Genomic DNA, 144,179 nt, shown 5'->3' with positions numbered 1-144,179 from the left:
CTCCTGACCTCAAGTGATCCTCCCACCTAGGCCTCCCAGAGTGCCAGGATCACAGGTGTGAGCTACGGTGCCTGGCCTAATGCTCTCCTTTCACCACAGGATAAAAATTATCTTCTAGATAAGTCATTGAGTTAGCATGGAGAGAACAAATACTTTTTATCCATCACTGTTATTACATTCACATTTATAGACTTTACACTTGGTTTGTTTGCTTTCACAAAAGAGAACTTCCTCGTGCTTTTAAAAACTTAAGTTACTAGAGCTGGGGCAGTCCTATTTCCTCATAATGTTAATTGTTCCATAAACTGTTATTCATGGTCACTGCCTGATTTCTTTCTTTCTTGGCTGTTACAGAGAGGCTGAAAGTGCAACAATCATTTTGTAAGAACTGCTTAGCAATGCTTGAGTTGAATTCCCTACACAGGAGGCTTAGCTCAATTCTTGTATGCGGGGGTGAAATATGTTGCTTCTGTAATATGTCTGGTATCTGCCAGCTAAACAAACAGAGGACCTATGGGGAACTAGAGCTTCTGAGGGCAAGGTGAGAGGATTATGCACGAAGACAGTGTGCTGCCATTCATGCTGAGGGTGTGTGAGATTCCTCTTTACAATATTATAAAAGATAGCAATGGTAAAATATAAAGCAAGTTGTGAACTTGCAAAATGAGTTTTTGCTACAAATTTTCACCCCAAGTTTTGTGTTGTTTGAAAAACTTGCATGACTTGCTTTTCTTATAGCTGCTTTGGGCCCTGGAGTCTACATTTCATCCCCAGTGTCATAATCTCTGCCCTTCAGAGTCATTTCATTTTCACAATTTAGTGACATGTCTATCAAAAGTAATGGACAAAATTGCTCAACAGTTAATTTATATTAATTTTTTTTTTTTTTTTTTTTTTTTTTTTTTTTTTTGTTGAGACAGAGTCTCACTTTGTTGCCCAGGCTAGAGTGAGTGCCGTGGCGTCAGCTTAGCTCACAGCAACCTCAAACTCCTGGGCTTAAGCGATCCTACTGCCTCAGCCTCCCGAGTAGCTGGGACTACAGGCATGCGCCACTATGCCCGGCTAATTTTTTCTATATAGATTTTTAGGTGTCCATATAATGTCTTTCTATTTTTAGTAGAGACGGGGTCTCGCTCAGGCTGGTCTCGAACTCTTGACCTTGAGCAATCCACCCGCCTCGGCCTCCCAGAGTGAATTTATATTAATTTTGAGGAAAGCTTTTCAGTTTTCAATTATGTTAATAAAGACTTTTAGTTTGAAGTTTGAGGGTAGACTATCCTACCAAATAAAAAAGATTTTACAAAAATAAAATTTTTTACAAAAGAACATACAAGATTTTAAAAAGCCCCAGTGTCTAAAAATCTTTTAAATTGAAATTCTCTTAAGTGTGGCTCATAGTTTAATGGGCACTATATGCTAACATTGCTCCCAGATAATGGCCATTCCCAAATATCATGACATTAAAGCATGGAATAAAGAATGTTCTGTGACAACTTTACAATGCATTGCATATACAAATTGAGGTAATGATAGCTAGGTGTTTTGTACTAATGGACTCATTACATTGATGCATTGTATGGTAAGACATAGATGCCAGCTCTCCTTTTGCTCAGTGTTAGAAACTACGATTACAATTATTAACAAAGGAATATATTAGAATAGAAAGTTGGCAAGACCTTGTTTGTTTCCCATGTCAATATTTGCATGCAAATAAACTCAAACGTGTCATTGAAATTTAATATCAAAACAGATATATTTTTGTGATTATAAATATAAGAAACTCAGAGTTCAAACTCTAGCTTTCCTCATAAAATTTCAGGCCCTCAATTTTCTCACTGACCCAAATGAAGATTAGAGTACCATCCCTCAGTTCCTATCCCTCTTCATTATTGTGATAAATAAGTATTTAAAAGACTTAGGAGTGACTTCAACAAGGTGCCAAAATAGAAAATATCAGTCTCCATCCCTTGACCAAAAAACCCCAAATATAGACAGCTATCTACAAACCAAAATAGCCCTGAGAGGAATCAAGGGCCCATTCAAAAATATGAAGCATCACAGTGGAGGAAAAAAAGGAGAATATATACACATAAAGTATTATTGGTGATATCAGCATACCTGAAATGCCAGTAGATGTCTAGGAATAAAGAAGAAAGGCAGAAGGTATTGGTATCAGCCACATGGTGGGAACCACTGTAGTCCCTAATGGCTTTCTCTGCAGAGAACACTGATATGTTTTCTAACTGAGGTAACCAACAGCCATTTCAAACAGGGAACCCCAAAGAGGAAGATTAGGCTGCACACTCCTCCTCCGCCCAAGAAGCAGCTGTTGTTGAGCTTCCTTGGGTGTGAAGCCCCCTTCTAAAACTATCTCTTGCCACTTCGTTCATATGTATTAGTTTCTGCCTTTTTTTCATGCTGCTATTCTTCCACTTATCATAATGTTATAAATGATTGCTTTTGTATCAGTTTTTATCCGTGTATTGGTTCATTGATTAATCAATTCACCAACTATTTATTGGATGTCTACTATGCTAGAACTTTTCCTAAGCACAATGAATATTGTAATTGAGTGAGTCACACTGTATCTCAACTCTCTTAAAGCTTGCATTTTAGCAGGGAGTAAAGACATTTAAAAAATAAAAGCTTACATGAATAAATACTAAACTGCAATTGAGATAAATTCTACAATGAAGGAGAGAGTACAATGAACGTGTCTAACAAAAGGAAATGAAACAGTCTGGGAATTTACAAAACACTCTGTAGTAGGACTGACAGAGCAGCTTTAAAATATTGCTCTCCAATAGAAATGTAATTCAAGCCACATATAAAATTTTAAATTTTTAGTAGCTAAATTAAGGAAAGAAAAAAGAAACAGATGAAATTGATTTTAACAATATGTTTTATTGAATCCAAAATTTCAATATATAATCAATATAAAATTAGTGATGAAATATTTTACATTTTTTGTGTATTATAATCACTTTATTGAGATATGATTGACATACAAAAAGCTGTACATATTTAGTACATACAACTTGATTTGTTTGAAGATAACTATATATCCATGAAACCATCATTGCAGTCAATGCCATAAACATATCCATCTGTCACCTCCAAAAGTTTCCTCCCAAATCCTTTGGCTTTTGTTGCTGTTGGGTTGTTGTTTTGATTTGGTTTTTCCTTTTGCAATAAAAGCACTTAACAGGAGATCTACTATTTTACACTTTTTAATACGATGTACTATAAATCCACTGTATATTTTAGCATTTCTAAATAACATATCTCGATTCTGACTGGCTATATTTCAAGTGCTCAGTATCCTTATGGCTAGTGCTTTCTGTATCAGCAAGCACAGCTTTAAAGGACTAACCAGGCAAACTAGAGAAGGGAAATTTTGCAGAGAGAAGATCCCAGTGAGTTAAAAATCTCTGGAGCCAAGTATCAAGGTAAAGTAGAGAAACTAAAATAGCCTATCTTGCATAAAGCAGAGGTTTCAGGTAAAGTAGCACAAAATGGAGCTAAAATCACATGGACATTTACAGACTATGGTAATGTTGTGTTTTTAGTTGAATAGATAATTGAAAAATTTAAGGGTGGTACACGTGATCTTGAATTTCAAAAGAATTGCCCTTGCTGTGGTGGAGAGAATGGATGCAAGGGGCAAGAATGGGTATTAAGGAAAACATCCAGGAATTATAGTTAGCACTTGCACGGTCTAGGTGAGAGCAGATGACAACATAGACTGGGGATGTCAGTGAAGAGATGCAGATGGATTCAAAATGCTTAACAGATAAAATTAATTAGACTTTTTTTCTATTTAAGAAGGGAATGACCTAGATGAAGGATGAAGGAAGGATATTTGTTTTGTTTTGAGCTTGCCCAGAGAGGTAAATGTTATGCAAAATTTGAGGGACAAAATTGGTTAACTCAGAATTGGACATACAAAGTTTCAAGGACCAATTAAATTATTTAGTTGGATAACTAGAGTTATCTAGTGGGAAATTGGATATGTAGGACTTAAACTCAAATGAATAGTCTGGTCTGGTCTTTGAATTTGATAAAGGCCAACATTGATCCTTGCAGATTGTCAGAACTCAGGGACAGCTTTTATATCTTCAGGCTTTAGTTGCCTGACATATAACTGGCACTAAATAAGCATTTATCGAATACACTTTGTTATGACCTCTTCTCTTCCCATAATGAGGTGGTAGAAGATCCCAGTGAGTTCAAAATCTCTGAATTTAAGTCCTTACTCTCAAGAAATTGACACTACAGTTGAAAAAGCAAAGGGGATTAAATAGAGAATTTTTCATGACAAAATATGTAATATTAGCCAAGGAAATTGAGTATCTTTATATGTATTAGATAAGGAAAAGGTTTGATGGGAATGTTTTGGCTTGTCCTTTTTTGCGGAAATGAGAAGAGAGAAAATTAGAAAAGTTAGAAAGGGCTGGGTATTTGTGCCATAAATATGGTGGAACCAGAATAAAGAGTGTCCAGTAGTGGGGAAGTGGTCCTTGATGATTCTGCTAACAAATTGGTTATCACAATGCCCTTAGAGACATTTAATAGCATTGTGTTAAATGAATAAATAAACTAGAAGATGTGGCAGTAATTTATGTTTTTGTCATATTTTCACACTAGTTACTTTTTCTTTCCTACAGAGTCATTTTGAAATTGAGGACAGATATGTGATAGCCACTTTGCTAAGTGTCGAGGGCCCAAGAAAGGAATAAGAAATTGTCCTGGTTCTCAAATAATTCCTTTCCAGTGTCATTTTCTTATTTCAGACCATCACCATCTTTCATTTGGACTTCCAAACTAAAGTCCCTAGTCTCCCTCCCCATTCAATCAATCATCCACATGCTCTCAAGGACAGTTTTCTTAAGTACAAATCTAATCTAGTTACTTGCTGCTTAAAATTGTTCAATGATTTTGCCTTGTGTATTGGATAAAATCAGTATCCTCAATGCGACATAGAAGTTTCTTAACATTTTGCATTTGTCCCAGCCATCTTATCTATATTGAAGTCACATAAAAGTATTTACTGTTTCCCGAATATACCTTGTTCTTTCATGGCTCTGGGTCAAGGAGAGTTCCTTGAATATATTTTCACTGTCATATACACAATTTTTAAAAACAAATTTGACTTACCTTCTCATTTATTTTCCTTTATTTTGGAGATGACACTTAGACTGAGGCATATTAGATTCATATTTCAGACTGTGATCAATGCAGGGTGTGATTATGAAGGTTAGATTTTGGTTTTACCTTGTTTATTTCTAGTAATTTGATTAAGAGAGTGTTTAAAGGCTGTAGTATCATTGAACCAATGTTAGATTGAAGGTGGAGGAACAATTTAGGAGTGTATTGTAATAATAATCTAGACATAATGTGATTATATCCTGTATTAGGGTGGGCTTATAAAGAAAAGGTAAACACAGTAAAGTTTATGGTAATTTATTTGTGACTCTAAACATGGAGAGTATACAAACAAAATTATTCAAATGATTTTTTAAAAAATAACTAACCATTATAATTGTAAAAATACAGTAATACATGATTTGTCCTATGGTGATAGAGAAATCTGATAGCCTCTGCAAACAATTGGTCAAGCTTCTTGAGATGACTGATACATCCAGGATAGATCAGAGGTCCAAAACATAATAAATGAATCAAAAATTCCTCTGTCAAATTCTTTCTTGATGTGAAACTCTAATAAATTTAATGGAACAAAGTTGCTTATGACTGAGCAAAAGATATATATCTCTATTCTTCACAAATTGAAAATTAGGAAAGAAAACACATCTAAGGAACATTATCTCTACACAAATGTTATTTTATTAATTAATGGTCAGAGCACTATGAGAGAGCATAGAAAGAAATATTTGTTGCATTATTCTGTTATGGTGTTTTTTACTAAAAGCTGTGGTGACTATATACAATGGAAGTAGAAAATGGGAATAGTTTCTTATAATTGTTAAGGATTGGACCTTCATAATACTTCAGTTTAGTAAAAAATTTAAAGAGGATTAAATAAGATTTGATGCAATAAGTAACAAGGAGTTTTCACTTTTCTAGGCTAGTATCATATTATAGTTATCTGCAGCTTAAATTTGGAGGGAATTCGATTGCTTTATGTTCCTAATCTTCTGGTCTCCTGTTCCCCTGACTATTTGGTATTTCTCAAATACATAATCCTATAGTCAAGTTAGGGATCAGTCTTTGGGATTTTATTTGTGAGTCTCTGGGACTCAGTAAGTTTTTTACCATGATGTCCATATTTGTGAGTCTCTGGAAGCCAGCTGTGTTTATCACATAGAAGATTCAAGTGGGCAGAGAGGTTGACAATGCAGGAGGTAATTTGAGGGAATAAGGATTAAGATGTGAAGAAAGAAATGGTAGATATGAGGAACTATTCGAGGAAGAAATACGTCAACATGAAATATGAAGGGGACTATGACATATTTACTTTGGTTGGCTTAGAGATATCTCTTGAGAGTTTTTTTTAAATAACTTCTACTTCCTTTAACGAAAGTCCTATTATTATATTACAGAGTCTTGGTACTCCACCATATGAATGATGAACAGGCCAAATGGAATGAAAATTTTTAGGATATGACTCAGTATTCCATTTATCTCTGTTAATAAAGTGCCCATTATTTGAACAGATAGCAATGTCAAACCTGACCTTGTATTCACAAGTTTGTTATGGTGCCAGCCACTTTGTAAATCATAAGCACAGGGTCATCAAATGAAGGCTTATGTGCTCAGGCTGGAGTGTTGTATAGTCATACTATTTATCATGAAGATCCATTTATTATTTCAAAAAAATTAAGTAATCATCTACAAATCTGATTTTTCTTTTCATGTTGCCTATCAAAAGAATAGAAAGAGTTCAAGTAATAGAGATTTCTCAATTATTAAGAATTTACATGAAATTATTAACTTAGTAAATTATACTTATAGAAATTCTATTTCGTTTCACTTTCATTTATATTGTAATTCAGTGAAGAAAGTGGTTTACGTACACAATACTGTGTTCTATTAAATGCAACTTTTATTAGACACCAGGTAAAAAAAAATCTTTAATTAATGCTTACTATGTGCTGCTCTGTGCAGAAATTAACTGTATTTATAGCATTTTATTTTATGATTTAAGTAGGAATGGATTTCCATTTCAAATACTCAGCTTTCACACATAAGTGAGTAGATGGCATATAGTAGACTTCACAGCTCATCAAAAATCGATAAGCTGGTCAGACATAAGATATTTTTGTATTAATATTTTGTTTCTGAAAATGTTTTGCAAAATGGCAGTGAATTTCTGTTTTCTGCTTTTGGGGTAACTCACTGCTTATGAGGGTATGGAACTTGAAATGGATAATAGGAATTCTACAGAAATCATGATAGATAATATTAATGTCTTACTTAATGTTCTGAATGTTTGCAATCAAAATTTTACATCATTTTTATCTGAACAGCTATATACAGAGGGAAGTGAAACAGAAAAACTCAATTATATGTGTAAGAGAATATAAAATGTAGATATGTATAGGAGAGATTGTTAAATGTATTAACATATCAACTCTTCGTATCTTCTACAGAAATAGATATTTTAGTTAGGCACAGAGACACCAAGTTGAAGATGACTTTCCTGGGCACTCTCCTAGTTAGGTGCGGCCATGGGATTCATATCTGGCCAATGAGACGTGAAAGGAAACAATGTATGCTGTTTCAGAGTTATGTGCTTTAAGAGAAAAGGAGGAGGCTCTTCTTTTTCTTTGTCTATTGCCATTTAGTTGGAACATGGACATAACGGTGCGAGTTGGAACAGCCACCTCAGAACATGAGATAGAACCTGCATGAGGAAGTTGGCACAGCAGCAAGCTAGCAGGGGTTTGGATTGTCTGATGTCACGGAGCAGATTGCTTCCACTTGGATGGTTTCCAAAAGAGTTATATATTTACCTCTTGCTCAAGAGGCTTGAGCCACTGCTATTTTTTCCCTTTTTTATAGCAGCCACACCGCACCCTAAATAATACAATATAGTATCTAAATATTTTAAAGAAAATACCCAAATCTTAATGTGGAAGAAATGAAGATTTTTTTAGGATCTACATTAGCCAAAGGAGTTGTCTGACTTTAACATACTAATGGATCAACACCATCTAACAGAACTTTCTGAGATGATAGAAATTTTCTCCACTATCCAACTCAGTAGCTAGTAGCCTTATGTAGATATTGAGCATTTGAAATGTGGGTAGCTTTTCTGAAGAATTGGATTTTTAATTTTAGTAAAATTTAGATAATTTCAGTTTAAACAGTGACATGTGGTTAATGACTACCATATATTGGATTGCATATTTATTCATTATTTTGTCTGGTAACACAACCCATAAATTGTGGCTCTTAATCTCCCAGCAAGAGAGATGATGCTGTTAAAAACATGTCAGAGAAAATGCCTAAGAAATGTACAATTCCTAGTTACATTACCACAAGCCTCCTGTTCTTCAGTATGTATGTAATAATAAGCAACTAAACTTTTTGGAGTTCAAATTGTCATATGTTCATGTGTGTCCATATGAAAATACGAAATAGATGGATGTTTTCTTACACCTGCTGTTCATGTATCCAGGCATCCAGCTAACTCCTATCTCTGTGAGTTTTACTGAAAGATGGCAGATTCAGGGCAAGCGTATTCCTGGCTAGGGCTTCTGTCCAGAATTTCTGTCTGCTTTCTTAAAATGTCCATTTAAACTGAAAAATAGATTTGTTTAAATGATCCTTTCATTACTTTTTGATAAAATTCAGAAAATAGTTCACAATTTTTTAGATAATTTTTCTTTGCATACCCACATTATTTCTACTGTTTTTTTGGAATTCCAAGTAATCAAGCAGAAGACCCCGTTCTAAAGGAAAATGAGAGAGACAAAAGTCTTATAAATTCTTAAGTTCCTCTTTAAAAAATTTGTACTTTGAAGTCCAAGAAAATATGAGGGATGAGAAAGGGTTCTACCTGGTCCATGATGCATCTGTATTTTCATTTCTTGTTGTGGCAAGAGTTTCTTCTTGGGGAGGTTAAAGATAATAGGGAATGTGAGTGCCTGACTGAAGACAGGTTGCTAAATAACATCCATACAGAAACATCACAGAATAAAATGATTTTAAAATTCTTCAGAGTTATAATCATGTAAAACCTTGTTTTATTTTTAGTCTGTTTAATAATGGAATTTGTCTTTCCTTCAATGTCATTATTAGAGATTTCTATGAATATATTAACTTGAACTAAAATGGAGGGTACATTTGAAAATAGAGTTTCAAAAAATCACAGAGTGACTCTTTTTGTATGTAATTTTCAGTTTTTAGAGATATTTCTAATATACAAATGATGAGCAAAAGCATCATGTATTTTTCTTATTGATACAATTATTCTATTGGGAGAAGTAGATTGAAGGAAGAGAAGGGGCATTCACTGAGTTCCCAAATTCTGTTTACTCCTGTGTTTGACCATTTATAATTTTTATCTGTTTTTTTTTATTTCAAAATATTAAAGGGGTACAAATGTTTTTGTTACACGGATAGTTTTATAATGCTTAAGTCAGGGCTATAAGTGTGCCTATCACCCAAATAGTGTTCATTGTATCCATTAGGTAGGTTTTTATCCCTCCCCTTCTCCACTCTCTCCCCTTTACTGATTTCCAATAACTTGCTTCTCTCTGTGCCTCTATGCCACGTTTTATTTTTCCAAGTGTATAGAAGAAGAAACTGAGACTAAAAAATATAAATATTTTACCCATACCCCACTAATCTTATGTGATGGAGAAAAATAATTAAATCCAAGACTCCTCTTCTTCCTAAACTTGTGGTATTTATATTATATAATTGTCTTACCTTTATATTAATTCTTTTTCAATGTCTCTTTTTACCTGTCTTGTTTTTTGTCTAGTAAAATCACTCTTGCCTCAGTGCTGACATTTTTGGCGTAGAAAATTGCGATAGTCTCCTAACTGGATTTACTACTCTTTAATGCCTCATTGATTTTTTTTTTTTTTTTTAGTGTTAACCTTTTTAACTGCAAAATATAATAACAATAGATCTAAGTGTATAGAAAAAAATGTGCATCTTCATATATTACAAAGCAAATACCCATGTAACAAACACCCAGGTCTAGAAATAGAACATTCTTAGCCACCCCACACCCTAGTCCCCACCTTTTGGCCATTTCTCTATACTCACAAAAGTAAACACTTATTTGCTTTACTTGATAGTTTACTTAAGCATAAAACCATAAATAATACAGTTTAAATTATTTTGAACTTAATATAATTTGAATGAAATATATTATTTCCTATCCTTTACTAAACATTATAATGTGAGTTTTATCCATGTTTATGCATGTAGGTATAGTATTGTGTAGTATTGTATAGTATTATGCATGTAGCTATAGTGTTCCATCACATGTATGTACCACAATGTATGTATCCACTGCAATATATTTCATTGTTAATGTGTAGTTGAATAGTTTTCCATTTATGGCCTTTAAAATACTACTACAGATATGCTTGTAAATGTCTTCATGTGCAACACATACAGCTGTGGTATATATCTGGGAGAATTGTTAGGTAAATGGTATGTGTATATGATAAACTATAGTAGATTCTGACATAGAGTTTTCCAACTGTGCACATTTGCCTCTCCGTGTGCAGTTTATGCAAGTTCCCATTGTTTTTCATGTACTGCAATTCCTACTCAGTCCTTGTAACTTCAGCCATTTTGGTAAGTATGTTGTGATATTTCATTTTACTTTTAACTTGCATTTCCCTCATTACTATTAATAATTATTCTGAGCACTTTTTCTTATGCTTATTGGCTATTTGGTTACCCTCTTTTTAAATCACTTGTTAAGACCTCTTGCTTATTTTTTTACTGTTTTTCTTTTTTTCATTCATTTATAGAATTAAAAAAATAAATTCTGAATATAATCCCTTTTGTCATTTTATGTGTTACAAATTTACTGACCTAGTTCAGGAGTTTTCTATTTGGTCTCAATGGCATCTTGATAAACAGAAATTCTTAATTTTCCTGTAATCTAATTTATAAATTTTTCCTTTATTAGTTCATCTTGTGTCCTAATATTTAAGAAGACTGATCCTAACTTAAGCTCATAAAGAGAATCTCCTATTAATATATTATTTTCTAGTAATTTTATTGTGTTTCTATCATAGTTACATAGAAAGTCCACCTACATGTTATTTTGTGTGAGTATGGTATACGATAGTATTCAGGTTTTATTTTTTCTCCCATGTGGATATCCAATCAATCCCTAGCACCTGCTATTGAAAAAAAAAAACAAAAAACAAAACAAAACAAAAAAACACTTTTTCTGTCACTCTGTGGTACCACTTTGTTGAAGCTCAGAGGTTTGTAATATGACTGGGTCTAGACTCTTTTGTTTCATTGTCAATTTTTACTGGTTTTTGTGTGCTCTATCACTTATTAAGAGCAATGTTAAAATCACTCACTATGTTTATAGAATTGTTTGTTTCTTCTTATACTTTTGTTAATTTTTAGAGTTATATTTCCTATTGATTTCTACCCTATATCATTATCTCTTGTAATTGTTTCTTTCTCTAGTTACCATATCATAGGCCAGCTTTTTTTTTTTAAGTTAGGTTTGTATATTATATTTTTTCCATATTTTTACCTTACTCATGTATTAGGCACATTTTCTATGATTTAAAATAGCATTCATTTTAGTTTTATTATTGTTCATAACCTGAAAACCTTTATTCTTTTTATTATAGCATTTAGCCTACTTACATTTAGTAAATAAATAACATATATTTATTTATAACTACCACATTACTAAGGCTTATTTGACTCACTTGCCTATGACCCTTTTCTTTCTATTTTCTTGCTTTATGGTTATTTAAGTATTTTTTAAAATTATTGCATTGTAGTCAATTAATTTGGAAGTTATATATTTTTTCTACTCATTAGTTACCTTAATAATTACTCTATGTATCTTTAATTGATCAAATGTAATATTAATTTATAATTTTGACATCTGTCCTGACCTTAGATCATTTCAATTCTATCTTCTATTTTTCTTATATGCCTTTGTTGTCATCTATGTTAATTTTCTCTATCTTTTAAACATCCAAATCAATTTCTTTTTGCTGTAAACAGCCACTATTCTTTTAGCTTTTCCAACATATTTACCCTTTAGTATTTAATCCCTTTTTTTTCCCTGTGAGATTTGATTTGGGATCATTTTCCTTCTGCTTTCAGAATATACATTAGTCTATGTCTCTTAGTTTTTGGTAATGCTTTACCATATTTTTGGCTTTCCCAGGTCTTCAAGAGGGTTAAAAATATTTTGTCTAGCTTTTTAAATTATTCTTAGAGAACTGTCCAATATTACCTACTCTACTGTTAATGGAAATGGAAGTCATTTCTTTATATTGCTACCACATCATACTCTTTCACCTCAAAACAGTTTTAATTCCTGTATACATATACTATAGACACACACACACCCACACACACACCCTTCTAAATCTTACATAAAATCCAGGCACCATTTAGACACTAAAAATACAACAGTGAATAAAACAAACACAAATTGCTGCCTCCATAGTGCTTACATTCTAATTAAGGGAGACAGATACATAAGTAAAATATAAAGTATAGTTTGTAAAATATATCAGGTAGAAGACAGTAGAGAATATTGATGGTGAGAGGATGGGTTTTCTAATCTATAGACTTTGAAAGCACAACATAGCCCAAGCATGATAAATACCAGGAAATTCATGCCTAGTTATGTCAGTGTGAACCTGCAGATTATCAAAGGCAGGGACTATTTACTAACGGATAGAGAAAAAAGCAAATCACTTGCAAAAGAATGACAATTAATCTGACAGTAGATATTTTATGAGCAAAAAGGAAGCCAGACACCTCAAAATATCTTCAAAGTATTGAGGAAAAAAATCCTGTAAACTTAAAATTGTGTTTTCATAATTGTATATAACATTTTAAGGAGGTTGAATATTTTAAGGGCTTCCACAGATACTAAAATCTCAAAATTTACCACCAATATACTTTTATTTAACAAAATTTTGAGAAATATACTTCAGGAATCAAGAAATGCAAAAAAATGGTGAGCAAAGAAATAGGTAAGCATTTAAGTTAAATATAATGAAGAATGGTCTACCTAAAACAGTTTAAAAAATCTGCTTTGTGGAGTTGCAACCAAATGGACAACTCTAAAATACAGGAAAACAGTATGTATGTCTTAGGGCAGTGGTGTTGGAATTCAAATGTTATAACACTATTATTTCTGAAGAAGATGTAAAATATTAACTTTACACTTTGTAAAATTCCATGGGAAATTATGAAAGGTAAGCCTTAAAAGGATAAAAAGTAGAGTTTATAAATTTGAAACATGTGGATGGAAAACTTGTAATAAAGTAACAAAGCAAATTACAATCAATTGAGAACAAGCAAGAAAAAGAGAAAAACAGGTGTATACAAATGTAGGAAACGACAGCAAATCATGATACTATTTTCAATAAATAAAAAAGCAGTAGACTAAAATTATATCAATTGTACATTTGGGGGTGGGCAATGGATGAAATTGGGGAGGAATATACAGACAGTTACAATAATATAGGCAATGTTTTATTTCTGATATTGAATGGTGTACCATGGGAGGTCATTTTATTACTTTTTCCATATTTTTTATATAAGAAACATATTTTCTTTATAAAAATGTAGTATTTTCAGAAATTAGAAAAAAAATCATGCAGTATCATTTTTTCCCTCCTCACTTACATGTATTTAACATAAAAATTATACTCACTGATATTTTAAGTCACTGTACCTGTATTCAGATCTGTTTGAAAGTACAGATCTTTTTCTTGTACTTTCTTATTTTGTCTGGTTTTGCCTGAAATGAACTGCTGGCATTTAAATTGATGGAAAATATGCTTCACACTTTCTACAAAGGGAAAAGCTATCAGTCTTCATTATATCAAATAGCCTCTGCTGTCCTGTCATCTGTCTTTTCCAAGTGGACATCAGTTAACCAAGACACAGCTATACAGTAACGTCATTGATAATGTTTATCATCAATTTGATTTATAATTTTAAATAAATGGAGTATGCCTTGAAAACTAAGCATCTATTTAAATAGGTTGGCCTGTGAGCTTATAAAAATAAAGCAAAATTCTACACATTAAAATCTGTACTACTGGGCCATTAAAATGCTGTCTAGATGTGCTATTCCTCTAAATTGAACAACTCAGCTCACACTCCTCCGCCCCCCGAATTCATTTTTAAAGATACATCACTTTTAGTGCAAAAACCTTAAAATGGAAGCATATTTTTGACTGAGATAAACTTAATATTTAAACAGATTCAGTTTGAGTAATATCCACATGCAACTAAAGATTTGCTCTTTAATAAGCTATAGGTTTACAAGGAGAATTTTGGTGAGATGCTGTGGCCATGAGAAATTCTTTTCTTATGTATAAAGAAATTATCAATTCACTTCTGGGCTTTCAGTGGCAAGAAAAGCTGAACAGTTTATGGTGGCTTAATAAAGGTTCAAATACAGATAGAAATATGATGAATTCACTCAGTTGGCTTATTGGAAATATACCAGATCTTGACTCTAGGAGGGGACTAAAGTTTGAATTAATTATTTTAGTTTTGAACAGAGTTATTATGCAAACATAAACATCACAATAGTCTTAAGATTGCTCCTAATAATTATTTCTGTATATTGAGTTCTTTTTTATTATAATGAAATATTTTAAGCACACTAACAATAGAATAGTAAATGGATCCCCAAGTGCTCACCTTCTACCTTAAGAAGTAAAATGTTACAAATATAACTAAACCCTCTTTATACTATTCCTCAATTCCATTCTCCTCTCTCCTTTTAGTCCCTAGACATAACCACTTCCCAAATTTTATGCTTATTATTCCTGCACATATTATACATATTATATATTTTTATTAAATGTATTTGCCCTCAAAAGTGTATAATTTTTATGGCTTTAAATTTTATGTGATAGTATAATATTGTCATTAATTTTTATCTTAATAAATTTTAAGATTCATTATGTTGATGTAATTTTTCTCTACTTCATTAATTTTCACTACACTTCCATCCTTTTCCTGATATATAGCTATTTTATACTTTCTCACTGTTACAAAAACTAAGCAATGCATGTATACTTGTACATGTCTTTTGAATCTTCAAAGATTGAAATATAAAGGAATGGAATGGAATATAAGAGAGAATAAAAGAAAATATCTGAATGTATCACACATAGTAAGGGTATTACTTCATGAAACTTTTTCATCTCAAAAAAGTATGTGTGTTTGGAATTGCATTATAATAATTATTTTTTACTGTGAATGATGGTCAATTTTTTTTATAAAGTACTGCTCTACAATATGTAACTAGGAATTGGATCCCTTTACAGTAGGGAACAGGCATCTTCAATGTAATAGATATGTCCAATTTCCTGTCTAGCATGGTGGTTCCAGTTAAATCCTTCCAGTAGTGAGGATGAAATCTTGTTGCTCTGTATCCTCAACAATGCTTATCAGACCATTGATCGTTTCTCAATGTTTTCATTTGCATTGTGTTCATTGACGATGAAGTAGATTATCTATTTATCTTCCCGTTGGTCTTTTTATTTTTCTTTTCAGTGAACTGTCCATTCATAGTCTTTGCTACCATCTCTTATTTTTTCTTAACAGTTTGCAGTTTATCCTCTTTTCATATTGTGAGAGGTGTTTATATATCTTAGATCTTTGTTTCTTTGATGTCCACCTTGTGTGAAAATATTTTCTTACAGTTTGTGGATTGCCTTTTAACTGATTTCATGATACACAGAGATTTATTTTTTAATATATTTGAATTAATTTGGTATCATTACATTGGTATTTGTTTTTAAAAGATATTATTTAAAAAATTCCTCATTACCCTGTAGTCATGAAATCATTCTTTTCTATTTTGTTCCACAGTATTTTAATTGTTCACATTTAATGTTTTAAGGCCTGTGCTATTTACTTTTAGTGTAAGATAGAAATCAAATTTATTTTTTATTATTAAATGACAATTTATCACAGAATCATTTATTAAATAGGCCATTTCCCCCAATTACTATATTATTCCTAAAATATAACTATATTATTAAAATAATTATAATAATTGCAGCATCAATAATTTCAGTCTTCTGACCTTGTTATTCTATAATTTTTTTTTTGCTAGTTTTACACTTTAGCTCTTTTTCTATAATTTTAAGAATTTTGAACGTTTATGGGAAAAAGCTCCTTTGAGGACTTCAATCTGAATTGCTTTGAATTTATGGATTTATTTTGATATAATTAATTTTTATATATAATAGCTTTCATTGGTACATGATAGTTCTGCATATTTTTGGGGTACAGAGATATTTCGATAATTGCGTACAATGTGTAATGATCAGGTAATTGGGATATCTACCACCTCAACCATTTATCTTTTTCTTGTATTGAGAACATTACCACCCTTCTTTTTTAGCTATTTTGAAATATACAATAAATTATTGTTAACTATAATTTCCCTACTGTATTCATGAATGCTAGAACTTATGTCTTCTATCTAAATGAATATTTGTACCTCTTAACCAACTTCTCTTCATCTCTCCTTCCCTTCCTGGCCTCTGGTAATCACCATCCTACTCTCTATCTCCATAAGATCCACATTTTTAGCTCCCACATATGGATGAGAACATGTGATATTTATCTTTCTGTGCTTGGCTTATTTCACTTAACATAATTACCACCAATTCTGTCCATGTTGCTGCAAATTTTGTTCTTTTTATGGTTAAATAATTGTCCATTGTGTAATAAAATTTTTATTTCAGAGTAGTTTTAGATTTACAGAAAATTTCAAGGATAGTACTGAGTGAGAGTTCCATATGTATTGTACACCCATTTTTTCCTGTTATAAATAGTTTACATTAATATGGTACATTTGTCAAAAAATGAACCAATGTTGATATATTATCTTCTGTAATTAATATTTTCTTTGGATTTTGACAAATGCATAATGTCATTTACTATTACTTTCATCTAGAATCATAGATACCATAATACTGCTATCATTACAGTGTCATACACAATTTTCACTACCTTAAAAATTCCATGTTTCACCAGTTCACACACACACACACACACACACACACCCCTCTGGTAACCACTGGTATCATTACTTTTTATCACTGAATATTACCCCATTGTATGGATATACCACAGTTTGTTTATACATGCTACTGTATATTTGAAGCATATCTTGGCTGCTCCAATTTTTCACGATTATCAATTCTATATCTGCTATAAATGCTCACATCTAGGTTTTTGTGTGCAAATAAATTTTCAAATCATTTAGGTAAATATTTAGAAGTGCACTTACTGGATTGTATATTAAACTCTAAGCAGCTTTGTAAGAAATTGCTATATTCTCTTCCAAAATGGCTATACCGTTTTGCATTCCTGTCAGCAAAAAATGAGTATTCCTGCTGCTTCACATCCTCACCAGCAACTGATAATGCCATGTTTTTATGGATTTAAGTCATTCTAATAAGTGTGTAGTAGTAGTATCACATTATTGTTTTAACTTGTATCTTCCTAATTACAGCTGATGTTGAGCATATTTTCATATGCTTATTTGCCAATTGTATATCTTCTCTGGTAAGGTGTCTGTCCAGATCTTTTGCTTATTCTTTAGTGGGCTGGTTGTTTTCTTATTGTTGAGTTTTAAGAGTCCTTTGTGTATTTTGAAGGCAAATCCTTTATAAAAAAGTATGTTGTCTGTAAATATTTTCCTCCTAGCCTGTAGTTGGACTTTTTGTTCTTAAATAATTTTAACTTGAAAATTTATTTTTAAAGTATTCATAAGAGAAATATGGTTTCTACCTTTTATGTTATTGACCATTCTGCTCTCCATTTTATTTTATCTATCTATTTATTTATTTATTTTTGAAACAGGGTCTCACTCCATTGCCTGGCCCAGAGTACAGTGGCATCATCATAGCTCACTGCAACCTCACACTCCTGGGCTCAAGCAATCCTCCTGCCTCAGCCTCCCGAGTAGCTGGGACTACTGGCATGCACCACCATGCCTGGCTAATTTTTCTATTTTTTGTAGAGGTGGGTTCTCGCTCTTGCTCAGGCTGGTCTCAAACTCCTGGCCTCAAGAGGTCCTCCTCCCTTGGCCTCCCAAAATGCTAGGATTACAGGTGTGAGCCACCACACCCAGCTTGCTCTCTATTTCAGAGAAGTAATAATATTATTGGTAATGTATGCTAATATGTTGGCAGTTGCTGTAATTTTTAGATATTTTCCAAGTCTCTGGAAGACCTCCTTAATCAATTTAGTCTGCTATTATAATAGCTAGCGTTACAAAATATTGATAACAACAATAAGTTTAAACAACAATTTCTTGAGCATTTTTTTTGTGTTCCAAGCACTGATAATATATCAATGATCAAAATAACATGGATCCCATTCTCACAAAGTAACAATGGAATAAGGAAGAGAGATAGTGATTAAGCAGTCACAGTGTGAATTAACACAGATGCTCAGGGAAGATGAGAGACAGTGTTTATTTACTCCACACTGTTATCTGTCAGGGTCCAATAAGCTAAATAGAAACATGAGGTAAAGAAACAGCTGAGAAGCAAAATGACAAAAATAAATCCACCTGGATTTTAGCAATACCAAGAGGGACAAAAGGAGAGACAATAGGAGGAAGTAGTGTTATTGGAGCCCATGGTAATGGTCCCCTGGCGGAAGCTTGATCCACGGTTTGGTTGCAGCTGGAACTATAGAGGAGATATAACTGTACCCAGCTATGCCACTGGAGGCAGGGAGAGAGGAGGGAGAAATACTCTGATTTCTCTCCTCTTTGCATGCCCTAATCTTCTGCGAGAGCTTTCTGTTGGCGGATCCCAACCACAACCAAGCAGACGCAGTAGCCTGATAAACCAATCTGTAGGAGTGAATCTCCCTGAAATGCAAAGTAAAGCAGAGCAGGAAGAGTGAACGGGCTAAGGATTTACCCCCATAGTTAGGATTGTGTGAGTTAGTTTTCAAAGAAGTATAATTTTTAGTGATAGTCAAGAGAAAAAAATATAAAATTCTGTAAAAATAGCGTTCTAATTTTATCCCTCCTCCAGCAATCTCCCCTACCTTTCCAAATCCTGCTGCCAACTGTCCTTCTAGCATTATGATAAGAGAGAGAATGACTAGTGGTTATTGAACAGTTACTATTTGCTAGGCACTGTGTAAAATGCCTTCCATGAATCAACGTAATTATTCTAAGGAGTGACCTTAGAGCTGAGGAAGTTGGGACCTATGTTAGTTTAGTTACATGTCAAGGTCTCATAGATCCTAGGTGAAAAAGTTGAGATCAAACTGGATGTGTGTTATTTCAGAGCCCAGGCTGCCAACAATACATACAGATCCTATATGATTCAGGATGTTTGGTTCAACCATTACTACAAAGTCATGCAGAACATAGTCAAACTCTAATAATGTCCTTTAAAAAAAATAAAGACAAAAGCAAAATGTAGATTATCTAACTGAAATAAGAACATTCAAAAGTTCAAACAGTATTTTGAGAAGTATTTATGTTACTGTAATCGGGGATTTTTTTTTTTTTTTGTTAGGTAAAGAGGTCCTTATGAACTTTCTTAGGACGGGAAAATATCCTTGAAACACAGACGCCATGAGGGTCCTATATTCTCTTTGTCTTCTTTCTGGACAGCATGGTTTCACTTTATTTGTATCCTGGTTTCTATGTACCTGCTTAATTTATCTGTGCTCATTAGCTTCTGTCTTCATAATTCCTAGACCTTACAAATGTGTTGTGGCATTTCTTGCTACATGATTTTTCTTCTCCTCTAGCACCTAAAATCTTGTTTTCTTGCAGACTCTCAGTCACATGTTCCTGAGATAGATACATTGTTATAGTCTTGCACCTATCTATTAATATTCCAGGCCTTGGATCACTGGCCACTTGGAGATTGGCTGTATTTATATAATGTGCCTATTTCTGGTCCAATAATGTGTGGAAGGTTTTAGGGGGAGGTTAGAGAGATAAGATCTATGATAGAAGGTGTTTCTGCTGCCTCTTCATTAGTGATGGTAAGGCAGAGTCAGTTAGAAGCAGGGCAGTTACTGAGACAACTTTAACATGGGTTTAGCTTTCTTCCAAGAAATCATCCCATTCCCTAAATGCATTGGTATTTGAAATTGCCATCTTCATTGAGAACACATTTCCTTGCCATTTCTAGCATCTAGAGATATATTCCTTACATTCCTTGGCTTATGGACTCTTCCTCCTTCTGCAAAGTGAGAAGCATAGCATCTTCAAGTCTGTCTTATCACGTGGTCCTTTCTCCATTGTGTAGTCTAATTTCCCCCTCCCTCCCTCTCATAAGAACACTTCTGATTATATTTAGAGCCCATCCGAAGAAGCAAGGATAATTTTGCCATCTCAAGATCCTATTTTAATCATATACATAAAGCTTTTTTTTTTCCTGTAAAAGGCAACATTCACAGGCCCAGGAATTAGGACCTAGATGTCCTTAGGGGCCATTATACAACCTACCACCACTTTTATGCTTACGTATGTGTGTGAGACTATGGACCATGGACTATGTATAATATGCAAAGATAATAATACAAAATATAGTGTACATTAAAAAGAAACAGCAAGAGAGAAAGAGAAAGGGGGGCAGGGGAGAAAGAATGTTTAGTTCTTGGAAATTATCCAAGGTTTGTCCTTTTCTTTCAAATTGGATTAAAGCCCTTTAAAAGCTTCATAGAACAAATTTCCCTGATGTATAATTAAAGGCTTATCTTAGCCCATTTTGTGTTACTATAACAGACTGCCACAGACTGGGTAATTTATAAAGAAAATGAATTTATTCTTATAGCTCTGAAGGCTGAGAAGTTCAAGATGATGAAGCTGGTATCTGGTGAGGGCCTTCTTGCTACATCATCCCATGGCAAAAGACAGAGGGCAAGAGAGTGCATGTGCAAGAGCAAGAGAGGGCCGAACCTGCTTTTATAACAACCCACTCCTACAATAATGACATTAATCCATTTGTGAAGATTAATTTATGAGGAGCCCTATGGCCTAATCACCTCTTAACAGTCCCAACTCTTAATACCATTGCAATGGCATTAAATTTCAGCTTGAGTTTTGGAGGGGACATTTGAACGATAGCAGGGTTTATAAACTTTTTCTTTCATCTCAGAAGCTGTTGGAGAAGAGAAGTCAGGTCTTTGATATATTTAAGTCAAATTAGTACATTTAAGGATTTCAGTGAACCTAACTCCTCCCTGTGCTTAAGAAATGTCGAGGGGGGCACACAGGGCTATCTTGCTTAAGGCCAGAGTGGATGCCTGCAGTGCATGAGAGTGAACGACTGACTATGCACTGTGAAACTCAGAGAGGGCCACAAGCTGGCATAAAATACAGTGGACAAAGCTACATGAGCCTATTTATATCCATTATATAATGGATAACATTTTATATAATGTTTTCTGGTTTATGGGCATACAACTTATGCATTTCAAGACATAGTAAAATAATGTTTACTTATTGCAGGACATAAGAATATTTCCCAGATAAAGAGCAAAACTCCATGAAAGTTTGGTTTGATGCTCATGATTTACTTTAGCTAGACTTAGTTAACCCTCAAATCCTAAAAGGGTGCACAGTGTATACAACACTCCTCTGGAATTCAGTAAACCCTAGGGGTATCCAAACAAAGTTTTTGCCAGCTAATGCAAACGAGCTGGATATTCATTTCAAGTCCCTAACTCAAGTCAAGCTTATAAGATTCTAGGTTTGAGTTAGCCTTTCAGCTAAGGGATTCCAGTGACCACTACATTGCTTTGGGTGCACAATGGAGTTCTTCCCTATGTACTCTGGGCTTCACCTTCAGAATCCTAAAATCTTTTGTTTGTTGCAGGAAGATTTTCTACGGTCTGGAAAACATTTCCTGTGGGATGAATCTTCTATTACACTTTTCATTTCTATTTCCTCAAACTAACTTTCCCTATAGCAGTTGGGCAGCATCATCAGCATGTGTGAACACTGGTTTAAGAGAAATTACCACAAATAGCTACTGGAAAATCCAAGGTTACTATAAAGGATCAGTGGGAAAGCTTGTGTATGACATAATATTAATTTGTTTTATACATCACAGGATGCAGCTTCTTAGCAGTAATATATTTTTTATTACTCTTATTATAATGCATATGTAGAAGCTAAAAGATAAAAACTGATGATGCTTAATAGTATTTTGTACTTTTTTAACATGTTCTAAAAGCTATGAATCTAAATTACATATAATGATGCTAATAATATTGTCCATCATGAATATAGTTATACATCTGACTTTGAAAATTGTTTTAGAAATATAGATAGTGACTTTGTACTAACTTACCCCTGGTCTCATAAGCAATTTCCTTTGTGACCAATGGAGCATAGTTGTGGTATGCTGAATTAAGATTTTGCTGCAGCCTGTGGCCATTGCAAGAGCAAAGTTAGAGGTCACAAATGGGAGTTGATACCAAGATCTGATGTTAATATCACAAAACTACAATAAATGAAATAAATTATTCACAGATGCAGAGGCAAAATCATGATACAATGATCCCCATTACTCCTAAAGGGTGTTCATAAATAATAGCAATTATAGCACTCGGTTGTTTTCTTTTTATTTTTCTGATAGATGTTAATATTATTCATTGCAATTTTTAAACTTTTCAAGTGCAAGAACAAGTATTAACCCTGAGTTATTTAAATATAGGATATCAAGCTATAAATTAAAGTCTAAAAATAGAAATACTTATATAGAATAAATGTCCAATTCAACAATTTTGACTATATAAACTAGATTATTACAGAGTAATACATTGTAGATTTTTTAAATCAATAGTAAATTAAGCAAACTAAAACATTCCATTATGAAAGACTTGCTGGGGGAAAAAAGTGTTATTTGACGTCAATTTCCACTTCTTTCCAGTGGAATAAATAGATTGTTCAGAAGTTTAAAAAATTCTGGAAAGATAATTGCATCTTAAGAGAATATGTATGCAACTAAGAAGACCTAAGACAGTTAAAAAGTAGAGGTTTAAATCTGACAAAATACAACATTAGGGTTTACAATGAAAGACATAATTCGCTTTTCATTAGAGTTATTTTTTTTTATTTCAGCATATTACAGGGGTACAAATGTTTAGGATACATATATTGCCTTGCCCAACCCTAGTCAGAGCTTCAGGCATGTACATCCCTGTGACGGTGTGCACCACACCCATCCCCTCCTCCCCACTCCCACCTGCCTGACACCCGATGAATGTTGCTAGTATATGTGCACTTAAGAGTTTATCAGTTAATACCAATTTGATGGTGAGTACATGTGGTGCTTATTTTTCCATTCTTGTGATACTTCACTTGGTAGAATGGGCTCCAGTTCTATCCAGGATAATACAAGAGGTGCTAGATCACCATTGTTTTTTGTGGCTGGGTAGAACTCCATCGTATACATAGACCACATGTTATTAATCTGCTCATGTATTGATGGACACTTGGGTTGTTTCCACATCTTTGCAAATGTGAATTGTGCTGCTATAAACATTCTAGTACAGATGTCTTTTTTTTAAAGAATGCCTTTTTTTCCTTTGGGTGGATACTCAGTAATGGGATTGCTGGATCAAATGGTAGTTCCACTTTTAGCACTTTGAGGTATCTCCAACTTACTTTCCACAGAGGTTGTACTAGTTTGCAGTTCCACCAACAGTGCATGAGTGTTCCTATCTTTCCGCCTCCATGCCAACATTTATTGTTTTGAGACTTTTGATAAAAGCCATTCTCACTGGAGTTAAATTATTTCTCCTTGTGGTTTTGATTTGCATTTCTCTGATGATTAAGATATTGGGCATTTTTTGCATCTTTTTTGGCCATTAGTCTGTCTTCTTTTGAAAAGTTTCTATTCATGTCCTTTGCCCACTTTTTAATGGGGCTGTTTGATTTTTTTCTTGCTGATTTTCCTGAGTTCTATATAGATTCTAGTTATCAGCCCTTTATCAGATGTGTAGCCTGTGAGTATTTCCTCCCATTCTGTAGTTTGTCTGTTTGCTCTTGTGATAGTTTCCTTGGCAGTGCAGAAGCTTTTTATTTTAATCAGATCCCATTTATTTTTGTTGTTGCTGTGATTGCCTTTGGGGTCTTCTACATAAATTCTTTGCCTAGGCTAATGTCTATAAGAGTTTTTCCAACATTTTCTTCTAGAATTCTTATAGTTTCATGCTTTAGGTTTAAGTCTGGTATCCACCATGAGTTGATTTTTGTGAGTAGTGAGAGGTGTGGATCCTGTTTCCGTCTTCTACATGTGGCTATCTAATTTTTCCAGCATCATTTATTAAATAAGGATTCTTTTCCCTAGCGTATGTTTTTGTCTGCTTTGTCAAAGATTAGATGGCTATATGAGGATGGTTTTATATCTGGATTCTCAGTTTTGTTCCATTGGTCTATGTCTCTGTTCTTGTGCCAGTACCATGCTGTTTTAGTTACTATTGCCTTGTAGTTTAGCTTGAAGTCTGGTAAATTGATGCCTCCCAATTTGTTCTTTTTGCTTAAGATTGTTTGTGCTATACAGGGTCCTTTCTGGTTCAAATATGAAATGTAAAATTATTTTTTCTTGATCTGCAAAAAATGACATTGGTATTTTAATAGAGATTGCATTGAATCTGTAGATCACTTTGGATAGTATTGACATTTTAACTATGTTGATTCTGCTGATCCATGAGCATGGTATGGTTTTCCACCTGTTTACATCCTCTGCTGTTTCCTTCCTCAGTGTTTCCTAATTCTCCCTATAGAGTTCTTTTGCCTCTTTAGTTAAATATATTCCTAGGTAGGCAACATCACCCTGATACTATAAACCAGCAAAGGACATAACAAAAAAAGAAACCTACAGCTAATATCCCATATGAATATAGATGTAAAAATTCTTAACAAAGTCCTAGCAAACTGAATTTAGGTGCTTATCAAAAACATAATCCATCATGACCAAGTGGGCTTCATCCCAGAGATATAGGGATGGTTCAAAGTATGCAAATCTATAAATGTAATTCAACACATAAATAGAAGTGAAAACAAAGACCCCATGATCCTCTCAATAGATGCAGAAAAAGCATTCAACAAAATTCAGCACCCTTTTATGGTAAGAACACTTAACAAAATAGGCATAGACGGTACTTACCTAAAATTGATAAAAGCCATATATGAGAAACCCATGGCCAACATCATACTAAACAGGCAAAAATTGAAAGCATTTTCACTTAGCATTGGAACCAGACAAGGTTGCCCTCTATCACCACTTATATTCAACATAATACTGTAAGTCCTAGCCAGAGCAATCAAACAAGAGAAAGAAATCAAGGGCATCCAAATGGGGGAAGAAGAAGTCAAACTATCACTCTTTGCTGATGATATGATCTTCTATCTAGAAAACCCCAAAGATTTTGCCATAAGACTACTGGAATTGATAAACAAATTTAGCAAAATCTCAGATTACAAAATCAATGTATAGAAATCAGTAGCATTCCTAGGCCGGGCGCGGTGGCTCACGCCTGTAATCCTAGCACTCTGGGAGGCCGAGGCGGGTGGATCGCTCGAGGTCAGGAGTTCGAGACCAGCCTGAGCAAGAGCGAGACCCCATCTCTACTAAAAATAGAAAGAAATTATATGGACAACTAAAATATATATATACAAAAAATTAGCCAGGCATGGTGGCGCATGCCTGTAGTCCCAGCTACTCGGGAGGCTGAGGCAGTAGGATCGCTTAAGCCCAGGAGTTTGAGGTTGCTGTGAGCCAGACTGACGCCACGGCACTCACTCTAGCCCGGGCAACAGAGTGAGACTCTGTCTCAAAAAAAAAAAAAAAAAAAGAAATCAGTAGCATTCCTATACACCAACAACAGTCAAACTGAGAACCAAATCAAAGACTCAATACCCTTCACGATAGCAACAAAGAGCATAAAATACCTAGGAATATATTTCATTGGAGTTCTTTTTCTTACTTTATGGTACCCAAACTTAATTGATACAAATGCCATGTTTTTTACCACCTTCAACATATGTAATATATGGCTATTACAAATTGAAGAGTTTTTTTTGTTGTCTTCATTTTACTACCATGCCCAATGGAGCTTTACCTAGAGAAACCTCCACTAATTTTTCAGGAATGCTTAGCCAGTGAAAGTACCCAAGCTAAATTTCAATTCATTATTGAAAACTTTCTCAAATGACCTCATGATATGTTCCCTAGATACTTCTGGTAATTATAGAAGAATGAACCACAATGCAGTTCTTACAATAGAGCCCTTTGGCATCTTCTGCTTTTGTGGATCTCAGCATTGCTATGATAAACTATGTTATCACAGATTTATAACATGACTGCCATTTAGCAAGCCACAGACAGGAAACTTGGAATAATACATTTTTATTTAATATATTGAACTAAATCTTGATTGGTTGACATTAGACATAGTATAAGTGAATTTTAGTTGTCAAATAGTCATGCAGATATCATTCCTCTTGCAATTACCAGTCTATCAAGTTTCTTCACAGTATGAGTGAGAGCATTGCTGAAATGAATTAGAAGGCTTGCCTTCATGACATCTTCATTGTTTGGGCTTCATATTTAGCTGTTCAAGAGATATCTTGAATTAGTAAATTATGTATTATTTTAGAATAAATATCCTCATTCTTTAAGATAACTTTGTAGATTCACTTTTTTGTTGCATCAACACTGATTTGTAATAAATACGTAAGTGTAATAATTCTGTGTATCTACAGGATGTTTCAGGAGATGTGGAGACCACAGGTGTTCTGTAAGGGGGACAGACAGGAATTTCAGCCAGTCATCCTTAGGGTACTGGCTGTCTTTAGCCTTTCTGGTATAGGATTGTTGAAACACCCTGTCCCTGAAAGCTCATTCAGGCCAACATTTGCCAGCATAATTTAGACTGTCCTCTTAAATGTCCAGAAATCACATACAAAATACATTTTATTTAATTGTTTCACAAATAATACATAGTTTTATTTTGTCTCACCTGATTTGTATTCATATACAGTTTTGAAGCAAATTGGTTATGACAAATCAGGTAATAAAATTTTATATTAAATAGTGTAGAGGTGGCATATTTCCAGACACTGATGGGAACGTGTGATCATTTCTTCAGATATTTTACATTGGTGATGCCAGTAATAATAATAATAAACATAACAGTGATATTGACTACTTTAATTGAATGTACTCTCTGTAGGATAGCACTATATTGTGTACTTTTCAAGAATTATCTCCTTTAATCACCATAGCAGTAGGAAGTGAGTACTATTATCTCTATTTTACATATAGAAAAAAACACAGACAGTTTAAGTGAATTGCTCCATGCCACCTAGCCAGGAAATGGCACAGATGGGCCTTGAATCCTGAATCTTGGCTGGAGAATACTGAGTAACAGTTCTGCCGTTTGGATTCAGGTTATACTGCCGTGCTTTAAAATAATTGTTAATGTGTTTTAGACAATGTTTAATGGTATGAAATATAAAATATGTCACTTTTTCTGGCTCAGTGGACTCTCAGTCATCAGTGGACTTTGCAAGTACAGATAAGAATGGGATAGCAGAGGCAGTAAATGTAAATCCCACGGACAGCACACAAACATACAGTGTGCAGGTGCCTTTCCTTCTGCTTCTTTTTAAAAATTATTTTTATGGTATCAAATACTACAGAGATTATGAAGCCGAGATATGAAGACAGGCTGACTTCCTGGAAGATTTATCCAAAAGAAAAATTGAAACTGAGATGACAGTTGATGAAATATGTAATCTGTGATTCATCAGTCTTCCTCTAAATTCTAGAATTACTTTTTCCATTCATTTTGTCAGCATTCAGAACTCTCAAAGGACTCAAAACTTAGCCCAAGACTCTTAGAAATAAAAGAGATGAAATTTAAGAGTACACACACACACACACACTCTATACCAGGAACAACACAGCCAAGGTTGCTGCCTAGGCATCAGAAGCAGAACACCACACCCAATGGCTCAGGCTGGTAGCCAGAGATAAAGGCTTAGATCTGGGAACCTGCAACCTCCAGGCCACATCAAGCCCTCCAGATCCCCAAGTGCAACCCCTCGACAGAATCCAAACTTCACAGAACAAATCCCTTCATTAAAAAGATTCGTTCTGTAAAATTTGGATTCAGTCAAAAGGCCACACTCAAGGATCCAAAAGGCCACATGTGGCCCCAAAAGGCCGCAGGTTCCCTACCCCAACAAGCATCTCTCTTGCCTAGTGGACTGAGCTCTCAGCTTTTCCCTCCATTTCCTTTAAACGGACCATTCAGGCATTTGCTCGTAAGCTTAAAGTGACTCACATCCTATTTCTGTTACTTCTAGTTGCCACGCTTGCCACTCAAGTCTCTTTCTCTCTCTCTCTGCCTAGCTCTTCATGACCCAGGGACAGAGGACTGCCCTCCCGATTCATTGTGCCTGACCTGCCCAGGATCTGTAAGTAAAAATCTTTTAACTTATTTCCTATTGTTACAGTGTATCGAATTTGCATCTTCCATCTGAGGAACCAAGAGCTACACAAGGCTGGGTTTTCCCCAGAATGCCGGGGAGAACACAAGGCTGGGCTCTCAGAGTCAGAGCCATGGGTAGGCATAAAATGAGCATGGACCGAACCAGAACCACAAGGGCGTCTGCCAAGATAAACAACTTTCCCCTGTGAGGGACCCCTAGTCATGGGTGAGATAACTAGGTATTCAGCTTTCTGCCAGGTGAAAGAAGTATCCCATGAAAAGCACATTGTAAACATTCACATCCAGCTCCCTTTTATTAATAGTTCCCGTTAGGGCAGGGTTGGTAGCTCCTCTGGTGCTAAACCCCCAATTTAGCTGAGGTCTTTCAAAACACATTATAAGTGCATTTATCCACTACAGTAGCTGAAAAGCAGCATTTTAGGGCTATATTTCTCTCTTCTTGCCTTCTTTCTCTTCTTTTATATTCTTTTGTTTTTCCAACTTAATATTCTTTATACTCTTTTCCTTTTACTCCTCTTCTTATGTCCTTTTTCTTTGCTGCTGAACCTTAGAACACAGATGTTGAGAACTGTATTTTGATTAGTTTGAGAGACAAATATGGACAGCCGAAATAGTTCCAGCTTGAGTTTTTGCTTTATGCTAAATTTAAAAGAACAACAAAAAAAGATCTTTTGTTTTTCTTTGAACTTGAGAAAGACCTTTCTGGCTAACAGAATATAGGAAGGAAGCAGTATCAGAATTTTAATTCTGGATGTTACATTTACTAGCCATGTATCTTTCTCATAGACTCAGTTTCCACATCGGTAAAATGGGAATATTATGGAATAGTGATGTTATAATTTTTAAATTGAATGATGTGTATCAATTGTTTAGTTCAGTTCATACTTCTGAAAAAAATAAATGCTGTTTTCCTTTTCCCTTCCATTAACACACATCCAGTAGTTAGGAGGTTTAACTTTAAATAAGTATATTCATCTTATTGTAAGAAGAAAATGTATGTTTCTATACATCTTAAAAAGTCAACTATAAATATGTAATAATTGGAGTAACACATCCTTCCATTGATTTTTGTTGTGTTTGTTTTCTGTTTTATAAAAAAGAGAGTCTCTGCAGCAGAGTTTCAAAATCTAGTTTTATTACAAAGTGGAGCAATTTCCACAACTGTATGAACCCCATGCAATATTGGGGATTGGCTTATATGAGGGGACTTCACACAATTTGTGGAAAGATGGAACTAAAAGGTAAAAATAAAAAAATATAAACTTTACATAGCAACATAAGCTCCATTAAGGTCAAGACACTTTGTGAGTGATGATACCAGCTACTTAATCCATGCCGAAAGAGCTGAGGAATTTAACTATGTCAATGCGGATTTTTTATATTGTTAACTGAAAAAAATGGGTACCCTTAATAGATTTTTTTAATATTAGGAAAGAAGTCAGAAGGAGCGAAATCAGGACTGTAAGGTGGATGCCTAATGATTTCCCAACAAAGCTCTCACAAAATTGCCCTTATCTGATGAGAGTAATGACAGTAATGAGTATTGTTTTGATGAAAGATTCTCTGGTGAAGCTTTCCTGGACATTTTTCTGCTAAAGCTTTGGCTAACTTTCTCAAAGCATTCTCATAATAAGTAGATATTAGGGTTCTATGGCCCTCCAGAGAGTCAACAAACAAAATGCCTCGAGAATCCCCCAAAACGGTTGACTTGACCTTTGCTTTTGACCAGTCCACTTTTGCGTTCGCTGGACCACTTCCACCTTTTGGTAATCAGTGTTCTGATTGTGCTTTGTCTTCAGGATTGTACTGATAAAACTGTGTTTCATCTCCTGTTCCAATTCTTCAAAGAAATGCTTCAGGATCTTGATCCTGTTTGTTTAAAATTTCCATTGAAAGCTCTGGTATTGTCTATAGCTATTCTAGGTGCAACAGTTTTGGTACCCATGAGTAAAAAGTTTGCTCAACTTTAATTTTTCAGAGGTGTGTAAACCGAACCCATTGAGATGTCTATGGTGTTGGCTATTATTTCTGCTGTTAAATTGGGGCATGAGTGAGATTATTTTTTCTTTGCCAAATGTTGTGGATGGTATGCTGCTGCAGACTTCATCTTCTGCATCATCTCATCCCTTCTTAAAATAAGTTATGCATTTGTAATCTGATGATTTCTTTGGGGAATTGTCCCCATAGACTTTTCATAAAGCACCAATGATTTTACCATCCTTCCACCCAGGTTTCACCATAAATTTGATGAATGTTCTTGCTTCAATTTTAGCAGAATTCATGTGGCTCTGACAGGGGCTGTTTTCAAACTGATGTCTTATCCTTCTTAGTGTCTCAAACTAGATCCTGTTCAGATATTATAACAAGTTATTATGAGTTTGTGTTTGTGCAAAATATTTTGAAATCCATGCATAGCTTTTTTTTTATAATATACATTTTCCATGAACTTTTTGAAATCCCCACATATTAATCCTTCCTTACCAGCAGGAATCTTCCCACCAAAGCAGTCCATGGTTTCTTGCCCATTGTAAGGACTGGCCAATTATGGTTTTAGCTGTGACTGAGGCTGAAAATTGGGACTACGAAGTGTATTATATAATTAGCCTGCCCCAATCCAGCATCAACTGGTGTGGTTAATGAGTTATTTCCTATATCTGAAATATCCCTCTCTATGCTAAAGCTCAGCTTAATTTTAAATATTCTACAAATGTGATTAAAATGTTTTGCATATTGCATACTTTCAAGACTTATCAAACTGGAGATTTGGAGGTACAAAATTAAAACTTTTTAATGATCTAAACATGCAGTATTACAATGAATCATCATCCAGTAACCACTGAGGAACATTGCATGGTTATGCTAGAGTTCCCATATCAACTTTTAATAATTGTTCACCTCATCTCTGTGAGTTACAGTTCCATCTGCTGTTGCTTGCTGCTATCTATTTAGTTATCTGATGCAGTGCCCATCCTTATTTTAATTTATAGTTTTTATGGAATGAAATAAAAAATTTTAATGGAATATTATGTAGATATTAAAATTGTTTTCATGGCCAACAAGTAATGGCATGGAAAATATCTTTGATATATTATGCTAAATAAAGCAGAAAGAACATATTTTACAAATATGCAGCATTTACTATGAAAGATGTATACATAGATAAGAAATCAGAGAATTTTAAAATGTTAATAGAAGCTTTTTAACAGCAATTTAATCTATTGGTGCTTTAAAAATATATTTAGAATTTTCTTTAATGTGTTCACACTGCTTTCAAAATAAAATAAAATATACTAAATTTGAGGAATTTGTTAAATTTCTATATCATTCATCTGAAAATAGTGGATTTTGTTCATAGTATTGTCTATAAAGTAAGAGTGCATAGCCTTTAAATGAGAGCCCAAGGGATTTCCATCCTATCTGGGTGCATGCATTTAAGGCAATGTACTTTAAGTACAGAATTTTTGTTGTCAGAACTTTCTGAACTTATCTCTGCTTACTAAGCTGGTGTCTAGATACCTGAGATTTTAGGCAAATTGCTTTCAATTTGCATTCCTAGTTGTTTCTCAACAAATGATTAGAATAAAGGTAATATAAAAATAAGAGACATTAAGAAGTAATGACAAGGCCTGGCACGGTGGCTCACAGTTGTAATCCTAGTACTCTGGGAGGCCGAGGCGGGTGAATCGTTTGAGCTCAGGAGTTCGAGACCAGCTTGAGCAAGAGCGAGACCCCATCTCTACTAAAAATAGAAAGAAATTATCTGGCCAACTAAAAATATATATAGAAAAAATTAGCTGGGCGTGGGGGTGCATGCCTGTAGTCCCAGCTACTCTGGAGGCTGAGGCAGTAGGATCACTTAAGCCCAGGAGTTTGAGGTTGCTGTGAGCTAGGCTGATGCCACAACACTCTAGCCCGGGCAACAGAGTGAGACTCTGTCTTAAAAAAAAAAAAAAAAAAAAAAAAGAAGTAATAACAATCCACAGGGGCTTATTAGGAAGGTTCCTCAGTGGAAGATTTTCCACATTATTTACTTCTATGATGGTTTTCTATCAATTTTCCTCCGTTATTTCAGAGTTTTCCTCCTCCTTGTGCTTTGGGTAAGTGGTCTCCTTCATTGTGAAAGAAGGAAAGGGCCTGAGGCCAAGGACCAGTTGCTGCTATACATGGCTAAGAACCTGATTCTGAATAGTGAAATATGACTGGAGAGTATTATTTTGACAGAACAGATATAGGTCCATGATGTATTTCAACATGTACATACAGCAGCAATGATCAGACGTGTCTTTACTGTACTGGATGACAAACATGTTTTATAATGCTAATGGGCATAATGAGTTAGTAGAACTAGAATGTGTGAAGCCAGGAAATTTAAGAGATTATATAAAAGTAATCAAAACCTCATGTGTTAGTGTTCTAGGATTAACCTTACAAACTACCCAAAATTGGGTGATTTATAAAAAAAAAAAAAAAAAAAAGAAAGAGAGAGAGAAATGTATTGCCTCACAGTTGTCGAAGCTAGAAGTCCACAGTCAAGGTGTCAGTGGGGCCACGCTCTGACAGCTCCAGGGGAGAATCCTTCCATGCTGCTTCTGGCTTCTGGTGTGCTTTGACTTCCAGAGGCACCATTCCAGTCCTATGGCTGCCTTCTCCCGGTGTGTCTTCACATCATCTTCCATCTGTGCATTTATGGCTCTGTATCCAAATTTCCCCTTTTTGTAAGGACGTTGGTCATATTGGATTAGAGTTCACCCTAATGATCTTATTTTAAGGTGATTACCTCTATAAATGCCATATTTCCAAGAGAAGTCACATTCTGAGGTACTTGGAGGTTAAGAATTCAATATATCTTCTTTGGAGACAAAATTCAATCTGTAATACCTCAGGAAGTCACAGACATAATAAGAAGAAATTGAAAAATCTTTACATTTTGCTTAGCACAAAGTTGAGATGAACCAAAAATAGAGAGAGAGCTTGAGTATGTATAGTTTACATTCCAGTAGACAGCACTCCCACAACCTTCATAAAGAAGTACCCTCTCATGCTAATAATACTATGAGTAAAAATGAACTCAGTTTAAGGCAAAACAACATGTAGTGGGAAGATCTGAGAGAAGTTTAAAATGGTTTAAGGCATAGACCAAGAATGAAGCTAGGAGGGGGAAGAACTTTGTATGTCCAAAAGTACAAAGAGCTAGTGAATTTAAGAACTTCCAGCCCACTGCTGACCTAGTATTTTTCTCTATGATGTTGGTGAGTGGTTGTCAGTCAGAATTTTCTACTTTTGCCAGTATTGTTTCTTGGGGACAGAAAAGTGACCTAAACTCATTTTACCTATGCCTATGTAAGTTGTCTTGGGATCTGAGGGATTATAAAACTTCGGCTTGGTTTGTTATCCCTGGCATTAATATTATACTTCCAATTTGCTGTGGCTTGCTAGACCTATCCAAAGGGTATCAGCAGTATTCAGTAGAACTTTGGTTCACAGTTCCGTGAAACTTCAATTGGTGCACCAGCTAAAAAAAAATTAGAATTTATGAGGACTTAATTATTTTTAATATTATATATAAAATAATTCTATTATTTTAACATTGGAGGCACCGATTATATTTGTTAAGATCTTAATAGGACTAAGAAGCAAAGAAGCATCTAGTAGAATAATTGAATACCACAGGGTAGAAAAAGTGCAAATACATCAGTGGGAAACTTCTCTTCATATAAATTTGATTTTATCTTTTGTAGATGATTAACTCCTAGTCTACAATGTATTTGTCTATAATATTAAGAAGTAAAGAATTTAGTAGTCTGTCATGTTAAAAAGTGCTCTAAGATATAATGTCTGTGAATTATTTTAGGGTTATTAAAAATTAGAATTTTGTAAAAAGGTATTTATTTACCAAACTTAAAAGATTATATAGCATTTTAAAATTAAAATGATAATTGTCTCTTCTTTATTTGCAAATCCTTTCTTTCTCTATCTCATCCCATCAACATATATTCTTAGTATTAACAAGTAAAGCCACTGAATCAAGAATATTTTTTCCAGCTTTATTGAGGTATAATTGGTATACAAAAAGCTGCACATAATTAATGCATACAGTTTGGTGCATTTGGACATACACACACACACACACACACACTCTTGTGTTTCAATTACCACGATCAAGGTAATAAACTTGTCCATTACATTCCAAAGTGTCCGTTGTACCTTTGTTTTGTTTTGTTCTGTGGTAAGGACACTTAACATGAGATCTATCCTCTTAAAAATATTTTCTTTCAGCATTTGTTTTCTAAAATTATTAATAATTAATACCTTATTGTTAACCATAGGCACCATGTTATACAGTAGATCTCTGGAATTTATCTTGTGAAACTATATCATTATACCTACAGAACAACAACTCCCCATATTTATTATGCCCCAGCCTCATCACTTGGTGACTACCATGCTATTATCTACTTCTGTATGTTTGACTATTTAGAGGCCTCATATAAGAGCAATCATGCCATCTTTGTCCTTCTGTGAATGACTTATTTCATTCAACATAACTTCTTCCAGGTCCATCTATGTTGTCACAAATGGTACAACTGAATAAAAAATGTTTATTATTAAAACAACAATCACCAGAAACAAAACTTAATACATTAAATTACTTCCAAAATTATTTTTAAATCACCTTTTTCAGAGGATAACTTGTTCAGAATCATCTAATAGAGAATATTTTCCTACTAAAATATAACTTGAAAAGATCCAGTATTTTAGGAACTCTATTTTAAATATTATCTCAATGTATTTTAATGAAACCCTATGAATTATGGAAATAGCCTTCTAATAATACCAATAATATGCTTAAATAAGACACTGTAATTTTTTGCTTGCAAAGCATCTTAACTTGTTTTCAGATGCTCTGTAGTTGATACTAGATATATGCAAAGCAGAAGACATCTCAAGGAACTAGCACTGAGTAGTAATGTCCTGAGACAGAGCAGTTCTTGTCTCCAGGCCACTGTGAGGGTCAGGGCTGGAATAAAGAGAAACAGAATCTATCACGAAATCTCAGGTTTGGCTCTCCTCATTTTTCACCTGATATTGGACTTTCATTTTGTCTGAGTTTTCTGGCTCCCAGATCTGCACCTGATCCTTACTACCTCCTAGTCATCCACTCTGGTCTTCTGAGGATAATTATGGACTGGATTTCTGCCTCAGGCTTAGGAAATAGAAACATCTTCGACAGAATCTCTCATGGAAACACACAAATTTATTTTCTAACCAATTTTATACTTTTATAAGAATGATAGCTATTTTGATTCAAAAACATCCTGTCCTGTACTCTAAACATTTAAAGTCTTCTAAAGCATATTGTCTATGAATAGTTAAAATATTTTGCTCATCAATTTCTTTGTAGGCCCCAAATTTATAACAATTATTTCCAAATTTCCAGACAAATGCTATTGTTTTCATTCTTTTCTGCAGTTCCTCATGATCATCACAGAGAGTGTGTTAGAGAATTTAGTCAGAGATTGTCAACACTGGATTTACTTTAGAATCACCTGGAAAACTTTAAAAAATTCCAGAGGCCTGGTATCACTGCCAGAAATATGATGTAATTGGTTTACATGGACTTAGACCTCAATAATTTTTAAAGATCCCAGGTGATTCTAATAGGCAGAAAGAGTTAAGAAACATTGGATCAGATCATTTCCATGATACACAGAAAAATGTAAACTCTTCTTCCATTCTCTAGGTATTGCAAACTTTACCCTTCCATTGAGCTAGATAACTAAAATCTCCAAACTGAACCCACTATGAATGCATTCTTACAAAGTTATGGCTTTTACTTCTATTTAAGGTATTTATAAATAAAAGTAATTAGAAGGTGAGTTTTTTTTTCTTGCCTATTTCTGAAGAAATATTGCTGAGGAATGCTTTGGCTCATTTCGGTGATTTCTCTGTATTTTATTTTCTAAATATTTTAATAATTATGCTATCCACTCCTTTGCCCATGTTAAGTCCTTCAGTAAAGTTTCATAACTTTAAACATATAGATACTACACATTATATATTAAGCTTACTTTAACATTTAACAAAGATTTGTGATCATTATGAATATGTAAATGGATTTTAAAAAATTATTACAAGTTCTAATCAGTTGCACTGAGTGGAAGAAAGTTATTTTCAAGTGCCGATCTTGTACCAACCAAGTCATCTTATCCAATAGTCTAGATTTTAAGCTAGTTCTATTTTATTTCTTGTAAGATAATATTATAAAATGACAACTTTGCATCTCCTTCTAATCACTGATTTCTAGTATTTATATATCCTATTTATTTTTGTTTTTTAGAAATGTCTAGGACTTGTAGTATAATTTTAAATATTAGTTCATTGTTGGTAGCTATTCACCTGTTCCCTCTTTCCATCAGTGGCTTGATTTTTTAAAGTCAGCTATCCAAAATTCTCCAAAGTATCCCAATTGCTACAGGGACAACTGATCCAAACCCCAGCTTCAGAGTTTTAAATATTCTTAGTCAAGGGCAATCCCATCACACTTGCTATAGTGATTGGTTCAATGATTCAGGCCTAAGCCAGTCATTATATGACATTACCCTAAGGCAAAATGAAGGATATAAATTGAGCATATAAAATAATCTAGGGATAAAAAATATGGGCAATGACTTGCTAGATAATATTGGAAATGAAATTCCTTCTCTCTAAAAAGAGAGCCGCCAAAAGAGATTCGTTTTCTTCTAGATATCCTGGTGTGGGGGTCAGATGTCTGACACACTACAGCCATTTTTCTATTATGAAAAAAATTGAGACTTACAGTGAAACATGCACAGAGTGAATTTGAATAAATTATATTTGACTGAATTACAGAAAAACAGAGACGGTGTGAATGGATCAAGCTAATCTTGAAACTTGACTTACATCTCCTCTTCTAGTTTTGTGAGCCAAAAAAATGCTCCTAACATGTAAGAGGGTTTAATTTTCATTTCATTATTTGCAATTGAAAATATCATAGATGATATGTGAGTATATTTGTTTAGGGTCTACTGCTAATGGGGATTATTCTCTTGTTTTGCTGTAGTTCTCTGGTAGATATCATTGATGATATTAAGTGATTTTTTTCTATTCCTAGCTTAATAAAAGTTATTATTAGCTACTCATTTTGAATGACACAAATGTTTTTTCATAGTCAACATGACCAGGTGCATATTCTCCTTTATTGTGTTAACAAAGTGAATAATCTTAAGAGACTACTAACGTTGAAAATACCTTAGATTTCTGGAGTAAAATGTACCTGGTCATGATCATACTCTTTTTTTTTTTTTTTTTTTTTTTGAGACAGAGTCTCATTCTGTTGCCCAGGCTAGAGTGCTGTGGCATCAGCCTAGCTCACAGCAACCTCAAACTCCTGGGCTTAAGCGATCCTCCTGCCTCAGCCTCCCAAGTAGCTGGGACTACAGGCGTGTGCCACCAGCTAATTTTTTCTCTATATATTTTTAGTTTGCCAGATAATTTCTTTCTATTTTTAGTAGAGATGGGAGTTTTGCTCTTGCTCAGGCTAGTCTTGAACTCCTGACCTCGAGCAATCCTCCCGCCTCAGCCTCCCAGAGTGCTAGGATTACAGGTGTGAGCTACCACGTCCGGCCTGATAATATTCTTTTGACACAATTACTCATTCATGGTATATTATTCTTTTAAGACACCTGGACCCAATATTTACAAAGAAATTTCAAAAGATCAAAGACCAGGGTAAAACTCTAAAATCTTCTAATGAGAAACATCAAATCACTTCCAAAGAAACAAAAATCATATTGACACCAAGTATCAGCTCTTGTAGAAAGAGAACAATGGAATAATACATTCAAAATAGTGGAAATAAAATCTGAACTAAGGATATTATTTGCATCTAAAACTATTTTTGAATATGAGGAAGGGATAAAGATAATCTCAGGTATAAAATACCTCAAAAGTGTTTATAGTCAAAGATGCTCTTCAAAAACACTCTTGTCAGAAGTAGTCTAGTAATTAGAATAAAGCCTGCAGGATACTGTAAGACATATGAGAAATCAGAGTAAGAAATCATTTACCAAAATAAATTGTCTAAACAGTCAAATACAATGTATTTTTAAACTCTCTTTACCATGAAAACTACACCTGTACAATTGAGTGTAGAGTAGGATGTCAAGAACAAAGGAAGTTAAAAAGTCTAAAGTAAAGCAAAAATGTAGGCAATGATGTTTCGAAGAAAGAATAGATAGCGGTGTAATTCTTAAGAAGTTAAATATAATCACTCAAATTAAAGGAAAAAAAAAAACTCCCCACAATTTTAGGTTCTAATTAGTAGAGCAGCAACAACAATAAACCTAATGAATGAAAGGCAAGTAGAGAGGGAGAAAGAAAAAAAAGCAATATATAGTAATAGAAAAATGCAAAATATTCTTCCACTACATTTTTGTAGAGATAAATTAGCTCAAAACTTAATAGTTTGAACACATTCTGAAGAACTGAAAATAGATCTACTAATAGAACACAAAAATTGGTTTTTGAGTTTAAAGACCATTAGTAATTTTTTTTTTTTTTTTGAGAATAGTGATGGCTTATTGCCTGGCTTTTTTGCATGATGTGTTAATATCACACTCACATTCCAATGCACACTTATAATAACTAACAAGAAAGGCTATTTTTCATTTTGAGATGGGAATATTTTTAACTATGTGCTTTTTAAAGAAAACCATTATTTTCTTCATGCATTTTCATAGTCATTTCACACTCAACAACTAAAAAAGAAGTAAATAAAACATTTAAGCATTTTCAAGTGCTTTTTATATTATTCTATGTCATCAGGAATGAAAAAGTCTTTTCCATTACACTGATCTTCATCTTCCTATTTTATATTCTGCTTTCAGTGCTCTGTTCTTTAATATAATGTATTTGTTAAAGTAACAAATGTTCACTTGTCTTTGTTATAGATTATATTATAGTTTAAATATGTTACATATTTAATATTTTATATATGTATGTTATATGTATATAAGTTATATACACATATTATTCACATATATAATTGCTATTGTGTTACTAAATGTAAAAGCAAGTTGTAGTATCGTTTTTATTCAGGAATCCAGACAGGCTGGTCTGGGAATGCCTTTTCTCAGTAGGTGACATTAGAGTAGAGAAAATTGAGGACATGAACAATGCTATCAAAAATATATATGCTAAGCTTCATGCTAAGTCTGTCTTACTAGAATTCAAGCTCCATTAGGGCATATTTTGTCAGTATTTTTCACTACTCAGTATTCAAAGCTTAGCAAAGTGTTTGGCTCACAGTGGGTACCTATAATGATTAATTTTATGTTTCAATGTAACTGGTCTAAGAGATGTCTGTACAGCTGGTAAAACATTTCTGAACGTGTCTGTGAGGTTGTTTCCAGGAGAGATTAGTATGTGAATCAGTAGACTGAGAAAAGAAGATCTGCCCTTACCAGTGTGGGTGGGCATCATCTTCAGCAGTCCCCAAACTTTCTGGCAGCAGGGACCATTTTCATAGAAGACAATTTTTCCATGTACCGTGGAGATGGGGGATGGTTTCGGGATGATTACAGTTCATTGCATTTAATGTGCACTTTATTTCTGTTATTACTACATTTTAATATATAATGAAATAATTATACAATTCACCATAGGTTGGGGACCCCTAAATTCTAGTCTGTTGAGGGCCCTGATAGAATAAAAAGGCAAAGGAAGGGAAAATTCTTTCTTTTCTTGAGCTAAGACCTCCATCTTGCCCTGCCCTCAGGCATTGGAGCTCCTGGCTCTTGGGCCTTCACACTCCTGGATTTATGCTAGTGATCCCACCCTCAACCACAGGCCTTTGGCCTTGGACAGATTTACACTAATGACTTTCCTTGTTTCTCTAGAATGCAGATAGCATAATACAGGATTTCTCAGCCTCCATAATCATGTGAGCCAATTCTCATAATAAATATCCTCATAATATAGTTATAATAGATATAGTTATAGATACATCCTGTTGGTTCTGTCTCTCTAGAGAACTCTGACTATTATAGTACCCAATAAATAGATGTTGAATAAGTGAATGAATACATGAAATAAATATGATCTGACTCTATCCTCGGGATAATTATAGTATTATAATTGTTATGGATATGTATATTTCTTAACCAAAAAAAAGATGAAATATTGAAAATGAATAGTAACATTAACAATTTAGATGAAGTTTACTGGAGAAATTTTGAAAAATTCTATGCACAGAAATAATAAAGCTTCCAGATGTCATTATGCATCAAATAACCACTTCTCTGACTCTGGAGGTGATGTCATCAGTTTTGCACTTCTCTGTGGTTTCCCCTGTAAACTTGGAAGATCCTGTTATGGCATGAATATGAATTATGGCCTAGGGATGCTTAGGGTTTAGTTCAACTCTGTAAAGAACAAGCAAGAAACAGTAAAGCTTTGCTGTCTGCCTTCCATGTCCCAGTGAGGCATGTGTGGCACTAGAAGATGGGAGAAAGGGGGATAGTCATTATCCATAATAAGTTAGACTTCCTTAGTTTGGAGACAAACTTAAAATCCTTTACTAATAGATATCCAGTAGAAGAGTCATACTGCCAGTTCCCAGATTCTGTTAATACTTTTCTGGGAAATGAGGCTATAAGAGCCACACACACAGGTAGAGCAAAGGATCCAAAATTTTATTCTATTAGCCTTTCCCAAACTTGATTATTTGTGTTTATATGTTTACTTGTCACAAATGACAAGTAAAAGTCAGCTTTTACAATAATAATCACCCAACCTCTCACCCGTTACTAATGTTAGAATCTAGTTTCTCACAAAGAGAATTGGTCCGTATGTTGTTCAATTGCTGTTCTGTGAAGGAAGAAAGGGTCCAACACCAGTTATTATTTGAATGAGGACAATGATCTCACTTATTAACTGACCTGGTTATGTGAGAAGCATGTACTTATTATCAGACAGGCCTGGTGTGGCTGTGTATTTGGGGTTCACTATTTGTGAACAACAGAAATGAACTCTAACTACCAATCTAGAGTTTATAACAGGATTGGGGTAACAAACAGTATTGAAGGAAAAACTGAACAATGATGCTTCAGGAAAAATAAGAACAAAACAGCTCAGCAGATCTAGGTTTTGTGAACTGCTGATCTTTTCAAGGCACAATCATTGGGAAGAGCCATCAGCTCCAATCGTGGTGCTTTGCACAAGATTCAAACTCGGGGGGAACGTCTTCATTTCCTGGCCTAGATTATTTTCCCATCTTAATTGGAAGTCATACTAAGATTGCTTGTAGTGGAAGAGGCGGTTCTAAAAGAAAAAAAAAAGACACTTTAGCAAGAGGAGAAGTGTTTTGTGGGCAAAAAGATCACATGCCTGCTAAATATCTTATATGATCTTATTTAAAAATGTTTGTGTGGAGGAAAAAAAGATGGCTGACCGCAGACATTGCTTGCTGGACTGTCCTGGCGTTAAAGTAGGATATTGGATAAAACAGAGGGGAGGAGAAATGCAGCTCAGGTGTGGATTACAGCGAGAGGTGACAGAGCCTGCCAGAGACCTCATGGAGGAAAAAATGTGAAGCAGAGAAGGAAGAAGATAAAGAAGGGAAGACACAGATGAAGATCATACCCAGAGAGGCTTGGAGGTGTTCCTCTCTCCCCGCTATGTGCCTTCAGTGACCAGAGTGCTACCAAGTTTCCTGGAGGCTTTTCTACACCCCATGAGCCTAGGCAGGGTGGCAAACATGAAATAGTGGGGAGAACTTGTGTGATCCAGGAGCTTGGACAGTCCGTGGGTGGTCCCCCTTCTCGGAGAGTGACACAAAAGACTGAAGAACAAGTTTTCTCCCATTCAGACGCTTCCTCCCCCCCCCCTCCCCTATCCACTGCAAGGGAGAAAGCAGTTTGAGCCCAGATTTTGGCATGCAGCCAAGCCTCTCTGAGAGAATAACTCCACAGCTCATCACAGCATCTATCAACTCAATCAAACAGAGTGTGGCTGATCTGTAGTCACAAGCACCACTCACTGTCTCAGAGATTAAGCTGAGGACCCAATGCAATAGGCATCCCAGAGGGAGAAGAAAATACACAAGGGATGAAAAACCTATTTGAGGAAATAATTGAAGAAAACTTCCCTGATCTTTCCTAGAGATTTAAACATCCAGGTACAAGAAACTCAACAAACACCTGGGAGATTCATTGGAAAGAGGCAGTCATCAAGACAACATAGTCATCAGACTGATCATAGTCAACTTGAAGGAGGAACTTCTGCAGACTGAAAGCTGAAGAAGAATTTTACGAGACCTATAAAGAAGAGTTGGTACCCATCCTGCCAAAATTGTTCCATAGCACTGAGAAGGAAGGAATCCTCCTTCCCAGCTCATTCTACAAAACCAGTATCATCTTGATACCAAAGCCAGGAAAGGACACATAACATAAAAAGAAAACTGCCCTGGAGAACTGTCTAAATCCAGCAGAAATTGTGAGACAGAGAAAATAAATCAATGGTAACGCGTGAAGGTGCTGACTCGGGAAGGGGGGGGTGGGGAAGGGAGGGATATATACCTACATGATGGGTGCAACACGCACTATCTGGGGAACAGACACGCCTGGAGCTCTGACTTGGGGGGAAAGGCGGTACATGGGCAACGTATGTAACCTGCAATTCTGTATCCCCCATAACAAGATGAAATAAAAAAAAAAAGAGAGAAAATAAATCTTCAATGCAGTAAGCCACTGAGATTTTGGGGCTGTTTATTACCATAATATTTACCCAGGCTATCATGGCTGATAAAGAAAATAACATTTTTTTATCATGTAATAATAGTTAAATGATTCACAGTAAAAAAAAATCGGAAAACTGTTCTTTCAGTTGCCTAGAGGGTATGATCATGACAGATACAGGATTCCTCATGAATGTATTTGTGACTGCTACCTCAAGTAGAATTTTAATAACTGGGATGGCATATGCATTCTTACGAATACTCCCATATATGCATATTTTAAGTGGTAAATAACTATATAATTAAGATAGCTTGTCAAAGAATTATAGTCATAGTAAGGAAAATGACATTAAATAAATGCCATAAAAATTTGATGTAGCACAGTTTAACTTATTAGCTATTTATTTCTACCTCAGTTTAAAGAAAAAAAAGTCTTACTTTTCATGAACCTATGTTTTTTTGTTTTGTTTTGGTTTGTTTTACCATTGTCCTTTGTGGTGCAGTAAAACAGGAAAATGACTAGAGCCAGTACTCTGTTATTTTAACAATGGTGAAGTTCACAATGTGTTTGTTTCTTTTGAGCTGTAGCACAAAAGGAAATGTTTTTTAAAAAACTGATGCTTGAATTAGAAAGAACTCTTTGTTTTCAAAGGAAAACAAACTTGGCTTTTCATGGCAGTCATTAATTTTGCATGAAGTTGAAATTGAGAGAGTGTGGAAGATTTCCCTATTGTGTCACACAGAATATTTGAATGTGGTTTGGCCAATTTCTCCGGCATATAATCTTCTTATTCTCCCCCAAAACCTAAAGCATGATTTGTGAATCTGGCAAGTTTCCCAGCCATTTAAATTCAAGATTCATAGTTTATCACGTCAACTAAGTTTCTAGACTCTCCTGGATAAATCAAAATAGTAAGCTTTCACAAATCGGAAAAAACTAATATCTGACATTCTATACATCTTGAGGAAATCCTGCCATATCTTTTTCCCTGTTTAAAAAGATGAAAAGTATATGCTTTCCATTTAGAAATTATAAAAACTATAACTTATGTTTAAACAATCATAAGAAATAAGTTCTCTATGCATGTACATGTAAACACACACATACATATAATCTGCAGGTAATAATTGGGAACTATTTTAACATGAGATTATCGTAATTACACTTTAAAACAAAAGAAAAGTAGATAAGGGAAATAAATTTGGGCAAAGCATACTTCAAAAGAAATAACTTCATAATAAAATTTCAATTATATCTTCATTACTATTCTCCCTGAACTGTTGTAGCACATTTATTTTTTAAATTGAGTCACAAAGGATTTTTTTCAGACTTAAATTGGTAAAACTATTTGGAACATGAAAGAAAAGATCAAAAGGGCCGACTGGGAACAAAACATAGTGATCAGAATTCAAGATAAGCCACAACACATAATAATCCTAATTACCAATCTTTAATTAAACCACAGGGAGAATTTATGCCCCAAATAAACTCTTTCTCACAGCTTTTTCTGACTTCAAGATTGAATGTTTTGATATATCTAAATATCAGCCAAAAAGGAAGCTTATTATTTAGTGCCTTATGATCTAAAAATCTAAAGTCACGAACAACATATATAAAATGCAAAGTTCAAAACAAAATATGATCTTCATGGATGTTGTTGCAAAATATCTGATATTAGCAGGCTAATTAATTCTGACAAAATTGACAAATTTATGAATGCCCAACTGATGAATTAAAGAACAGAGTATATTGACAATGCATTTAATGAATCCATTTAGAAATAACCTAAGGTTGCAAAGTAGATTTCCTCTGGGGGGAAAAGAAGCCAAATGGGTTTTATGTGGTTCGGTATAGCATTAATATGTTAGCCTCTAACTGAAGGAGTAGATCTATTCAATGCATATTGAATAAATTTTATATTTTCCACTTTCCTGGCTATTGAATTGACCAAGTTTTGCTTTTTTCTAATGCCAGAAGTCCCTTCTTAAAGAGTCTTAGTCAAGGAGACAATTGCATTGAGTGTGATTTTCCTAAAGATTAAACTCCTCCTATATTAATTTCCACCTATGTTAATATTTCAGAGTGTTACAGTTCACTTAATAACTGAAGCTTTCTTCTAAAATGGTTTTTCTGTGGGCCTAATTATTTATTCACTTCTTTAGTTTTTATTTTTTTCTTTGCTTGAATTTTTCAGTGATTTCTAGAGAATTAACATACCGTAGTGTAGTATTGAATATCTCTTTGTTAGGACCTTACCTTCACTCTCACAAATGAAAACCCTGTGGCTATGTTCACAATCTGTGACCCTAGCTATTTTTCCTAGTGTTGAAATGTTGATCTGAGATATGAAAATGGGGGGTAACATTAGGAGGTTAGAGCTTTTATGGTAGAGTGGCTAAACTCTGCCATTGAGATTCTTCTTGGTAAAAACTTTCTAAGGCAATTTTTTTGTTGTTGGATTGGATTCTGTGAGACAGATAGTCCAATGTCCCATATGAAAATAGTTTTTTGTTTGTTTATTTGTTTTGCCTTAAGTCAATCCAAGTTAGTGTCTGTTCTTTTAAAAATTCTAATGACAATGTAATACGAAAACATTGGCAATGGCTACCCAAAATAAATATTATGAGTGTTCATATTGCCATTCATCATTTCAAAACACAATTTACTATTAAACATGAGACACAATGTCTTATCTGAGGAAGACACACATATTGCTTTTGATGGCTTTGTCTGAACAGAGCCTTCTTACCAACGCCCCAAACTGTCAAGCTATTTTATTTTAAGTAATACAGTCTTAAGGTAACAACACAAATTTTAACAAAAATATTACAAGTAGCATATGTAAATTCTAGTAACAGTTAATGACATTCCTTGTTATTGTGATGACACTGTTCTTCTATGTGAAGAAGAATTGGCTAAAATTGTGTGACAGCTGCTAGTGAACTCATTCAGACTGACAATATGCTTAAGTAGCTGTCTCTTCTAGTATAGAGAAAATATCTGGAAAAGCAATCTCTTTCATTTTAATTCTCAGAACTTGGTGACTTTGTGTGTGTTCTAGTTCAATTGTTAAAAAATTAGATTCAACCAGGTTACTGTATGTCAGTTTTGTCTGTTACTTATTTATAAGAATAAGAAAGAACCAAACCTGAATCTTCTAAGGAACTCATGGGATACAACAGTCTTACAAATGAAAATGACAGTTTGAGAGGAATAAAGCTTATGACTAGTGAATTTTGGGAACATAAACTATTTTAAAATCCCAAAATAGATTCAATATGACAAAATTGAGACCCTAGTAAGTAGAGAAAAGCAAAACCTGTTTCTGGTCCAGGAATATATTATGCAGTTTCCTCAGTGAGAGAGACAAGTTATCCTTTATTATCAGGAAACGTCTATATTTTTTTCCTTCTCAAAAGCCTAATAAGATCATATTGAATATTGCATGAAGCAAGGATTCTTTGTATAAATATTGCCTTCAAGAATGCCATGAATTTCTTTGAAATAAAATTGTACAATCAGGAAAATAAAATCGACTACTGTTCACTCTAGTTTCATGTCCCTTTCTAATTCCTTATTGAGGACATCCACTGGTGGCTCCCACTGTCATAGGGAGAACTCTTAGAGGTCAACAACCACTTCTTACTTATCTTGTTAATGTTTATTTGAGTATGATTTCCAATAAATATTTTTAAATGATGAATAAAAATTAGAAATTATTTATTTGGCTGAGGGAGGGAGCTTTTGTTGGCAAGGTGCCAGGAGAGGAGACACACTAAAGTGAATAAATGTTCACACAAGCCTTTTCTAACTTTTAACACCCGCAAGAAAACCATTAAACAAGACCATGTCTCTGGCTTTGAGAGTAAAACTATCAGTATTACCATAAAATGAGAAAAGCAATAAAAAGAAGGCAATTTAGGTAAAAGAAAAAATAAATATGGAAAAATGAAGAGTGGATATAGTTTCTTTAAGTTTCTGGTTTTTGAAGTTACTTCATAGAGGGGATGAGGCACAACTCCTGATTTCAACAGCTCAAGGCAAATACAAACATTTTTATAAATTGTTTCCTCTACTTTTGGGGTGAATATCCTTTATATCCAGATAATTTTTAGTGAGTCTAATGACTTTATTGGAAGGACTTAAGCAAGACAAGTATTGTATAATGATAGAAAACATAATGAATTCTTGGGGAAAATTGACAGAGATAATGTGAAGAGGACAAAAATGGTGATAAATTCCTCTTCATATAATCATTGGAAACTATCCTTGACACATTTTGAGGGTTCTAGCTATTAAAATAAGACCCAAATATTAAAAGCTGATAAATTAATAGAAATTTTCCTGTAAAGATTTAATTTTCAGAGTTTGGACAAAAAGAAGACAACCAAAAGGAAGTATTATAATTACTATTATAAGTGTTAGTAAATTTTTATAGCAAATAATTCAGGAAAATAAAATAGTTGTTTAAATTTATTAAGGAACATAGAGAAAGAGATAAATGTAGACATTAGCTCAATAGTGATGGCTTTAGCAGAGTAGCACAGCAATAACAAAACACGAATAGTTTTAAATAAAATGAACTTCTGTTTTTAAATGTTGCCAAGGATGCTAAAAGAAAAATTATCTAGTAGGAGCATGTTTATGAGTATATTACTGGGAGGGAAATTTATATCTTAAAAAAATATGTAAGCATATATATTACAATTGTATCTTTATGCCTTAAATGGCAGTGGTAAAAGGATCACCTGATTACATGATTCTGTGTTTACTGGAAAATTGTTTTTTCTTAAGTATCTTCTTAAGCTTTTGTTCTCCAGTTAAACCTGTTCTAAAGGTGACCAAACACCCCATACTATCATGCCATTTTGGGATAAATGAGCAAAGAAGTTGTACCTTTTCTTTTAGATAATTAGTATTACCTCATCATTTTTCTAATATTCTTATCATCCCTTATTTACTGTGTTAGCATTAATATCAATATGAATAAAAATATAATTAAATAGCAACACTTTGAACTTCAATTATATGATGTTTGAAAATATTCTATATTCAAAATGTAATGTTATTGACAGCAATTGACTATTTTCTAGACAGAGAATTCATTGAGAAGGAGAGATTAAAAGGTGAGCTACACAATTCCCCCAAGAGATGTTTATAATCATTGGATAACATCAAAATTGGCAATTATGTAAATTCAAAACTTTGGTTTTTATTCAGGGGAGCCAAATTAAATCTTCATTGATACAGGAGGAAGGTTATAGTTTAATTTTATACATTCTTTCAAATTCAGTTTAGTATCACATAAATGTACTTTTCCATATTAACTTTCTCATAAAGAGCACGATTTTCACTTAAAAGGAGAAAAAGTGTTCAGTGAACAAATTCATGAGTCCTTTATATCTGGTTTCAATTATGGGAAAATAAATCTGGAAGAACTGTGTTGATTAAATTCTTACATCTGTGCAAAACTAGAACAGGATTCTTTGAAAATAAAAATTATTGATCGATACTTTTGAGAACATTATTGCTAAAGACAAGGTCATCTATATGTATGATTAAAGGTAGAGTTAGATATCCACCTTCAATTTCTCAGTGAACTGTATTAGACAGCCAGAAAGTTTGTTCATAATATTTGCAAGTAGATTTTTAAAGACTTAGACTTGATACCTAATCTAAAATAAAATAGTCTCAATCTTATGCTTAACCTCATGTCATAAAGTGAAAATAACACTTTGAACTACCCTGGATAAAATTTATAACCATTTCATTGAATAAATTATTAGAATAGAAAATGTCCTATATAAACTATTGCTTGCTTTTTAATTGCACCCTGTCCTCCATGCCACTCTTGATATACATTCATTCATACATGGATTTATTCATCTCTTTGCCTGATTCTCACCAAGAATGAAAGCTTTATAAGATCAAGGATTTTGCCTTTTTCACCCCAGGTATATCCACTTTCTGTATATTTTCCTGGTTTCAAAGTTGGTGTTGATAGCTATTTGTACACACACATGCACACATAAATTAATTCCTAACTCTTTTGAAGTTTTGACCTATAATTTCCTAGCTTTCAATTAAGAATCTTACCCATGTTCCTGTAATTTATCATGTACAGTATGCTGGTCAGTATTTAAAGACTGATTCTCCAGGAAAAAAAAAAAGAAGAAGGAGAAGAAGAAGAAGAAAGAAGAAAACATCCTCATTTGCAGCAGCATTTGCTTATTTCTATGCTAGAATGTTCCCACCACAGATGATGCAACCACCTTACAAAAGTCCTGAAAATTTAATAAGCAACTCTTTCAAGCTACTACCTCTAGTATATCACTGTATGTATCCTAATTTTAAATGGAAAACATTTCTGTTTGAGAATTTTCCAAGAAACTTCAAAAAGTTAAGAACAGTTCTTGGATCCAGGATGCTTAGAACTGCAAGGGGTGTCCCTTGGACCATTACAACAACAACAAAAAAAAGTGAGATAAACTTCAGATTCCTTTTTTTTTTTTTTTTTTTTAGGCAAGCATGAAAATGAGGTTTATTGATGAAAGAAAGATAGGATTATAGGGCAAGAGCAAACTATATGTTTACAGAGCATGGTACATGCACCACAGGTGATGACTGGACCCATTGTCACATCAGGGCAAGCAAAAGGAAGGGAAAAAAGAGGGAAAAGTTAGGGTCTGGTTTTTTTTTTTTTTTTTTTTTTTTTTTATGATGTCCAGATAGGGACCTCCCCATGGTTCAAATATCACCATGGAACCACTTGATTGGACAGTTGGGGAGCTGTAAGCAGTTGTTGAGAATTTTGAAAAATGAGTTTTCGCCTCCATTTGTATATAGATAATGGTAGTGTCACAACTCACTTTGTAATGTGAAAGCAATTGTTTAGGAGATTTAGCTAAATCATAAACAAAAATAGTGTCACTTTAGCACCTTATAAATCTAATAATAACCACAGAAATAGAAATGTGAAAATGGTTCATTTACAGCAGTGATTTATAAAGGTATAAAAATAATTTAAGATAATTTAAACAGAAAGGGAGAGAGGAGTAGAACAAAACACTCGCAATTTTTAACATGGGTTATTTGGTTACAGAGGATGCATGGAAAAATAAGTGAGTAGTAGGAAGAGAGGGTAAGAGAGAGGCAAAAAAAAAAAAAAAAAAAATCCAGTAGAAAAAGACTGCACTGAAACCCAAACAAAAGCAACAACAAAATCTTTCAGATAAAGTTCTGTATTTATGTGTGTGCATTTTTTAAAAAAATTAATTAGAATTCTATGTACTGACTTGTAGAATTGTCCTTGACATATTGTTCAGTGAAAAAAATAAGCTTCTGGTTAGTACTTATATTCTATTTCAGTAAACATACACAAGCATATCAAAGCTTACACTTTCCATGTGTGTCAAAATGCAATATATATAATGTAATATGTAATGTAGTGTAATACATTACATAACACAATTGTTTGTTTTGTGTGTGTGAGTTGTACATTGACACATGAATTTTTTAACATGGTTCTTTAAAAGTGGGATTAGAGGAAGGATATTCACCTTTCTCTTTATACAATACTGTATTATTTAATTCATGTATTGCTTTAGTTTTGAATCTTGTTATTTTGATATAAATTCCACTAACAGAAAATTTGCAAGAATGGTACAAGGAATGCTCATGTATTATTTACCCAGATTTGCCAGTTCTTTAGCGGCATTTATCTTTGTAGCTTTTGTTCTCATTCTCTTCTTTTTCTTTTCCCCTCTCTCCAGATAACACACACACACACACACACACACACACACACTTCTATTATTTTTCTGAACCATTTGGGAGTAAGTTAAGGTCATTATGCCTTTATGTCCATAGCTACCATAGTATTTTTTTCTCAAAAAAGTAATATTATCTTACATAACCATGGTAAAATTATTAAAGTAAGACAATTTAACAACAATATTATACTACTGACTAATTCATTGTCTCAAATAAGAAATTTTAAACTATCCAAAAAAGTCTCTTAAAGATATTTTTATTTTTCAAGTTTCATGATTCATTGTACAGAGTTTTTATATCTCTTTAAGACTCTTTTATTCTGGAAAAGTCCCTTAGTGTTTCTTTGTCTTTCTTCCCATTGACATTTTTGAAAAGTTATTTTGTAAAATGTCCCTCAATTTTGATATGTCAGATGTCTCCTCATGATTATATTCAGGTTGTACATTTTCAGAAGAAATATTAAAAAAATAGTTTTGTATTCTTCTCAATGCATCTTATTAGGATACACATCAGGTCAGTTTGCCCCTGTGAGAAAAGTCCCCAAGATAACCTCAGAGATTCCCTAGAAAGGTTCAAGACACTCAGCATATAATTGTACTTAACAGCTAAAATGTATTATAGCAGTGCAGTAAAGACACATGGTTGGATCATAACGGAAAAACACAGTCAAAATCTGGAGGAATTCACATGAATCCTTTCTTCCTTATGCTGTCCCCCTCTCATAAGGGGTCAACCAGAATGCAATTTTTCCCAGCAACAAAAATGCAATGTAAGGGACAAAAAATAACATCTTTTCCTCACCCATCACAAGTTCATGGCTGAGGTTCCTAATAACAAAAGATAGATCAACAAAAGAAAAGCATACAAATTTACTTAATATAAATTTTTCGTAATATGAGAGTCTTCAGAAATGAAGACCCAAAGAAACAGGGAAATCTGTGTATTTTTATGGATGGTTGTGCAGAAGTATGACTGGAGGATGAAAGAGAATGGTCTAATGGTAGTAAACTGGGAGGAACTTAGTAAAGACTTGTTTGTTCAGATTCCACTTGCATCTTTGTGTGACATTCCCCAGAGGGAAGGACACTTGTCACCGAAAATCTTCAAAAGAGAAGGGAAGGAAAGGGTCTGAGAGTGACCGTCTAGGTTTTATGGCCTGCTTCAAAGAAGAAGGGCAAGGGGAAGATGAGAGTGGCCTTCCTGCTTCTGCTGTTTTCTCAAAGGCCGTGCTGCCATGTTTTGGGGTAGCATGTCCTGAACCCTGTCAGCGGCAAAATACGTGCAATGTTTCTACCCAGGCAAGCCTGTTAGAGAGAGAGCAGCTAAGGTTTTTTAGTGGGAAAAGTAAGTACGTATGCCTAGCGTGTACCCAAATTCTAGACTCTGAAAAGGAAAGCAGGTGTTGAGCATAAACAATATTGTTTGCACAAGTAGGCCCTGCACAGTCAACTGCCCTTATCGGTTAACTGTTGCCTGGGGAACATTTGGATTTCTTTTTATTACCTTATTGCACTGGTTAGGATCTGTGTTACAAATTTGAATATGAGAGGTAAGAACAGGCATGCTTATCTCATGCCAGACTTTTGGTGGAGTTTAAAAACAGACCTAGAGACCCTTGTCTCTGCATCTCCCTCCTTTCCAGGATTACTTCATTCTCTTTTCAGCTGCCCCGCAGCCTATAGCTTTATCCTCTCATGTCTCAAGTCAGTAGAATTGTGGATTTTTGTTTAAACTTCAGCTGTCTTCATCCTGTGGGCCAGTGAGTATCCTCAGGAAAAAAAAAATCCACATAAGCACAAATCTTACTAAATAGAGTTTTTACCTATTTTGATCTGCAGTTTCTGGTCTCTCACCAGTGCTTCAAATAGTCAAATAGTTGTTTATACATATTTTGAATAGAACTTATAATTATTATCTGTTGGATGGTATACATTCATTACCAAAATAGAAACTACATGTATTGCTTTTAAAATATGGAAAATATCACATTAAAAAAGGAAAATGTAAAATTACATTTTTATTGGATATTATGACATTTAGTGTTTGTAGCAATTCCTGCTACTTAAAGTAAGTATTTGGAAAGTTTTCAATTTATCAATGTGATCATTAATAGATATATTTTAATATTGTGAAAAAGAAGGAAATTAATTCAGATGCAGTAATGTCTTTCTCCATTTCAATGGTATGGTTAACTGTGAAAGGCAAGAAAAGACCATAAAATGAATCCAAATGCAATATAGGCTACAAGTCATTGCGTCCTGCCACAAATATTGGCTTTTTGCATATATAAAGTTATATGTTATTCTTTAGGAGGAAAATAAATATCAATCTTAAGAGAAAGATGACCTCCCCTGCATTTGCTGAAACTGTAATCTGAAAATGAATACATTTAAGGCTTGCTTTATTTTTTTCACAAACTAAATTTTAGATAAAGATAGATGTTTCCTAAGTAACTACAATTTCCATGCACTGAATTATGACTAATTTATTTCAGCTACTTAATAATAAATGACTCCTCTGAGAATTTTCTTTTCCTATTAGCTGGCAAACCAAAAGCACATTGATAACAGTTTTTTTTTTCCAGCAGGAAGACAAAAGAGAAATCACAATACCTTATCCAGTAAGAACTCAATGGGATTCTTATTAGTGCCCATTTGCAAATTGCATATGACCATTCTGTGTTATCTTTCAGCAGCTTGTAATTTAAATTTTTAAAAGTGTTTTGTGTGTGAACATAATGGCAGTGAAACAAGGGTCTGAAAACAAGTACAGAAACTTTGAGATAATATGAGGATCTATGGTAATTTTTAAAATGACTTTTTTTCTCCCAGAACTCTCAGTGTAATAACTTGCTTGCCTTGACATCCATAAATATCTAAATTGTTCACAGTGACTGATCAGAGCAAATATTTTAGCTCCAACATTTCAACAAAACCAATTACTTCTATAGCTTTTTATGTATATATATTGTGTATGTCTGTATTTGGAATGTATTACATGTTTCCCATCCAGAGGCAAACTAAGTGATTATTTTAAAGTAGAATTCTGTAATATCTCAGGTAAGTATTATTGTCTCCAGGTATAACATCCCTTAAAGCATACTTCAAAAATTATCACTCTGAATAGAGGATATTTCGCATAGCCTAATTCAACTGTAAGACAACTAATAGTATGCTCTTAATTCCAACATCATCATAAATCTGTTCTATTTTTCACAAAGGTGAATTTTAAAAAGTTGATGTCTTTTTGTAACAAATTATTTTTCCCATCTGAATGTAGTGGGGTTTTTTAATTAAGCAGACTCCTAATGATAATCTGAGCCTTTTTTAAGAAATTAGGTATAATAGGAACAAGGCCTTGGCAAAAAGTCAAATTTCAAATTATAAAAAAAGTCCATTATTATGCTTAGGATATACTAAGGGCTTTAAAAAATACTGGGTGAATGTCTAAGGTGTTATATTAGCTTTCAAATGAGATCTTTGTTTCTAAACAGACTTGGATTTTAATTCTAATTATATTTATTTGCTAGTAGTTTAACAGTAATATTGCTTATTTCCCCTTAGCCTAAGATTATTTCTTAATCTGTGAAAAGAATATTAGTTCATAATATTATTGTATCATATAAATGAGACAAATAATAAACTGGAACTTGGTGTTTAGAAAAAAATATTGTTTCTTTTTCTTTTCTTTTCTTTCTTTCTTTTTTTTTTTTTTTTTTTTTTTTGAGAATGAGGCAAACATGCCAAGAGCCAGAGGAAGAACAATCTTAGGGGAGGGGGACAGCAAATGAAAAAATCCTGAAATATGTGTTTTAGGAACAAAAGGAAAACCTAACTGAGAATAGAATACAAGGAAACAAGGCGATAATGGGAGGTAGGAGGGCATTTTCCAGATCATGTGGAACTTTATACGCTGTGTCGTCTATGGAAAATTTTTTTAAAGAATTGTATTCTAATTAAAGTAGTAAGTCATTGGAGGCTTTTAAGTATGTGCAAATGGTGGGGATGAGTGCGTAGCAGGAAAATGGATATATTCAATTGTATGCTTTCAAAAGATTATTCTGGCGTCTATGTACAACGAGTGAGGAATGGACTATGGAAAGGAGCAAAAGGAACTGGATGGGAGGCAATTTCAGTAGTCCACATGGCAGGTAGTGGTAGTTTGGACTGGTGTTAGAATGTAGATGGCAAGAAGTCAACAGATTCTGGATATATTCTAGCAGTAAGATTGATAAGACATTGAAGGATGAAGGAATATTGAGAAATAGACTCCAGTAATAACTCCTAGTACCAGGCTAGATGGCAGTGGCACATACTGAGTTAAGGAACACTGAAAGAACAAAAATAGTAGCTGTGGGAGTAAAATTCAAGAACTCTGAATTAGACATACTGACTTTGAGATATTCGCATATATCCAAAAGGGTATATGACACATTTATTAGCCACATAAGTTTAAAGCTCAAAGAAACAATTGAGCTGGAAATAACATTCTTGAGGACTCAACATTTTAGAAAAATGTTTAAATTTATGGGGTTAGATTATGTTAGGGCACTAGACTGCAAAACAAGTCTTAGCAAATGGAAAACTATTGAAATCGTATCAAGCATTTTTACCAAATACAAGAGTTTGAAACTAGAAATCAATAGAAGAGGAATTCCCGAAAATTCATGAACACATGGAAATTAGCTTGTGCTGAAAACACCAATGGATCAAAGAAGAAATTAAAAGGGAAATTTAAAAATATCTTGAGAAAAATGAAAATAGAAACACAACATACCAAAACCTATGTAACACAGCAAAAGCAGCTGTGAGGGAACAGTTTATAGCAATCAATACTTACATTAAAAAAAATTAAAAATGGAAAGAAAAAAGATCTTAAATGAACAATCTAACATCACACCTTTAAGGAACTAGAAAAATAAGAACAAAGCCTCAAGTTAATAGAAGGAAGGAAGTAATATAAGTCAGAGCAGAAATAAATGAAATAGAGACCAGAAAAAGAATAGAAAAGATCAACAATACTAAGAGTTGATTTCTTGAAAAGGTAAACCTTTAGCTAAGCTAATTAAGGAAAAAGAGAAAAGACTCAAATAAATAAGATTAAAAATGAAAAGTAAAATACCTGATATCACAGAAATACAAAAAAACAGAAGAGATTATTATGAAAAATTATATGCTAAAAAATTGGATAACCTAAAAGAAACAGTTAAATTCCTTGACAGGTACAACCTACCAAGATTGAATTATCAAGAAATAGAAATCTGGATGAAATAATAATGAGTAAAGAGATAGAAGCTGTAATAAAAAGTTTTCTATCAAAGAAAATTCTAGGACCTGATGGCTTCCCTGCTGAATTCTATAAAACATTTAAAGAAGAATTAATGCCAATTCTCTTCAAACTATTCCAAAACATGAAGTAAAAGGGAATACTTGCAAACTCGTTTTACAAGGCTAACATTACCCTGATAACAAAACCAGAGGACACAACCAAAAAAGAAAACTAGAGGGCAATATTTCTGATGAAAAATCCTAAAAAAAAAAAAAAATACAAGCAAAATGAATTCCACAGCACTTTAAAAAGATCATTGACCATGATCAAGTGGGATTCATCCAAGGGATGCAAAGATATTTCAACATATACAAAAGTAATAAACAGGATACATTACATTAACAGAATGAACAACAAAAAAACACAAGGTAATTACTATAGATGCAAAAAAAGCATTTGACAACATTCAACATCCTTTCAAGATGAAAACTCTCAACACACTAGGTATGGAAGAAATGTTCCTCAATGCAATAAAGGGTACTTATGACAGACCTACAACTAACATCATATTAAATGGAAAACAATTGAAAGCTATTCCTCTGAGATCTGGAAGAATGCTAACTCTCAACAATCCTATTCAACAAAGTGCTGGGAGACTTACTAATGGTTAGAGCAATTAAGCAAGAAAAAAAAAAGGATACAAATTGAAAAGAAGTTAATTTTCCTTGTTTACAGATGAAAAATTATACATACAGAGAACCCCGAAGTCTCCATCAAGAAACTGTTGACACTAACAAACAATTCAGTAAAGTTGCAAGATACAAAATCAACAAAAATCAGTAGTGTTTCTATATACTAATAATAAACTGTAAAATAAATCAAGAAAAGAATCCCATTTATAATAGCTACAAAAATAAAATATTTTGAAATAAATTTAACCAAGATGAAAGACATCTATCCTGAAAACTTTAAAATATTACTTAAAAAATTGAAGAAGCGACATGAATAAATGGACAGATAGTGCATTTTAATGAATTGAAAAATTAATATTATTGAAATGTCCATAATACCCAAAGTGAAATGCAGATTCTGTACAATCTTTATTAAAATATTAATGATATTCTTCACAGAAATAGAAAAAAAATTCTAAAATTTTTAGAGCACAAAAGAGCCCAAATAACCAAAAATTCTTGAGCAGAGAGAACAAAGCTGGAGGCATCATGCTACCTGACTTCAAAATACACCTACCCAGCTAGAGTAACTAAAACAACATTGTACTGGCATAAAAACAGACACATAGACCAATGGAACAGAATAGAGACCCCAGAAATAAATCCATCCATTACAGACAACTTATATTTGATAAAGGCACCAAGAAAACAAAATGGAGGAAAGCAGTCTCTTCAAATAATGGTGTTGGGAAAAGTGGCTATCCACATTCAGAAGAATGAAATTAGACTCTTACCTCATATCATATATAAAAAGCAACTAATATGGATTAAACACTTAATTGTGAGACCTGAAACTAGGAAACTACTAGAAGAAAATATAGGAGAAAATCTCCATGACATTGGTCTGGGCAATGATTTTTTGGATATGAGCCCAAAAGCACAGAAAACAAAAGCAAAAATAGACAAAATTACATCAAACTGAAAACATTCTGCACAGAAAAGTAAACAAACAACATGTGTGAAAAGACAACTTACAGAAGGAAGAAAATGTTCATAAACTATACATCTGATAAGTAGTTAATATTCAGAATATATAAAGAACTCAACTCAATAACAATAAAAAAAAAATTCGGTTTAAAAAAATGGGCAAAAGACCTTAATAGACATTTCTCAAAAGATGACATACAAACATGTATATGTATATGAAAAATGTATATGAAAAAATGTTCACTAATTATCATGGAAGTGCAAATCAAAATCACAGTGAAAATGGCTATTATCAAAAAGACAAAAGATAAGTGTCGGCAAGGATGTATATAAAATGGTGCCCTTTCAATTTTGATGGTAATTTAAATAAGTACAGTCATTATGGCAAACAGTATGGAGGTTCCTCAAAAAATTAATGAAAATTACAGCATTATTCAGCAATCCCATTACTGGGTATATATCTAAGGGGGGGGGGAAGTAAATCAATACATTGAAGAAATATCTGCACTCCCATGTTTATTTCAACACCATTCATAATAGCCAATGTACAGGATCAAACTAAGTGTCCATCAACAGACAAATGGATAAAGAAAATATAGTATATTCACACAATGGAATATTAATCAGCCATAAAAAAGAAGGGAATCCTGCCATTTGCAATACCATGGATGACCTGGAGACATTATGTTAAGTAAAATAAGACACGGACAGAAAGACAAATATAGATGATCTTACTCATATATGGAATGTAAAAAAATTGATCTCATAGAATTAGAGAATAAAAAATTGCTGCCAGAGGCTGGGGAAGTTGAGGGGTGTGGGTTTGGAGAGATGCTGGTCAAAGGATACAAAATTGCAGTTAGATATGAGGAATAAATTCAAAAGATCTATTGTAAAGCATGGTGACTACAGTAAATGATGATATATTACATTGTTGAAAATTGTTAACAGAGTGGATGTTAAATGTTCTTACCACAAAATGATAACTATATGAGGTAATGCATATGTAATTAGCTAGTTTTAACCATTCCACAATATACATATTCTTTGAAACATAATGTTGTATGTATAAATACATACAATTTTATGTCAATTTGAAGAAAAAAAGTATATTGATGTAATTTTTATTAAAAATGTAGGTTTGCAAAACCATCAACCTTTAATTTCCCTTCATATGTTCCATGGATTAAATGACCCATGGCTTTTTTCTAACCTACTTTGGACCATGTGGAGAAAATTTCATGATTTATATATCCACAAATATGTCCATCAATTGTATACTTAACAAAAAAGCAAAAAGGAAGGAAAAAAATGTACTGGTGAGATATTTTTATAGGATTTTTTAAAAGTTCACAGCATAAAGATGAAATAAGAAATAATTTAAATTTTGGTTTAACACTAAAAAAAAATATAGATATTTTAGTCTCCATATCTTTCAATTCTCTGATGGAGTTCAGGACACGCTACCCCAAAATATGACATTTTGGCATTGGAGAAAATAGCAGAAACAGAAGTTCATTCTCACCTTCCCTTCGTTCCTCTCCCGTGAAGCTAGTCATAAAAGAAATCTGTCCACCCTGTACCACACATAAGGAGTGTTCTCATCTCTGAAGACACAGGGACACAGAGAAGAATCTGAAGCAACAGTCCTTGCTAAGTTCTTTCCAGTTTATTACCATGCCCTTTGGTTCTCCAATCATACTTTTGCATTACTGTCCATAAAAATAGGAAGGTTTCCCTGTTCCTTTGTGTCTTCGTTTCTAAAGCCTCCCATTTCACCAAAAACTTGTATTAAATAAATCTGTATGTTTTTTTCTTTTTAATTTGTCTTTTGTTATTGCGGCCTCAGCCATGAAATCTTATCTCTCTTACCTCTCAAAAATATAAACAATCAAATTGTAAGTCCTTGAGGGACATCTCTGGAGAACTGTAAGCACAAGGACATTGGCACCTAAAAAGGTTTCAAGTATGTGGCCCAAACACATTTTTATTTCAAGTGAATGTCATAAAGTAAAATTTTAGATCCTCTATTTTTATCTTATGACTTATTTCATCCTTGTATAGCTTGTTGAATGTGCATTTCCACATATTGAACAACTGTCTTGATTGAATTGTCCTCTCTCATATCTACCACTGTCTTTACTGTTCCAGAAAAATGTGTCCCTATGGGTACATTAGTGAGTCCAATTACTTCTTTATTTGCTTTATTCACTTCTGATATAATTTATAAAAGTATGTTGTTCTCTATATTATATTTCCTACATAAAGTCAGGAATAATAATATAATGAAAGTAGATGGTATATCTGAAATTATTTGAAATGCATGTTTGATTCTTCTTACCATATGTATTACTTAATTAAAATAGTATATTTTGCATATCATCAAGTTTATTTTATTATAGACATTTACTTCACATGCAATCTAAAGTATCTTAAAAATTCCAATGTATTCACTTTATAAATATAGTGATATTTTATTCATTCTGTACTGTTAGGCATAGAGAAATCCATATAAGGAATTTTCAAACAACTGAATCTTACCCTCTGTTAAGCATAGACTTTCAATACTTTGTGTCTTCTTAAGTTTTGACTTCTTAGAAGGTGCTTTTTCTTGATGGAATGAGGTGATTTCTTCTGATTTCTTGATTGCAATTTCCAGATAACCTTAAATAAGTGAGATTTTGCTAAAATTTCTATGAATTATAAAAAATCATCAATATTATACAGTCTACTTAACTTGATAAATTTATCTAACTTATTATTTTAATATATCTTCTCTTGTATACTGCTCAAATTATTAAATTAAGAAATAAAATATTAAGCTACAATACATATGCTCAGTATTACCCACCAAAACAAATTCTAATAAATTCTACACTACATTTAAAAACAAAAAAGAATGTTAAGAATTTGAAAGACATAACATAATTTAGTTATGTTGCTTGATTTTTAAAATTTTCTTAGTTCCTTTCACATTTTTTAAATCTCTTTTTACTCTTTCTTTTTGTTTTTTTTAAATAGAAGCTGAACACATGATTCAGTGCTTGATTTTTAGGCAGTTGTTATCACAAATTAATGTAGACCTCTAGCATATCAGGTCTTTAAAATATTTCATCCCAACTCTAAGGGATTCAAAAGCTTCATGGCTGTGATACTAATGTTGCTAAAAAATTATATTGGTTTATTAATCATTTATATTGGTTTGTCTGGTGTGGAAATATTTACTTTGCTATAATGAGAGGCAAACAAATTTATATCATAAATATCAAAAAATAAAAATGGTCAAAATATTTTCAATAAAATAGAAGCTTCAACTCAAGTTGGACAGTGTGAAATGGTTTCGACTTGAAGAAAATTATATATCAAAATATAGAAGACTTGCTAGGGAGATTTTTAAACTTAATGAGTCCTGTGTCAGACTCCCCAGGGATTTATACTTCTCATTGTGACTCCACTTTCCTGTGAGAGTGGAAGGCCGAAACTGTGTCCTATTCATAATCTTATTCTCAGAATAATTTTTATATTAATAATAACAAATTAGAAAAAATTATCATTATTAATTACCATGGATGCTTGATACATGTTGAATTAATGTACTCAGATATATCATTGTGGTCAACCACCTTAATTTAAAAGGTATAATTTATTATCCACTATAAATCTTTGGCTTCAAATTAAAAGTTTCTGAATATGGTAGCTATGATGACATTTCCTCATGAATAATTGTCTTCTGTGAAAAAAAATCAAAATTTTAATGAAGAAAGGACAAAAATAAAGATACTTGTCTAGAGAAATAAGATTTGAGCTTAATGATTCACTGAAACTATACAGAAAAATGGCCCTGGGGAAAGGAAAATGTGAATTTTAAGAGAACCAGAAGGAGAATGAGAGACCATCCCTGAAAGCTCAGAAGAGACAGATGCGAGACAAGAAGAACATGATTTTTAAATGGTGAATGGTGATATTCCTGACATGGTTACATAGGTTAAATAGTATAAACAGATTTTTTAAAGTTCACATTTATTATCATGTAAATTCCTGGATAAGAGAATCTTCCTAAAATCTATTACATAAAAATAGAAACAATGTAATTTTAAAAGTCAAGGAGGGGGAGGCAGAGCAAGATGGCTAAATGAAATGCTCCAGTGATTGTCCCCCCATAGAAACACCAAATTGAACAATTATCCTAGCAAGAAAGTTCCTTAATAAGAACCAAAAAATCAGATGTGCAATCATAGTAAATGGTTTTATTATAACATCATCTCAAGGAAAGATACACTGAATATTATTTAAAGGAGTCTTGCATTGCCTACACCACCACCCTCCCCTAACCCCCTGGCAGCACTGCGTGGGAGAGAGAATCTGTGTGCTTGGGTGGGGAGAGTGAAGTGTGATTGTGGGACTTTGCATTGGAACTCAGTGCTTCCCTGTCACAGCAGAACACACACAACACAGGGCAGAATTCTGCTGGCACCCATGGAGGGAGCATTTATAACAGCCTCAGCCAGAGGAAAATGCTTAGCCCCAACAACAGGAGCTTGAGTTCTGGTGAGCTTCACCCCTGGTTGACTGAAGAGGTCTGTGGCTTGGAATAAATTTGAGGGGCAGTCAGGCCACAAGAACACCAATTCTTGGGCAAGTCCTGGTGCTGCATTGGGCTCAGATCCAGTGGGTTTGGGTGCATGTGACTCAGTGAGACACGAGCTATGGCAGCCAAGGGAGTGGTTGCATCACCTCTCCCCCACCTCCAGGCAGTGAAACTCTAAGAGAAACTCCTTCTGCTTGGGGAAAGGAGAGGCAAGGGTGCAGAGGACATTGTCTTACAACTTGGGTGCCATTTTAACCACAGTAAAATAAAACAACAAGGAGATTTCTGAAGCCCCTCGTGCCAGTCTCTAGTTCCTGGATGGAATTTCTAGGCCCATTCTGGGCCAGAGGGGAACCTGTTGCCCTGAAGAGAAGTCCCCAGTCCTGGCAGGACTCACCACCTGCTGACTAAAGAGCCCTTGGGCCTTGAATAAACATCAGTAGTAGCCAGGTAGTAGTTACTGTGTACCTTGGGTTAGACCCAGTAATGTACTGGCATGAAGTGTGATGCAGCACAGTTTCAACTGTGGTGGCCATGGGAGTGTTTGTGTCACCCTTCTACAAAGTCCAGACAGCCTCGTGCTGCAGAGAGATATTCCTTCTGTGTGGGGAAAGGGAAAGAAGAGAGTAACACACTTTGCTTGGTAATCCAGGGAATTTTCCTTGGATTTTACCTAAGCCCACAAAAAGTATCTCTAGGATCTGCAAAGCTCACAGCATTACTGAGCTGGAGCACCCCCCTAGCACTGATATGTCTGAAGTGACCACAGGCTTAGATCACAACACTCAATTCCCTTTGAATATATGCAGTGCCTTCTCAAGAAGGATAGGTATAAACAAACACAGACTGTGAAAATTGAAAGAGATTCCTAACTCTTCAATGTCCAGACATTGACTAATATTCACAAGCATCAAGAACATCCAGGAAAACCTCACCAAACAAACTAAATAAAGCACCAGTGACCAATCCTGTAGGAACAGAGAAATGTGACCTTTCAGACAGAGAATTCAAAATAGCTACTTTGAGGAAGCTCATTGAGCTTCAAGATAACACAGAGGCGGAATTCAGAATTCTATCAAAGAAATTTAACAAAGAGATTGAAATAATTTAAAACATCAAGCAGAAATTCTGGAGTTGAAAAATTCAATTGACAAACTGAAAAATGCATTAGATTCCCTCAAAAGCAGAATTGGTCAACAGAAGCAAGAATTAGTGAGCTTGACACAGGCAATATGAAAATATAGTCAGAGGAGGAAAAAAGAACAAAAAACTATGAAGCAAGCCCACAATATCTAGAAAATAGCCCCAAAGGGCAAATCTGAGAGCTATTAGCCTTAAAGAGGAGGTAGAGAAAGAGAGATCATGGTAGAAAGTTTATTCATAGAAAAATTAACAGAGAACTTTCCAAACCTAGAGAATTATATCAATACTCAAGTACAAGAGGGTCATAGAATACCAAGCAGAGTCAACTCTAATAAGACTACCTCAAGGCATTTAATAGTCAAACTATCAAAGCTCAAGGATAAAGAAAGGATACTAAAAGTAGCAAGAGAAAGGAAGCAATAGCCATACTGCCCTGAATGTACCTGATCTCATGCTCTTGTGAAGCTAAGCAGGATTGGGCCTGGTTAGTGCTTGGATGAGAGAAAGTCAACAAATGACATATCAAGTAGCTCCAGTATGTCCGGCAGAAGATTGCTTAGTAGAAACCTTACAAGTCACGAGAGAGTGGCATGACAATTGAAAATGCTGAAGGAAAAAAAAATACTTTAATTTTAGAATATTTTATCTAGCAAAAACGTCTTTCAAACATGAAGGAGAAATAAATACTTTCCCAAATAAACAAAAGCTGAGGGACTCCATGAACACCAGACCTGTCCTATAAGAAATTTTAAAGGGAGTTATTCAACCTGAAAGAAGAAGGTGTTAACAAATAATAAAAAATCATCTGAATATATAAAACTCACTGGTGACAGTACACAGACAAATACAAATTAATAGTGTAATTTCAATGTGTAAATGACTCATATCTTGATAGAAGGACTAAAAGAAAAACCTATTAAAAATAATAATGAAAACTTTTTAAGACATAGATAGTATAAACAGATATAAATATAAAAAGTCAAAAATTGGGGGGATTAAGTCAAAATGTTTATTTTTTTAAATTTTCTCTTTGCTCATTTGGGTTCTTTCGTAATCAGAGTTAAGTTGTCTTCAGTTTAAAATGGTTGGTTATAAAATGTTATTTGTAAGCCTTGTGGCAACTTCAAATCAAAAACCTACAACAGATACACAAAAAATAAAAAGCAAAAATTTAAAACATACTACCGGAGAAAATCACACAAAGGATTTACACAAAGGAAATCAGGAAGGAGAGAAGCAATAAAGAGAGGACTACAAAACTAGTAGAAATAACAAAATGGTAGTAGTAAGTCCTTATCTAACAACAATAACATTGAATATAAGTGGACTAAACTCTCCAATCAAAAGACATAGAATGGCTTGCTGGTTAAAAAAAAAAAAAATAAGACTAAAAGAAATTGACTTCACTTACAGGACACATATAGCCTAAAAATAAAAGGATGGAAAAAGATATACCATGCAAATGAAAATCAAAAAAGAGAAGAGTAGCTACACTTATATGAGATAAAATAGATTTCAAGAGAAAAACAGTAAAAAGAGACCAAGAAGATCATTTTATAATGATAAAGGAATCAATTCAGCAAGAGGACATAACAATTATAAATGTATATGTGTCCAACACTGGAGCACCCAGATATATAAAGCAAATATTATTGGAGCTAAAGAGAAAGATAGACCCTAATACAGTAACAGATGGAGACCTCAACATTCCACTTTCAGCATTGGACAGATCATCTACACAGAAAATCAGCAAAGAAACTTTGGACTTAATCTGCACTGTAGACCAAAGGAACCTAATAGATACTTACAGAACATTTCATCCAACAGTGGCAGGATACATATTCTTCTCCTCAGTACATGAATCATTCTCAAGAATAGACGATATGTTGGGCCACAAAACAAGTCTTAAAAAATTCAAAAAAGTGAAATTATATTAAATATCTTCTCTGAGACAATGGAATAAAGCTAGGAATCAATAACAAGAGGAACTTTGGAAAGTAATATACGAACACATGGAAATTAAACAGTATGCTTCTGAATGACCAGTGTGTCAATGAAGAAATTAAGAAGAAAATTAACAAATCTCTTGAAACAAATGAAAGTAGAAACACAACATACCAAAATCTATGGAATATAGCATATTATATTATATTTGTTCTTTCTACTTTTTGATGCCATTGTAAGTGTAATTTTCTTAATTTCACTTTCAGACTAGTATAGAAAACTATAATTTATCTTGTATATTGATCTTATACCTGGCAACGTTGCTAAACTCTTATTAGTTCTCATAGTTTTTTAGTGGATTCTTTAGGCTTTTCTATATAAAAGATCATGTCATCCACAAATGGAGTAGATTTATTTCTTCCTTTCCAATCTTGATGTCTTTCCAGAGAATTTTGATGGTAGAGAAAGATGAAGCAGCCACTTCCAGATAGCCAAAATTACATGGTTGAAATAAATCAATGGTTGAAATTCCGATTAAATGAATGTCAGGATAGGTTCACTACAAGTTTTGTTAGAAGCTAAGCTGCTGAGTTTTTACCTGGGGTTCCTTAAAACTCCCTCTATTTAGAAGTATCAAGAATGCAAGAGTTTGAAATGAAACTAAAGCTTCAGAGGAGGGTTAAATCAAATTAGAAGGTTATGTGTTCATAAGGGCATTGAACTACGAAGACCATCATACACACTTTACTGGCCAAGCCAGAAGATTACAGGAGATGACTTCATAGTATCATGTCATAATGAAGACATATAAATATATGTGAGTATATACAGGCAATTAATTTTATAAAAAGTCATCAAAATGAGGATGATAAGGAAGCAACTATGACAAAAATCATACGGGGTTTGCTATTTTCTGTTTGATATTGTTGCTCAGAAATAGTTTCAGCAATGTACATATCTCATAGTTTAAATGCAACTTAAATAACTACTATACAAATAAAACTCAGATGGTAATAGAGGTCATAAGACACTACCCAAGAAATTATAAAAATAAAAATAACTTTTATGGTTGTCTTTTTAGGCAGAACTTTCAAGTATTTTCTGTAAGCATGACATGCTATAATTTTTTCCCAATAACTTCCAGCAATTTCTCTTCACTTTTACCTTTGGAGGCAATATAGGGAAAAATTTAAAGTTATATTACCACAAGGTGCCTTGCAAATCATTTTTTTCTGTGGGGACTCTTGGGAGCTATCCACATGACATGCGATACACTCTAATCCAAGGGTTTAATAAGTCCATTTCATGGTCATAACATCAACTTTTCATGAAACTATGTAGGGAGAAATGGATAAAATTCACCCAGAGGGTAAATGTAGCAGGTTTTTTTTTTTGAAGGGAGAGGAATCTACATTTAACTCTTGCTAATAGTTTTAATTTATCAGACTGACTTGCTTTTAGATCACACAATTTTGAAAGTTTCATCCAAATCACTGAAACAGGATTGAATTTTAAATTAAAAAAAATTTCAACTTCAGGTAACATTAGTTTCCCCCATCCTCAGTCTAAAGAAGAATAATGATGTATTTAATATTAATAAAGAACAAAATGCCTTATATTCACATATCAAATGTTTAAAGCAGTCAACACATTATCTCCTTGAATCAGTGGCTAATTATATAGTTCATAAATTTTATTAGATTCTAAATTCCCCGTATCCTAATATTGTGTTTTTGATTTCTTTTTCTTTTCTTTTTAAATTGTGTCTGTTTAAAAAAAAATTACACTTCAATGCTTTGCAAAATGCCTGGCAAAATATTACTGCAGGGTCCCTTACTGCAGGTTCAACTTGCTGTCCATTTGACTAAGTCTAGAGGTACTAATCAGTTGGATGATTATAAAATCTTTTTCTTACATGCATATAAGACTCATCTCAGATATATCCATTCTACGTTAAGCAGGTATTAATTAAGCTACTATGACTTTAAAGTTTAATTAGCTAGTGCTTATGGTAAAAATATATATAGCTGCTGAGAAAAAAAAAAGATATCAGCAGTATAGCTGCTGATATCTTGTAGTCACCTGGCAGCTCACAGCTATACAGTGGTGTGCCCTGCTGAGCATTAACAACTTCAGAGAATGTTAACATCAGATGAGATCACTCTGTAATCATAATACAAGACAAAACACCACAAATGCAAACATCACAATGACCAAATGGCCTTCTCTCCTGGCAAATATGAATGGCTACTGCTTCTTTTCTAATGACTATTCCAGCCCAACTTAGCTTCTCCCACCTCCTAGAAAAAATTAATAAGATACTGAAACATAAATTAGTCCTACTTCCTGACAACACCCAATACCAAACAAACCTAGAGTCCTTAAACTTTCCCCCAAATTACCTAGTATAAGACTAAATTTATAATAATCATACTCTAACCCTCTCTTAACTTAATTCCTTCCCCATAATTTCCATGGTGCATGATTTTCCTTACTGCAGAAAATAAATATACCCAAACGTGTTTGACTATAGATATGTATGTTCCTGGTGGTTTTTGGGTAATGGGATTTACCACTACCTAATTATAAGCCAATATACACATATGTGGCTGTTGTAGAGCTACCTGCAATGACAGAGGCAAATACAGATACAAACAGAAAAAGATATTCCAGTTTGATGGCAAGAACTTAACAAAGGTTTACTAAGTGCTAGATTAATGACTGAACATCTGAACAAAATTAATGGAGAATAACAATTTTCTGGTCAATACATTATAATTTAAATGGGATTGGGTTAGTCCCTAAGATTTGAAAGAGGTGGCAGATCAAAGGAACCCTATATTAGCCTCGAGTTTTAAGAAAGTAAATCTCTATTCCGGGAAAACATCACCCTTTAAATGCTGTCAAATCTTGGGGAATCACAAGCAGTTGTCAATCCCTGCTGCCCTCATGTGTTAGAAAGACCTGATCTTCAGCTACCTGAGGCTCCACTGAAAATTTGTTCTTCATTTGTCCATCATATCTGTTAAAAATTTGCTATTTTCAGTCCTAATGTTTCTATGTTCCTAATGTTTCTGTGTAACTTCAGCCTTTGGAGCACACAGTGAAGAAATTAGCCTTCAGACCTTATTTCACCACCCACTATTTGTAGCCACTCTGCCCATATAATCTTTCACTTGAACATCATTCCTTATTATTTTGAAACTAAACTAAAGACTTCGGTCCAGTTTGCTGATGGCCCTGGTCCCATTTCCAATTCTTCTCAGCCTCTTTCTGCTTCCATCAATTTGGTTTGTCATACTGACATCTGGTGGACGAGACATTCTGCTCCCAAATGCTCCATCACCAGGTTCCACTTCATCAAATCACTCCCTACTCTGGATCAAACAAATATTTGCCCATAAAGTGTTTGGCAATTTGAACTCTGGGGGTGTTGTTGTTGTTGTTGTTGTTGTTGTTGTTGTTTTCCTATTCTTCATTTCTTCATCAATCTCAACTAGTTTTCTTCAACCTCCTGGAAGCTCTCAACCTTTTCTCAAAACTGGGGTCATATGAACAATGCAGATTAATAGGCCAGTAGTATATAAACCCACTTAAATTGTGCCTACATGCGTATATCAATTTTAATTACTTGATTAATTTTACTTGTTCAGCTAATATAAGTGGACTTTATGAACAGATATAAGCAAATCCAATATTTTTTTTCAAAAGATGAAGAAAATTGAAACTGTTACTGGAATGGAGATTGTCTAACTAGTGGAAAGATGAGAAATATACCTGCAGCACAGATTTTGTGTTTATGAGTCCACTTATGTTTATAGCAAAGATTTCAAAAGCATTCACTTTTTTTCCTGATAAATTCAATGGGCAACCTATTAGTGATTGTTTAAATATTACATGCTAAATGGAAAGATTTAAATGATTTTTGCATTCTGATGGATTCTGAATTAGTGTTCATTGTTATAATTACCTCTCAAGTTAAAGATTTAGGCATCAGTAAATGAAGCCCAATCAGATGTGTACACAGAACACTGACATTTAAAAGACTAGTGGGAGAGCAGCTTCTCCAGGAAATGCATTTAATTAGATTCTGTGAAAAATAGCATACTCTATGAGATATATAATGTATATTAAATAAACCATTTAAAGAAAGCCACCATTATTGTTTACTTATGCAATAAAAATAGGAAAATAGAAAATAAATAGGATAGTCATAAGAGTTTGTTAATGAAATAAATGTTAAATGAAATAAAAGTTAACTAGAATCAGTTCTTCTGACATAGAGAACTAATTTTAGATATTCTGTTGTTAGTAAAGACAGTATTACAATATACCTGAGGCACAAAAAACTCTTCAGTTTAAGTACTACAATTTTATTTTCTCAATCCACGGTTTTATATAACATTGGACAGAGGATGTAGTGGATTCATTAAATAGAGTAAATGTAAACAAATCCTGTTGAAATTGGATTTTTATAAATACCGGATTGGAGAATAAAGACAGTACAACAGAATCTTTCTATGGAGAAGATTGTCCTGATACACAATGCCAGTTAAAATTAATACCATTCTTATTTAGTAAATCTCCTTGAATGTCTCTATTAAAGACCCCATGCAAATGCTGGCAATTAAATGATCAATTTTATAATTTTGGTTTAGAGTACTAATTAAGGTTTAAATAAATTTAGCATGGCATCACCTTAGAATCCTAATTTGCCTAAAGTGGTTCCACTTGCCTCAATTTTCAAGTGAATAATGCTGATGAAGAAACATAAACTAGTTCTGTTCTAATTTGAGTCAAATTAGACTCTTTCTCTCTATATATATGTAGTCAATAAAAGAATTTTGACCAAATTACAATATTTTTGTAAACACATACTCATAGTCATTTACAATTTTTACCCTGTGTAAAGTGAGTGTTGCAAAACAAGCCCATTAGACACTTGTTTCACTGTCTCATGTTTATAATATTTGTATAAACATATGTAGAATAATATTTATATATAATATAAAAATAAGAAAAATCTGGAAACTGAGAACAAAAAAGAGATAAAAATATCAAATACCCACTAAATTCTTTCCACGTATGCAATCTTCCTGAAAATAGTGCTGACATTGAGTCTTTTCTGCTTATTGTATTCCTGGAAAACCCTTCACCCAGAGTTTCTTAGCTAATTAAAGGCACATGATAACTACTGATACCAGTCATGTTTGATCTACATCATTGTTTCACATCTCAATTTTAGGTCCTGTCAAAAAAAAGCAGATTCCTAGGCAGCACACCTAGAGATTCTAATACATTATTTCTGTAGAGGCCCTAGGAATCTGCATTTTAATATGTACCCCCAGGTGACTGTGATGTAGGTCCACAGGCAAAACTTAAGGAACCCCGTGGGTACTCAGTAAGTATGATAAGGAGTTGGCCAAATGGAGTAAGTTAAATAGTATATTGTGTCATGGTCCAGTGGTTTCCTGTATTTGTAGTAGAGTTGTTTGTTCATCAACTGGACCTTCACAGTGAATGGAAATCTGAGGCTTGAGAGCAGCTACAATTTGTGAGCAAAAAAGGGAGGCTGTCACATCTTTTCTCCTTGTTTCACTGGTAATTCGATCAGAGAGTCTTACAGGCCTGTCAAAGGGCCAAAGAGTTGAGTAGTAATCATCAGCTTCTGATTGGCATGTTAGAGCTGGTACAATATGCCATTAATCTTAGTGGAGTGAGCATTTTGCCAGACAGATCTTTTTTCCACTTCAGTCCATTAGTATCTGTGCACAGCCAGATCAGGAATTGCAAGTACAGCAGCTTGGACTGTTGATAGGGAATGACTGAAGTCACCAGATAGAAACTAGAGGCATTAATAGATACTGTTGATTAATCAAAATTGATATGCTCAAATTTGGTATTCCAGAACATTTTAGGGTATAAAAAGAAAAGAGCCAAGTCTTTGAAGGCAACAGAGTGTAGGATTAAATTGTGGTTTTTCTGTTACTAGCACTCTGACCTTAGATTATTCTTAAAGTCTCAATTCACCTATAAAATGGGGATATTGATGTCTATCTTGGAAGACTGTTGTGAAGATTAAAAGAGGTGAAAAACTAAAGAATGCTTAGCAGAGAACCTGGAAAAAAATACATACAAGTATCTATGTGTTTTAATTTTTTGCCTCAAATTGTTTGCTGTGACCACATTTGGAATCTCTTTTCTCAATTTCAGCTTGTGTGTCTCACTCTCCTTTTTACTTCCATTCAGAAAAGAATATCAGTAGTTTTCACAATTGCTAGGGAATGATCAGCATATAAAAGAAACTTGAATTGTAGTCTGTTGTAGACAGGAGGATTTTGGATATTTGTTTTTGTTCATCAAATACTACTTATTTTCCCTTTTGACCATTTTTGAAGAAAGCATTCAAATAAACCCAGATATCTTTTGTAACTATTGAGTATTGTTAGTTTTATTTGGATTTTATTAGATTTATGACATACACAAATATAATTTTACACATTTTTTGCTGAAGAACACATATTTACATTTCATTATGAAAATAAGATGTAAAAGAAAAAAACATAAGTAATTTTCTAGATACATTTGTTTTCTATAAGATGAAGCCAACTGTCTCACTAATCAGTTTTATTTTTAGATTTCTCACTCTGAGCTTTCCTTGGTTTGAAATGACTTAGATCTCACTTTTTAAAGACATAATGTGCTCTATGTAGATGATGCTTTTCTGCTACTGTGCAGAGACATTTAATAACCACCACAAAGAATGACACAAAAATGCGCATCAGGAATTTCAGATTAAAAAACTAAATTGTTGTTAAAAGAATTCTATAATAAGAAAGTGAACTTTAACAAACCATATCCTGAAGAGCAAAACTTGAGAGGTAATGAATGTATTTTAAATCCTTTTCAACTGGATATGGTTACTAATGTGGAAAGAGGCATTCAACTTAAGACAGTTTAATTTCTGAAGTTGTCCCATAAAATTGACTTCTCTATATTATTGTTATGATGAATTTCTAGTATGTCATTATTACAATGGAGACATTAAAAATAATCATCATATGATGAAACGTAAAACACTTCAGGTATTAATGTGTAAGTAAAATTGTAATCTGTCTTGGGTGCCTGGAATTACATTTTAATGCTTTAATGTAGTTTAAATGCTCCCAATTTAAAATAAAGTATCTTTTAAAGTTAATACATATGTTAGAATATTCGAAAATCAAATCTACGATGAAAACAGCCAAACTACATGATTGGAATGGTAATTCTTTAATCTATTTTCAGGATACACATAATATTTATACAATACACCTTAAATTTATACAACAAAAATGTGTAAAATTAGAGTATAACTAGAACAAAAAATAAAAAAGAAGCTATGATATCACAAAAATGCCTTTAGTTTTTCCTTATCTAGGAACAATTTTTATTATCGTGTATCACTTGATCAATTGTAGACAGTTCACAAACTGTTATGATTCCACATCATTTTCTCTAATTGATCAGTTTTTATGAAAAAGACAGAAATCACAAAGATCAGCAGTGATAGGCGACTGACCACTTGCTTTATGTTTCTCGCCACAGCACCCACACCCACCATGCATGCCTGTGAGGGACCATGGGCTATGATCCCTGTCTGAAACCTGTTCCTGTAGTTATGATTTCTCACAGTGCTTGATGACTCTGTTGTGATTCCCACTCTGACTACAGCTCTGAGTTGGCTTCTGACCCTCTGGCAGGGAAGTCTGAAGACACCTGAGCTCTGCTTCTGCCATTATATCTGAAATGTTTGCAGCCAGCTTCTGGCTGGTGAATCTGCCATTCAGATTGCATGCTTTTGTACTCATTAGGAAATTAAACACAGGATTTGCCAGCAGTGTTGCTTCATTTAAAACCAAATATTACAAAAAACAGTGTCTGTAAAATTTGGGTAGACTCGAGTGGGTAGAAAACATTATTTTAATAGTCACTGCTTTTAAACAAACAGGGATGTATTACTGTATTTGTATTCTCTATATAATTCTCTAGTCTCTAAGTTTAAAGAATATTTTAGTGAAGAGCTTTAACTTTGAAAACACTACTAAGAATGATGCTTGCTCTTTTATTCTTCTCAATTTGTGTTGTCAGCTTCTAAAATGTCTATGCACAATTAGTTGGGACATTTGTAAGCAGTGATATATCCTAGACACTGTTAAGGAACTATGCTGGTGGGGAGATGGTAGTTGACCAAAAATGGTAGGAAGTTACCACTGAATTTTTTCTGACTACCACTGTCTTTTTCTTTTAATACAGAAATTGGTAATTTCTTTTAAAACAAGTGTGGCTATATGCGATTGAATACTATAGTTCAACTATACATAAATATTTTATCACATGTTCGTTTTCAAAAGTCACACATATAATGTTGTAAATATATGTACTCTTAGCCAATTCTGTTATTTCCTTTACAATATTTATGGAAGACGTATAAGCATATGTAAACTATAATGTAGCTCACCTAATGTACAAAATGTAATACTGGGCTAAAAAATATTTTAAAAAGAACAATGAAAATATTTTCCATTCTTTCATGAACTGAAGGGCAATATTAAAAAATACTTACATATGCTAACTATTAGGAAAATATAGAATAAAGTTAAAAGAATGTAGGAATCATCCAAAGTAGTTTAATGGTTTTGAATAAGCTTAAAAGAATATTGTAGATATCTACATTTTCTTTAGAATCTTATTTAACTTGGTTGAATGAGCATAAGGCCTTGGGGATATCATTTTAATGTCACTTCATGTCAAACCAATACATTAAAACCAGTGCTCCAAATATTCTAATCCATTCAAGCAAAAAACATTCACCAAAGTAAAAGGCAACATAGTTGTGCTATGGAATAGTTTCAAAGTAACAACTATCCTATGGTTAGTCATGTGAATATTTGGAATAAATGAAAAAGAAATGAAATGGAAACAGGTAGATAAATAGAACTCTGAATATGCTTAAATGTGTAGAAATAACAGTAAATTTGTAAATAACACAAACTCATATATAAGTCAACAGCAAGAAGTTTTGGTTGATAGAAAAAGGAGTTCTAATACAAAATTAGCTTCTTCTGTTTCTTTTCCTTTTGTTTTGTATTTAAATTTGTTCCCTAAAAATGTTTTTGTGGAAAGGAGAGGAATGACTTTAGTGAACATCTGTAATACCCAGCTGCACACTGGCATTTGGGTAAGATTTGATTGATGGCATACTTGAATGTAGATTCACAAATGTGGCCCAAGGCCAGTTTTCCCTTATTGTGACAATGAAACGCTGTAAGTCTTAATATTAAGTGTTTACTGGAATGGAGAACAAGAAAGCAGTTTCTAGCAATATGCAGAGAGTGAGAATGGGTGAATTAATCAGTGTTACCACCCACCCATAAGTCCCAAAGCTTATCACAGATTTTTCACCCATGAAATGGTAGCTGCTCTGTTCAGAAACATTGCCTTAACACGGCCTGCCAGAGTTACTGCCTGCTGCTGCCAAATTGGGTACTCTCAAAAGTTATGTTTTGTCCATTAATCCTAGGGTTTTTTTCCCTTAGAAGTTTGGGTTTTGCCTTTGTTAAATTTAAAAACACAAGTTAAGGTGTAAGAATATAAAATGGTTTGATTAAAGGCTTCTGAAATAGCACATCAAAAACCTTACGGTCTGGAAAATGTTTATGAATCTGAGAACTGTTACAGAGTAATAAGTACTTTTTTGTTTTACCTTTGTTTAAAGTACACTTGTCTACATAAAAAGGGAAAGTTTGTGAATTCTATTTTTAAACCTACTTGAAATTAATTACAGAGATTGCAACTAATATCTGTGACTTTTTCACAAAAAATTGAAAAAAATGGCTAAACTATACCATGAGGTAAATAACAACACATCATAGTTGTAATTGACAGATGTGGAAAGGTGAAGACCACGTTGTTAACTTCCTAAAATCACTTGAATTTTTGGAAAGTTGCCTTTACTAGGGTCATGGGAAGACTTTCCCATCTATGAAGCAAAAACCCCATAACAGAATGTTTTTTTAAAGATCAGCTTACCAGAATTGTTACTTATTTAACAGGAGAAAAAGTTATTCTTAACTCGCAATTGAAATTAAAAATAGGCCAAATCCTTCACCATTGTTTTAATTTGTATCAGTAGTGTCAAGGATACCTCTTAGCCTTCCTAAACAGACTAATTTTTTTTTCCTGAGTGTTCCCTATGGAAGTTTACTTTATAGGAAATATTTTGTTCTTCTTATTTCTAGCTTATCTTGCTTTTTTAACACTATTCACTAACAGATTATAAACTAATATAACTACATATTGGCATAGTTTGAATGAACAAAGCTTTTTTGTAGACATTATTTAAATCATCATGACAATTTTATAAAATATATAGGAAAGGAAGGTATATTCAAATTAGCCTCATAAATGTATTAAATTTAGATAATAAGTAATAACAGAGCTTGAGTGGGAACCCTGAATGCATAACTCCAAGCTTAGAGATTTTTCCATGCCAATTTTCATTATTGCTGACTTCCAAAGCATGCTTCATATTCCTTTTCCACTCACTTACTAGATTAAATATTATATCACCAAATCTGATTAGAGAATCTAAATTATCAAAACATTGATATAATTAGAGAGAATCTTTCTAAGAATTTTTGTCCAGAAACATAAATATATATAAATTGCTAATAATTTGAACATAATTTTTTATTGCTGTTATTTTAAAAGTAGAACAAAGAATCTAGGATTATTCCGTTCCTTATTTCAAATTCTAATTGACAATACAAATAACTTAGACTTTTAAGGGAAAGGAATAAAATACCAAGAATTATTTAGGAAAAATAAAGCTGAAATGCAAAATCCCAGTATGGTCTAAAAGATAGAGTTAATAAACAAACAAAAGAAAATATGCACTTACAAATACAGAAGGGTATTTAATAAAATTTATTTATGAGAGTCCCCCAAAACATATAGAGTTAATGTGAATAATTCTAGTGCTGAAACATAACTATTGATCCCATTTGGTAACATTGGCTTTTAAAGGTAGTAATAATCATGAATTAAAGTGAATAATATGAAATGGAATAAGTAAATTAATTAATATTTGTTGAATTTATTTTTTGTGAGGTTATTCTTTTTCTCATAAAGGAAAATAAAAATTTATTCAGAATAGTATAATTAGGCAAACCTTGAATAAGAAAAAAGAAATCTGTTTAATAGTAAAAATAAATTTATGTGTTAAGTAAAGGTAAAAAAAAAAAATTAGATACTGAGATAGAATACTTTCCACTTCTGCGCTTGAGAAATGCCAAGATTATTTTATTGCAATTACTTTGTGTAGGTCCATTGCTTTCACATTTCAGTTGTCATGATAATGTTAATTGTATAGTATCCATCATAAATTTAAAAGGGCAAACACTATGTTCCATTTGAAAAAGAGAGTTTGATAATTTGCAGGCAAAAAATAAAGCTTGAAGTCTATACAAATCTTATACAAAATTCTTAACTCTTTTAATCACAAAACCGTCTTGTTCATTTACTCAACCTGAGACAATGAAAACAGAATTTTAAGTTATTTTTATCTAGGCTTCCAAAATTTTGAAAGCCATGCTGTTTCATTTTTAAAACATTGAAATGTAATTATAAGTGACTGAGATGCTCCACATTTGCAATATTAACCCTTGTTAGGTTTTAAAAGTATCTGTAGAAGGATTGTTCACACTAGTAATATTTTATGTCCTCATTCAAAAATGCTTCCAAAACTTGGAATTTGAATTGTAGCCTATATAAATCAATAAAACCCAGGAAATTTATCAGTTAACAATATCATTTCATAATAACATTATTTTTCTTATCTTGTCTTAATTCTACTAAAAGCTTCCAGGTCTATTACCAGATAGCATAATAATAAGCCATTTACGCATGTTTGCAATGGGGCAATTTATATATGTAAACCATCATAATCTAAGATAAAGTCAAAGGAGGAGGAGGAGGAGCAAGAGAAGAGGAGGGAGAATGAGAGGAAAAGAAAAAGGAGGAGAATAACAAAAGTTAATTGAGGGCAGGAAAAAATATAGTCAAATGTGAAAGAGAATACAACTGAGTTGAATGTGAGTGAATTCTTTTGGTATTGATAACATTTATTTATAAAAAATAATTTTGCAGTATGTTGAAATACAAGAATAAAACTGCAATGCACAATTATTTCATTCTTATCATTTATTAAAGTAATCCAATCACCAATTTTTAAAATTTGTTTTACTTCTTTTTTTTTTATTTCAGGATATTATGGGAGTACAAACATTTTGGTTACAAGTTATGACTTTGCCTCACTCAAGCCAGGATTAGGGGCGTGCCCTTCCTCCATACAATACTCACCACGTCCATTAGTTGTGAGTTTACCCATGCCCACCCCCCAGCACCCAATGAATATTATGACCACGTGAGCACCTTAGTGTCGATCAGTTAGTAATAATTTGATGGCGAGTATACATGTGGTGCTTATTCTTCCATTCTTGTGATACCTCACTTTGGAGGATGGGCTCAAGCTCTATCCAGGATAACATAAGAGGTGCTAGATCACTGTTGTTTTTTGTAGTTGAGTAGTATTCCATAGTGTACATATACCATATTTTATTAATCCACTCATGGATTGAAGGGCACTTGGGTTGTTTTCGCATCCTTGTAATAGTGAATTGTGCTGCCATAAACATTCAGGTGCAGATGTCTTTATTATAGAATGTCTTTTGTTCCTTTGGGTAGATGCCTAGTAGTGGGATTGCTGGATCAAATGGTATTTCTGTTTTTAGCTCCTTGAGGTGTCCCCAAATTATTTTCCATAGGGGTTGTACTAATTTGCAGTCCCACCAGCAGTGTAAGAGTGTTCTTATCTCTCCACATCCTTGCCAGCATTTGTTGTTTTGGGATTTTTTGATAAAGGCCATTCTTACTGGAGTTAGGTGATACCTCATTGTCGTTTTTTTTTTTTTTTTTTGAGACAGAGTCTCACTCTGTTGCCCAGGCTAGAGTGAGTGCCGTGGCGTCAGCCTAGCTCACAGCAACCTCAAACTCCTGGGCTTAAGCAATCCTACTGCCTCAGCCTCCCGAGTAGCTGGGACTACAGGCATGCGCCACCATGCCTGGCTAATTTTTTTTGTATATATATATTTTAGTTGTCCATATAATTTCTTTCCATTTTTAGTAGAGACGGGGTCTCACTCTTGCTCAGGCTGGTCTCGAACTCCTGACCTCGAGCGATCCACCCGCCTCGGCCTCCCAGAGTGCTAGGATTACAGGCGTGAGCCACCGCGCCCGGCCACATTGTCGTTTTGATTTGCATTTCCCTAACGATTAGAGATGATGAGCATTTTTTAATATGTTTTCTGGCCATTATTCTGTCTTCTTTTGAAAAGTTTCTGTTCATATCCTTTGCCCATTTATTGATGGGATTGTTTGATTTTTTCTTGTTGATTTTTCTGAGTTCTATATAGGTTCTTGTTATCGGCTCTTTATCGGATGTGTAGAAAGCAAGTATTTTCTCCCATTCTGTAGGTTGTCTATTCACTCTACTGATAGTTTCCTTGGCTATGCAGAAGCTTTTTAATTTGACCAGGTCCCATTTATTTATTTTTGTTGCTGCTGTGATTGGTTTGGGGGTCTTCTTCATAAATCCTTTGCCTAGGCTGATGTTGTTTTACTTTTAATAATAAAAGAAATAGCAATGAAATTACTTTTTTGATTATTAGTAACTTATAGAATCTAAAGGACAAAGCTAAAGGTGTTTGAAAATATTATCCTAAACAAGAGTAAGTTGTTTTTTATTAACATTTGGTTGAATGATCTATGTTCTTCTATACTGTTTGATTGTCAACCCTGGAGGACTATAGTATCTGTATTAAATGGTGAACAATTGACTCTTCTGGTTTCAGGCTTTGGCTGCTTTCCATGATGCACAGAAAAAATGCTGGGAGAAAATGATGATATAAAACACAAGTCAGAGTCAAAAGTCAAGAGATCCTTTTACTTTATTTTTTTAATAGATACCTTGGATATATGGGTCATGCTCTAAACTTAGCTCAGAGATGTAACATGCTCTAGTAGGGGGCTCGTTTTTGAGTCTATGTCTGGGTGATTTCTTAGGTCTTTACATTCCAAATTTCTAAATTAATAGAGTTACAATTTGGGTTCTCTGGCTGCAGATCTTCTGTGCCAATTCTAACACAAGAGCATAACTATACAACCTTTATAGTGCTTAGATTGTATCATGCTCAGGAGAAATTGGGCCTTGTCTTATAGAGCTGGTATCCAGGATCATAACAGCATTTTTCCTCGTTTTTCTCCATGGGAAATATCTACCCCATGGTGCTTTAACAGGACATTGCAAACAGTAATCAGTAGAAACATATCTGAGCTAGGTAGTTACTGTTTTCTTTTGAAATATATTTTCAATAACATTTTTTCGTTTGTATTTTCCTTTTCTCATTCTCAGAGAATCAGGAACATAACTAGTAATATTTCTAAATACAATATTATAAATTCAAATAAGAAGTATGCTGTTAAGTAGCAAGACATGTATAAATTTTGTATTAATTTTATTCAATTATAGTTGTCTTGTAAAATGTTTCATATATACAAAAGGTAGGTTGAAGCTACTGTGCAACATGGTATTCATGTTGTACCTGGCCAACATCACCCCTGTTCACGATTTTTTTTAAACTTTCTGAAACAAAATTTTGCCTTTTTGCTACCCCCTCACTTCTTCCACTTCTTCCCTAGATATTTTCCTTTCATCTCCCTTTTTTGATGTTTGGTAGATTATTAAAAAGTCCTGCTCTCCTTTTCTTAGTAGATTTCATCTTTCAGGAGTCACCTGGGTCCATACATAACAAATGTCTCAAACTGGTATACTCTAAATTGCAGTCTCTTGGGTGGTGTATGAAGGAACAGGGAAAGACAAAAGATACTCTATCTGTCCTTTTCACTGCTACTTACTCCTATCAGTTTGCCATTAACAACTCTGATCAAGCTGTTCTCCCTTAGCACCAAATTTAATGACTTTCTGAAATCCAAAAACTTTGGTTATAGAAAAATATCCTTTTGTTCTCATCTCTGTATAATTTTTTAAGCCCTGAATATTGTGCATTACTTTCTAAATAGTGGCATCTTTGAGATGACTGTAACTCATAAATAGAATCCTGGTTATGCAATATGTATTAGGTAAAGAAACTGGCAAGTATTTGTCTCCAACCAAATTTCTTATCTTTGTTCTCATAGTCTAAATGCAGAAAAAAAACAAAGCCTTGATTGAGTAAGAAACCTGTTACGTGGGTGTCAGTACCTTGAAAGCCAAATTGGTTACAAGTTGTTCAGAAGCTTTAAGCCTATCCATTAATGCCTTCACCAAAGCTGTGGTCAGCCACAAACTGCAGAATTATGCTAAACAAGCTTAGTGTAAGTATTTCTCATTCACAGGCAAAAAAATTTATTTCTGTTCTTGTTCAGTCTCAAATGAATAAGGAATTGAAATAGCTTAGTATGCTACAAGAAATAGAACTCCTAGGTATTAGTCCCAGCTATGCCAGTAACTAGTTATATAACAGGGCATATGTTGCTTAACCTCTCTGGCCCTCACTTTCCTCATTAAAGAGATATTTTTCTTGACCAAAAAATATGACATTGAAGTTTTAGAAGCATAAAGCCATTTCTTTTTCTTCAGTGTCTGAATTTGAAATGAACTGTGGCTGAGAGAAGATTTTGTCTATGTTAAGGAGCCACACTGTTATTTAACTACCACCACCACCCCCACTCCAATCACCACCAAAGCTGATATAAAACCTGGTGTGGGCCAGGTGCGGTGGCTCATGCCTGTAATCCTAGCACTCTGGGAGGCCGAAGCGGGAGGATTGCTTGAGGTCAGGAGTTCCAGACCAGCCTGAGCAAGAGCGAGACCCCATCTCTACTAAAAAAATAGAAACAAATTATATGGACAACTAAAAATATATATAGAAAAATTAGCCGGGCATAGTGGCGCATGCCTGTAGTCCCAGCTACTCGGGAGGCTGAGGCAGGAGGATTGCTTAAACCCAGGAGTTTGAGGTTGCTGTGAGCTAGGCTGATGCCACGGCACTCTAGCCCGGGCAACAGAGCGAGACTCTGTCTCAAAAAAAAAAAAAAATTGGTATGTATGGGTGATTTCCATCTCACTTTGGAACATTTGGTTTCTGATCACAACTGATTGGATCATGGATAAATATCTAATCCAAGAGCAGGCAGGCCAAAGCTAGGTCATGGCCCAAGTAGACTAGAGAGAAAACATAAGCTATGTCGATTGATTTTTGTCTAGAAATATAGCAAGAGCATGGAACAGTTAGAAATCACTGAAGTTTAAATGATGTGAGGAGACGTCATGAGGTGATTGGGCCAAATTTATCAAGGAACCACGAATATGATTAAGATTAGGAAGTAGCAACTCTGACAGATAAATCTATGAGATAGAAAAATAGAAAGTACATGTAAGACAAATGATTAGTACTAATGGAGAGTTAGAAAAAGAATCACACTGAAAGATTGTGCTAGAATAAATATCCATGTGCTCCTCTTGGATCTTCTTGGAGTTCTGCATCCTGTGTGCTGATTGTTCATTTTCTGAATTTCTCTTAGTGGATATTTTTATAATAAACCCCATATTGTTTGAGGCTTCTAAATAAAATTAAAATTTTTCAACCAAACTTTAAACTTATTTTAAAAGAATTGTTGTTGCCCAACCAGGTTCACTTGCCCACTGCCCAAGAGGAAGCCCATGCACTGAGACAGCAGGATTTGCTGCAGGGAAGGAGTTTAATTCGCATAGCACTAACCGGCGAGAAATTTCTCAAATACACCTCCCCGAGAATTTGGGAGACAGGGTTTTTAAAGACAGCAGTGGGCTGGAAATTGGGAAGAAATCATGTGTTCAAAAAATATTTAGAAGATGGAGTTGACATGGCATTGTGACTGTTTCAATGTGTTGTTTTAGGGAATGAGGAAAACTACTTAGAGGATATTAATTTATGCAGGTATTTCATAATCCAACACTAGATAGTATCCTTGAATTATAAATTGAATGAGAATTAAAAGTCTATAATAAACTCAATAGGGATGAAATTGTTTCCAGCTTTACCAGATTGTTAACTGAGGCAACAAACCAAATTGGTCCAGAGGAGGGATTCTGAAGCCAGAATCTCGGGCTTTGAACTCAGGGTCTATCAGAAAATATTAAGAGCTGTTTGTTGAATAAATGAATGAATAGGTGAATAAATAAATAATAAATTTAAAGTAGACAACTAATTGGAGGAAAGACAGGTACTTAGAAACATACAGGTATTTGATATCTTAGTTAATAATATTTCTGTGACTCACTTTCTTAATCTATGAAATGAGGATAGGAATAGAACCAACTTGTCAGCACTTATAATAGTCCACTCAGGTTGTCATGACAAAATACCGTAGACTAGGTGGCTTAAAAACAGACATTTACTTTCTAATGGTTCTGAACGCTGGAAAGTTCAAGATCAGGTTTCATGCAGGGTTCAATTTCTGATGAGGACTCTTTTCCTGACTTGCAGATGGCTACCTTCTCACAGCATCCTCACATGGCCTTTCCTCCTTGCATGCAGAGAGAGAGAGAGAGAGAGAGAGAGAGAGAGAGGGAATATGAGTGCTTTGGTGTCTTTTCTTTTAAGTAAACTAATTCAATCAGATCAGGGCCCCACCCTATTCATTTAACCTTAATTACTTTTTTATTCCAAATACAGCCACACTGGAGGTTAGGGATTTGACATATAAATTTTGGGGGAACACATAGATTCAGTACATATTAGTGTATCTACAGAGATTAGAACAGAGCCTAATAAGATACTATCGTCATCATTAGACCTAGAATATTTCTACTAGAATACATCTATGAAAATGTCATTTCCAAGAAAATAAGGGTTTTTATCAATTTTTTTGACAACAGAATCTGAAGTGCCCAGAACAATACCTAGCAGATAGCAGGTCCTCAATAAGTATTAAATATTTACTGAATGAACAAGAGAGTACTTGTAACAGGCACATATAATTTTTATTTATTGCTTTAATAAGCAGATAACACTTAGTATATGACATGCACTATTATAAGTACTTTACATGACTCAACACATTTAATCTCTGTAATAACTTCATGAGAAGTTAATCTTACTGCTCCCGTTTTTGATGAGGACACAGAGACACAAAGAGTTATCATTGCTTGTCAAAGGTCACACAGGAAGCAAGTGGCAAAACTAGTATTTGAACCCAGACACTATGGCTCTGAGGTAACATGCTATTATCCATGATACCCTATAAAAGTGGCTCCAGAGTCCACAGAGATAGCTTGTAATGGCAGTTCCCAAGGAAAGGATGTCTTTTTGATTGAGGCAGAGTAACCCATCTATGTTCTCTAAAGGATCAAGCACATTCAAAATGAGTCAGCAAGCCTTTAATGATATATCCAGCTGGAATATTTGTTTCATAACTTGAGAAAAATAGCTGTGTTGGTTGCAGCAGAAATTCAGAGGACAGCAACTATCTCAGCATCCAGCTGTTGCCAGTCTCACAAAGCTTTGTGGGGCCTCAATACCAGTCTATATAATATTTCTTGTTTCCCTTATTTGCGTTTAGGCTACATTTTACTCTTAAATGGTTTTTTTTGTACACCTTATTTTGCCTGTTCCTTGTATACTCTGTTTTGTAACTATAATTCTGCTATTTTTGCTCTTTTATCTTCCTGTACTCTCTCCCTTCTGTTCACTCATTTTTTTCTTCCACAATAAGACTTCATTCTTTACTCTAAGACTCACGTTCTTTATGACTTCTTGCAGTTATTTTTATGATTTTCTTTTTTGTTTGTTTTTCTGTTTTTTCTTTTGTCTGCGTGATAGACAGATTATTTATTAACCTTTCAGTTTCTTGACATTGCCAACGGATTGACAATTTCCTCAGTTCTCTCCCTAGGAGGGGTCTGAATCATCTTTTAAAGTATTTCTTTGCACCAAATAGAATATCAAAAATCATGAGCCACACTTTATGTAAAACATACACTTTGATTTGATGATCTTTCTGAGACAAAAATGTACCACTCCCATGTTACTATAGTGCTACCTTCCAGTACTGAAATTTTCTACCAATAAGTTTGTTCCTCTAGGATAGACTATAAAAGCAGACTGATACTAAAAGAAAACCATTTAAAAATACATATGTTTTTCCTTTTGCCATCCAAAAGGGGTTCTCCAACCCTCTTCTATTGACATACTGCCATGAATTAATTATTAATTTTCTTTAACATTCATTATTGGTGAATCAGAGGCCTTTTCCCTAAAGAGATTATTTTATTCCCTAAAGTAAACCTATACTTTTAAGTAATAGGTGAGATTAAGCTTTGAATTTATAATATCTTGGTAGCTATATATACATGAATAAAGACACACACACACCCTCAAACATATCTGTATATATTTGTTTGGCAGGTATATTATAATTTATATATTATATATGTCATATAATATAAATATTACTGAATATATTACATAAATATTATTTATCTTTCAAACTCTCTAAAGCATTATCATCCACATTCTTCCATATACTTGAATTTCCACAACTAATGTGTTGAAAAGTAAAGATTTAAATCTGGCCATGTTCTTATCAAAGTTGCCTCTAAATGTATTTTTTTTATAATACTCTTTATTTGATTAAATAATTTGCCTTCTTTGTGTACATTGGAATGTTATATTCCCTATGTATTTTACAGGATTACAAAACGTCTCTCATTTTAAATATTACCCCAAAAGTAATCTCAGAAAAAAAAAAGTTTTTGTGAAATTAAACTTGACTTTTTAAAAATCATATGGACAAGTAACTTTCAAACAAAACTGGATTAATAAGATTTCTTGCCTATTTAGCTACATGACAGACTTCTTGTCCTAGGCCCCTTCCTCAGAAAAACCTCATGTGGAACCAAACTAGAGATAAGGATTCTTCTCTGATGCAGTTAGGGGAAAGAGAAAGACTAGAAATTTCTTTGGCAAGCAATTCCATCCACGGCCATCTGTATGTGACTGCTTTGCTTCAAGTACAGTACACTCTTTGCAGGGAGGGCCAGATGTTGTTCTGAGTGGGAGTGGTGCTTGCCAGTAAGCTAAGAGTATAAGAGGTCATCTACAGTCTGCTTCTTCCCACTCCAGAGCCTGCAGCCTTGCAGAAACTCTTCATCCAACCTGTTGAGTATAATACTGGGTTACAAGCCAAGACTAGGCTGGCTGATACTGTAGTCTCCATTGAAAAAGTAATGGATGAGATGGAAACAACCACTACATGATGACACACAAAAGGCTTAGGGGGAGGAAAAGGAAGGATTTCCGAGATAGGGACAGATAGGCTGGTGGAAAATGTTGGGCGGGCTGGAAGGAAATGGGGTATATATGAGTAATCCTTATATACCAACATAATCAGCTGTTTCCTGAAATGCTAAAAATCCAGTGGTGAAAATCAAGTCTTCTTGACTGCTCAGGGCCAGTGGGATTGGCACAAAGAATCACTAAACCCACAGCCTCAAAAATCATAACCTCGTTTCTGCTAGAAAGGAGAGGACTGATGACAGAGAGACCAGTCAGGAAGAGGAAGGTGGCAAACTTGAGGAATATGAATGGATCACAAAGACTGTGAGCTATTATGTTTTAGCTTAAGTATCCAAAATGTGGAGAACCGCAAGTTTGGGTAGCACTAGCAGCAGACATGATTATGTGTGGATATGAAATCCCTAACTGGAAATAACCATTCTCCCAGACATCTTGAAGAGGGGCTGTACCATTTGAAAGCTGTTTCTCAGCTGTCTTTAATAATGACACAAGTGAGATTCATAGCACTAAACTCAAAGGACAGGCCTTGAAAGGAAAACAAGTCAGCAAAGGAATGGAGGGATGAATGGACAGGGGAAAAGGAGAGAAGACACCTCATCTTTTAACTTCCAGACCCCACACCCCTTGAACAGTTCATCTGCATAGTCCAAAAATCAAGAATGGGTTAAACTTGTTTCAGGAGAATCAAACAAATACAATGCCTGTATGCAGATGATCCCAGTGCTTGATTGAATGAATAGAAAGAAAAAACTGAAGGTAAAAGAAGGAATATGAAAGATTAAAATCTTCTACAGAGAAAACTTTTTAAAAACAAAGTAAGTATGAAATATAACTATATTTAGGGATTAAAATAAAGGAGCAACTTAGGTGAAGGCAGAGGAGGTATTTAATGGGGGACATTCTCTGGAGAGCTTGCTTTCCTGCTGGCTAATAAAATCTGCCAAAGAAATCTGCAGCCTTTCCCTTTATGTTTGTGCCATTTCTTTGTCAAAGAATATCTCTGTGACACTGAAACATGGGAGTGAGTTGAGGGTCTTTGCGCGCAGAGAATCGTGTATTGTGTCAGGAAAAAAAGGGTCTCCAATGGCTTGTAAATTTGGAAAAAACTCTTCAGCCACTGTTGGCTTCTTCTTTATTAATTTGAAAATTTTCCTTTTCGGTTGCCTCTTCTTGGTATTATAGGATTTCATACTTATCCACTAGGAAAGTGGTCCCTGTTGAAAACCTGACTGGGCTGTTTCCATCTACCAGGGTCACTTTGGTAACCTGTATGTTACAGTAATTTTTCTGAGAGATGAAGGAAACTTGAACAGGGAAGAAGTCATTGGGCTGCCCAGCAATGCTAAACTCCAGGCTTCCACTCTTATTTTTGGCATCAATCACTGGCAGGCACTACTCCAAGGCATTTCGTTGACTGTCATGTCGATACTCCCTGTCAATCTCACCAATAACAGGTGTGCCGACACCAGATGGGAGTGGGATGGTGATAACCACTTCATTCAGTTCTAAATTATCTTCTTGTAGCTCATATTCTATATTGACATCACAGCCATTTCCACTCTCTGAGAGCCAGCAATTAATTGTCAGTGGAATAAAAGATTCCTCTGTGGTTTGTAGTCTCCACTTTAGCACCCCTATGCCACTGTTGACTGGAAATGACTTCTCTGGATTCTTCAAGCCAATTAGAGACTCTGCAGTGAAAAGTTTTTTATCCACATTTGGATGAGTCTGTAGCTGCACCCCTTTCTTATCTTCATTTTCCACATGAAGACGAATTTGGCCAAATTTGTCATCTGAGATCCTAAGCATGATCATGCCATGCAACTCCATATTCTGTAATCCTCCATCTCGTCCACAGGTTAGTGTGATCTTTTCTTCAATCTTCATATGCACACTTTCCATATTAATGGGTGCAGCATGCACTTTGGTTGCTTCAGAGGTACATTTGCCCATATTGGAGGACATGATAGTTTCACCTTCCGATTTCAATTTGTCCACAAAGTTATCTACTTCCTTTCCTTTGGCTCCAAGTTTCAAAGCCTTACTGGGGCCTGAAGGCCTGGCTGGTGCAGGTACCACTTTTGGTTTATCAGTTTCAATGATGGTCTCTATGATCATGGCAGCTGTGCTGCCTCTAGATACTGCAGAGCTGCCAAATCCCCCAAATCCTGGTGCTTTTTTGGCCTGTCTCTCTGCATCTCTTCGAGCCTGTTGTAATTCCTTTGCTTTCTGTCGCATCTTCACGCCTTAGCTTCATGTTCTTGAGTCTCTCTGACTGCTCTGAACACCTTTTCCTCGTGAGAATCCATTTCTGTGAAGGTTCTGATCTGTGCCAGGTTAACGTTCTCCCAGTATCCCAGGGCGACAATTTCATCAAAAGCAAAAATTAAATCAAAACAGTGCTCAGATATTTCGTTCTCCTCTAGGCTCGGCAATATTCAGGGATCACTCTTGAGAAGAGCCTTAAGGTCTCCAAATCTTCTAAAATGTTGCTGTTTTTGGTAGTGATCAGTACCATGTACAGTTTTTCCATAGGCTGGTAGACATATCTTACACTCTCTGTTTCAACAAATGTATGTTGTTTTCCAGTGTTCATAAGCTTTGGAAAAGCTGCTAATAAGCCCTCAATCCGAGTTCGGGTCATCTCTACAAATTGTCGAGAAACAATAGCCTTTCCTGCTTTCGTGCAGACCGCTGCTGCCAATAGCACCATGGTGAGGGCGGTGGTGGGGCGCGCCCGCGCTCCGGCTCCACTGGGGCTAGGGCTAGGGTCAGGGGAAGGGGAGCACCGGTCGCTCAGGACCTACTGCCCCCCTGACAGGAGCCGCTGCCGCTTCGCCCTAAATGTATTTTTTGTCTCATCATCCTTATCCTGTGATGAGGAAGATCCAAGCTTGTAAAAATCCCACCTTCACGGAGGATTTTTTTCCTAGGATGGAAAACATAAGGGAGATGGAAAGCAACTCATATCTTATCCATTATGATTAACAGCCCATGCTAATGACATTCATTAAGCTAAATGAGCAGGAGAATGAGGACTCAAGCATTCTAATTGAGGCAGATTTATTTTTAGGATGAAATTCTCCCAAAATACATTTTCTTTTTTAAAACACTGAGTGTCATTTTAAGACATATAATTTAAACAACTGATTATGGATGGGATATGCTTTAGCCCTTCTGGAAATGTAAAATTATACAACCACCAAAATCATCATTATCACTTTTTATAGTTTTATTATGACTATTATTTATTACATGAGTGGATAAAATATAAAAAGGAAAGAAAAAATGCTCTTCATTAAAGTTAATGACTCATCCTAGCAATTTTGTTATTGAGTTAACTATTTAAGATCTCTTCTGCCCTAGATCCTCTCCTGAGTGAGAGCATCAGTCATGTCTAATAAATGCATATCCACAAGAACATTAGCACCTTAGAGAGGAGGCTTGGAAATAGATTTTCCGCATGCTGATCTCCACTGTGCTTGGAAGAAAAAATGTGTATACACACATGTGAACACACACACATGTAGCATTTATGAAGATTATCAAGCCTGCCACAAATAACATAGATTTTAATACATGTTATACATAGAAGATTTTACATATTGAAAGTATTTTATGTGAAATATTTATAATCCATAGGGTATAAGTGAAAGCCCAAATAATAACTTTCAAAATTTTGTTTCTGACTACAACAGAAACAAAACAGTAACTTGCTTCAGACAAATCCTCCTACCAAAAAATTATGAAAGATAGAAAAAATATATAAATCAACCCTTTGAAAATATTCAAGAGGAGCCAACTCAGGCAGTATTTGAAGGACTGCAATCCTGGGGAGATGGAAGCACATAAGATGAGTTCTGCATTCACACATCCTTTTCCTTGGAGACATTTTTCAATTCACTGCACAGTGGAGCAGAACTCAAGCAAAAAGTAGCAGCCTCACTGGGCTGAAACACAATAACTGGAGTTTAAATCTGCTAAATTGGATGGGAATTGAGAAGCAAAATCCTCAAAATGAGGAAACTACAATAGTGAGTAAAAATCTACAGGCAAATCCCCCTCTCTCGAGTTGTTGAGCTGTTGGTTGATTCCTTCCCCTTGCATGTGAAAGATAAGACTCAAAAACAAAAGAGAGAGAGAGAAAGAGAGAGAAACTAATAATAAAAATAAACCCTAGCAATAAATAGTAACTGGAAGCAAAACAACTAAACAGAAATTTCATCAGCCACAGGGTATTAGGGAGGCAGAAGTTGAAGATCAAGTGCTGGAATGTCGAAAGCATCTTCTCAAACACTCAAAAGTCTTTTGTCAATAGCCCAGAAAAACTAGGAGTAATGCCATTCCCTAGGTATGAAGAACATGCTTAAGAGTAAGTACTACCGTCTACAGTAACAGCAAAATTGATATAAAATATTACTACAGAACTTGAAATCAGTACTCAATAGAATCAAAGGAAGTTCAGATACACTGTCAATGAAAATGTAACCCTCTTTGAAGAAAAATAATATATTCCAGAGTCATTACAATTTTTTATCCTAAGTGTCTAGCATCCAGTAAAAATTACCTATATCAAACATAGCAAGACCCCATCTCTAGAAACAAATTACCTATAGATCTAGCTACTTGGGAGGCTGAGGAAGGAAGATCCCTTGAGCCCAGAAGTTTGAGGTTACAATAAGCTATGATTATACCACTGCAGTCCATCCTGGGCAACAGAATGAGACCTTGTCTTTTAAAAATAAGTAAATAAAAATATATATGTAATAAGATAAAAAAAAAAATTACCTATATCAATGCATAGGACCAAATGACCAAAACTAACAAACAAAGGCATGGGATAGAAAACCTAGAGTTGGTATTAGAGTTATCAGATAAGGACTTAAAAATAACTGTGTGATTAACATATTCAAGAAAGTAGAGGAAAAAATGTAGGATTTTAACAGAAATTGGAAAGTATACATACACACACACAGACTCAATTCAGAATTAAATAGCTAAGTACACATTATTTTCATATATTCTTGGATCATATACCAAAGGAAACTAATGGGCATGACAGCAAGTATCAACAAATTTTAAAAACGTAAAATAGTCAAAGTACGTTCTCTAAACACAATGGAATTTAAATAAAAATCAATTTCAAAAAGATCATTAGGAAAGTCTTTAGGAAATGTTAGAAAATGACTGATTTTTATAAATTTTATTCCTCAAAAATTACCTAGAAAAAGATTGAAAGAATTTCAAAATATCCTTTACCTAGATTCACCAATTTTTAACATTTTGTTCCATTTGTATCATTTTTCTACAGCTCTCATTGTTTAGTTAAATTTGTAATGATCATTTCCCTTTTAATTTACTTATTTCACGTTTCCTTCTTTCTAGTACTCCCCTTAATGTATTGAATAGCCAAAGGTTGGAAAGTCATTTTAAAGTATCTATTTCTGTGCTGAAGCACAGAAAGTCTTGTAACTTTTGGGAAGCTTCTTGGATCTGTGAAGAATGAAACTCAAGATTAGTCACAGAATAAGAATTATCCTTTAATCCCCCAAAGAAAGTTGAGTAACATTGATAGAATATCATGGGGAACTTTGCATTTCCAAGACCTCTTTGCCACTTTGAACTTTATAGAATAAAATGTTTTAACTTTCCATAGCTGTCATGTTTAAGCCTAACTGAAAAAATTTCAGAGGGATCAAAAAGTAATTCATTAACTGTGCTCTAGGGTGCCTGCTAAAACTCCCTGTGAATGTGAAGTATTCTTACAATGTACTTTTCAGCTAATCCTGGACACTGTCCTGCTCCAGGCAAGTCATCTTCCTACATGGCAATAGTGATTTCAGAATAAGATGCCAAAGCAAATCCAAGGTTTTCTGATTTCTTCTTCTATATCCTCAAATATTTAGTTAGAGTGTGTCTAGAATTCTTCTACTTCATAAAAAAAAAAAAAAATCTCTACCAGAACACTTACAAAAAAAAAAAAAAATAATCACCCACAGCTTCTGGACAAATTCACTTATTATGAGTTCAGAAAATAACCAATATCATTTATGATAATTCTTCTAATAATAAATAAAATGTTGTTTTATATTTTGACAAAAGTCAACTCTGTCTTTGATCTTACTATTCTAATGCTGACTTCTGAAATAACTCTCAATAAATGTATGGGTTTGTTTACACATGAGAGCCTTTCAAACATTTGTATGTAGTTATTATAATCTTCTAAGTAATTTGGTCTCAGGCATAGGACTTAAGAGTATGGGTTCTGTTGACAGACAACCGGGTATGAATTCTGCCTCTAGAGCTATGTGATACAAATTAGCTATGTGATATAGGGTGAGAAACTCTGTGTCCTCCAATTTTCTCATGTATAAAATGGGATATAATATCTACCTAAATGGGTTGTCATGGCATTAATTTAGTTCACATACAGATCCATACACACAGTCTTCAAAAAGTGTGTATCACATAGTGAATATTCAATAATTGTTAGCTATCATTAATATTTTTGTTAATCTGGAAACATACTTCTATTAATTCAGAAAATTGGCCTATATGTTTTTTCAGCCACATCAGACCATCTCATGTTATGTTTGTGGTTACCTATATAAAGTTGAGGTCCAACCAAAATCTTATTTTATTTGTACAGTTAAATTTGGGACTCCAAATTCATGACTTTGTATTTTTTTTTAATTTAATCTTGTTAGTTTTAAACTACTATTGTAGTCTTTTAATAATGTCTTTTTAAATCTGATTCTATTTTTCAGCTGGTTCCACATTTATTTGCCTGCCACATATTTATTTATTTATAATTTTTTTTTTATTTCAGCATATTATGGGGGTACAAATCTTTAGGTTACATATATTGCCTTTGCCCTACCCAAGTCAGAGCTTCAAGCATGTCCATCCCCCAGACAGTGCACAGTGCACCTATTAGATATGTATATACCCATCCTCTCCTCCCCACTTCCACCTGCCTGACACCCAGTGAATGTTATTACTATATGTGCATTTAAGTGTTGATCAGTTAAAACCATTTTGATGGTAAATACATGTGACGCTTGTTTTTCCATTCTTGTGATACTTCACTTAGTAGAATGGGTTTCAGCTCTATCCAGAATCATACAAGAGGTGCTAGATCACCACTGTTTTTTGTGGATGAGTAGGACTCCATGGTATACATATACCACATGTTATTAATCCACTCATGTACTTATGAGCACTTAGGTTTATTCCACATCTTTGCAATTGTGAATTGTGCTGCTATGAACATTCTAGTGCAGATGTCTTTTTTATAGAATGTCTTTTGTTGTTTGGGGTAGATGCCCAGTAATGGGATTGCTGGATCAAATGGTAGTTCTACTTATAGCTCTTTGAGGTAGCTTCCATATTGCTTTCCACAGAGGTTGTGCTAGTTTGCAGTCCCACCAGCAGTATAGGAGTGTTCCTATCTCTCCACATCCATGCCAACATTTATTGTTTGGGTACTTTTTCTATGTATATCTTTTCATTCTCCTGGAGCAGAGATCAGCAAACTTGGCCTAAAGGAGAGAGAGTAGATATTTTACATTCTGTGGAATGTATAGTTTCTTTTGCATCTTCTCAAATCTGCTACACAGAGCCAAAGCAGTCATAGACTATATATAAATGCATGCCTACATCTGTGTTACAATAAAATCTAGTTTACAAAAACAGATGAGGAGTCATATTTGGTCTCTGAATCATAGTTTTATTTACACCTGCTCTAGAGTTCTCCTCACACCAACTCAACCCTATCCAAAGTACTGCCAAAGGAAGGAGGTACATCAGCTGACTCCAGTAGCTATCAATTAAAGTTGCAAAGATCTGGCCAGACATAATTTAGTTAATGTTTTATTTGTAGTAAGAGAGATTAAATTTCAGCTTTCCTTTCGTTTCCTTTCAAAAAGGAAGTAACAAATAGAAAAGTTTATTTCTTGCAAATTAGGAAAGTAAGTGAGCCAGAAATAGCATAAGAGTTGTTTTAAACTGATGTGTGAAAAATCACATTGGCAATTTTAAAATCACTGTTGTGAGGGTAAACTAAACTACTAATTCTAATTTGTGTTTGGAACTATCTACCAGACTTAAAAGCACATATATGTGTATGACACTTTACTAGAAAGGGAAGGAAGCAGAAATTTCCTTAAACTATAAAGGTTTCTTTGTGCTTAATTATTCCTTAGTTTCCACACAGTAGAAGTAAAAGCTAACTAGATCCAAAACACAGATATTGAGGAGACCAGTATTTGTTACATTTCCTAATTCACAGGTGGTAAACCACCAAAAATCTAAATTATTCTTTGTTTTTCTTTTCCTTTTGCTGTGTCACAGCAGTGTTCTCTCAAAATAGATTAGAAAAATGTTATTTATTGTTTTTGACCTATAATAAAAAAATGAAAAATGTTGATTCTCTTAACTATCATTTTATTCTATGTTAGTCTACAAAATAAATATTTTTATGTTTCAGTAAATTTTAAAGTCTTTATAAAAGCAAACTGTGAATTTTATTAGAAGTTAAAAAAGTACTTCTGTTTCCTACTTCAGATTTTATATTCTCTTTTATCAAAATATGTATATGAGTTTAAAATTGCCTCTGGATACTTATTAATGAAGCAAAACTCCCTATTTAGAGCTAAATAATTGAGTGATTATTTCTGTATTTTCTAGTATCTAGTTGTGATTATAATATAACTTTTAAAACATTCTACAGATCACCTTTCTAAAAGATACCCACATCCTAAACATTCTATGCACCAACCATCTAAAAGAAACCTATGAATATGTTATCTTACATGGCATAAATGGACTTTATATTAAGAGATGTGATTAAATTAAAGACCTTTAAATTATCCCCAAATGTGATCCTTAAATGCATCCATATAAGAGAGAAGCAGAGGGGGGAGGGTGGTCCTGTAGGCACATGGCTACCATGTACTAAAATTCCAGACTCTCAGAAAGAAAACAGATATTCATCATAAATCATAATATTTGTACAAACAGTCTAGCCACAATGAGCTACTTTTATCAGTAAGGGAATACGGTAAGTGCCAAATTCCCAGATGCCAGCCGAGGGCCTACCATGCAAACAGGCACCTCTAAAGATAGCTTCCTCTGGCCTTTTATGTTAGTTCATTTCTGTATAGGAGGATAAAATAAAATCTTAGATCCTGAGAAGTTTATCCATGAAACAAATAATAATGCATGACAACATATGTTAAACTTTCATTCAGTGCACAAATTACCACTGGCTAAGACATGTGAATAAGAAAGATATAAATAAACATGATCATGAGGTATTTTTCATGGAATATCTAGACTTTGAGCCAGACTTTGAAAGACATTAAAGAGGTAGGAAGTACAAAAGCTGTATTCATTTTTATCTGATGCAATAACAAAATCAGTTTTGAAGTGAAGTTACGTTACTTCTAAAAGGAGAATTAGCCATTGAAAATATTTCCATTGAGAAAAAGGACTTGTCACAGATGAACTCTAAATCAGAATGACTCAGAGAGTTGTGGCATATTTCCAAAGTGGAAGAAGATACTGTTTTCTGAAAACATTTGCAGTAACTAAGGCATTGGATGACTAATAAAAATTACAATGATTTTATTCCACTTTTAAAATAAAATGCTTAATATAGGCTATAGAGAGAAAAAAACAACCCTTAAAAGGAATATATACATTTCTATTCAAATTCCGGGTGAGATACTAAAACACTGAAGTCAGAAAATTATATCGTTAAGCTTAAGTACATTTTAACTTTCATATTACTGGTGAGGACTGGAATCACCTCATACACACTAGTCACAATTTACCATGGAGTTTTAGAAGTACCTATGCAAAAAAAATGTAGGTAGGAACACTATTGTTTTTGTTAATATTATTTTTAATCATTTATTATTTGGCTTACATTACATCTACGGATTTAAATATTTATATATTTTCTAATAGACATTTTGAAGGCTTATGTTGTGTCAAGCACTGTGTCAAGAAATGAGATCCAAAATAAAAACATAGCTCCCTTCCTTTAAGGAGTTCACACCAGCAAAGGCTAGTGTAACAAGGCATGATAAGTACTACTTTAAAAGTGGTATTCAATCTAGTATGGGAGATCTTAGTTTACACATCCGGAAATGTATATCACCAACTGCACATGTAAAACATGTCATATGTACATTCACTGTTAAGATTTAACTTCAACTTATTTTAATCTCTCTGTTCCTATTTTCCTAGAGATACCTTGACTGATCGAGTCAGCTTAAAATGCTCATCTAGTAATGTATTCTGAAGGATAAGAAATGAGACACACAAAAGCTTATGAAATAGAATGCTTATAAAGCATTTCTTACTATTATACAAAGAATATGTATTTGCAGCAATTTGTTATTAAGGAATATTTTATGTGCCATAAAAATATTTACTAACATAAAACAATGTTCTTAATATAATAATAAATAAAAAAACAGATGATAATACAAGAGGCATGTCATCATTCACTTTGTAATTAAAGTATATTTAATTATAAAGATTAAAGTTTATATTATTTGCACAGAAAAAAGTGGAAATATGTGCCTTGCAGTAGTACTAGAGATTTCCTTTGTGTGGGTTTTTTGGTGACTTTTATTTCTTTTCTTGTGATTTTATTCCTTTTTAATTTTCTATAGTATACAAATTTTTTGTAACCAGAAAGTAAATATAAGACTGTAACATTAAGGACAAATTGTCTCTGGAGTAACACAGTCATTGTCATGTGTATATGCTCAATAGGAATCATACAACAAATACAAGTAAGGAAATCATAACACAAAATATACTAGGCATTGGAGGAAAACAAGTATAAACTAAATGTGTTAAGCTGTGTATCATGGAAATGAGAAAATAGAGAGAGAAAAATATAAATTTTAGTATATTATATTGGTTAGAAACCAGTATGTAATCATTTTAATGGCTTTTTTGGATGATTTTCTAAATAATTTGGCAGCAAATAAGTTAAAATATTTGGATACTTATAATACTTATGTAATAAAATGTGTATTAAATGCCATAACAAACGTGGAAATGCTTTTACTATTACAGATTACTATAAGTGCATTATGTTAATTAAAATTACCCTAAAGTTCTCAATTTGAGCACCCAAATGTGGTTTTTAATTATTTTTATTAATTTTTAAATTTATAGTTAACATGTAATAATTGCACATGTTTATGAGTTACTGGGTGATGTTTCAGTGCATGTATACATTGTATAATGATCAAATCAGGGTAATTACTACATTAATCATTTTTAACATTCATCATTTCTTTGTGGTGACAACATTCAAAATCTTCTAGCTTTCTTAAAACATATCCTACATGTTTATTTGCTATAGTCACCCTACTGTGTAACACAACACTAGAAGTTATTTTTCCTAACTGTAACTTTGTACTCGCTGACTAACTTCTCCCAATGCCACCTGTTCCCCACCCTCCCTGGTAACCACTATTGGTAACCACTATTCTACTCTCTCCTTCTATGAAATCAGCCTTTGAGATTCAACATGAGTGAGATCATGCAGTATTTGTCTTTCTATGTCTGGCTTATTTCACTTAACATAATGTCCCCAAGTTGTTTTATATCTCTAATGAAAACATAAAATTTTCTTTATTAATGCAATACTATTATAATGCAAATTTTTCCTGAAAAGCATCACAACTAATAGAAATAAGTGAAACAAATGTCTGTATAACAAAGATTTTCATACTGCATATCAGAGTTCTAGGACTATAACAAGGGTGCACCTCTGAAGAAAAGGGTGATTCAGAACTCTCTCCCTTGTAGTCATATCCCCACTAGTTTGCGCTAGAATTATTCAATTTGTATCTACTTAAATATTGTGCTTTAGTGTTAAAAAAATTAATGTCCTATGCCATATCTAGCTTGAAAATGTAACATAGGAAATTGTTATTTTATCATGAATTCACATGTTTGAATAGCACCTACTATATTACTAATGCTCTGTTAGATATTGCAAATATAAAGATAACTAAACACATTCTATATTTTCAAATGGCTCACAATTTTTGCATGGATTTACAACACTATGTATTCATAATTTGAAAAAAAAAATGACAAGTGAATTGTTAGCAAGTTTCACAGAATAGTGTGAGAGCAAAGAGGAAGACAGCCCCAGCGTCCTCGGGATGGATATGCCCCAGAATTGTATATCTAACCAATATACAATTGGTTAGATGTTGGAATTGATTTCTGATATAGGTGTAGATTTGAGAATCATTAGTAGACAGGCCTTAGTTAAAATCATGACAACAGATGAGATCAATGATGGAAGATTCTAGAGTGAGAAGAACAGAGAACAAATGTTTTGAGGGTTAACAGCTTATAAGTGGTGATGAGAGCAAGAGGAGGCAAAGAAAGAAAAAGAAGATTTGGTGAAATAAGAGAAAAATACTAAGAGTACAATGTCATCATAACTCACAATGTTAAGAATTTTGAGTAGTGTCAAAAGTGTCAAATCAGCAAAATTTTCCGTAATAGACTATTTAAGGGTGGTTAAGGATGACTCTCAGGAAAGTGTTGAAGATCTGAATCAGATTCTGGTTCAATTAAAAGTGAATGGGAGGTGTGGAAGAGGAAGCAAGCAAATGTAGACAACTCGAGTTTGCATGAGAATGAAAGAGAGAAATAAAATGATAATCAGAGGCGGCATGGGGTCAAAGTACAGTTGTCCTGGTCAGTCCTATGAGAGACATTTGAGAACATTTTATGACTCAAGGGAAGGAGGAAAAAGATATGAGTGAGAGGATGACTTGTAAGAGGAGTTGAGCTCAAGACAATTGACAAATAGGCTGATCAGAAGCAGGAAGACAGTTAAGGCAGAGGGAAATCCTTTTGTAGGTGTGTGGGGAGGGGTTAGGAATAAAGGAAATGATGCCTCCCAGGCAGGGGTCAATGGGAACAAGGATACCTGGGAAAGTAGCTAGAGAGAACCCTGGCTGTTTCAGTAAGAAAGAGAGGTAAAGAGGGAATTGATAATGTGGGGAATTGAAGTGATTGAGTCATGTCCCTATAGCTCCTAATAACTTTCTCTTCCACATTCATTTTGAAGGAACATTTTATACTCCTGAGATTTACATTTTCTCCATTTGGTAAATAGTTATGTTTACATGTCTTTCATGACTTGCTATTTTGATAAACCTCTTTGACACCTTTCTTTTTATTTCATTTTTTCATGATAATTCACATTGTATTCCCTTTTGCTCTCTCCTGGAACTTGCATTCATCTATACTTGATTCTCACTATTTTTTTTTTTTAACTGTGCTAATTTAATTTGCCTAAATGTTAAATCCACTGTTAAATCTTCTCTCTTTCACAGAAATCTCAAGTTGCTCTGAGCAAGATTGTCCTTTTATTTCTCAGCATTCCACAAATACATAAAATACCTAGTTAAATACAGTGACTTCACTAGGCATGCTGAAGGATTCAGAGATAAATAATTATCTGTCTTGTAGAGAACTTTTAAAACCTAACATCATCTTGAAGTATTTCTGTGGTTATAATGATAGATATTCTGTTTTGAACATCAGTGAATGATGAATAAGCTATTGATTAACCTGTGAGCATGAAATGAGTTGTCATTTGCCATGAATTGTTGATAGTACTGCATTCATTTTCCATGGTTCTGTTTGCCAACTTTTCCGTAAATGATTAAAATGTAATTTAAATAATTTATCTCCGACTGCAGAAAAATTATTTTTGGTTACTGCTACTTCTGCATTAACTTTTGTTAGAAAATACTTGGTACCTTGATTATTAAAATCTATGGATTTTATTTGACAGTTTGTTACAGAATTTGAAAACGATAAAACATGTTCGAAAAGGCACTGCAAACATGAAAGAAGAGGAAGTGACACTTATAATGTCATCATTTATCACAATTCTTTAATACCCCGGGGCTAATTTTAATGAGCAAATTCTTAAACCGTTAAAATCATAGTAGAGGACATAGATGAGGGCATTAGAAAAAATGAGATTTTTATAGAAAAGGGAATCAATCAGATTAAACTCCCTATCAGGGATTAAAACTCATAAGAGATAACATTTCTTGTCAATACCACTTCTTCCTTTAAATAGCAACAATTCCTTTGATTCATAAAGTATATTCATAGATCAGGCAATTATAGTACACTATATTTCTAATGATTGGATTTCTTTGTGAAAAAGAATTTTCTCTTCTGTTTCTTTCTGGCATGAATTTTTGGAAATGAAAACGAGGCCAATGAAGTTGCTATTTGGAAATGATAAAAGAATTCTTAGCTGGTATTATTTATTATTGTTTCTGTTGGAAGGAGTTTTCTTGTTTTTAATTTGATGTTTAATCACTGAAGAAGCATAAACATTACTTCTTTTAGACAAAACATATTTCCTTTATTAATGGGAAATGATGCTGGATACCATTTTATACATTGCACTGTTTTCTTCCAAGAGTCTATGTTGCATAAAGTACAGATCTTGTACAATAAGTTTACCTTTTATATGAGCTTTATTGGGATTGCAAGTTTCTATAAAAGGGGCAGCAAGACTGGACTTCTGACTTAATTGTAGGCTGGATAATTAATTCACAAAAATAAAGATACTGTCAAGTAAAGTTTAGCAACTAAATTGAGTACCAAACTCGTTCATACTCTCACTTCATCTTCCCTCCTTCCAATCGCAAACTGTGAATAGGACATGTTCAAATAACTTTAAAATTAAATTATTTTCTTCTATTCTCTTCCCTATTGCCCTAAACTCATTTTTAACTACTTGGATGAGAAAATTTCCTATTTTTCTTTATTTCTAAACAGACAGAAAATGGATAAAGGTCAAAACAAATATTCATTAAAAACATTTAATAAAATTTCTATTTTATTTAATAAAATAAAACACTAGGGTTTTGCATCTGAAACACATTTTATTATTAAATGTTTGAACATAAAATATTGAATAATGAATCAGAAAAAATATGTAATTTCATAAGCATTATTTTTACCAGCCATTGTACTCCTCTAAGATATTAAAAGAGGTAAATTCAAGATTATAATCTCTGGAATTGACTATACATGAGGAATCAACTCTTACTAATGATATTTCAGCTATATTCTCTACCTATCAATTTTAATAGACTTTCTCTCCTTTATTCTCCTGCATGGGATTGTTCATTTCTAAGCAAGTTGGTTGTCAGCAAATTCCCTTGAAATTTCCTTCGATATAGAACCATTCTCAATCTCTAATGAGACCCATTCCTATTATATTTTCAATTCTGGGAATTTTATGAAATATAATACTCACTCTTGCAGTAAGTCTTACCCCCCCACATTACTCCTTTTTCAAAAATATCTTATATAAATTAATATTATTATCAAATAGACAAGAGATAACCCACATTCTTAAGGATGAGAAGAAAAAGGAACCATTATGCACTGTTAGTGGGCATGTAAATTGGTATAGCCATTATAGAAAACAGCATGAAATTTCCTTTAAAAATTAAAAATAGACCTAACCATGTGACATAGAAATCCCTCTTCTGAGTATATATCCAAGGAAATGAAATCAGTAATTGAAGAGATGCCTGTGTTCCCAAGTTCATTGTAGCGTTATTCATAATAACCAAGATGTGGAAGCAATCTAAGTATTTGTCAATGAATGACTGGGTAATGAAATTGTGGGGTGTATGTGTGTGTAATGGAATATTATTCAGCCTCAAAAAAATATCAAGGATTCCCCATCATTTGTGACAACATGGATAAACCTGGAGGACATTATACTGAATGAAATAAGCCAGACACAGAAAGAAAAATACTGCATGATCTCACTTATACATGGAATCAAAACAGTCAAACTCATAGAAACAGAAAGTTGAATGGTGGTTACTAGGGGCAGGAAGGCAGGGGAAATGGAGAATTGTTGGTCAAAGGGCACAAAGTTGCAATTATCCAGGATGAGCATCTAGAAATATGAACAGCATGATAATTATAGTTAGTGTTGTATTGTATACTGGAAATTTGCTAAGAGACTTGATTTCAGATGTTCTTATCACAAAAAATAAGTATTATGTGAGGACATTGATATGCTAATCTTGACCGTAGTAATCATTTTACTATGTATGTCAAAACATATGTTATACACCTTAAATATATAGAGCAGAAAAAAAAAGATTGTCCTGCAGGTTACTTTGCCTGGAGTGAGTCCCTTTTATAGATTTTCATTACAAGTTTGTCTATATAGAATCAACTATAAGTTGACATAAATCTGTTCTTAAAATACAAAACTGCTATTTTCTGTTAAGTGACAGTTTCACATCTCTAAGTAAGAATGTGTTTGAGTCATTGTCACTGTCTTTTTGTATAACTGAAAGTATGACTAATATTTTATCAATTTAAACAATAATTATTGAGGTCTTATTAAGTCTCAGGATATTCCCAGAACTAGAAACATGTGAACATATGGACAAGAACTTTGCTATTATGGATTTTGCATTATAATTGAATGGAACAGATTTAGATGGTGTTCTTGATTTGAACATCAACATAAACTTAAAATAAAGAGCAACAAGAAAAGAAAAATAAAACACCATAATAGAAAAGTGAATTGGATGATCTTGTGGAATTACATTCTTAATATCTTTTCAATTATATGGTTGCTTATTTCACTGTAGAAAAGAGAAAGAGGTGTTTATTCCATTTGTGTCTCAGTGAAATTAAAATTCACAAACATTACTAAGGAATTAATGAGTTTAAAAGTTTTACTCATAGTAAGGAAATACCAGTGTTATATATTATTGATGTATAGCCTATCAAATTGATTTTGGTTTTTTGGTAGTAGCAGTATACTATATACCCTGGAACATGATTTGTGAGCTCTGATTTCTGTCACTATCAGTATGACCTTTTACAAGTCTAGTACTCTCAATTTTGATTTCTTTATTGTAAAATGAAGACTTGGAGTGAATGACGATCTCTTCCAGATCTAGCACTCAAAATATCCCCAGAACAGATATATTTTTCTTTATCATAGTTCTTATGTCTTGTATTTTTCTATTCCTGGTATTAGAGCTGTATTTATTCAGTAATACCCTTTCCCAAAAGCACCAGTGAACATAGGGACTCCAATCCATGACCCGTTATCTCTTCTGTATGTTCTGGTTCCGAGATACAGAATTATCGTCTTTTTAATTTGCAATGAAATCTTAAGGTCTTTTTACAAATATTCTTTGTTTACTTTAAAATAATCTTTCACAAATTATGAACTATTTTCATATAAATGCCATTACATTTGAGTATGAACTCAATTCTCATATAATAAAATAAACTGAAGTAGAGGTAATAATTTGACTCAGGGTAAATATAAATTTATAGACTTTTTAAATTAATCTGTTATCAAAATAATACATGCTCATAGAAAATAATTTAAAATATAATAGTGTTAGAGAGGGTTAAAGTAGTTTGTATTTTAACATCTGACAATGTTGATATTAAGTAAAATGTACTACCATTTTGAATGCTTACCAAATAAAATCTGTATTACAGAGTTCTCCAGAGAAACAAAATCAATATGATGTGTGTATGTGTGTATGTGTGTGCATATACAGAGTGAGCAAGAGAGAAAGAGAGAGAGAGAGAGACAGACAGGGAGAGAGAAAGAGAGCAGAACAGAAAAAAAGAATGATTTATTTTTAAGGCTAGTCCAAGTTATGCAAGAGACCAGCAGGCTGGAGACCCAGGAAATAGCTGACATTGCAGTTCAAATCTGAAAGCTGTCTGCCCCAGAATTCTCTCTAGTTAAGGGAGGTCAGAATTTTGTTCTAGTGAAGCCTTCAACTGATTGGATAAGATCCACCCACATTATGGAGGGCAGTCTGCTTTAGTCAAATGTTAATCTCATCCAAAAATACTCTCAAAAAAAAAAAAAAAAAAAAAACTCTCACAGAAACATCCAAAATGTTTGACCACATATCTGGGCACCAAGGCTGAGCAAAGTTGACACATAATATTAACCATCCATAAGCCAATATTATGCATTATATAATTTAATTCTCTCATTTTCCCTAAGAGTTTGGTTACATTGCTAGAAGTTAACAAGTGACAGAAACAGAAATCGACTTTAGGTTTATCAGTCTATCCATCTCTGTTGTCTGGGTCATTAAGCCCCACACTATAGAGCTTCATTATTTACTTTACTTTACTTTCATTATTTACTTCATTATTTATTTTTTCATGAAAATAATCAGCATTTATTTTCTCAATTGAACTTGTAAAAACCTTGTCAAATGACACCCAACCAAAAAACTTGAACTTACAAGGTTTTACATTGAACCTCTTCTATTATTTGAGAAAAAAATGGTATCAAGTTTGAACCAACCTAGCACCCTTGATATCTCCACTACTTTTATTAATAACCACAGCTACAGTTGCCCTGGGTAATAGCTCCTAGATTATAAGTACCAAGGTTTTTGCAGTCTGTTAATATTCTGCTTTTAACATATCCGTGTAGTCTCACTTGCTCAGTTGTTAACCTAACTTCACTTCCATAGCCTTTTACCTGGTTTTTCTATCTCTTCAGTTCTTTTTCACTAACAATTATTTGGACCAACTCTTTTCTTTTAGACCCTTTACTTCTGAATATTGCCTTTGAGATATTATTTGATTCCGAGCATCATGAATATGAGGTAGCTCTGTTTTATCTCAAGTGTTAACTCAGGAAACACCAACCTGGTTTAAACACACCAGGCGTCGCCAACATAACTCAGAAGGAAAGGACATGGAAAAATTACCAAAACCTCTAATTCACCTCATCAATATCTAATTAGATAGTACATAATTGGTAAGTTTCCTTGTTTTGTTTTTTTGTTTGTTTGTTTTTGAGACAGAGTCTTACTCTGTGGCCCTGGGTAAAGTACAGTGGTGTCATCATAGCTCACTGCAGCCTCAAACTCCTGGGCTCAAGCAATCCTCCTGCCTCAGTCTCCCCAGTAGCTGGGATTACAGGACCACACCACACCACACCACAGTGCCCAGCTAATTTTTCTGTTTTTAGCAGAGACAGGCTCTCATTCTTGCTCAGACTTGTCTTGAACTCCTGAACTAAAACAATGCTCTTGCCTTGGCCTCTCAGAGTCCTAGGTTATATATAGGAAATATTATAATGAAGATTGTTAAGCAAGCCTGTGAATAATTACCAAAAGAAATATGATGCCTTTGGTCATACATGTTTCTGGTGCATGAGTATTTAAACATTATTTGGTGAATTTTATTATAAGAAAATTAAAACAACAACAACAAAAACAGTTCCAAAGTATAATGTTAAGTAACATAATATAATCCAGAAAAAAAAGTAGAAATAAGAAAAATGTGTACAAATTGTGATTTCATTTCCTTACTCCTATCTAAATAAGGCATTATTGTATTTACAGGACATTGTACTGTACTAGGTTTAATCCTATACTATTCATTAACATTAGAATATAGGTGTTCAAGATAATAAAAAGCAAAACTTATTCAAATCAGTGTAATAATAAAGGGTAGTTGGAAATAAAATGTTAAGAAGCACAAATAATCTGAATATTGTTTTAAAAAAACTGAAGTTGAAATTGGATTTATAATAATTCCTTAAGTGTATGAAGTAATATTGAAAAAATAATTAAATATCTCTGTTGAGTTCTTAATCATCATTCAATAAAAGAAAACATACTTAAGCTATACCTGGTACTGTTTCAAATTTATATACGAATGAAGGCTGTAAAACTCTGAAAGAATTCCCAAAGTGTGAGGGCCAAGAGGGGAAGGACACAAACAGTAATGAGCACTTAACCCTTGACCAGCCTCATCGGTTAATCATGAGAGAGAATTGTGCAAGTTCCAAAGTATGGAACAGGTATTATTGCAGATTTTACTTATTTCAGATAAGGAGATGGAGATGGAGAGAATAGTTCAGGTAGGTTATTCAAGAAAGGCTAAACAGAGGATTATTATTATACTCAGCAACAAAATGTAATGGGTAATTAAAATACTATAGGTAAATGAAAATATCTTCTATGAGATGTAGCTCAGAAGAATTCAATTAAAATTGCCCCTTCATGGTTGCCCACAGTTTCATCCTTACTAAAGCAAGGTATTTGCCTTACAAATCTCAGTTCATGGATGACACTCTGGTTCCTAAGTTCAAAGGCCCCTTAACTTCCGTAACTTCTTGACATCTCAGACTGTTTCTCCTTCTTTGAATTTACCTTGCTCCATTTGTAGATTCATCATCCATACTTCTGATTGCAAATTCCCTCTCTCTTTAATTGTTCCTTTTCCTTTCTCTGCCTCTTAAAGATAGGCACTATCTTTAGTTTCTCTTCTATTTTTTTGTGGCCTACTTTTCCTGGATAATTTCAACAGCCTCTGTGGCTTAAACTACTATCTCAAAACAGACACAGGGAGCTTTCACCAGAGCTTCAGAGCCTCATTTTGTGTGGCCTGTGCACATTCCCTCCTGGGTGTATGACCATAAATGTAATGTGTAAAAGGACATGAGTCCGCCCTCCAACCCATTTCACACTCTAGAATTTGCACTTAATTTCAAATTTAACATTGTGCTTTCAATCCCACAAACAGAAAAATAAATGGATTCATCTTTTTTTCAGTGATCCTCCCAAATGCAGATAAATTATCTGTCCTATTAATTTTTCTCACATTTCTTTATCTCCCTCCTCACTGTCACTAACCTTCCTTGCTTTGCATCAAGATTCCTGCATTAGAATTCAAATTAGCTTCTTTATGTTCAGGTTTTGCCACTAAATCTGTGTATTTGGTGTTGTTATTCAAGGTGTGGTTTGGAAATTGTAGTATTGGCATCATTGGGGAACTCATTAACAAGGTGGATTCTCAGGCTTTAGTGGAGAACCTCTGAATCAGAATTTGCATGTTAGCAGGATCCCCAAGTGGTTGGTGTCCACATTAAAGTTTAAGAGGCTCTGTTGAGCATGACCATGTTACTTCTCTACATGTACGGGCTTCAAAAAAATCCTTTACTTCAATATCGTTGAATAATAGCACTGATTAAATTTAAAAATATTCCACTCTCCCTCTTAAAATGTAGTTCCCACTGATCACCTATAGGAACCCTACACTTTGGTTTTCTAGCTATCTCCTGAACCACTGTGCTTATTCCAGACCTTGTGTTTGGCTAGTGTGGTTTACTTGCTGAAAATGCCCTCTAATTATTTGTTTGTTTACACAAATCTAATCCATTTTGAAAAACCAATTCAAGATCCAACCTTTTTTAAAACATCTTTTTATAGTAACTATTGTATGAATTATAACGGAAAAAAAATAATTTTAATGGTGTCTACAAAATTTATTTTGTGTTATTTTTGTTTTCATTAAATTTCTAACCCATGTTTCCAATTAGATGTCAAGTTTTTTATAAGCTTGTATCCTGGCATCTAGAAGAGACCCTTGAACACTACTGCAACTGAATGATTTCTAAACATAAGTCTTCTTAGATGTCCTTAAAAGTTAGTGTGAGATTTATTTTTAGTTTATAGCATTTCTTTATACAACAAAATTGTACAAAATCTTACAGATCATGGTTAAACTCTTGTTTAACCAGAACTCCCTGCCTTTCCTTTCTCCATGCAAGAAAAAATTTAATTTGGTATGAATGTCAAAACATTTAAATGGGCAGGCCTTTAATTATAAAATTCTACATAGCATTAACTTCCACTACCTATGTTTAAAATAATGCTGTGTAATAAAATAAGTGTTTGGATATATTGCAACATTTAAAAAAGAAATAATATCTTTAATAAATCTACAGAGAAATATATCTACATGAGCAGCTAAGACATTTAGTTAAAATTAAGCTTTATATTTATAACTAATGCTCATTATTGTTATTAATAGTTAACATATTATTAACCATTATGATTCAACAATTCGTATTAGTCCCAAGTAAATTATATAGTTAGCATTTGAAACAAAAGGCTCCTATGAACCCATTATATTAAGTGAAGTATCCCAAGAATGGAAAAACAAGCACCACATGTACTCACCAGAAAATTGGTTTCCCTGAACATCACCTAAATACACATCTGGGAACCACACCAATCGGATATCAGACTGAGGTGGGGGGTGGGGGAGGGGATGGGGGTATGCCTACCAATGAGTGCATTGCGCACCCTTTGGGGAATGGTAACGCTTGAAGGTGCTGACTCGGGAAGGGGGGGGTGGGGAAGGGAGGGATATATACCTACATGATGGGTGCAACGCGCACTACCTGGGGAACAGACACGCCTGGAGCTCTGACTTGGGGGGAAAGGCAGTACATGGGCAACGTATGTAACCTGCAATTCTGTATCCCCCATAACAATAAGATGAAATAATAAAAAAAAAGGCTCCTATGAATAAAAAACAAAATTCACCTTTATTTTTTAACATCAAGAGGAAACAACAAAAAGTAATATACTCTTTTCCCACAAAAGGATTCTATATTGTAATAGTTCTTAATTTTTTTGTTTCAAATAGTTACCTAGACAAATATTAGAAAGCAATTTATAATTTTTTAATTATTTTCAAAGTAATTAATTATATATGCTAAGTGTCTTTTAGATACTTTCTATGTTGGACGCTTTCCACATTAAGTATTAATTTCAAGTTTTAAGAACTAATGGGAACAATTATACAAAAATTAAATAATCATATAAAAAGCTCTTGCTTTGGAGTGTTCAAATTCTAGAATTCCCTTTTGTCTTTAGTAAAACCAGAATTTCCTTTACTACAAATTCTATTTTAAGCATGCTATTTGCTTTTCTTTTCCATGATCTTTTAGGTTATAGTTAAGTGCATCTCACACCAATTTACCTAAAAGCATGACTTTGTCAAGACATCCAAAAGAATATGGATGTAGCTCTGGATTAGACAGATGGCTAGTGATGAGCCCTCCAGGGGTATACCATCTAGAAGCAGCTGAAGAGTTGATCATGCCATCTGATAAAAGACTGAGTTAGACTTATCAGTTGTGTAACTGGTTTTGGAATTTAGGTCATGAGTGTGCATTAGATAAAACTGCATCAACCTTTCTCAACTTTCCTTTTCTTCCTGAAGATCAGTACCAGTTAAATCCTAAGTGAGTGTCCTTTAGTTCCTAAGCATTGGGGGTTGATGGTGCTAACATTAGGATGGATATCACATGCCTAAGACATGACATTGAGACATGATATTGTCCCTAAAAGAACTTTCTTTTTCTTTGACAGGGTAAGACATAAATACCGTAGGAAAAAGTTAGGGATTATATTTTAAATTAAGATCAATATAGTTACTAAGCACTGAGTAAAATGACATTATTTCTGCCTGGGTCACTAGGGGAGGTTTCATGAAGAAATTGATATTTGACCTAAATTTTAAAGAAGAGATTTTCAACATTCACATGAGTATGAGATAAAAACCATTTAAATGACAGAGGGAAAAAATAAAATAGAATAAGAGTTAAAGGAAGAAACAGTATAGGATGATTCTGCAACTGCAGACTGGAGAGTAACCATTGACTAATATTAATATAAACCATTTGAGACTTAGAGGAGGGTGGAACTGCACCCTGTGATCACGAAAAGCCTGAGAATGATTTCTAAATATATTTTAACAATAATGTTATGGCTTGCTCTTTTATTTTTGAATTTAAGAATAAAATATATTTCAAATCAGAGTTTTCAAAATAAAACATGAGATCTTAGAGCTTGAAAGGATTTTATAAATCATTTTGTCTAAATAAACATTTTATAGTTGGGCAAACTGGGTTCCAAAGACCTTTAATGAATTTTTCAAGGTCAAAGAGCTGTTTCTATTTGTTGTAACTGGAAATCACATAAAGTTCCTATAGTTATTCTGGTTGTGTCAATAATTCCAAAACTAGAATGTAATCAACCTCTATTCAGAAGAGAGTAGTCTTTGATTTGGACGATCCGTTTGTTTCAAAAGATTGATTTGAACAATTATGACTTTTCCCCTATATATAATTCTGTTTCATTTAAAGTTAGTTTCATATAGAATTGCTATAAATTTTATAAAGTATAAACATCATCCTCACTTCCTCTCTTTAGTCGTCCTTCCATATACTGTTATCATGCAGTATAAAATTTAGCCTTTCTGCCTTTTTTGTCTGAGTTTCTGAAAACAAAACAAAATAAAAATATGAACTTTTTGGTCTTTCCTAGACATGATGTGTATGTGTGTGATGTTGTGTGTTTGTGTGCATAAACACAAAAGTCAAAGAAGGAAAAACTTAAAGAAAAGTAAGAGTAATACAGCACCTTGATTTCTGTCAACCTCAGACATCCACTGTCAAGCTCCATGTCTCACATAGCATAGACTTTCCTCTGGATTTCTGGCATGCTGGTTAGGATGTTTTACTGCTTACATTTCTCCTGCCAAGGAATATGATGTCCCCCTTAATATATAATCACATTTAACTTTTATTTATGGTATGTATTCCTCGGCAAAATTAAATATAACTTGGGGGACTACCTGCTTCTAGCAAGAAAAAATGGGCTACTTCACCTGGCCAGGAATGTTCGGAGAAATATGGCTTTTTAGGTTTCCCAGCCATAGTCACTCCAACATCCTAATTGTGGTTATCAGGATCCCATTTCTTCCTTACTTGGGCTGTGACTTTAGCATAGGAGGAGTCACAGCTGAGAATTTAGCCTACCTTTAAGTTCTCCCCGACTTAAGATTTTCAACTCAGTCTGTCCTCATGCTGCTGGACATAGAGACCTTTTGGACCTATGATGTGAGTTCTTTCTTGAGCCTGTCATTCTTTTTAAAAGGAGATAAAGATTTTAGTTTTTAAACATTCTCAGTCTTTATCTGCTTTTAATTTGTCTCTTCTCCGTTTTCTCTTTCTTTTCCTTCTAGTCCTCCGAAAAGCTTATCTTAGTCTTTCTCCTTGTGTCTTTCATTTCCTTTACTCTTTATTCTTTTTCATTTTTTTCTTTTCCCAGGCCAAATTCCAAATAATTTATGTTGCTTTATCTTCCATTTTACCAACCCTTTTTTCTTTATGTCCAAGCTGCTTTGAATTTATCTATTAACATTTTAATTGTGTTGTATTTTTATTTCTTGAAGTTGTATGTCCTTTTTTTGTACTTCTTATATCATTCTTTTATAATTTCCTATTTCACACAAAAATTCAAATTTTTCATTTGTTTCTTTAAACAAGGTGAGCATGGGCATTTAAAAATCTGCATCTGATAATTCTACTATTTGAGGTCTGTATGAGTTCAATGTAGTTGTCTCTTGATTCTTCTGGTTCTTTCTCATGCATCTTTTTTTCATTACTGCCTGGTCATCTTTGGTGGATTGTGACTGGTGCCCCAGAAATTTGATGTTTGTGGAGATGTCTTGAAAGCAGGGTTAAATATGCCCTTTTTTAAAGAAGGGAATTGCATTAGCTTCTGTGGGATACCTGAAGGGAGCTAACTACCTGTTAAAGATGACAGTAAATTGAGTTCATGGATTAAAGTTCTTTGAATGGCCAAAGTTACATAGCTGGGGTGAAAGCTCATTACATCATTGTTCTATGGCCACAATGTCTCAGAAATGTTTTTCCTTTCCTTTCACTTCTGCACTGCTCAGTACCATGCAGACTTTCCTACTGTCTCCTGGGGTTTGGGCAGTAGGCATGTTTAGGTCTGGTTCAGCCTTCTCCTAGGGTTGTAGTCTCAGCTTAATGTGAGGAGATTCTCTTTGAGATTTTCCACATTGGGTAGGAACTGAGTTTATACTTCCTGCAGTATAGCAGATGAACTAAAACATGAGCGTTATATATTGACCAATGCCCTCAAGGCTTTGTTGCTCCAATATTGCACTTTCCTCTGTTACAAACTTTTAAACAAAAATTGACCTGAGAGCTCATCGCTGTAGTATATTTGTTAATTCTACAATTTAATTAATATGATTTCAAAATACTTTTCTATCATTTTTAGAGAATGGGTTAGTGTGGATAGTCCTTTAGAAACAGAAAAAAAGTTCTTTAGAAATTTAAAATTAGGCGGGGCGCGGTGTCTCATGCCTATAATCCTAGCATTCTGGGAGGCCGAGGCGGGTGGATCGCTCGAGGTCAGGAGTTCGAGACCAGCCTGAGCAAGAGAGAGACCCCGTCTCTACTAAAAATAGAAAGAAATTATCTGGCCAACTAAAAATATATATAGAAAAAATTAGCCAGACATGGTGGCGCATGCCTGTAGTCCCAGCTACTCGGGAGGCTGAGGCAGGAGGATCACTTGAGTCCAGGAGTTTGAGGTTGCTGTGAGCTAGCTGATGCCACTGCACTCACTCTAGCCCGGGCAACAGAGTAAGACTCTGTCTCAAAAAAAAAAACGAAATTTAAAATTAAATCAGAGTGAAGAAGATTTTAAAATAAAATGGATAAACATGGTGTTGAGTTTAGGTTAATAATGAATAGAGTTCATCTTGCCCAGGTGACCCTTCTCCTGTCACGTACAATGGTATGTGCGAAATCGTGCAGACGGCAGATGGATGATTTTATTCAAGATTGGGCTTTTGCCAGAATATGTGTGTTTAAGACATATAATAATAACAGGGCTTAGAAGATTATCAAGAGAATGATTGAAATGATAGGTTATGGAGTCTAAGTGAACAAGAAGTAAACTAAGGACAGGGCAAAAAGAAAAGGAGAAAAAAAGAGCGGCCAATAAAGCGGAGGTCCTGGTATGATTTACAACCACTCCATGCATAAATAATTAAGTGAGAAAGTAAGAAATATAGAAGACTGTGGTCTGAGCATTTGGGTAATACAGGATTTTAGGGTGATATCTTAGGGCATTACTATGAAGTGGATAGTGAAGATGAACTGAAATTGAAGATCAGTGTTGGTGATAAAGTTAAAGCTACTTTTTGGATTTTCTATGTGGATTTTGATATCAACCAGATCGAGAGTAGGAATTGGAGCAAACAAGAAAACTTTGGATATGATATCAATATATTTAATAAATTAAGGTGAATAATCAGGTAACTTGTACAATAGTAAATGGCAGTAATTAAGAGGGGTAGAGTGTTACAGATTTAGAGGGGTAGAGGTTTTTGCAAATAGGAGATAGAGTTGTCCTGAGTATAGCAGTGGGAATCCAGAAAGAGAATTGTCCCCAGTTACATGAGTTTGGAGAGCATAACTAACTTCTACTAATTTAACCCTTTCATCAAACAAGATCATCAGAGACGTGTGTTTGAACCACATTGTTTTCACCATTGTCGTATATGTGATGTTAAAGAAACAAAGAGCCAGGCATAAGCTTGACCCAATAACCATGCAGTGGCCATTAGAAAAGAGGAATAATTCTGGGTATACCTTAATAAGATAGAAACACAACATATATCAGTTAGGAGTGTTATACTTTGGTTTATTTTCAAAAGTAAATTGTGTGGGTTTGTATTTATTGTGGGTTGAATTATATCCCGCCAAAAGAGGTATGTTTAAGTCCTAACCCCAGTACCTCAGAATGTGACCTTATTTGGAAATAGTCATATTTAACCAGGTTTAACTAGTTAAGATGAGGTCATATGGTAGTAGAGTGGGCCCCTAATCCCAGATTTTGTTTTTGATGTGAAGCAACTGGAACTTTCACACCTTATTGACCAAAATGCAAAATTATACAGCCACTACAAAAAACCACTTGTTAGTGTCTAATAACGTTAAATATACATGTACCATATTACCTAGGTATTTACATAAGTGAAATAAAAATTTATGTTCATACAAAAGCTTGGATACTTATAGAAGTTTTATTCATAATCATCAAAAGCTGCAAATAACCAAAATTTTTCTCAACTGGATAATGGAAAAACAACTGTGGCATATCCATATTATTCAGTAATAAAAACTATGGACTGTTGATACACTCAGCAACATGGATAAATCTCAAATGCATCATGCTTAGTAAAAAAGGCAAACCCAGAATGCTACATATTGCATGATCAAATTTATATAACATTCTGGAAAAGGCACCATGGTAGGTATGGAGAATACATCCTTGATTGGAAGGGTGAGGACAGAGTTTGTCTTTAAAAGGTTGGCATGAGGGATTTGGGTTGGGGTGGGACGATTGGAACTATTTGGTGTTTTAATAGTAGAGGTGGTTCACTCTAAAAAGACTGAATATTACTGTTTGAAAATTTAAAATATATTTAAAATGTTTTTAAGTGATTACTATTAATATACTGTAGTAAATAATCAAAAGGCATAGATTAGTTTCTAGGTCTGCTGTAACAAACAAATCATCAAAAATTTGATGGCTAAAAACAATATGAATTTATTCTGTTGTAATTCTGGAGGCCGGAAGTCCAAAATCAAGGTGTTGGCAGGATTGCTTTCTTCTGGAGGCTCTGAGGGAGAATGAATCCTATGCTTTTTTCCTAGCCCACAGGTAATCCTTGGCATTCTTCAGCTTGTCAATGGATCACTCCAGTTTCTACCTCCATCTTCACATGGCCTTCCTGTCTGCATTTATTTGTGCTTTCTTCTTCTTCCTCTTCCTCCTCCTCTTTCTTCTTCTCCTCCTCCTCCCCCTTTTTCTTCTTCTATTCTTCTCCCTCCTCTTCCTCCCCCTCCTCTTCCCCCCTCCTCCTCTTTCATCCTCCTCCTCCTCCTCCTTCTTCTTCTTCTTCTCTTCTTCTTCTTCTTCTTCTTTTCTTCTTTCTTCTCCTTTCTTCTTCTTCTTCTTTCTTTTTCATCGCCACTTGCCATTGGATTTAGGGCCAAACTAATGCAGAGTGATCTCATTTCAAGATCCTTACCTTAATTATATCCGCAAAGAACCTTACTCCAAATAAGGTCATATTTTGGGGTTTTGAGTGGACATATCTTTTCAAGGACCACTATTCAACCCACTCCAAGTCATCATAGCAATCTTTAATAAATTTACACATAAATTTATATAAAAATACTGATTCATAAATTCTTCCACTTACATTCTTATTCTGAAACTATTTTTTCCCATATATTTCTTAGGATCACAGGCCAAAGATGATAATAGATGATTTTTAACAATAAAAATTAAAATGCTCTTGTTTCTACAATCAACTTACCATAATTTTCTTTGCGATATTTTTCCATGAGTAAGGTGAATAGCCTTAAAAATTATAAACCATATGCATAATTTATTAATTTCAACAAAAGACAAACTACATTCAAGTTTATGTGAGAAAAAGTCATGCACTGAGTCAGCCAGTGAATCAAATACTGTCTTTAAAGCATTTTAAAATATCTTGAAAGTGTGACAATTAACATTGCTGAACCAAAAACTTAAAATGACATAGCTGGCATGAACTAGAATACAACGTCAAGAACTAATGTTAAATTATGTCCAGCAAAAATAATAATAACATGATCTTAATGTTGGCCATATTATATTTTGAGTGATTCAGAGGTCATGATATTGAAACACTAAACAAGAAAACATTATTTTGAAATACAAGTGGGACTTGCAGTTAATGACTCTTCAAAGTAATAATAATATAAATAAGGTTTATTAGTTTTCTACTTTTAGCTCATTCTGCAAAACACAGAAGACTTACCTATGATCACAGAGCACCATGTACATTTTATTAATCTAGATCATGTCAGACTGAAGTGCTGAGGACAAAAATAAAGGTAATTATAATAAGGAGAAGAAAAAATACAAGCTTGGGAACAAGGTATGATATAGAAGGGAACTTAGATTGTGATGACAATGGATGAAATAATACAGTATATAAGTACATTAAACAAAGATACACAGCTAGGCAATGATTTACGTAATTATCAAATATTGGAAGAAGACAATGATGAGAAGTAGAGGACTACATAAGTAATCAAATTTTTCAGCTTCCACAGTGGAGAGTTAATAAGTAACATTTACATTCCATAAATCAAGAAAATTGAGAAAATGAAGGTAATCTAAAAAAAGAAATGACTAAAATATTATGTCTCTTTATATTGGACTAGGGGTAAGTGGTGGCAAGGGTGAAAGGATTATCATTTTTTACGATGTCCTCTGTACTATATGAATCTATAAGATGTCATCATTTTGATTAAAGTACTTAAAATTCATGTGAATAATCATACCAGCACAATTATTTTTAAAATAAGATTTCTCTGTCATGCGATATACTTAGAAATTCAAAGATCCAAAGCTGAGGCCAGTGAGAAATTAGTTTTACTTTTTATAAATTTATATTATTCTTCAAGAGAAATATTTGCAAATAATTCATGCAAAGTTCAAAATCTTTAAAAGATATTTTATCAAATATTATTGTGTATTGATTTGCAATCTCATTTCAATACTTGTTTTTAAGAAGTGAGAAAAATCTCTGCCCACTTTTCATACATTGCCAGCTTTAAAGTTCCTCACACAAGTTTTCTTTATTTGAAATTATTATACAGAATTCATCTGTTAATTTCTAAAATGGCAAGAAAGAAAATCTGAATTTTCCTCATTATGAATTCTGGTATACAGAAAACCAGAAGATTGAGATTACTATGATCACTCTGCCCAATATATATTTGGGTCATCACTCCTTAACTTCTTATGTATTTTTCCATATAAATATAAAATATGGTAAGTTGGTATATACACACAAAAGCTCTAAGGTCCACTCATTTTTAACTCTGTAATTTCACAATTTTAAAAAGAATTTCTTTAAATTCTATCTTTTTTTCTGTTTAGCTTTCAAATGCTATTTTAAAAGTTGCAGGACGTGAAGAACTGGAGTCACATGTGGGCTTTCAGTTTAGCTTCTCACGGTTGTTTCTTGTTTCTGGGATATTGATATGGCCTATTCTGTAGCAAGGCACAATTTGTACAATGTTTCTTTTTTCTCTTTCTTTTTTTATAATGTGAGAACAGTCATTATATTTTTAAAAATATATTTATTCACTATTTCTAATATAGACACATGGTTATCATTAATTCACCAGGAATCAAAACCAGAATATATTAAGAAAACTAAATTAGCATATCAATATTGGGTCTGCAAACACTTGTTTGTTATAGCGTACTAGGATTACAAGAAAAAGTGTTTCAACCGACAGACATTTATTTTTTAGAAGGATGTAAGAGAAAGTCTGTTTTTAGTAATACTTTTTCATAAACACTAACCTCAACATATTAGAATAAAATAGCAATGTGTGTTTTCAAATGTTGAAAATATGCTGGGCTGCTGGTAAAGGAATATGCTTAAAACAATATTTCCCCTTTGAAATATTATTTTTTCCCCCAGGAAAACACATTTTTTAAAAATTTTTACCAAATTACAAATTCATGCGTGTCCTGTGGGCAAAGGTATACACACAGTAATCACAGCTCAAAATCTTCTTATTCAAGAAATACCCATGAAGCACCCTAATGATGTCTTGTTTATCTTGATGGTTTATTGTTTTCTTCCAACACATCTGAAATATTTTATAATTTAGCTGATTCTGGCATTTTTCAAGTATAATCCTGTATCAGAGAGGCATACTTGCCTTGCCTTCTGCAGAGCTGGCTGACAAAGGCGGTGTCCTGGCCTTTGGCCAGGTGCTTCTCTCTGGCATGGTCCATGCATTTTTTATTTTTCTAGTGAGCACTGAATGCTGCAACCCCCAAAACAAATTAGACTGCAAAAGCATCATTCAAGTGATCTTCTAATGCTCTTCTAGCATTAAGAAATACACACTCTTGCTATTTTTTTAAACTAAAAGTTTGAAGAAAAATATGTGGCAGGTACATCAAAATGCATGCAACATAAGCTACAGTGCAAAGGATGCGTATGAGAATATAAGCATTCAAACTGAAAGTTTATAAAGATAAATAATAAATTTAAAAATTATGAGGAAATCATTTTGATTAATAAAGTGATAGATAAATCTGTGGAAGCATTGCCTTGTAATTTATGAATCTAATAAGCTTGAAATATTAGTCATTAAATTAAAAATAATGCTCTGTTTATCTCACAATATCTAAGTCCCTTCTCTTTGTCTGGCTGTTGATGATATGATGAGATTTGATGAAAATCAAAAGCTTTTGTAGAAGTAAAAACCATTTCTAGGTATTATAGGTATTTTAAATTATTTGAGATAAAATATCATAGACAAATTATTTTTTAGAAATTATTTTAAATATTTTTTCTAAAGTATTAAATTATATCCAGACCCTTAACACAGAGAGACAAAGTATAATAATAACTGGTAATATTTGAAGTAATAATTAGCTCAAAAGATTTCAATACAGAAGTCTTCATTATAGTTTCCAATAAAACATCCTTTAAACTACTGTCAGAAATGAAATGAACTATGAGTCTAATATGCAGCAGTATTTCTTCAATTATTACACAATATAAATATGAATAGGAACTTTGTGTAAACTTTATGATTCATCAATAAATTTTAAGCAATAGGTTTAATAATTAGTACATTTACTCTACATAAAAAAATTCAACACCATTTGACTTTTCTAATGAGTAGATAAGATATCCAACCTGGGCAACATAGTGAGAATTGGTCTCTACATTAAATATAAAAATAAAACTTAGCCTGGCACAGTGGCAAGTATCTGTAGTTCTTTTTAGCTACTCTATAGGCTGAGACAGGAAGATGGATTGAGCTCAGGAGTTTGAGGTTGCAGTGAGCTATAATTGCACCACTGCACTCCAGTCTGGGCAACAGAGCAAGACCCTGTCCCTAAGGGAAAAAAAAGTAGATAAAATATTATGGATAACTTCTATATTTTTGAAGGCAAGTCTTTGAATGGTTTTTCTCTCATTAAAGACTGACTAGAAATTTGGATTTATTATCTGAAGGACTCAACAACTATGTGAAGTTAGAATTTTATTCAAGCACTAAATTTCAAAAAAATTAATCTTGAGATTAATTAATAGGCATATCCATTTTAGTAAATGAAGTAAATGAAACCACAGAAATACAAGGTAACTTTTCACAGTTATAATGTTTCAAATGGAAACCAAATTTATAGTATTACATGCTGCTCAACTATGGAATGCTTGGTCAGCTACATTCTATGTGACTCCAGATAACATATTTTTGTCATTCTCACCAGTCCTAATTCAAATGAATTTCCTGAAACACCCAGCTATCAGTAATATCCAATGAGTAGACCTTCAATATTAAAAATATGAACAAAATAAAGACATTGATTTTCCTCTTAGTTTTAAAAGTAATAGATTAAAAAATAAATTATTAGTCAAGATAGGGCATTAAGGAGTTAGACCTATAATTTACACATACTTGATTCTCAAATTAAATGAAAAATTTAATTTCAGCTTCTGGATCAAAGTACTGAACATACATCCCAGCGAGATTCTTCTCTTCCAAGAACGAAATAATTTATTTGCAACCACAGAATATAATTTGTAATTGAAAGACGATGTCTTGCTGATTCAGTTCTTAATTTTCAGAATTAGATGTGCATGCGATGTAAAAAATAAACTATTAGTTAAAAGAAATTTATGGATAGCAACTTTAACTGATGAGGAAATTGTCCATGTTATCACTGATGAGAAATTAGATTCTTGAGAGCCATGTGTTCAGTCTATCTCTCTCTTTGCCTGTCTCTAAGACAATTTATATTGTGCCATCTGGAAGGAGGACCGGCCACAACCAAAACAAAATCCAGTTCAAAGCTATATATCCAGTTGGGGACAAAAATCAGTGCTGCCTTGGGCTTTTTTGAGATTTCACCTACTTCTGCTCTTTTGATTCGTTGACATAATTCTTTGCATTTTTGGACATCTACTTTTCAGAATCTTGTTTTTGAATAAGGGTCTAATCTCTCGGATAATCTTTTTACACAGTAACATATGTTTTGGAATCTATCCAGAAAAGATATTACTGCCTTCCGAGAATAGAATTAAATTGCTCTGCCCCAAGGAGTTCCTCTTCAAATATGACAAAATAATCTGCTAACAATTGAGTCATTTCAAAAATATTGGTAACCATAATATCTGGATAAATTTTTTTTAAATGTGAAAGTGACAAAAACCTGTAATAATTTTTGGAAGGGGCAAGAGGGATTTAAAACTTGGAAGATGGTTACAGTGTGAGGTGTTTCTTTTTTTTATGACTTTAGTTTGAAGGCAAGCCACAACCCTGATGTGGCTCAGAGAAGTTTAAACTCTAGAAACCCACATTCTTTCTGGCCTAAAGAACCAGAACACAGGGTTTCCTCTGATGTCTGCCTGTATTTCCATGAAAATCAATTGTTGCTTAAAGGTTGAGATTTATAAGTAGACCTTAGAAATTGAATTGTAATTTCCTTCTTCTGTCTGAACCCATCTGTCTTCTTTCTTTTAGAAATTCCTCACAAAGGTGTTTCTTACGTATTGCTTTATAAAATCAATTAACATTCTAGGAAAAAAAAAAAAAAAACAGAGCCTAGGACAATCACGCTCCTGGAAATTGAAGAGGGAATCTTGGAAAAAAAAAAAAAAAAAAAGAACGTACAGAAAAATCCCCCAGTACCATACATAAACTCTGTCCCAATCCTTAGATAACCACTGAATCATACATGGAGAACACTCAAAGCAGCTGGTTAAGGTTAAATGAAGAAAACTAGAGATTTGAGCTGCTGCCTCAAACAGATAAGAAAAATCTTGTAGTTTGAGTATAAGCGAGGTAGTTTTTGCTTTTTTTTTTTTTTAAAAAAAAAATAAGCTTTATAGGAATACAACAGAATATAGAGCCTCAACAATACAACTGTTGTATCCATGATACAATAAAAAATTACTCAAATAAAAATAATCAAGAAAAATGTGACTCATTTTTAAAGGAAAATAAACTAAACAGAGGTCAGAGTCAAGATGTTCCAGATGTTAGGCTATCAGACAAGAACTTCTTGTTTCCAGCTTTATTGAGGTATAATTGACTAATAAAAATTATATATACTTGTAAATGTGTATATATATATATGTGTAAAATATGAATATTTATTTTACATACACATTGTGAAATGATTACCACAATTAAGTTAATTAACACATCCATCGCCTGACAATTACCATTTTTATATGTGGTGAGAACACATAAGATCTACTTTTTTAGCAAATTTCAAATATATACTACAGTATTATTAACTATAGTTACGATTCTGTACATTAGATCACCAGAATTTATTCATTTTATAACTGAAAGCTTATACCTTTTGACCAACATCTTCCAATTTGCCCCACCTTCCGGCTCCTGGCAACCAGCATCCTCCTCTCTGCTTCTTTGAGTTTGACGTTTTTTAGATTCCACACATAAGTGAAATTATACAGTATTTGTCTTTCTGTATCTGGCTTATTTCATTTAGCATAATGCCCTCCAGGTTCATCCATGTTGTTGCAAGTGTCAAAATGTTCTTCCTTTTTATGGATGAATTATATTGCATTATATACACATTCATATAGACACACATCGTAATTTCTGTATCCATTCATCCAGTGACAGACACTTAAGTTGTTTCCATATCTTAACTATTGTGAATAAGTTGTAGTGAACATAGGAGTGCATATATCTTTTTGACATACTGATTTCATATACTTTGGATATTTACTCAGTAGTGGGGTTACTGGATCATGTGGAAGTTCTATTTTTAATTTTTTTGAGGAATATACATACTGTTTCAATAATGGCTGTACCAATTTATATTCCACCAACAGTATACAAGGGTTTCCTTTGCTCCACACCCTTGTCAATACTTGTTCTCTCTTTTCTTTTTGATAATACCCATCGTAATAGTTGTGGAAGGGAATATCCCATTGTACTTTTGATTTGCATTTCCCTGATGATTAGTGATATTGAGAACCTTTAGTATTCCTGTTGGCCATTGGTATGACTTCTTTGGAAAAATGTCTATTCAGGTCTTTTGCCCATTTTTATTTTATTTTTATTTTTTTTGCCACTGAGTTGTAAGAGTTCTGTATATACTTTTGAATATTAATATGTTATCAAATATTTGGTTTGCAATTTTTCCCCCATTCCATAGGCTGTGTTTTCATTTTGTTGATTGTTTCCTTTGCTGTGCAAGAGATTTTTAGTTTCATGTATTCCCACTTGCTTATTTTTGCTTTTGCTGCCTGTGCTTTTGGTGTCATATCCAAAAAATCATTGCCAAGACCAATGTCAAGGAGCTTCCTCACATGTTTTCTTCTAGGAGTTTTACCATTTTACATCTTAAAATCTTTGATCCATGTTGAATTAATTTTTGTGAATGGTGTAAGATGAAGGTCCAATTCCATTCTTTTGTATGTTTATTGCAACATCATTTATTGAAGAGACTATCCTTTCCCCATTGTGCATCCTTGTTGGCCTTTTCAAAGATCAATTGGCCTTAATATTTGTGGGTTTATTTCTAGTATCTGTATTCTGTTTTATTGGTCTATATGTCTGGGTTTTTTTGCCAGTATTATACTGTTTTGATTATTATAGTTTTATAATATGGTTTGAAATTAGAGAATATGATGCCTACAGCTTGGTTCTTAAATGTGCTTTAGCGAATCAGTGTCTTTTGTGGTTCCATATGAATTTTGGGATTGTTTTTCTATTCCTGTGAAAAATGTTATTGGAATTTTGATATGATTACATGTAATCTGTAGATCACTTTGGGTACTATAGATATTTTAACAATATTAATTCTTCTAATTCATGGACATGGGATATCTTTCTACTTCTGTCTTCAATTTTTTTCATCTTTCACCTCCCTAGTTAAACTTATTCCTCAGTATTTTAATTTTTTATGATATTGTAAATGGGATTGTTTCCTTAATTTCTTCCAGATTGTTCATCATTAGTGTATAGAAACACACTGATTTTTGTACATTGAGTTTGTTTCCTGTAATTTTACTGAATTTATTACCTTTAACAGTCTTTTGGTGGAGTGTTTATATAAGAACATGTCACCCCAAAACAGAAAATTTAACTTCTTCCTTTCCAATTAGAATGCTTTTTATTTCTTTTTCTTGCCTAATTGCTCTGGCTAGTACCATTATGTGTAATAGAAAGGGTAACAGTGGGCATCTCTGTCTTGTTTTTGGCCTTAGCGAGAAAGTTTTTGCTTTTCACCATTTGGTATGATGTTAGCTAAATTATTACATACTGTCTTTTAGTATGTAGAGGTTCATCCCTTCTATACCTAATTTGTTGAAAGTTTTTCTTAGCATGTCAGGTAAGACTTTAAAACACCTTTTATAATGATAATCAATTAGGTAAAAGAAATATACTTGAAATGAAAAAATAGAAAATCTCAGCAGAGAAATAGAAAATATTAGAAATATAAAATGATAAATAAAAATACTGAATAAAAATGGAAATTATAGAAATTAAAAGCAAAGTATTTGAGATAAAAAGTAAACTAGATGGGATTAATAGTAGAAAGAAGCTAGCAAAGGAAAGAACAAATGAACTTGAAAATTGTTCAACAGAAATTATCAAGCCAAAAAATAGAGGAAAAAAAAATAAGGAAAAAACAAGCAGAACCTCAAAGAGTGCTAGATAATATCAAATGGTCTAACATCCATGTAATTAGTGTCCCAGAAGTAGAGAAGACAATGTATCAGTAAAAATATTTGTAGAAATAGTGTTTACTTTCTAAATTTGGTGAAATACATTGATTCAAATAGGCAATATATGCAGTAAAACCAGAAAGAATAAATATACAATGAGTCTACCGTACTTAGACACATCATAGACAAGCTATAGAAATCCCAAAGATAACAAAGAAAATATTAAAAGAATCCAGGGAAAAATGGCACATTATATACAGGGTAACAATAATTCAAATGACTGTGGTCTTCTCATCAGAAACTATGCAGTCAGAAAGTAGTGAAATAACACTAAAGTAATGAAAAAAATAAAACTAGTGACCCAGAGTTCCATAAACCATGACAATATTCTTTAAGAAAAAAGACAAAAGAGATATTTTCAGATAAAAGAAAAACTAAGAGAATGTTTCTTGAGAAGACATGCATAACAAGAACTACTAAAAGAAATTCTTCGGGTTGAAGGTAATTAATAGCAGAGGGAAATTCAGACATTCAAGAAGAAAGGCTGGCAGAGATGTGGAAACAACCCAAGTATCCATCAATGCTTGAGTGGATTAATAAAATGTGGTGTATGTATACCATGGAGTACTACTCAGCTACAAGAAACAATGGTGATATAGTACCTCTTATATTTCCCTGGTTAGAGCTGGAACCCATTCTACTAAGTGAAGTATCCCAAGATGGAAAAATAAGCACCACATGTACTCACCATCAAATTGGTTTCACTGATCAACACCTAAGTGTACATATAGGAATAACATTTATCAAGCATTGGGCAGATCGTGGGAGGAGGAGGGGATGTGATGCTTACTGTCTGGGGGATCAAAACACTTGAAGCTCTGACTCAGGGGGATGGGGAGGGAGGGGCAAGGGCAATATACATAACCTAAACATCTGTACCCCCATAATATGCTGAAATAAAAACAGAAAACAAAAAAAGAATAAAGGGATGCAGACCATAAAAGTGACAAGTATCTAGAGATAGATAAGTAGAAAGATACTCTATTTTTTATTCTTCATTTCATTAAAATACATGTGACTGTTTCAATAAGAGATTATGATACTTTCTTGCAGGATTTATAATGTATATTTTGGTATAATACATAATTTTAGAGAAACCATTAAAAATGAAAGCAGTTATAGTTAGAAAACAAAAGAAAGTCAATTTATAAAAACCATTGAAATAATCAGAATGAAAGACAGAAAATGGAACAGAGGTACAAAGATATAGACTCATAAAATGAAAACAAATAGTTAGGCCGGACGCGGTGGCTCACGCCTGTAATCCTAGCACTCTGGGAGGCCGAGGTGGGCGGATCGTTTGAGCTCAGGAGTTCGAGACCAGCCTGAGCAAGAGCGAGACCCCACCTCTACTAAAAATAGAAAGAAATTATATGGACAGCTAAAAATATATAGAAAAAATTAGCCGGGCATGGTGGTGCATGCCTGTAGTCCCAGCTACTCGGGAGGCTGAGACAGGAGGATCGCTTAAGCCCAGGAGTTTGAGGTTGCTGTGAGCTAGGCTGACGCCACGGCACTCACTCTAGCCTGGGCAACAGAGTGAGACTCTGTCTCAAAAAAAAAAAAAAAAAAAAAGAAAACAAATAGTTAAATGATACAGCAAAATCAAATCATGTCAGTGTTACATTAAATATTAATGAACTAGCACTCCATATATAAAGCATAGATAGCAAAGGGAGCAAAAAACAACTCAAATATATACTATCAAAAAAGAATTCATTTTCAATATGCAAACATAGGTTAGTTGAAAGTAAATAAATGGAAAATATACACAATTCCAAGCATAAACGTAAGAGTACATTTAATAAAGTCAGAAAAAAAAATGCTTTTTAAGTCAAAAGGTACTGCCAGAGATAAAGAGTTATTTCATAATGATAAAATATTTTTGTTAAAATACAGGACAGAAATAACATGATCATATCAATAGATGCATAAAAGGCATTTTACATAATTCAATGTCTACTCATGACAAAAAATGCTAAGTAGTAATAAAAAGGGATTTTTTTCAGTCTGATAGAATCTATTAAAAAAAATTAACCCTACAGCTAACGTCATATTTAATTGTGAATACTTAATGCTTTCCCTCTAAGATGGAAAAAATATAGATTCCTATCCCTACCACTTCTTTTTAGATTGCAATGAAAGACCTAGCAATTGAAATAAAGCATTAAAAAGAAACAAAATACACAGATATTGGAGATAAATAAATGAAGTTTTGTTTATTTGCTGATGGCACGATTGTTTATGTAGAAAATCCTCAATATACAAAACATTTATTAATAGAATCAAGTGAATTTAGCAAAGTCAGAGCACACTAGATTAATATATACAATAATTGGATTTTAAATACTAGTAATCAACAATTGAAATATAATTTTTTTAAAAAGTTACATTTATAATATAAAAAAATACATAAAATAGTTATAAAATAAATTCATAAAATATGTGCAAGACTTCTTCACTGAACATGACAGAATTGTGTTGAAAGAATTTAAGAAGACTTAAAGGGAGATATATATCATGTTCATGAACTGGAAGATATAATATTGTTAAAAATATATATTTTTTTCAGTGCAATACTAATCAAATCTCAGAAAGCATTTTAGAAATTGATAAGCTGATTCTAAAATTTATATGGAACTACAAATGACCTAGAATAGCCAAAGCAATTTTTTTGAAAAGAACAAACTTCTTTGTACTCTCTGATTTAAAGACCCACTACTATTTAAGGCCATAAGAATACTAGAAGGAAGACAGTGGACTATTATTGTGAACTTGGAGTAGGCAAAGATATTTTAGATAAAATATAAAAAATAGCAACAAAAATAATCACCTATCAATTGGATTGCCTCAAAATTACATTTTGTTGTCCCTTAAAAGATAACCCATTTAAGAAATGAAAAGGCAAACCACAGCATGGGAAAAAAATATTCACACTACATGTGTCTGACAAAGAATTTATGTGCAGAATACATAAGAATTCCTATAACTCAATAAAAGAAGACAAATTAAAAACTACAATTTTCAAATTAAATCCAAAGAAAAACTAGACAAAATATTTGAACACTTACTTTACAAAAAAATATATATGTGGCAGATAAGCACATCAAAAGATGTCACCATTATTAATTATCTAAGAAATTACTATTAAAATAACAACAAAAAACTTACCACTATGTACCCATTAGAAGAGCTAACAGTAAAGGCTGAAAATTCGAAGTGTTTCTCAAGATGTGGAGCTGCTGAAACTCACGTGCATTGCTAATGGGAACGTAGAACGGTACAACTACTTTGGAAAACTTCTTGAGAATCTCTTTAAAAATTCAACATGTATCTACTAAGTAACACACTTATTCCACTTTAGGTATTTACCAGAGGTAATTCATAATATATACCCAAAAAAGGATATATATGCAATTATTCATAGAAGCTTTATTCTAGGTAGGACAAAACTTCAAATAACCCAAATGCCATATGATCTCACTCACACGTGGAATCTAAAAAAGTTGATCTCATAGAAGTAGAAAGTAGAATGGTGGTTACTAGGGACTGAAGCGACAGTGGAGAAGGAAGTTGGGGAGCTGTTGGTCAAAGGATACAAAATTTCAGTTAGATAGAAGAAATATGTTTAAGAGATGTATCATACAACATGGTAACTATAGTTAATAACAATATATTATTGTATTCTTGAAAATGTTAAGAGAGTAGATTTCAAGTGTTCTCACCACAAAAAAAGATAACTATGTGAAATAATGCATATGTTAATTAGCTTAATTTTGCCATTCCACAATATATATGTAATACAAAACATAATTTAGCTCATAAATATATACAATTTTATCTGTCAATTTAAAATAATTTTTTAAAAAAGAAACTAAGGAGCAGCAGCATCTTCAAGTGATCCAGATCTTACTCCAAAAAAAAATAATAATTGTCCCTGTCTGCCACTTCCACCACTATCCGTAAATACTGTCCATAACTGCAGATCAGAGCTCCTCTTTCTCCCATCAGTGAACACTTTTTATTTTCCATCACATCTCCAATCCTACCACCAAGGTACAAAAGAATAGGGAACAGATAGAAAGAGTCTTAGTGCATGAAACATTTGGTGAAAGACAGGTTAAATGGATTTCCCTTAAATTATTCACTCTACATTTTTACTGGTCTATGCTTAGCTCTGAAGTTGTGAGGAAGGGGATGTATCTGCAATGTGTCTATTAGCACAATTGGTAAGCAAAACTTCTACTCCAATTTCTGCACCTTAGAACAAGTTCATTTAGTGCAGCTGGATTGTATTTCTATGGAATTTTCTTCTGATATCACTGCTTCCTATTCTTTTAAAGAAAATAAGGTGGTCCTGGAAGGTCCAAAGAAATTTGTATTTCCCCTTCCTTTACCAGGTAGGAATGATATTCTCTTTCTTGAGCTAGATACTGTTTACACAGATGGGTTCAGTTTGTTAAAATTCGTTGAGGTTTATATTTATGGCATATGCAGGATTCTGTGTGTATATTATGCATCAATTAAAAAGTTAAACATGTTAACAGTAATGAGAGTAGTGATAAAATCATACTTCTTGGCATTTTATGATATAGAAATTATATTACCTTCTTTGGGTAAGAAAGAGGGAAATAAATTGTTAAAATTAAGGATGCTTATACTTCCCAAACGATATTTCACAGTCTATATCATGTAGTACAGGGAATCTTAAATAAATAAGTTTGGGAAATATTCTGTACACTATCCCCCCACTTGAGAATTTGTGATTCACAATAGCAAATAAAAAACTATGAAAAAAATTTACAGTAAATATGCCTGTTGAGCTTTCTTTACAAAACTCAGGTGTGTTCTTTAGAACACTAATTCGTATTCACGTCAACAGATGATATAGAAAGGAAAAAATTCTGTAGTCAAATAAGTTTGAGTATTAATGGGTTAAATAAAATTTAGCAGTTTTCTTCACTACAGTAATTCTTGAAGGGAAATTTACTATATTTTCCAGCATATAATATTTCTGTATATGAATGAACATTATATTAACTATTTTAGAGGCACATTATTTTCCCTGCTATTACCTAATATTTACTGGAATAATTACAAAATGAAGGTTTAATCACTACGTTAAGCTGTGCCACAGGGACATCTCTATGCTTCCAGAGCTTCATTGCAGACATTAATAGCCATAAAAATAGAAGAGAGGGTGGGTCTTTTGAATTATGCCGCAGAACCTTTCAGAATAAGAGTTTCTTGGGAGACATTATTTTAAGAGTATATGACCCTTCCCATGAAACTTCTCTAAAAATGGAATTTCTGGCATCTCTAGCATTCACCCAATCTCACAGGAGAGTCATAAATCTGGTAGTTTCTGCATTCTACAAATTTGCACAACAGCAATAGGGTCAGAAAAGGACATAACAAAAGAAAGAAAATGCACTTAATTCAGTTGTTGCAACAAGAAATGTGATGAAACAATCTAACCTTAAGGACTGATCTCTGAAAAAGTATAGAGATTTCCTTGCAATTAGCATACCAAAATAGACATCTGAAAGTGATGAGTTTGTGTGAACTATCATAGGATATACAGATGTGTAACCGAGACTGGAGAAAAAAGTTGCTTATGATTAGAATAAAATCAGAGACACTAAAATAGCCATTCCATAATTGGGACTTGATTAAGACTTACCTTTGTGTGTTGATATATCAGTAAATATAGTCAAATTGGTTTCAATATAGTAACATTAGTTTGGTTTTATTAATGTTATCTTTTGAGAGCGTGGCAAATATAGGAATAGTTAAGTGATGAAGAAGCTACAACTCTTTTAAAATAATTCATTTTATAGTTTTGAATTTGAAAGCTTTTAAATGTTTTACATAAATTATAAAAACAAAAATTTTTAAAATACTCCCAAATCATATATCAATTGGATGTCATAACCACTCAAACAAGAATTATTAAACATGATTTTAAAACATAGTATTTTAATTGCCATTGTTACTGGGATATAACTGAAAGATAAAAATAGCATCAAAGAAATTTGAAAATCAGTCATTGCTAGTAAAAATACAGGTATTGAGTGAATATATATTAAATTAGAAAATATTGGAAATATTGAAATGATACAATCAGTATCTTAAGTGAAGGAGAAAATAAATACAAATATAAAATATAGAAGTTAAATAAAATCCCAGAAATCTTCCTTTTGATTTAGAAATATCAATATATACACTATGATTAATTTTTCTTTAAAAAAGTTTATTCATTGAAAAAGCATAAAAGCAATAACACAGAAACAATAAGCTCTAGGAACAATATTTTAGTATCTACATATCAGTCCTCACTAAAATAAACCAAGATCCTTTGAGAAATAACTATTTCTAGATCTGGGTGAAGGGGATATACAAGATGAGCATGTTATGCAAGAAAGAAAAGCAAGCTATCAAAAACTGCTTAGATTATCTCAAAAGCACACAGAAGCCAACTTGAAGCAGCTCTCAATAGCCAAAGATACAACAATTAGGGTGTTGCAGAGAATAATGATTGCAGTGAACCAAAATATAAAATATAAGATATCCATGAGTTCATAGTCAATTTTTAAAAATATTTGTGGATCACCATTAGATAGATAAGTTTGCCTGGTTTGCCTGGAACGTTCTCAAGTTATGACTGTTATCTTACGATAATTATTAATACCGCCCCATTTTATTTGGCAGTGTCATAGTTTGGAGGTTAACTATGTGGTTACTCATCCATTGTAGAGTGCTGATGTGATAACTCATTCTGAAAATTGGCAAATAAAATGGAAAAATGAAATTATAATAGTTTATAATACAAAACTGTTTAATGGTAGCCAAATATTTCATAAAGCTAATTTCCTCTATAGAAGAAGCCCAACTAACAAAGCAATAGTAATGAAAGAACTATAAAAAAATTGTTTCTATATGTATATAAGAATTATATTGTTATAGAAAAGGTTAATTTCCACTATAGAAGAAGTCCAACTAATAAGAAAAAATAGTGATAGAGCTATAAAAATTGTGTATATATGTGGGAACTGCTATACCATTATAGAACAAAAGATATTTAAAAGACATATCTGGAAAATCCCAAATATTTGGAAACTAAATAAAACATTTCTAAATCATTTGTAAGTCATAAATATATGAAAAGGAAATATGAGAACTGATATCAACAAAGATTCTACTGATATTTTAAAAAATAAGAAATTATGAAAATTTTGTGGCAATACATTTGACAACATAAATGAAATAGGTAGATTCCTTGAAGCTACAAACTGTCAAAGCTCAATGAGGAAGAAATAGGTAACCTGATTAGTTCATACAATTATTAAGGAAACTACAATTGTACTTAAAAACTTTTCCACAAAGATAACTTTGGGGGCTGCATTAGTGAATTCTCCTAAATATCTAAGGAAGAAATAAAATGAATTCTGCATAAAGTCTTCCAAAAAGGAGAACAGACATTATTCATCTGATACCTAAACCAAGCAAAAAATGGTTCCTCTATGGAACAAAAGCCTTACTTGCAGGGTGAAGGGCAACAAACAATTTTTCCATTATAGCACCAAAGAATTCATGCAGAAGGAGAAAGAAAACAGAATAAAACAATAGCCCTGGGAAAAGGGTAGCAATAGATGTTAGGGCAGAACTCCAGCCAGGGTAGGGATAGGAGCATTAAGGCAGCAAAGCCCTGTATTACACAGATGGGGTCCTGCCTACAAGTGAAGATTAACCAGGACAACAGAAAACAACTAACACCCCATTGCTCTCAGTACTTACTGTAAGTATAAAAAACATTCAATAAAAAGTAATGGCAGAAACCTGCTGGCAGAGGGAAGAATGTGGAAGAAGACTCACTCTGAGGTACAGCCAGAAGAAAAACTAAAGATGAGGGTGGGATGAATATTGAGGAAAGAACACATTGGCAAACTATGCCCCACCTTAAATCACAGGTATTGCTAGAGAAATTTGAAGACTTGTAGTGCAAAAAGGGTAACCATGGCAACAATAAATCTTAAACCCAGCCAAATTTATAACAAGATAACTCAAACCCCCATGCTAAACACCTAACAGAAGAAAGGGTTTGCAAATTTCCTGGTTAAAACTGCTTACCTCAGTCTGTACTAGTCTACAAAAAAATGGCTAGTTGTTAATAAAAATTTATGGAGGATTCAAAAAAGAAAGAAAAAGTAAAATTTCTCTCAAAAGACAATCATCAGAACCAGACTCAGATAAGATACAGATGTTGGAGAAGTTTGACAGAGAACTTAAAATAACTATGATTAATATATCAAAGAATCTAATGAAAAAGTTAGACTACTCAAGATCACTTAATTATTCCTGGGAAGCCATGGAAACTATAGGAAAAAATCAAATGAAATTTCTAGAAATGGAAAAGATCTTACAGAGGTAAAGAATGTCTTCAAGGTCAAATGAGAATGTTATCAGACACAGCAAAGCCAAGAAAACAATCAGTGAACTTGAAATAAGTAAATAGAAGTTACTCAAATTTAAACACAATTATAAAAAATAATTGTGGAGTGGGGAAAAGCTGAACCAAGTAGCCAAGAGCAGTGGAACAATACCAGATAGTCCAATATATGTATAACTGATATTCCAAAAGGGAAAAAAGAGCACAAGGAAATATTTAAAAAGGAAATATTTGAAAAATAATGTATGGGAATTGTCTAAATTTAGTGACAAGGAACAAATCTCAGATTCAAGAATCCAGAAACATCAAGTAGGGGGAAAAAAGAAAAAAAAAAACCCAAGGTATATCACATTCATACTGCTGAAATCAAAAGACAAAGGGAAAATACTGAAGGTAGGCAGAAATTTAAAAAATAATGCAGTCACACAAAAGAACAAAGATAATAATTATAGCAGGCTTGTTTGGGAACACATAGAGGCTAGAATACAATGGAGTGACATTTTTTAAAGTACTAAAAGAAAAAAATCTCAACCTATAATTCTAAGCCCAATGAAAATGTATTTCAGGGAAAAAAAAAAAAAGGGAATATAAAGACTATCTTAAACAAAAATTAAGAGCATTGACAGCAGAACCATTCTCTAAGAAATGTTGGGGAAGGGGACCAAACTGGCAGACTAGAAGCAACTCACACCTGTTCCTCTCTGGGAGAGGATCAAAAACTCCAAGTAGATGCTCAGCTACAGATGGACCCTCTTGGAAACAGCATTGTAGACGGTCAGAGATTTGCCAGGAGATACTCAGAGTGAGGAAGACGGGGACAGGGATTTCTACTCAACCAAGATCGGAAGGTACCTGGGGAGGACCCTACATGTGAGGAAATGATAAAGTGACAAAGGCCCACCACCACTGTGGGCCTCCGTGCTGATCGGAGAACTGCTTGGAGACTGTACAGTGAATTTGCACTGGAGAGTTGGCTCAGCACAGTCCCACTGGTCTCAGATCCTGGGTTACTACAGCTGATGCCACTCAGAGCTCCCAGTCTACACATGGATTAGCTTCATTGCAGTTGCCCCAACATCACCTCTTGCCAGGCCAGGAAGGAAGCAGGGAGAGCAGATGCACTCCCATGCCCATGACTGGAAGCCAGGTGACCCCCCCATATAGGGAACTCAAACAGAGCTTGAGGGATCCCGTGGTAGCAGCCTCAGTGGAACATGTGTGGGGAGAGAGCCCCACCCATCCAGGGCTCAGCCACCATGGCCTTGCACCCCAGAGAGTGGGTCAAGCCCCTATGCCCCTGCTGGAGTGCTGAGGACCACACCCTGTGGATCTAGGCACTGAGCAGAGGTCCATGCCCTCACAGGCCTGAATACCATCTGGCAGGCTACATTCCCACAGTCCTGTGTGTGGTTGGGAGGAACAAGCCCCCTGACCCTTCATGCCATGCAGAAGTCCACACACCCATGGACACAGGCTATGTGTGGCAGGCCACACCGCCTGAAGTCTCACATACTCTGTGTCAGGCCATGCCCCCATGGCACTGCATGATGCCACACCTGTGGTCTAGCTCTCCACTGTGGACCCAATAGCCATAAGCCACCTCCTGCCACATACCGCCATTACACGTAGATCTGGATGGAGCCAGTCCTGATACCTGCAGCCACTGCTTAGATATCCTTACCAAACAGCCACTTCCACTGCTCAGGAAGACCTGGGCAAAGCAATCTCCCACCTCAGTGGAGAAGTACTCACCCCTAGTCCCCTGCCTGGGCTTCTAACAGTGGCCTAAGGGCCAATACACCAATCTAAACAAATGTCCCCTAGCATTGGCTTGGACTGTGACAACCACAGAAGAGGGAGATGATGCAGAAGAATAGCTGTGTTACAGACTCTCAGTGCATTTTCCTCTCTCCAGTGGGGTCAGTCCTCCAGAGTAGGACCCAAAAGCATTATATAGGGACATTTCCTCCTTCTTACAAAGGAGAGTTCCCAGCAAAGGAGAACAGGTCACTGCAAACCTATCAGCCCTGAGCTGATAGAACAGGTTTCAGATGAGAAGGAACCAGCAAAAAAATTCTGGAAACATGAAAAAACAACCTAGTTCAACACCACCATAATAGATCCAGAGCAATACACCCCAACCCCAACCAAAAGGAAGCTGTTGAAATGTCAGAAATGGAATTCAGAATATGGATGGCAAACAAGATGAATGGAATTGAAGAAGAAGTTCAAAACCAACAAAAAGAAGTTAAAAAAAAAAAGTTTTCAAGACATGAGTGAAAAAAAAGAAAAATTCACTACAGAGTAGCATTGAACATTTCTTCATATGTTTCTTTTGTCTTTTTTTGAAAGACATTTGTCTTCTTTTGAAAAACTTCTTTTCATGTCTTTTGCCCACTTTTTAATGGGATTGTTTATTTTTTCTCCCTGATTTGTTTGAGCTCTTTCTAGATTCTGGATATTTAGCCCTTTATTGGATATATAGTTTGTGAATATTTTCTCCCATTCTGTAGGTTGTCTGTTTACTCTGTTGATTATTTCCTTTGCCGTGCAGAAGCTTCGACTCGTGTGTATTTAAGATCTTTTTATTTCTAGTTGGAAAACAGTCATAGTGATAATTAAAATTTCCTCAGAAATTATTTAATCACTCAACTGTAGCATAAATTGAATCAATTTTAAAATAATGGATTGTAGAAATAACAGTAAAATTGTATGATGTTACAGATGACTAAAATCTTGGCTGAATTAATTTACACTGAAACTTTGCTTAATTAAAACACAGGCTTTAAATAAATATTATTTTTTGTTTATAAGTCTCATCCAGAAAAAGGAGTGATCTCTATACATTGCAGAGTGAAGCATTCTTTTATGATCTCCTAAAATATGATTGGAATGTTTTTATTTTCAAATGGTTGCTATCTTCAAAATTCCTTATATTTTATCCTTATCTAAAAGTCATATTAATTTCAACTGCTTTGTAATCAATTTATGCAAACAAAATCATGTTCTTACATTACATTGTATGAACATATAACATTACTTTCACCTTATTACTCAATTACTTGCAGCTTTTTAGTAATCAATCTCTTATTTGCCTTTTATTTGTTTCATGGGTAATTGGAGATAACTAATAGATGTGTTTATTCTCTCCGTGTAAATCTTTCCAAGACATCCATCATGAACTACATGAAAAATTACATTTGTTTTAATTTCAAGATAGTTCATTCTCAGTTTAGAAAACTAAAATTCAAAAAATGAATTTCCTAATAGTATACCTTATTTTTTGAGTTAACCAAAAATGATCAGAAAACAACAAAGAAATTGTAATTACTTTTCTTCTAAAACATGTATAAAAGTAATTAATCCTGTCAATAGGATAAGATTTACTATGAAAATTTTCATGTTTTACCACATTTATTTATTAGGATGTACTTGACAAAAATGACATCATATAAATTTTATTTGTTCATTTATTTTACATTTTAGATTTGATGTTCATTGGCTTTATCAGTTGTTACCTCATCTCTCTGAAAGTGAAGACAGTTTAACTTTAAAAAATGAAAAGTGTTTAAAAGTTTTTCTATATATTGTCCAGAATGAGACCAGTTTTGGCTAAAGGATTTTTTTTTATGATTCTTTGCTTACTATTAGTTATTTTCTGTTAAATAATTAATTTTGAATAAAGAAATGGATTATTATTCTCAGTACTGTTCAGGAGGCTTGATATTCCTTTGGGGTTAAAACATTAGCTAGTGGATAGGGAAACGTTATCACATGTGTATACTTCTAATATTCCACTTAGAAGATTGTATGTAATGGATATCCTCTTGTTATCTTCTTCTCTAGACCTTGCTAAGGATGAGACAAAAGCTTTTACCTCCTGTGGCTCCAAAGTCTAAGCATAATGCCTAAAACGAAAAAAGTCTTGAGACTATTGAGGAACACATTAAGTTCTTCATGTCCCTGCTTAAATATCACTTTATTGGGAAAGACTTTTCTTATCATTTCATTCAGAATAAATACCCATTCTAAATACTCATTCTCCTTCCCTGGTTTGTTTTTTGTTTGGTTGGTTGGGTAGTTGGTTTTGTTTGGTTTTTGTTTCTTTGTTTTGTTTTGTTTTTTGGTTTTGGCATGCTTTAGCGCTAATTATGATCCTACATACTACACATATTGTTTTTTCTTTGTTTATTGTTCAGGCTGCTATAAAAAATACCATAAAGTGGGTGGCTTATAAACAAGAGAAATTTATTTCTCAAAATTCTTAAGCCTGGGAAGTCAAAGATCAAGATGCCAACAGATTCAGTGTCTGGTGAGAGCTCACTACCTAGTTTACACACAGTCACCTTCTCACTGTGTCCTCACATGGTAGAAGGGCCAAAGAAGCTCTCTTAGGCTTCTTTTATAAGGGCACTAATTCCATTCATGAGGGCTCTCCCTCATGACCTAATCAGCTCGCAAGGCCCCACCTCCTAATACCATCACCTTGGAAGTTAGAATTTCAACATATGAATTTTGGGAAACGTAAACTTTCAGACCATCACATTTATGTCCAGTTTCTTCAGCATTTAGAACAGTGTCTTAATTGGGCCTTAATAAATAGTTGTGGAATTAATGAAGAAATTAATAAGGAAATGAGGAAGCAAAAGGAAATCCAAGGGCCGGGCGCGGTGGCTCACGCCTGTAATCCTAGCACTCTGGGAGGCCGAGGCGGGTGGATCGCTCGAGGTCAGGAGTTCGAGACCAGCCTGAGCAAGAGTGAGACCCCGTCTCTACTAAAAATAGAAAGAAATTATATGGACAACTAAAATATATATATACAAAAAATTAGCCGGGCATGGTGGTGCATGGTAGTCCCAGCTACTCAGGAGGCTGAGGCAGGAGGATCGCTTGAGCCCAGGAGTTTGAGGTTGCTGTGAGCTAGGCTGATGCCACGGCACTCACTCTAGCCCGGGCAACAGAGTGAGACTCTGTCTCAAAAAAAAAAAAAAAAAGGAAATCCAAGTAATTTAAGAAACAATGTCACGTGAAAGATTTTTAATGTAGCTTCTTACTATTATATTTCTGATATTTTTATCCTCTCCACCCCTCTTCCTCCCTCCAGATCCTAATGCTTTCCTAATTTTAAAGTTCTTCACAACTTCTACTCAATGTCCTGGTGTAAATTCTAAAGGAACTAATATTGAAGACAGTTATTATTTCTGCAATAAGATCAACAACCTGATTTAATTTCTATAAAACTCATTATAAATTATTACAAAATTTTAAGAGTACATCAAGATTTTGCAAATAACAATTAAATATACACTAGTTTTGCCATACTCTAAACCACCACTGTCCGATAGAGCATTCTGCGATGATACATATGTTCTAAATCTGTCTGACAGACACTAGACACATGTGGCTATTGAGCTCTTGAAATATGGTGAGACTAAAGATCAAGTTTTAAATTTTATTTAACTTTAAATTTAAGTAGCAATATGAGGATAGTGTCTATCATGTTGGACAAACACAGCTTAGAGCAATTAGTCTCCTTTTGCATGTTCAGAAATTGTAAAAGAAATAATGCAACAAAATAATAAAATGTATTAAAATATTAAAAAGTTAGGCTTAGCAATAAAAATACTTCTTAGTGAAATTATTATGGAAAAGTGAGATCAATTTCTTACAAATTATTACAAGGGGATTTGCTTGTCTTGTTTTATTAAAATATAGAGTAAGATATATAAACATTATAATAATAGCTGAAACAGTCATTTATCTGAATGGTAAAACAATTCTAGTGACATATAATTCATTACAACATGCACTATTGATCCATTCTCTAAGGTTTGAGATCAGAATACAAAAATCTGTGGTTCTACTATTTTTTTCCTTAAACACCTGCTAATAATACAAGATAATATAGATAAGCAATGTCTTTGTTCTTTGGAATTTTTTTTTTTTTTTTTGAGACAGAGTCTCTCACTCTGTTGCCCGGCTAGAGTGTGTGGCGTCAGCCTAGCTCACCGCAACCTCAAACTCCTGGGCTCAAGCAATCCTCCTGCCTCAGCCTCCTGAGTAGCTGGGGCTACAGGCATGCACTACCATGCCCGGCTAATTTTTTCTGTATATTTTTAGTTGTCTATATAATTTCTTTCTATTTTTGGTTGAGACGGGGTCTCACTCTTGCTCAGGCTGGTCTCGAACTCCTGAGCTCAAACGATCCACCCGCCTCGGCCTCCCAGAGTGCTAGGATTACAGGCATGAGCCACCGCGCCCGGCCTTGGAATTTTTATGATTCCTTTCATCATTTGATTTTTAGTCATACCTGGATTTATGATAAAATCAGCATTGTTCCTTTATACTTTGATCAGATAAAAAAATTATAAATAATAGTTGTTGGTTTCATTTGTGGTCCTAAAGATATTTTGTCATCTTTCCTAAATTATTGGGTAGAGTAGTTCTGGAATGACAATGTTAACAGATACTTGCATTATGTATGGGTTATATGAAAATAGATACTGCAAATAATAGATTGGCTTGATTTCCTTTTAATGCTAAAACAGGAACCAAAAATAAAAACAGAAACAAAGGAACTATGGACCAAGATTTTGATTCCAAAATATAAATGGAAAATAGAAAGTAGGAACTTGCTTTCTGGCTTGCACTCTGATGAATCTATAATAGCTCATCCAATATGCCATTTACAAGTGATTCAACATTACTACACCTGAAAGACTCAAGTTTGTCAAAACCTCCCCCATATTCTCTTCTTTTATATCCAGCCTATTTCTGGAAGCCCCATTAAAGTATAGGTAACTAAATTATTTAAATAAAATATTTGAAATAAAAATAAATAAATAATAATTAATAATGAATAAGTAATAAAAATAATAGAATAAGTAAAAAATAAATATTAAATAAAATATTTTAAATATTTTAAAAATTAAGATGAAGAGGGGATAAAACTGTCAAATTGAAAAAGATTATCACAGTATTTCTAGAAATGTTTTTATTTATTTATTTTTAATTTTTTTATTGATACATAATAATTGTACATATTCATGGAGTACATGTTATATCTTGATACAAGCACACAACATACAATGATCAAATCAGGGTAACTGGGACATGATTCACCTGAAACATTCATCATTGCTTTATGATGGGAGCATTTGGAAACTTCTAGCTATTCTGAAATACAATAAACTATTGTCAACTATAGTTGCCCCATTGTACCACTGAACATCAGAACTTCTTCCTTCTATTAAACAGAATTACCCCTTCACCAACACCTCTTCATTACCCCTTCCCACCACCCTTACCAATCTCTAGTAGCCACCATTCTATTCACTACCTCCTTGAGATCAGTTTTTTTTAGGACCCATCTATGTGTTTGAAAATGAAATATTTGTCTTTCTGTGCCTGTTTTATTTCACTTAAAACAATGTCCTCCAGATCTATCCATGTTTCTGCAAATGACAAAATTTCCTTCTTTTTCATGGCTAAATAATATTCCATTGTGTACATACACCACATCTTTTTTATCCATTCATCCCTTGATAAACCCTTAAGCTGATTCCATATTTTAGCCATTGTGAATAATGCTACAATAAACACTGAAGTGCAAATATCTTCTGGTTACATTTTATGTCTTTGCCTCACTCAAGCGAGGTTTAGAGGCGTGCCCTTCCCCTCTACAATGCTCACCGTGTCTGTGACCCTTAGTTGTGAGTTTGCACCCCCCAACCCCCTAATCCCTGGAGAATATTACTACCATGTGAGCACCATAGTGTTGATCAGTTAGTACCAATTTGATGCCAAGTATATGTGTAGACTATTCCTCCGATCTTGTGATACCTCACTGCAGGTAATGGGCTCAAGCTCGTTTCTTATAATTGAGTAATATACCAAATTTTAGTAATCCACTCATGAATTGACGGGCACTTGGTTGTTTCCGCATCCTTGCAATAGTGAATTGTGCTTCCATAAACATTCGGGTGCAGATGTCTTTATTATAGAATGTCTTTTACTCTTTTAGGTAGATACCCAACAGTGCTATTGCTGGATTGAACGGTTTTCCACTCCCAGCTCTTTGAGGTATCTCCAGATTCTTTTCCACAGCTGTTGCTCCAATCTGCAGTTCCACCAGCAGTGTAAGAGTGTTCCCATCTCTCCACATCCTTGCCAGCATTTGTTGTTTTGGGATTTTTTGATAGAGGCCAATCTCACTGGGATTAGGTGATATCTCATTGTGGTTTTGATTTGCATTTCTCTAATGATTAGAGATGCTGAGCATTTTTTTTTATGTTTGCTGGCCATTATTCTGTCTTCTTTCGAAAAGTTTCTGTTCATTTCCCTTGCCCATTTATTGATGGGGTTGTTTAATTTTTTCTTGTTGATTTTTTTTAAGTTCTAGATAGATTCTTGTTATCAGCCCTTTATCTGATGTGTAGAGAGCAAATATTTTCTCCCATTCTATAGGCTTTCTATTCACTCTAACAATAGTTTCCTTGGCTGTGCAAAAGCTTTTTAATTTGATCAGATCCTATTTATTTATTTTTATTGCTGCAGTGATTGCTTTGGGGGTCTTCCTCAAAAATTCTTTGCCTAGGCCGATGTCAGAAAGGGTCTTCCCAACATCTTCTTCTAGAATTCTTAAGGTTTCATGCCTTAAGTTTAAGTCTGTTATCCATCTTGAATTGATTTTTGTGAGAGGTGAGAGGTGGGGATCCAGTTTCAATCTTCGGCATGTAGCTATCCAGTTTTCCCAGCACCATTTATTGAAAAGAGATTCTTTTCCCCAGTGTATATTTTTGTCTGCTTTGTCAAAGATTAGATTACCATATGCGGATGGATAAAACTGTCAAATTGAAAAAGATTATCACAGTATTTCTAGAAATGTTTTTAAATCAAAGAACTATTGTAACTACCATAAGAATCTAGTGATGAGGAAAATAGAAAGGTAATATATAAAAATTGATGCCTTATCTATACATATCAACAACAATCAACTATAAAGGCACTGAAAACAATCACGATGAAAATAGCAAAAACTACAAAGTACTGACAAATAGTCATACCAAGAGATTTTAAATACATTATTGAATGTCAAAAAGAATAACTGGTGAGAAAGATCATGTTCTTAAATGGAAAGACTCAATATTTTTAAAAAGATGTTAACTGTTTCTATATTAAACTATAAAACCCATATGAATTTTATACATTTATGTGTGTATGTAATACAGAGTTCAAAAACAGATCTCAAGTTGTTTATTCTAAAATTCATGTGGAAAATTAATTTGTAAGAATAGCCAATGATATTTCAGAAAAATATTGTAGAGGAACTTACTCTATCTCATTTTACAACAAAATAAAAAATTATATAATTAAGCAATGTGACATTTTTTGAGAATAGACAAAGATAAGTAAGGCAGAGGGAGTATGCAAAGTACACATATACATATATATACAGAATATAAGGTGATTTTTAAGTTGACAAAAAATATTGTATATAATTAAATCAATATTATTTGAATAACTGGCTATCCATTTGGAGAAAAATTAATGCTATCCTGAGACCATAAACAAAAGCTCCATTCCAGATGTTTGAAGATTAAAACAATTCTTAAAAATTAGTTTAATATTGATAAACCTTACATTTATAAACATGTTCTATAAACTAGAAAATATGAGCAAATATTCTTACAATCTGAGGTAGGGAAGATTTTGTTAAATCAGATAATGATAAATTATGTATCGATACATTTAACTATGTAAATATTTAAATTTTATAAGGAAAAACATTATAAGATGTGAAAAGCAACACTATTTACTGGAACATAATATTTGCAAGTTGTATTAACAAAATGATGTGAATAAGTAATTCACCAAAAGAAGAAATAAAAATTTACAATAAACATTTGAAATTAATATTCAATGTCATATGCAATAAATATAACTCATTCCTTTAATAAAGAGGTCCTTTATTAATCCTGAAAAGATAACTTTCACAAGTAGGATCATGTTGTCATCTCTTTGATTCTCAGTATCCTTTTTACAGAGTAAAACTATTTCCGGTAATGGCCTGGAAATTGCTTATCAACAAGAGGAAGTGTCATGAGGGAAATACATTCATTAAGGAAGTCAATGTTGAGAAATAATTCTCCATGGGTCTCTCCCATTTCTACCCATCTTGCAAGCAGAAGCACTGACTATGTTATTGCAGATATTTGTATAGCAAACAGCTTTGGAAGATAAAGATAGTGTCTCCCTCCAAAACGCAGGGCGGATTTGTTGGCTGTCCATGAGAATAAAGATCATGTCTCTCTCTGGGGCAAAGTTCAGGCAGGTTTATTGCCCATTGTAAAAGACTTGAGTTCTTTAAGTCTAGGGTTCCTACTGCAAGTGCAGCATCCATCTGGGCCACTACACATCACCCTTGGGATTTGAGGGATAAGGAGAACCAACATGAAAATGAGGATTATTTTCCCTGCTATGCTGTGAATAATAAATTCCTTTTCTTCTGACTTATGTCTTCTACCAGCATCCATGAAAGGGTAATAGTGAAACTTTTTGGCTTGCAAGTAGGATAAAATCTCAGACCTTGCACAGTCGCTGACCATCAATGCAACCCAATTTAGGGATAGCAAATGTTGTAGAGGGTGTATACTATAAGGGTAGCTACTTCTCCAGGATAGGGCTTCCAGCCCACGAAATAATGAGTCTCTGAGCTACACTGTAGCACTATTTCTCAAAGAAAGAAATTCTCTAATTTATTAAGTCATTTAAAATTTTCACTTGGAAGACTTCAAACACAAATGATACTATCTCTATGATGTAAAATTTTAGCATGGTATCTAATGTTGATACATGAGTACAAAATCCTACTACAGAAAAATTCAATGTACCTCCACCCATATAGTAGCATTCAGTAAATATTCATGGAAACATAACCTGCAAAGTGATTGATGTTAGCCAATCTCTCAGCACCAGCATTCAAAAATTTTTGCACTATAAAACTTGAAGAAGGTATGGATAGAAATACTAAGTATATATATACAAAGTTAGAAAAACTTAAAAAAAATTGTGGTCTTTTAAGCATGATAAACATATGAAGTTATGCCCTGCTGATTAACTATTGAAGGTAAGAGGAATAAAAATACTAGTAAGAAATTTGCATTCAAATGTTTATAGCAGCAAAATTCACAATTGCAAAGATGTGGAAACAACCCAAGTGCCATCAATACATGGGTGGATTAATAAAATGTGGTATATGTATACCATGGGGTTCTACTCAGCCACAAAAATCAATGGTGATCTAGCACCTCTTGTATTATCCTGGATGGAGATGGAGCCCATTCTACTCAGTATCACAAGAATGGAAAAACAAGTACCACATGTACTCACCATCGAATTGGTATTAATAGATCAACACTTAAATGCACATATGGTAGTAACATTCATCGGGTGTCGGGCAGGTGGGAGAGGGGAGGAGGGGTTGGGTATATTCACACCTAATGGGTGCAGTGCACACTGTCTGGGGGATTGGCACACTTGTAGCTTGGACTCGGGTGGGGCAAAGGCAGTATATGTAATCTAAACATTTATACCCCTGTAATATGCTAAAATAAAAAAAAATACTAGTAAGAAAATTTAGAAAACAAATAAATTAGCAGCAGAGATGTTAAGAAAAAAAGTGACATTGTTTGATATTTGTTAAGCTTAAAGAATTCACCCTTCCCAAATTTCCATCCAAACCTCCCATAAAACTCACCCCTCTCCCCTTCCTAGGGGTGTATTAGGCACATAGCCTTTGCCCAACCCCTAGGGAGAAAAAGGAATGAAATGCAA

The 144,179-nt window shown here is 33.7% G+C and overlaps 1 pseudogene; it reads right to left on the bottom strand.

The window, feature by feature from the left end:
* Positions 1-87,045: 87,045 nt before the first annotated feature.
* On the bottom strand, positions 87,046-89,103 carry LOC138377068 (coatomer subunit delta pseudogene; annotated as a pseudogene).
* Between the last annotated feature and the right edge of the window lie 55,076 nt (positions 89,104-144,179).

The sequence above is a fragment of the Eulemur rufifrons genome, chromosome 29 (genome assembly GCF_041146395.1).
Source record: "Eulemur rufifrons isolate Redbay chromosome 29, OSU_ERuf_1, whole genome shotgun sequence".
In the NCBI taxonomy this organism is placed as follows: Eukaryota; Metazoa; Chordata; class Mammalia; order Primates; family Lemuridae; genus Eulemur; species Eulemur rufifrons.
Note: the sequence above shows the minus strand (reverse complement) of the source record. Positions and strands in the feature narration are given on the sequence as shown.